At 39.6% G+C, this 144,179-nt stretch overlaps 5 protein-coding genes and 1 long non-coding RNA gene across 9 annotated transcripts; 1 reads left to right on the top strand and 5 right to left on the bottom strand.

Annotated features, from left to right (window-relative positions):
* Nucleotides 1-18,875: 18,875 nt before the first annotated feature.
* Nucleotides 18,876-19,814, bottom strand: LOC147512176 (uncharacterized). Its single transcript, XM_086598671.1, has 2 exons — nt 19,564-19,814; nt 18,876-19,332 (listed from the first exon to the last, which is right to left on the bottom strand). The coding sequence occupies exons 1-2, from the start codon at nt 19,812-19,814 to the stop codon at nt 18,876-18,878; spliced, it is 708 nt and encodes a 235-aa protein (XP_086454797.1).
* Nucleotides 19,815-30,844: 11,030 nt separating this feature from the next.
* On the top strand, nt 30,845-31,838 carry LOC147512175 (uncharacterized). Its single transcript, XR_015217144.1, has 3 exons — nt 30,845-31,205; nt 31,287-31,385; nt 31,474-31,838. It is a non-coding gene; the product is annotated as an uncharacterized LOC147512175 (long non-coding RNA).
* Nucleotides 31,839-37,013: 5,175 nt separating this feature from the next.
* Nucleotides 37,014-39,035, bottom strand: LOC147512174 (NDR1/HIN1-like protein 13). Its single transcript, XM_086595155.1, has one exon. It carries the CDS (start codon nt 38,022-38,024, stop codon nt 37,206-37,208), a length of 819 nt encoding a protein of 272 aa, XP_086451281.1. The 5' UTR covers nt 38,025-39,035; the 3' UTR covers nt 37,014-37,205.
* A 16,915-nt stretch (nt 39,036-55,950) lies between these two features.
* Nucleotides 55,951-60,550, bottom strand: LOC147512173 (Alkaline phytoceramidase (aPHC)). 3 transcript variants are annotated; one of them, XM_086595151.1, is made up of 7 exons: nt 60,210-60,550; nt 60,008-60,107; nt 59,815-59,935; nt 59,599-59,720; nt 59,364-59,485; nt 57,778-57,937; nt 55,951-56,325 (listed from the first exon to the last, which is right to left on the bottom strand). In XM_086595151.1, exons 1-7 carry the CDS (start codon nt 60,358-60,360, stop codon nt 56,298-56,300), a joined length of 804 nt encoding a protein of 267 aa, XP_086451277.1. In that variant the 5' UTR covers nt 60,361-60,550; the 3' UTR covers nt 55,951-56,297. The 3 variants fall into 3 exon arrangements, with proteins under 3 accessions (XP_086451277.1, XP_086451275.1, XP_086451276.1); XM_086595150.1 differs by lacking the exon at nt 55,951-56,325 and adding an exon at nt 58,520-58,604 and having other exon boundaries at nt 57,784-57,937; nt 60,210-60,398; XM_086595149.1 differs by lacking the exon at nt 55,951-56,325 and having other exon boundaries at nt 57,774-57,937; nt 60,210-60,398.
* A 1,360-nt stretch (nt 60,551-61,910) lies between these two features.
* LOC147512172 (uncharacterized) lies at nt 61,911-102,277 on the bottom strand. Of its 2 annotated transcripts, XM_086595152.1 has the most exons (3): nt 102,022-102,277; nt 62,149-62,263; nt 61,911-62,041 (listed from the first exon to the last, which is right to left on the bottom strand). In XM_086595152.1, exons 1-3 carry the CDS (start codon nt 102,140-102,142, stop codon nt 61,942-61,944), a joined length of 336 nt encoding a protein of 111 aa, XP_086451278.1. In that variant the 5' UTR covers nt 102,143-102,277; the 3' UTR covers nt 61,911-61,941. The 2 variants fall into 2 exon arrangements, 1 of the variants encoding a protein (XP_086451278.1); XR_015214772.1 differs by lacking the exons at nt 61,911-62,041; nt 62,149-62,263 and adding an exon at nt 100,415-100,553 and having other exon boundaries at nt 102,022-102,161.
* A 2,188-nt stretch (nt 102,278-104,465) lies between these two features.
* Nucleotides 104,466-105,721, bottom strand: LOC147512171 (bromodomain protein (DUF761)). The gene has a single exon (XM_086595148.1). It carries the CDS (start codon nt 105,377-105,379, stop codon nt 104,633-104,635), a length of 747 nt encoding a protein of 248 aa, XP_086451274.1. The 5' UTR covers nt 105,380-105,721; the 3' UTR covers nt 104,466-104,632.
* Between the last annotated feature and the right edge of the window lie 38,458 nt (nt 105,722-144,179).

Below are 144,179 nucleotides of genomic sequence, written 5' to 3'. Positions count from 1 at the left end.
GCAAAATACATATACCATTGTCAAGTTTCTAGACATATTTCATGATTTAAAAAACTATACCAATAAACATGGCCACTAGAAATGTAGATCAATTGAATCTAATAACATCATTGACAATTAGCTATATTTTTTTTATTGAAAAAAAAAATCCTACTAAAGTATCTAAATAAAAACATGTATTGTGTTGATAATAAGAGCTCATATTAATATAATTAAAAATTACTCAATTAAGTCAAAAACTGCAACTACATATTAAAGTTGACATGTCTTAGGAATATATGTTTTTTTTTTTTTTGTGAACATTAAACAAATGATATTGAGTAATTATATATATTAACTTTTTTTTTTCTAAAAAACATAAAGACAACCGTGTCGAAGGCACGGGTTATGCCTAGTTTCTAATGTCACAGATAGAAAATTTTTTGGCAATTTCGTTCACCAACACGCTGCCAAACACTTATTTCCATCTCAACAATTGTTAAATTCTCGACCAAAATACTCAGAAATTTAGCAGCCATTCGCACGGGACAACTTTACCCGTCCAGATGTTGGACGAGTCAAGTTTTGCCGTCCAAAATGTTTATTAAAAAATTAAAAACGGCTCGATTTTGTACCGTTGGACCCATGATATTGGACGGGCCAAGTTTTGCCGACCATAACTTTTTCAATTTTTTTAATAAAAAATTAAAATGTGGAGGGGCGGGTCGCGCTCATATTTGCCTTGACCAAAGCGCACCCCCGCTCCCTTACCTGAAAAAGATATATATATATATATATATATATATATATATTTTCTACTTTTCACGAAAAAAGTCTACTGGAAGTTGAGCGCACCTCACGCTCGAGTTGGCATTGCCATAAGCGCCCGCGCTCTTGCCTGTATATACCGAGTTTCGATTTTTTGTCAGAAAATCGAGATCGTGTTTTTACACTAAAATTTCACCTCAATATAAATAGAAGAGTTCGGGTTTTGAGAAACCAAGTCTTGACGGATGATCGTTAGTTAATGATGGATGATCAACAATACTCATTTTCGGTGGAAATTGGAAATAATTTTCCGGTATAAGTTCACCCTCGTTTTCTCGAAGATTTAAACTCTCTGACCCACGCAAAAGACTCCTCTTACGTCCAGCTCAACGATGATGATCCATTGGAAAAAACTGAATGAAATTTGGTAGAAAAATGATCTTTGATTAGGTGATTGAAGTGAGGGGGCTTGAGTTTATCTCACCTGTTCGTATGGGAAATGGTTACTGGAAGCTTGAATGCGCACGTTTTTAAAAAAAAATTGTTTCGACTGGGACGAGACAACTTTTGCCGTTTAAAGAAAATTTAAATTGGAACGGGACAAGTATTCCCGTCCGAAATAGAAATCTCAAATTTTGTTAAAATGCGTTGGTACTTGACACAATTATCGCAATTTTGATCGACGAAAAAAACCAATGTGTCACAATTTATTTTAGCAGCGCGTTGATGATGCTCTAAACATTCATAGACAACAATTTCCAAATTCATGATACTTGGACAAAATGAAAATCTGAAATCCTCACTAGGATCTATTAAAATTTCAAGCTGATGTAATCGCCACAAACTATTGTCGTAAACCTGAAATTTTTTACGGCATCATATTTAAAACTTACTTAAGGACTTGAGTTGAACAATATTGTATTTATAAGAGACATCCTACCAAGCACGTGATGTGCACGTAGTCCACACACAACGACTCTACCAACTCGACTCCAAGAACACGAGTACTCGCTCACTTGTCAAAGATTAGAACAACATCAATGACTCATCACTCGACTTCATCTCGTGACATCATCACCTACTACTCTCATCATTGCTAGCTAACATTAGCATTAGGCCTCCACCCACCATAATACCCAAATCATTACAGCTATTTACCATCATTACGCCCTATGCCAACTCAAACAACCTAACACCTATAGCTACTACACACATGCTCATCTTAACCGTACATATGTTCATACCACTACACGTATCCTGCCAGAAGTATACCCTCAATGCCTATAAAAATCACCCTCAGAACTATGTTGGTTTGATTCTGGCATATATACTTGATTTTTGTCTCACTTATACAGTGTTGGATACGTAGACATCTTTTTATTCATGAAGAACAATCATTTTCACCAATTAAAACTGTAACTACAAGAATTACACCTTATGAAATTACTAGTCTCCTTCCTTTTTACTCTCCTCTCGTCTTTTTTCTCCTTCTTCTGTTTCTCTTTTTCTCTCCTTTTGTTCTTATATTTTTCCTCTTTCTAACCGCTCTCTCTCGTTCGTCCGTCCACCCTGATCCTACGTGCATCAGCTTGCCACCTGTCCCACAACATACACCACAGTTCTAGGTAGTTAGGGTTCCACAGCTCCTATCCGATGCACCCTATAGTATCTTCATTACTCTGACAACTGCCTACTCACCACCCCTACCATGCCCCGCAGTTCTCGGCGGATATGGTGTCGCGGCTCAGATCCGCTGCACCCAGTCTTCTCATCACTATTCTGTATACGGACCCTTCGCCACCAACGATGTTATATGTCACGAATTTGACCCCTACAGATGCCCTCTCTCGATCCTATTGGTAGTCCGCGGACAACCGATGGGGCTGAGACCTAACGATCTCACAGCCTGGTTTATCTCCATTATTTTAAGATGTTCCATCTGTTGCATGACACGTGTTCCATCATTACTATCGCGTGAGAACGGCGCATGCGCCACACAAAATCTGACCTCTTGATTCTCGAGACCCACGTGTCCCATTTCCCCTGGTTCGTCTTTTTGTAATTACGCTTTTGCCCCTGTCTTTTCAAATCCCGCCCAAACCCTTCATTTTCCTCAACACCCATAAACCCCAAATTCTTCTTCTCATTTTTCATTCTTCCTCTTCCCCAACTCTTCAACTTCTACCCGCCGTTCCTCTTTCTCAAGGCTCCCTCCTGCTCCGTTTGCGTCCGTTTTGGTCCTTCCACCACCTTGGCTGCTGTTGCATCTCAGGTTTGTCTTCCACCTTCTCACTCCCCTTCGTTTATTGCTATACTCCAATTTCAATATTGTTTTCGCATTCTTTTCTCTCTCATAACTTGTGTTCTTCCCCCATTCTTCACCTGTCCCCTCTTAGTGTCCATTGCGACATGTCGGGATCTGATTCGGAGGATTCCTCCGCCGCCAGATCCGATGGATCCGGTGCTTCTTCATCTAGATCTAGCCACTCTACCGCAGATAGGTCGGACTCTCCGACGTCTCGCTCTTCCAGCCCAGCCGCTATACCCTCTACCTCTGGGAGGAAGGCTTCTCTTCCTCCCCCTCCATCATACTTCCGCCGCCCTAATTTAGAAGCGGTTAAAACTGCTTATGGCATCCCCGATGGCGTGTTGCTGAGCACGTGGTGGTGTTACACATTTTCCACACTTGGTAGCACCGCTGGGATGTCTTGTCGCATTTGCGGGCCGATAGCTGCCGCCTTAGCTTCCCCTTAACTTTTCTCGATATCGAGGTATGCAACCATTTTAATATTCCGCCTTGTCAAGGCATAGGCAACTTTTGGCGCGTGATGTACGCCGCTAACCATTACAATGAAACCTACACCCCTAAAATCCAACTCCGCGACATAATCGCCCATTTTTATTTGAAAAAGAGCACTAAATTCGGAAGCGTAGGGTACCACTCCTTTTGTACACGTCCGCGGAAGAAGTCTTTTGTTCTCCGCCTTACAACTTCAGACAAGGTGTGGCACCACTATCCCTTGTATGTGTCTAGAAGTTTTATTTCCACGAACCTCCCTTCAGAAGTTTCTCTAAGGCATCTCAATTTCCTTACAAGTGGTAAGTAAAACACTTTGGTCCCCTGATCTCTTGCATATTCTTCTTTCTAATGTGTCTTCTTTTGTGGCCCAGGTTGGAAACCAAACTCTCGTTCTCAATTCTACGCCGGCATCTCCTCTGCAATTTTTCAAGAACTCCAGAATCTAGGGAATAGCCAGTGTGAGGTTCTCGGCATAGACCCCGACAAAGGCAACCCTCTTTTGCTTGACCCCTCTCATAAAGATATAGGGAAATACAAAGGTCCCCTCTACCGCTTGCCGCCACCCAAAGAGCGCAAACCCAAATCCTCTCCTTCGCCAAAGAAGGCGTGACTCACCGATCCTTCGCTATACAACCAAGATCTCCCACTCGCCGCCGCCCAAAGAGCCGCCGCTCAATCCCGCCCTACCCCATCAGATACCGCCCCCTCTTCCTACTCTGCGTTAGCGGATTGGGAAGACAATTTTACCCATCCCTCTGCCTCTACTCTTGCCGCGGACATGGCCTCTAGCAAACTCAAACTCTGGGATAGCGACTCCGAAGGTGATGAGCCTACTGAAGTCGTGGCCAAGAGCCCCCCAGCCAAAAAAGCCCGGACTGCTCCTCTACCTCCATCAGAGCCATCAACCCAAATACCGCGGCCCCCAGTTACATCCCGCCGCCCTGGCAAAGAACATTCTTCAGCAATCCCTCCCTCATCCGGTGCTGTAGAGATATGGCACCCGCATTTAAGGCTCGAGACTGCAATGTAAATATACGCGACTCCGCCTTTGACAACCCCGCGGTCGTTGCTTCTCTGTTTTTTAGCTCTCATCTCCCCCGAGACCAAGTATACGGCGACTCAGGCTCCTTTTCCTCTCACCGAACATCCATTTATACTGGCTGGGAAAAGGTTTTTTTTTTTTCTAACGAATACCTCCACAGCTGAGTCTGGACATTGGCTATGTGGTGCGCGGGCTGACCAACACTTTGGACTCTCTGGAAGTCACAAAACAAGAGATCAATGGCCCCAACGGGTGGAAAGCCAAGCATGCCCAGTTGGAGAAGGACCGCGATGATCTTCGGATCGTTGCCGTGAAGGCCCAAAGAGCTCTCCAACAAGCAGAGGAAAAGCACCACGACTACGTCGCTGGGGTCACCTTCAAAATGGAGAGCCAAAGGGAGATGGAGAAGCTTGCTACTCAGGCCGTGGTGGACAAAGCTGTGAAGGATGCGACTGATTGATTATGAGTCCTAGCTGAGAGGAAAATTCCTCGTGAATTGAAGAGCCAACTCGAAGAGCTTGCTGCAGCTGGATGTTTGCTTCCCGTTCCGACTCCAGACCCAGTCGCTGATGCTCAAAATGCCTCACCCTCTATTCGATCGATCCCGATCTTTCTGCATCGGCTGCTTTTCTGGCGGTACTTCCAAATAGCGGTCACCTCCCCCATTGATGTGGATGTTAACTCGAACACCGCGGTGGAAAGGGCCGAGGTTTCTTCCCCGCAGGGGGTGGTTGCAGGGCCGCAGTAGCTTGTTTGAAATATATTTTTGTACCCTTGTTATTCTGATGTTCACTCTCTAACAATATATTTTGCAATATGTAACTTGCCTGTTTTTCTGGGTATGCCTAGCAGGTATTCAATCAAATGTAGTGTGTCTTTTGTTATCACCTTTACTCATTTTGTGCAATCATATTCCTTGATTCATATGCACCCATCTGACTTTATTTTACTCTCTTGACAAAAGTGGGATCTCTTCATTGGTGCTAATATTATGTCCTTGCAAATAATTTTTAATTTGCTGTGAAGCGTGTGGGGCCAGCTCAATTTGACCCTATGTTGATTCAGACATATAGTCCGCGAAGGGCCCTTCCACCCTTTTGTCTTTGGTTGGCTGTGAAGCCTGTTAGGGCAACTCAATTTGCCCCCAAGTTGATTTGGACTTAAAGTTCGCAAAGGGATCTTCCCCATTGTCTTTAATCGGATGTGAAGCCTGTTGGGGCAGCTCAATTTGGCCCCAAGTTGATTTGGACTTAAAGTCCGCGAAGGGCTCTCCCCCCCCCCCCTGCTGTCTTTGATCGGCCGCGTGAAGGCTGCCGAGGGCAGCTTCAATTTGCCCCAAGTTGATTTGGACTTAAAGTCCGCGAAGGGCGGCTTCTTCCCCCATCGTCTTGATCGGCTGTGAAGCCTGTTGGGGTTGCTCACTTTGCCCCCAAGTTGATTTGGACTTAAAGTCCATGAAGGCGGTTCTTCCCCTGTCTTCGATCGGTGTGAAACCCGTTAAGGGCTTGCTCGATTTGCCACTAAGTTGTAAGTTGATTTGGATTTAAAGTCCGCGAAGGGCTCTTTCCCCGCTGTCTTTGATGATGGGTGTGAAGCTGTTGGGGTAGCTGATAAGAGCCCAAATCTGTAGTTTTAAACCCCATAATGATCATACTTTTAGACCAATTATGTGAGTAATAATTAAGAGTTAATACTGATTACGTGTTTTTATGCATTTCAGGCTTCAAAGTCCATTATGTGCAGAAATGTGCCAGTTTAGTGAGATAAAGGAGCAAAGGTCGGTTGCTAAGGAGTTTTGTGATTAAAGGCCAAGATTCAAGAAGACAAAGCCTTTCTAAAGCCCGGTCAAAAGCTGAAAAGTCGATGTGGGCAGAAACAGCACACAAAGTCAGTAGAACTTCCGAAGGCCGTATCTTTGGACTCAGACCTCATAATTAGGCCTACCTTATGTCAAAACGACCGGCTCGGAAAGAGCTTTCCAATGGTCTAAGCCTTGACCCAATCAGAGGAGCATAAGTGGACGAAAAGTCTGTTGAAGCCAACTGTAGCTGAAGAGGCCTTTTTGGACTAAAAGAATTGGGTTTTGGGCCTGATTCTCTAGCCCAAAACATGGCTCCAAGCCCATGCACGATTTTTGGATCTGAAAGTATAAAAACAAGAGCTTGACTCTTTGTTAATGGTAGCTAATTAGACCTAAAAATATAGATAATTCTAGATCTAGATTTAATTATTTTTAATTTAGTTTAGCTTCAATTCAATTCTTGTGTTAGATTAAACTCTTAGAATCATTGTTCTTAATTAGTTTGATAAATAAAATAGCTATTTGTCAATTTCGATTCTTTTCATTTACAATTGTTTAGATCTAAATTCCCCTATTACGTAGATAGTTAGACCTAGATTAGTTAGATTATTAATTTAGTATTTGAATCATTGTTTTATTATTCATTAGATTAATAAAATAGTGTTCTCCATAATCTAGTTTCATTTCCATTTATTTATTAACGTAAATTCTTAGATTCAATTATTTGTCATTATTAGTTTAATTCAATTATTGCATGATTAGTTTCCAATTGAGTTTAAAAAAGAAAGTTCAAATCTTTATACCATGTCTTGTTTGAATTCCATTGGGAATGATTGCGTAATGATTCTCGGCTAAACCTCCATTTGAGGGGGTTGAGAAGCCTTGATGAAAGCTTGATTCCGATTATCGTAGAGTCGTCTTAATTTTCTTTCCACTCTAGAAATGATTAGTTCATCATGAGAATGGGTGTAATCGTTCACATGCTAGTTATGAATTGGTAGAAATGCCATGTGTAATTAGGAATTTGGAGTAACCCAGTTGTTCTCGCAAGCGATTCAATTCGGATTCTGACGATTAAATCGTTAGTAGGATTAAGTCGAGTTAAGGTGGAATCAATCCCCTCTAACTCCTTATCATAGAATCGGCGTAGCATTCCCATAGTTGCTCTAATAGTCGACTAGTTGCATCTTATGGGTAGTTGCATCGTGTAGTTTAGTTGCCATTTAAGTAAATCTCTCATTAGACTTAGAGTAGAGTAATTAGACTAGAAAACACGAATCTTGGAGGACTAGGAGTGGAACGAATCATCTACTCCACTATATCTCATAGGATTGAGAGTAGAATCTTTGATAAATCTTAGGCACATAAAATAGTTTTAGTTTACTTACGTTTTGAGTTTCATCGCTCATTTAAGTAGGTAAATTATCTTTTTATGTTTTATCAAATGGCCACCCATTGCCTTAGTTTCACTTTCGCATTGTTTTCATAGTATAACTCCTTTTCTTAAAGTCCCATTTCACCCACCCACCCTTGTTCGATTCTAACTCGCGGGTTGTCTTTTTCAAAGATAAAACTTCCTCGAAAAAAAAAAAAAATAAAATAAATAAATTGCCGCGGGCGACTTCATTTCGGAAGCGCAAAAGGAGCTCAAGTTCTTAAAGAAGTTGAGCGACCGGTAAAAAAAGTGAGCCCACCAGCTACGAGTTGAATTTTGTCGGATTTCCACAAGTTTGATTCGAACTTCGATTTTTCAAGTTTTTCAGTGTTCTAACTAGTTATATACACTCGAACACGCGTAAACAAGACGCTATTCATAAGCAAAGCAAGGACCTTGTCGGTATTCCTTTCTTCCACACCTCGCAACTCCCCGTTAGAGGTTTATCTTTGGTATATCGATTGTTTGGAGTGTTGACGTGTTTAGCTAAGTTTGGTCTTATCCTTGTATGAGATTAAGGTCTGGTCGAACAAAAACACCGAACGTAATTACACAACAACGTCAACAAACAATTCTATCTAGTATACCACCCACTACACCTCTAGCTACTATTTCACACACACCACCTGATAATATGCCTAAAGAAGGAGAGACTCCTCTCTCTGACTTCTACAAAGCCTTGAGCGATAGCCCCAAATCTTGCATCGTTCTAGCGGACCCAGTAGGGGATTTCCGAATCCCCCCAAATATTTTTAATTTGTTACCCGTTTTTCATGGTTTAGACCTTGAAAAACCTTATCAGCACATGCGTAGGATTGAACAAGTCATAACAACATTCCACCATCCTACGGTTGGTGCGGAACAAATTAAACTGAGGGTATTCCCTTTCACCTTAGCCGATAAGGCGGCATCTTGGTTAACTACCTAAGCGCCTAATTCTGTGGACTCGTGGGCTAAACTGGTTCAGCTGTTTATGGAACATTTTTACCCACCCCTAAAGACGGATGAGATGCTTTCCAAGATTCATTTCTTTCGACAAAATCCTCACGAATCATTTTCAGAGGCTTGGAATCGTTTCACCAATCTCCTTATAGAGTGTCCACATCATAACCTAGCGAAAGACACGTTAGTTCATGCCTTTTTCAAAGGACTTCTACACCACCATAAAGAAGTCCTTAACATAATTAATGGGGGTAGTTTCTTAAGTAAAGGAGCCTCGGAGGCTTATAAATTTTTAGAGGATCAAACTAAGCGAAATAACAACTGGGGGGTAGTGACGATATCCACCGCTCCGCTAGTTCTTCTAATACAGTTAAGGCCGCCGGTATGTTCGAAATTAAACATGATCCCGAGCTTAAAACTCTAATATAATCGAATCACTCACTAAAAAGGTAGAGGCCATTTCTGTTCAACAAAACCCTATCCCCGTCATGAATGTAAATTCAAATCCATGTAGTTTCTGTTGGAGCCCTGAGCATCCCGACTTCCACTGTCCTATAGCCTATGAACAGGCTTGTTCCATTAATAGTGAACCTAACCCCTTGGAGACAAAATCCCAACTTTGGTTGGAGAAATAACCAACACGCCACACCTCCGTGGTACACAATAATCAATATGTTAGGCCAACGCACGTTTTATCCAAGCTCCACCACGACAAGGGCGAGTCGGGGGTAATTTTAATAATTACAACAACCAAGTGCAACCATGACAAGGTCAAGTACAAGGTCAAGGTAGTTATAATAATTATAACGCTAATAGAGGTATCGTCGGGTAAATAATAACTATCAAAATCCGCCCATAAATAATTCACGCGGGATAGTTCGGTCCACACCACCCGTGACTACTACACCCACACAACCGGATCGTCTTGACACCTTCATACAAGTGAGCCAAAAACTTTTCCAAACCATGGCTCAATCTAACCAACAACTTCTACAATTCGTTAATAATTTAAGCCAACAGTTGGCCCAAGATAAAGCCCAACCCAAAGGTGTGTTTCCAGGTCACGCAATACCTAATCCGAAAACAACAAACACAGCCTTTGAGGTAACCGATAATACTAATAATTAATATGAAAATGTAGATGAGCTAAATGCCATCACCACTCTCCGTTCTGGCAGAGTGGTTGATAACAAAGTAACTATGCCTATAGTTACCCCACCAGTAGCCCCTACACCTGCTATTTTACTAGATACCGAAATAGAAACTGAAGAGCCTACCACTGTAGAGGTATCATTTACAACACAACCTAAGAAACAGAAAGTCAAGGTTAAACATCCAGGTGATACCATTGCTAAATATAGAGAGAAACCACCGTTTCCACAAAAATTAGCCATGTTAACTAGGGATACAAATTATGAGGAGATTAGGGACGTTTCAAGAATCTAACTATAAACCTTTCCTTCCTCGAAGCTATTAAAAAGCTACCACACCATGCTAGGTTTCTTAAGGAGTTGTGTACTACTAGGCGTAAGACCAATATACCAAAAGGCGCCTTTTTAATGAACAATTCCCAACTCTATCTGAATATAATGGAATTGTTAAGTACAAGGACCCCGGTCGCCCCTCTTTGTCAATGCACCTTAGGAGATTCCTATACTGACGACGTTATTATTAGACACGGGGGCTAGTGTTAACTTACTCCCATTTTATTTGTATAGACAAATAGGTCTAGACGAGATGCAACCCACTAAAATGACGTTGCAATTAGCTGATCGGTCTATTAAGTATCCTAAGGGTGTGGTCGAAAATGTGCTAGTAAAAGTTCAAGATTTCTACTATCCGGCTGATTTTGTCATCCTCGATACAGAAGTCGCTAACGACTCTGTCCCGATCATCTTAGGGCGTCCTTTCCTGGCAACTGCCAATGCGCTCATTAATTGCAGTGATGGTTCGATGTCCTTGTCTTTTAGCCATCTTGCTATTGAAGTAAATGTTTTTAAAACAAAGAAACATTTACCCGATTCGTCTATGGATGGAGATGTTAGCATGATCGAGAGCTTTGCTCGAGATTATTTCAACAACACGTTCCCTGATAATCATATGCCCAAATTTCTTTCCTTTGGAAGTTCAGACTCCAACATTTTCATCCCTACACTAGTCGATACACATATTATGGATGAGGACGAGATAGATGACTTTCTCAAAGATATAGAGGACTACCATAGTAATGTGGATATGACCAATCTAGATGAGGAATTCGATAAGTTTCTTAGAGCAGGTGATGATTCACCCTATCAAGAACTACTTTGGACAACATCCACCTCGACTCCCCTCCTTCCACCCTTTCAACGGAATCTCAAGTTTGCACTCGATCCTTTTGTTTCTTCTGTGCTTCATAATTTTTTTAAATCCACCTAGTAAACAAATACTTCAGAAGAACAAAGCATTTGACACCTTCATTTTCAGACTTGAGACAGTCCCTACCTACACCATGAATGAGTTTTGTGCTAAACCCACATCCTCATTGTTTACATGTTTTCCTTCTACAACTTATCCATATCCACCATATCTTCCACAACCATTCACTTTTCCACACTTATTCACTAGGACACCCTCTAGTTCAAAAATGAAAAAGAAGGTGCATGCTAGGTTACGCTATAGGGTTATCCGACTTCGCTTTCAATTTACTAGGTTGCGTCATAGGAAATCTTGGTGCTTGATTGTGTTTGGATATGTTTTCTGTGATATTTATTTATGGAATGATCCACAACTATTTCGGTTGTTGATATATGATAAACTGCATGTTCATACATATGTTTAGATAAAGTCTCGAGTATCTGACTATAAACGACTCAACTTTTGTGTTTGGTGCATTCCCTTTCATTTCCATATATTGGTGAGTGCACCATTAAGGTAACCGAGCCCTCCCTATGGAGTGTGTGGCTGTAAGTACCGGATCCTAAGTCCACGGTTAACATAATTTACATTTTCCACTCTTGCATGTTTTCTCGGATTTTTTAGTCATGTTTCTCTATGGGGTGAATTATGTCTTTCTTGCTTATTATTTTTCCTTAAAAAATATATATATATATATATATATATAAGAATAAACATAGTAATCTAGGAAGTCTTGGGAATCTGACTTTAAAAGACCCACTTAAAAAAAAACAAATTTTCTAAACTCTGCTGTAAAAAATTTGTTTGGGGGTGGGGTGTTCGTGTTTCTGTCCTAGAATGTTTAGGTCCCATTAGAGTTGCTTAGGCCGTTTAATTGTATTCCGATTCGGGTTGACATATTCTATGAATATAGAGTTCATTCGTTCGCATAACGTACATCATGCACGTATTTCGAGGCATTTTCTACTATCTTATATGTCATCCACAATCGGAATAGAGTGTTTTATGGATCATTGGATTGTAAATTCTCTCCTGATCATTTCCATATCTCATTCGCAAAAATCGGACCGGTAACGAAGCGGCAATAGTAGTTTGAAGTGGCGCGAAAAATCGAAAAAATTAGAAAATTTCGAATTGGGCTTGGGCCCAACTCAGCTACAAGACTGGCTGCACAAGCCCACCACTTTGCTCCACACCAACAAATCCCTTCATCTTCTCAAATCGCCATTATCAAACAATAACCAAAAATTCAAAACCTAAAACCAAAAATTAAAAAAGAAACCTAATTAAACCCACGCCCACATTCAAATCAAGTTCAAATCTTCTCTAAAACCAAACCACCACCAAATCCACCAACTTACATCACCAAAAACCACAGAAAATTACAAAAATTCAAGCTGTCGCGCCACCACCATGCCACCACCACTGTTTGTTTCATTCGGTTGACTTAAATTCCAACCCCACATCCCATTTAAACCCCCACTACATTCCAAATACTCCAATGGCTCAACAACGTCGAATTTTGCCGGAGCAAGCATTTACTGGCGACCACTTCGCGCCGTTTTACGGTGACGAAATGATTAGTAGAGACTGGAATAGCTTGTGGTACTCGATCGAAGCCTTTTACCACGAAGACTTAGTCCGACGGTTCTACAACACGAGGGAGTTGGAGGGGAGTAGAATTTTTGTTATGGTGGCGAAGAGGAGGAGAGAAGTAACTGCTGGGTTGTTGGTTGAGATTCTAGGCATTCTGCCTAAAATCCATCTAGATGCCACGTTACAGGAGTCCCAATATAATGGGGTAGAGCCGTTGATGAACGTGGATATTACGAAGGAACTACAATGCGAGCTTCGCGATGTGTTCGCCAGCATCCTCGAACCAAACCAAATTGGCCCATTTCGGTGGATTGGTCGGAACGTCCTAGGAAAGGAGAAGGTCAGCGACATCGGTCTGAACTGCCTCCACATTTTATGGATACTCCAGGAGCAGAAGTACGAGTTCTGTATCTTGGAGTTTATGCTTAACATGATTAGGGGAGTAGGGAAGTCTATTGCACCTCTCCCTGTGTTGATAACCAAGATCATGCTGAAGTTGAGAGCAGCTCCGACGTCTGATAGGATTTACCTCACCTTGCACCGAAATCCTCGTATCTATAAGGATTGTGTCCAACGAGTTTGGAGGTTGCCTGAAGATAGGAAAGAGGATGAGGAGGATGGTGGAAATGAGAATGCCTCGGAGGATGAGGAGGACTTGACTTGTTTTGATGCTGATGCCTTGGAGAGGTGTTGGTCAGATGCAGAACGCATGGCTGTGATTCATCGTGGCATGTGTTCACTCAACACTATCTGTGAAGACCTCCGGACTCGACAGGCTACTATCCACCATAACTTCGAGATCCGTACCCAGCGGGAGGATGAGCGGTGGGAACAGATGAGGACTGAGCTAGAAGCTCAGCGCCAGTTCCGGGCCGATATGCTTGCACGATTCCCACCTCACGGGGATTCTCTTTCTGAGGACACACCATCGAGGCACGAGCGTCGTCGCCGAAAAGATTTAATGGTGCTGGCCCCATCGGGAGCTTCGGGGAGCCATCTCCTGAAAGTGCCCTCCGCTACCAAAGACCGACGTGGTTAGGGATAGTATAGCTTGATGTTTTTGTAGTTTTATTATTGTTAGTTGTTTTAATGTAAGTTTTAATTCCGTAATTTAGATTCTGTAGTAAAGGGCATTTAATGCCAATATTAATATAATGTCGTTATTTTCATTATGCGTGGTTGTTTAATGTTGATCTCACCTTTCCAAATTGTTTGGGGGTGGTGTTATCTATTCCAGCATTATTTTTATATGACCCTTGTTTTAGAAGTTATTCATGAGTCGGGGGTGAGAATATGGCCGATTAGGCATATCTATGAATAAGTATCATGGTAGGATGAAATCTCGATAAAATAGGTAGATTCTATCCTAAATTCAACCTAAAAGATACTAGGTTTGTTTTAGAATCAAGAAAATGAGTTGTTTCCGCTGGGTTTGGAAATTTTAGTATTTCTAAAACCGCCGTAAAAAACTTTTTGGCAACTTCCCCGATCCGTTTTAGCAACTTAAAACCTATATAAACTTCATTCATTCTACACTCACAACCCACACTACACCTAACTTCCATCACTCACCTTTCACCCACGTTTCCCGCGTTTACGCCTCATTTTTCCATTTTCAGCACCTTGGAGCTTACGCACTTGCCTGAGGAGAGCGCACTTCGCGCCAAGGTGAGCGACTTTGCGCCAAACACTGGAATTCCAAAATCATTAGAGCGCACTCGCGCCCTGACTTCCGTGGACAAGAAAAATTCCAGTTTTCTGCGGGTTGTTGCCGGGTCATTCGCCGCTATTCCAAAGCGTAATTTTGAGATGACATCTCCTACATTGATACTGGAACAGTCTTTCGAAGATTTGTTCCAAAGAACTACTTATGGTGCTTGGTTTCGCGAGGCGATCACAAACGTAGGCTGGGAACCGCTTATGGTAAGACCTGATGCACTTTATTCTCCAACACTAGCATCTTATTTTTACGATAACTGCATTTTCTTTGAGAGACCAGATGGAGAACAAGTGTTCTCCATCAACATTGATGATGAACCAATGGAAATTACCAGGTTCTTGTTAGCATTTGTTCTTGGACTTGCTATGCCCGCTGAAATACAAGACCCATGGTGCTATTGGGTAGATAATATGTATGTCTACACTTATGAATTTTTGCATGAGTCGTATGGGGCAGGCATTTTCTGTATCGAGGACCAAGGGGACTATAACGTCGCCTTTGGTAGCCTGTCCATGAACATAGGAACTGTTATGTTTTGGATCATGCTAAACATTTTAGGGAATGGCGTTTTTCTTCTGTGAATGATGCCACTTGCAGCGTCTTCCTTGCTTTAGCCACGGGACGTATGTGCCATGACCTTCCCAGAACCTTGATGTCTAGTTTAGCACGAGCCCATAGCATGAGGCATAAGTACCTTCTTATGCCTGTTCTAATTTCCCGTATTATGCTATGTTTCTTTCCTGTTTTTTGTACACGTTTCACAGATTGGATTACAGTCGACACTGTGCGACCCACCAATAGTATTATTCGATTTTTCCGTGCAATGACTTGGCAAGGGTGGAGGATACAACCTCATCAGGTTGCACCCTACACCCCGTCAGACCAAGTGGCGCTTAATAGGTTAGCAATAATAGATGATAAATGGTGGGAAGCCTGGCAAATTATCATGGCATGGCAGGACGCGAAGGAACCTCACTTCTTTATAGAAGAAGAGGATGAGGAGGATGATGAATAAAGCGGGAGATAAGGTAAGTTTTAATTCTAGTTAGTGTCTGCTTATGTCCCAAGCAATTTCATTCTTGTTAACCCCATAATGGGTGGAACTCTTATAGAGTTGCGTCAGTTTTTTATTTCCTATATTAGTTCGTTCTAACCTTGTTTTGCGGATGTTCCCCTAATTTCCGCGCGCTTCATGGTATTTTTCCTACCCTCTTTATTTAAATGCTTTGGGGACAAAGCATGATTCTTGTTTGGGGGGCATAGAAACACGGTAATTAAGGCATCTGATAGGATATAGATAGGTATAATATGCATTTGTTTTCTAGTTAAAATTTCAAAAATTCAAAAATATAAATAAATAAGTTCATGCTATACACTAAGGAATATTGGTATTGTTTTCCTTCTCTATGCTCTTAATAATCTAGAAGTCTCACTTTGCTTTTGCATTAGAATAATTTTTAGAAACTTAGGTTAATATGTAGGTAATAATCTTTGCATCTATCTATAAATATATTACATGAGTATCTATGATTGTTAGCAAAGTAAGTTTACAAATCTAGGCTAGAGTACTTATTTTACAAATCCTGTGAGAATATAGCCTAAAGCCTTATATGAGCGAAACATTTGAGAAATGACACAAGGGAGAAGTAAAATCCGGATAGAGAAATTACACGTCCACTTACTTTATCACTATGTCATATCCTAAGCGAGAATTTAGGCCTCTTTGGATCGATATAGCCAGAAATTCAAACCTATGAATTATTTTCCGCTAGTCTCCCATCTGAGCCTTTCTTTAGCCTTCCATAAACCACAAATACTTTACCCTGTTACAAAACAAAACAAAATAAAAAAATTCAACCTACCCAATTTAGATAAGTCTGAGAATAGAATGAGGAAAAAATAAGAAGAGAAAAACCTGTGTAAACAAAAGTTAGTTAATTGCTTCAGAAAATAAAGAAAAGAAGTTTACATCCAAAGAAAAGAAAAATAGAAATAGAAATAAAATAAAAACTCCAAAAAAATAGCATAAAAGGAGTCAAAAGCCAAAGAAAAAGAAAAAAAAAATATATGGCTAAGGATGGAAACAAAGTGTAGAAGCAAAAGCAAATAACAAGGTTTTATCTAGTTACATAATATGAAGACTCTATTATCTCAGACTTGTCCTTTTTGAATATCCATTTCCTTCCTTCTTAAACCATCTCATAATCCCCACAATACCTAATAAAGACCTCTAGCTCAATTAGGAATAGGTTAGTGTGATAGTAAGTGGCAGATGTGTTTGATCGACTCCGGCTTCCTTGTTGTCATTGAGATTGTAAGGTAAAGTGTGCTCACTGCACACTGGAGTAGCAAAACTTGAGTGGAAAAATCAGAGTGCTGTATCTTGACTATTATTGTGAGAACCTACTTAAGGACGCTATCTCGAGTTTCAGAAACGAACCTGCTAGGCATTTCATAGTATTACTCATTGTATATATGTTTATTGTAGATGATTGATTATTATGCATATATTAGCTTAGGTTTCGACTTGATTACTCTATATGCATTGCTAATGAGAGGTATAGTTAATTTAGAGCATGAATAAGGAAACAATAGTTTTATTTCTTAGTCGTTGTAGTATAGATGAAGTTTGTGAGTACCTTCACTCGAAAAAACTCTCACGGGCTATAACTCGTCCACTAGGGAATTCCTAATGGTTTAAGGCCTTATTGCATATGGTCAATGCAATCGCACTCAGCGAAACGAGAGTAGATAAAACTCCATTTTTGGTCACTTATTCTAATTTCTCATCTTTGCTTGAGGACAAGCAAAATGCTGTTTGGGGTGGTTTGATAAGAGCCCAAAACTGTAGTTTTAACCCCGTAGAATAGTCATACTTTTAGACCAATTATGTGAGTAATAATTAAGAGTTAATACTGATTATGTGTTTTTATGCATTTCAGGCTTCAAAGTCCATTATGTGCAGAAATGTGCCAGTTTAGTGAGATAAAGGAGCAAAGGTCGGTTGCTAAGGAGTTTTGTGATTAAAGGCCAAGATTCAAGAAGACAAAGCCTTTCTAAAGCCCGGTCAAAAGCTGAAAAGTCGACGTGGGCAGAAACAGCACACAAAGTCAGCAGAACTTCCGAAGGCCGTATCTTTGGTCTCAGACCTCGGAATTGGGCCTACTTTATGTCAAAACGACCGGATCGGAAAGAGCTTTCCAATGGTCTAAGCCTTGACCTAATCAGAGGAGCAAAAGTGGACGAAATATCTATTGAAGCCAACTGCAGCTGAAGAGGCCTTTTTGGACTGAAAGAATTGGGTTTTGGGCCTGATTCTCTGGCCCAAAACATGGCTCCAAGCCCATGCACGATTTTTGGATCTGAAAGTATAAAAATAAGAGCTTGACTCTTTGTTAATGGTAACTAATTAGACCTAAAAATATAGATAATTATAGATCTAGATTTAATTGTTTTTAATTTAGTTTAGCTTCAATTCAATTCTTGTTTTAGATTAAACTCTTAGAATCATTGTTCTTAATTAGTTTGATAAATAAAATAGCTATTTGTCATTTTCGATTCTTGTCATTTACAATTGTTTAGTTCTAAATTCCCCTATTACGTAGATAGTTAGACCTAGATTAGTTAGATTATTAATTTAGTATTTGAATCATTGTTTTATTATTCATTAGATTAATAAAATAGTGTTCTCCATAATCTAGTTTCATTTTCATTTATTTATTAGCGTAAATTCTTAGATTCAATTATTTGTCATTATTAGTTTAATTCAATTATTGCATGATTAGTTTCCAATTGAGTTTAAATAAGAAAGTTCAAATCTTTATACCATGTCTTGTTTGAATTCCATTGGGAATGATTGCGTAATGATTCTCGGCTAAACCTCCATTTGAGGGGGTTGAAAAGCCTTGATGAAAGCTTGATTCCAATTATCGTAGAGTCGTCGTAATTCCCTTTCCACTCTAGAAATGATTAGTTCACCATGAGAATGGGTGTAATCGTTCACATGCTAGTTATGAATTGGTAGAAATGTCATGTGTAATTAGGGATTAGGAGTAACCAGATTGTTCTGCGAAGCAGTTCAATTCGGATTGCGACGATTCATCGTTAGTAGGATTAAGTCGAGTTAAGGTGGAATAAAACTTTATTCTGACTCTGCTACAAATAGAAATAAAACTTACTAGCGACTACCTCTGCTGTGGAATTTTTTCAACATTCTGATATTCCATGGTTTCTCTATCATTTCTCCTACCGAAGTCTTTAACCTGTAAGTTCCCGAAGTACCCTTCTCTGTCACGACATAGGGTCCCTCCCAGTTGGGACCCAATTTACCATCATTCTCTTTCTTAGTGGCCAGTGTAACACGCGGAAAGTCCGCGGCTTCACTCGCTTATCATACTATCTCTGCAACTTTTGGTGATATTCCTCCAGTTGTATGTGCGTTATTTCTCTTTTCTCCTCTATGAGGTTCAATTCAGTGGCCAAGATCCTCTCATTTATTCCCAATTCCACGGCTTTGGTTCTTGTCGTTTTCTCTATCATCTCCACCGGGATGACTGCTTCTACTCCATATGCCATTGCGAATGGTGATTCCTCAGCAGACGTCCGCGGTGTGGTGCGATAAGCCCATAACACGTGATTCAACTCGTCCGCCCACGCACCTTTACGATCCTCCAATTTTCTCTTTAAGTTATCCATTATGATTTTGTTCGATGCCTCGGCTTGACCATTTCCCTCAGGATTATAGGGGGCTGAGAACCCCTGCTTCACCCTAAATGCCTGAAGAAACTCTCGCACTTTTCCTCCAATAAACTGAGTTCCATTATCCGCGATGATTGTATGGGGCAGCTCGAACCTGCAGATGATATTCTCCCATAAGAATTTCTTAACATTCTATTCCTTCACCTGTTGCAGAGCCACACCCTCCACCCATTTGGTAAAATAATCCGTTGCAGCCAACATAAACCTCCTTTTTCCGCTTACCATTGGCAGAGGCCCAACAATATCCAACCCCCACATGGAGAATGGCCAAGGGTTTAACACATTGTGCAAGGGCTCAGCTGGAGAATGTATGAACGGTGCAAACCTTTGGCATTTCTCACATTTCTTAGCGTACTCTGTGGCGTCTCTCTTCATATGAGGCCAAAAATACCCCTGAGATATCAACCTGTGAGTAGTTGTTCGCCCTGCGGAAAGACTCCCACAATCGCCTTCATGAACCTCTACCAAAAACTCATGTGCCTGCCGCGGCCCTATGCATCTTAGTAATGGGCCGTTGAAATTTCTCCTGTATAGGTCATCCTCCAGCAATGTGTACCTCTGACTCCGCTGTTCCATTCTTCGCCTCTCCTATTTATTCTCTATCTCCACTCCCCTCAAGAAAGCCTTTATCGGTTCCATCCAACCCTGATCCCACTCGGTGGTGAGCCAAACGCCAGCCTCATCAGATGTACTTGGTTTTCTCAACACTATAACTTCAATAGACCGACCCTCTGATCCAGGAAGAACCGCCGCTACATAAGCCAAAGCGTCGGTATGTCTATTCTCTCCGCAGCCTAGGTGGGCAAACTTTATTTTGTCGAACTTGCTTGCCCTTCGCCAGACTTCCGTATCTCGCCATCTGGGGGCAGCGAGCTGCAAATCCTCCGTTCACCTGACAAACTACCAAATTGGAATCTGAAAACACATATAACTCACTCACCCCCAGATCTCTGGCCAAGTCTAATCCAGTTATCACAACTTCATATTCAGATTCGTTATTTGAAGCCGCAAACCCCAGTTTCATTGATAGCTCAAGGCGATTGTTCTCAGGAGTTACTAAGACGACCCCAATTCCATTCCCGGTATCCGTAGCAGAACCATCCGTGAAAACTCTCCACCCATTGCGCATATCCCAAGGATCCAAAGGATCGCGACTGACCTCCCCCTCCGATTCCATTACCATTTCCTCTCCCCAATTGGGATCCTCTGCTGGGAATTCGGCCAGAAACTCCGCCATGGCTTGCGCCTTTTCAGCCATCCTGATCTAGTATGTAATCTCATAAGAACTTAGTAATACCGCCCACTTCAAGATCCCGACTTCTCGCCCTCAACCTGTTTGAGAGGCAAATTCGTCACTACCACCACAGAATGAGCTTCGAAGTAAGGCTTCAGCTTAAGGGTTGAAAATATCAAAGCCAAAGCATACTTCTCAATCCTACTGTGCCGGGTCTCTACATCCAGTAGGGTTTTACTTTGAAAGTAAACTGGCTTTTCTATCTTGTCAATCACTCTCACTAGCACTGAACTTATTGCGTACTCGCTAACTCCTAAATATAAATGTAACTTCTCACCCTGTTCCGGTCGTGATAACAATGACGCCTTCCCTAAGTAATCTTTCAACTCCTGGAAGGCTCCTTCACACTCTGCGGTCCAATGGAAGTCAGGAGTTTTCCTCAACAAACGATATAGAGGGCGGCATTTATCCGAAGACTTGGAAATGAATCTGTTAAGTGTCGCGACCCTACCAGCCAATCTTTGTACTTCCTTCACATTCTGCGGAGATGGCATCTCAATCAATGACCGAATTTGCTCTGGATTCGCCTCTATTCCGCAGTGGGTGACTATGTAGCCCAAAAACTTTCTTGAAGTTACCCCAAATGTGCATTTCTCGGGATTGAGTTTCAACTTATGCTTGCGCAGTATGCCAAAAGTCTCATGGAGACCTTCAAAGTGTTCCTTTTCCGACATACTTTTTTCCACCACGTCGTCAATGTATATCTCGATCCCCTTTCAAATCTTGCCTTCGAACATCTTTTCTCCCAACCGCTGAAAGGTAGCACCCACATTTTTCAAGCCGAAGGGCATCCTGGTGTAACAGTAGGTTCCACCTTCTACCACGAAGGTGGTTTTTTCTTGGTCAGGCCCATACATCGTGACCTGATTGTACCCCATCGATGCATCCATGAAGGAAAACACCTTATATCCTGCCGTTCTATCCACTAACTCATCCACCCGGGGCATAGGGTAACAATCTTTTGGGCATTCCTTGTTTACATCTGTGAAGTCCACACATATTCTAACCTTGCTGTTCTTTTTTGGTACCGCGACCACATTTGACAACCACTCCATAAACTCTACCTCCCTTATTATTCCCGCCCCCTTCAGCCGTACCACCTCTTCGTGAATACCTTCTGCGTATTTGGCTCTTATGCTCCTCATCTTTTGTCTTACTGGCTTAGCATCTTCATTCATATGCAAATGATGACAGGCGTACTCTGGGTCTAAACCAGTGATATCCTCGATTACCCATGCAAATACATCAGCATTGTCCATCAAAAACTGCACCAGCTTGCATTTCCATTCCTCCGCAAGTCACTCCAACCGATGTAAACTTTTCTTCATCTCCCACCCCAAGGTTCACCACTTCCAACTCATCCAAAGTTTTTCGGTCCCAAATGAGGCTCGTGACACTTCGCTTTCACTGCCTCCTGTAATTGCTACGTTGACCCTGGTTCGTGTGACGGCCCCTCCCCTTTGGTACCACGAACCATATTTTTTACTGTAACTTGATGGATGTTCTATGCTGCCACTTGATCCCCCCTTATTTTGTACGTTCCCCCATTAGCTGGGAAGCGGACCACCTGGTAAAATGTCGATGGGATGGTCTTCATTTCGTGGATCTATTTTCTCCCTAAGATGGCATTACACTGAGAGTTAGAATCCACCACCATAAATCTTGTGAATACCGTTGTCGGGCCGGCTGTAACTGGTAACATCAATTCCCCAGCCCATGGGCTCTGTCATGCTGCCATTGAACCTATACATATTGGTTTGAGGAGCTTTCAATTGATTTCTACCTATATTCATCTCCTCCATGGCCCCCTTAAACAACAGTTCTACTGAACTTCCGCAGTCTATCAACACTCTCTTTACTAGATAATTACCCATCGCTATAGTAATCACCAATGCATCCTCATGCGGGGAAAATTACTGACTTCAAGTCCTTCAGGGTGAACACTATGCCTTCCTCACCCTTCGCGGTTCCCTTAACTAACCGCAGTATGCTAACGACCTCGTTCACCAGTTGTAAACTCGCTGTCTTTCTCACCTTTTCTCTGTGTGCATTTCTTCCCAGGGTTTCTCCACTAAAAATGACATTGATGGTACCTAGAATTCTAGCCGGAGCAGGCACTCTCTCGGCTTGGCGAACCTCTGCGACAAACTCCCTGAGCATCCCCTTATTTTCAATCATTCTCTCCACTAACCACTTCAAACCATAACATTCATTTGTGGCATGATTCCTGATTTGGTGATAGGCACAAAATGGCTTCCCTTCTATTGCCACCGGGCGTGCTCATGGACCACTCAAAGTATTGTTGCCCCTTTAATTAGAGTCAAGATTTCCTCTAAGGGTCTAAGAAGAGGTGTCCGCTTTCGATTTCTCAAGATGGCTTCCTCTCTCGGATATCCCTTCGCCGCGTCTCCGCCCTATCCGGACCTCGGCTCTCCCCTCAGACGCCTCCTTTCTCTTTTCTTCCATTCTCTTTTTTTCCCTTCCGATCATCTCGGCCGACGACAACTGCAGACCGCCTTTCCCCGGCTCTCTTTCGTTCCTTCGGCGTTCCTCTGCATTATATCCTCGTGAAGCGTATGTATTTTTCTACCTTAGGATACAAAGCATGCAACGGCGATTTCGATTTTGAAACCGACTCATGAACCCTGGTTCCCCGCCAAGCCGGCTTTGAAGGCTATTACCGTGGTATGCTCATCCAAATTTTCCACTCTCAAGGTCTCCTCCTTGAACCTGCACAGGAACCCTCTCAATGATTCAGCAGACCTTTGTTTTATGTTGAACAGAGCCACGATATCAACCACCCTTCTTTTCTAGTGTATGAAGTGGTCAACAAACGTGCTCTCCAATTCTTCAAATTTTTATGCTCCGCGAAGCCAACCGATAATACCAATCCGAAGCTCCCCCCCTTTAAACTTGCGGGGAACATCATGCAGCGAAGCCCATCATACTTCTTGTCACACCCCGAATTTCGACAGAATTCGGAAAAACATTATTTGTTCCCGACTCTTCGATCTCCGAGGTGTGACGCACTCTCCACTTCCAAAAACCCATAAACAATTTAAATATGCGGATAATTTAAAAACTAATAAAAATTTTAACTTAAACAAAAGTCATCTTCATTACAAAAATTTACAAATGAAAATATAAATAACTTTGTCTCGACTGAAACTCTATATCACCTCGAGGGAAAACAAAACATATCCCGAGATGCAACGCTTAACGCAAAACCACAAGCAAAGAACCAATCTTCTTCAACACTAAACCTGCAAGACTTATCAACTGTGTTCATTTAATGAACACACCCGATAAGCAAACATGCAAATCGGGTCAGCATTATAAAAATGCTGGTGTGAGTAGCTCTAAAATACAACATATTCTTATACAAATATATACACAAACCATACGGCAGTTAGTTCCTCCACCGAGGCGCCGTAACTTTCAACAACTAATACAACATCCTTAAGTACAATAATCTAGGCAGGTAGTTCCTCCACTGAGGCGCCTTAACTTCCCACTAACCATACAACAAACTATACGCATCATAAATAAGGCATGTAGTTCCTCCATCGAGGCGCCTTAGGTTCTAACTAAACAAATAACCAACCAAACATATTACCATAATTAGATTATTTCAGGCTTTCTTTGCGTGTCCCTACAATCACATCGTATCTATGTCTTACCTAGTTTCCCTGGCTACCACAATCGCTACCCAACGCCGAACATGTACATCCACATGCCTCCCCTTACATAATGAACCACTCCGTGCATAACCACCCTGAGCGGGATGCCGCACACTAGGTAAATCCTCACACGGAAGCAATTATGTAAGTAATGCCACTATTCGGCATAAAATATCGCGCGTCATCGTTCTATTTTGCGAACGGAATAATCAAGCCACTATTCGGCTACGTTAGGAGGGTCAATCACATTACTTACGCCCGAAGGCCATTCAGATTAACTGAAATGCCAGAAGGGCCGCCCGAAGGCCATTCAGATTAACTGAAACGCCAGAAGCACTACTACAAAAAAGGGCATTAGCCACGGTAGGTGAAATAGTATATACCACTGTATTTATAATAACAGTGGGTAATAGTCATTTACCATGGTATATTTCGCATTTCTAATCTAGGTACAAGCAAAAGCCACTGTTTACGTGATATAGTGGTAAATAATATCCCATATGCCACGGTACTACCAAATATCGCCAATTTGTTTTTAGATATTCGAATTCCCCACTGTTTCTTGGAAAAAGGTGGTTTATGTTTTTCTAAAAATTACACCTACCGTGGATAAAGGGGGTCTCCAAAAGTCCAAAACCACTCGATCGAAAAACCAAAAATTAAACTGAAAATAGGGCAAAAAAACATAGCGCTAAAACCCCCTCTTTTCAATCGTCACTGGGTTTCTGCTCTATCTCTCTCCTAGAATTTTCCCAGTCGCGTTCATCATATAGGAAAATCTATCTCTCGCCTGGATACGCTTGTAAAGTCGGGTCCTTCCAAAAATCGTCGTGCTTTCGGTTAGGTTTTGATTCGCTTCCTTTTCAATTCATCCGGTAAGAGTTTATCGTTTTTAGTTCGATTTTGACGTGTTTCTTTTTACTGATCCTTTGAGAAATCCTCACGTGTCTTCTTGGCAATTAAATTTGAAAGAGTTGTTCTATTTCTGTTCTTTCCTTGTTGGTTTGGAAAAAATTATTGTAGTTCTACCAATCTGAAACTTAGATTACATCCTCTATAAGTTGTCTTCTTCTTAATTTCTTAATTTGCGTAACTGGAAATATTGTGTTGTTTGGGTGGTGCTATCTTCCTGTTTTGGGTTTTCAGTCAATCTATAAAGTGTTTGACTAAAGGTTACAGTAATGGTGTATAGTTTATTGGTTTTCATAGCCATTGTTTTTCTATCCCTCTTTGTCGTAGCAGTAGAAATATAGAAGCAAGATGGTTTATACTATGTAATATAATTAAGTTAACTTTGAACTAACTAAGCCTGCATAGGAAACTGGTTTGGGGTTTTTATTGCAACTGTTTAGGTTATTTGAATTAGCGTCTACTTTGATTTGTTGGTCAGCATAATTTAGTTAGTTAGTTTTTTTTTTTTTTGAGAACGCATGGTTTGCTGGTTTGATTAATATATGCATCGATCTTTATAGCACCTTTTGTTCATGGATTTTTGTCTGTAGCTGAGTAGCTCTATTTGAGTGTAATTAAGAATAGTTAAAAGAGTATAAGTTATTGGAGAAGTAGAGAATTATTCAGGAAGTGGTTACCCCTTTAGTTTCTAGTTTGTCTTTAGCCTTTACTAACTTACATGCACTGACATGTATTACTAATATTTCTGGATTGATATAACGCTTATGCTTAAGGGTGTGTCTTTGGTGTTTTCCTTCCTGTGCAGAAAAATAGTAACACCGTCTGGCGCTAAAACTTACTCTTTTCAACTTCCAAGACTCTCAAAACTTCTAACTTCCGAGACTCTCTCTAAAATTCTGTCGGTGTTAGGTTTCTCAACTAACGCTTTGGCACCACCTTGGGAATACCATTGACCATGTCCTGCAACTATCTTCACGAAAACTGGTCTCCTTGGTGGTTGCCTTGGATTGTCATGGCTCCTCTTCTGACAACATAAACCGGGCGATGAAGCAAAAAATAGTTCAAACCTTGGTGTAATAATTGAATGCCGGTTGTCATGGTCTAGGTCGATTTACTATGTGTTTGGGTATATACTTTCCCCGTTCTCATTTTGGCTAGTGGTGCACCGGGGAGTTATGCTCAAGATGGAAGAGGAATACATCGAGAACATTTGTGCTCGATTCTGAAGTTCAAGCCTGACTTGGTAATCATAGAGAAAGGACTTAGTGATCCGGCTTGCCATTTCCTAAGCAAGGCCCGAGTAAGTGCTATCGAGGGCTAAGGAAGACCGATAGCAACAGATAGCTAAGGCCCGTGGGCGCAGTTGTTGTGAAACGGACTCTGAGGAGCTTCGTGAATCTGATATTGGGAGTAGAGCGGGACTCTTTGAGGTAAGGAAGATCGGAGATGAGTTCTTTGCCTTCATCGTGGAGTGCAAAGACCCAAAAGCTTGCTTTGTTCTTTTAAGAGGGGCTAGCAAGGACCTCTTGAACGAAGTCGAGAAAACCTTCGTGTACCTTTGTAACTTATGTCGAATGCTTCTTTGTCCCGTATGTGAACACTCACGTAAGATGTACCTATTAAAACAGGATGCCATGTCGAGCAAGAAACATTATTAAACATCCAAAGCTTGTCCCCTCGTGGCGGTGCATCGAGTTGATCAGATTCAACGTTGAAGCGAAAAAAAGTTCAGCTATTGAAGGCATTGAAAAGGTGAAGAGTGATGTTTGAAGTTGGTTAATTTATTTTAATTTCTTGTAATTTTCTCGAGTGCAAGTTTGGAGAGGTTGCGACTTGTGACCCGATGAGTCGAGCAATTGATTAATAAAAAGGTTCTTCCGTAAGTATCAAAACAATGTAACCCATGCAAAACTTGCTTCCGCCACCGGTTTTTGACATCTTGTTAGTCATTGGGGAGTATTATTACACAGTTGTCGCATAGTGTCACCTCACTTATAAAGATGCATCATTCTGCACTGCTGCTTCTCTTGTCTTACTGACCATCAATCAATAAACTTAGAATACGTGGTATCATTCCAGTTGATCTAAAACTCCGTTCTTCGTTTTTCTTTTCTTTCTTTGTTTCATTCCCTACTTTACTTCTTTTTGTTATTTTTGGCGTCAAAAGTTCGTGATTTCTCTGCATGTATTTCGGGCCAACACTTCTTTTTGTTATTTTTTTTGGCGTCAAAAGTTCGTGATTTCTCTGCTGCATGTATTATCGGCCAAAGTGGTTGGTTTGAGTTGTAGCCGAAGTTTACAATTTGGGAATGTCATCTAAAGCTCAATTAGCACCTGAAGTTTCGATTGCAATCTTTTTTTTTTTTTTGTATGTAATGAAGTGGGAACTTGTCTTATATAGATTTTTGGAGAGCTTACTAAACACCTACCTCAAGATGCATCCTTTATACCTTCCCCGAAGCCAGCCTTTGTGGAGGAGTCAATCTTTTAACTTGAGCAAGCCAAATTTGTCGGGCACATTGAGAAGAAGAATGAGAAAAGCATTATATCACAAAGCACTTCATCGACAAAAAAGTTGAAACTTAAGAGTTCAAACACATCGGACGATGGGAACCTCAAGCGACCTACAATATTGGAAGTTCGAGAGAAGAGCTGGAGTGGAGCGAGGAAGTGCCAAATGAGGGATTTTCGGATCAATCATGCAAGCGGACCAATCTCGGCATTCAGATTGTCATCTTCGATTCTAATGGTCCACCCTCCGCTTGAAATCTCTGCAGTTACCAAGATTTTAGATGGGCGAGATTCAAATTTAGAGAATTATCGGTTATTTGTTTGTCCATTCTAACCTTTTCAAGGGTATGTATATTTGCTCACAACAGTTTACTATTGAGAATAGTTAGTATATATTTGTATTTTGATTTTAAACCATGTTCTAAGTCTTCTCTTCTTAGTAAATGTTTTCCACCATGGTTGCCTAAATTTATTTTTTAGATTTACGTAAACTTTTTGGAGTACTTTGAATGATTTGAGCCCACAATTACCGATCGGTTGAATATATCCTTTTATATTGCGGACTCAAGGTAATCTTGTTGTTCGGATCCTCGCCGTAGGTAATCCCGTAGCTTTAGGTGGATGTGGATTTTGTGTTTGCAAATATGTAGTAACCAAATTTCTTTGCCTTAACATCTAATTTCTGTACTAGTTACCCCTCGCATCTTTACCTTCTGCGTGAGCTTTGCCACAAACTGACTTTGTTTGACCCGTCGGACCAAACAAAATTCAGTTGGATGCTTAAGGGTTCCATTCAAGAACAACAAAGTGATATCCGTGAATTCGTGAACAAAATCGAAGTTATTTCCAAGCTTGAAGAAACATTTCGATCGCAAGCAGTTTGTGTTCTCGATGAAGGTAAGTTTAAAACCAATATATATGCTAACAATTTGGGGAAAACCACGGATCAATGCTTCAATTCGCATTTCATAATTTTATGGTGTTGTAGGTGATGAAATTTGTCAAGAGCATTGGAAATTCCAATCTGCCTCTGCTTGAAACCCGATATGCCCGGCTGGTGGTTTTAAATCTTCATGAGTCGGGTTCGGTCTTTAAAGAAGTTCTTAGGTGCTTAAGCAAGGTGCGTAGCTTCCAGTTTTGTGCTTCTTTCCCAAGGAAATTGCCAAAAGATTCGATTTAGAAAATCACCGAGGAAATAAGTTCAATGCATATGTTAAATCTTCCCGATATCAAGATGAATACTCCAAGATACTATTAGATCGCTTAACACCTTCCAAAACCCGTGAATCCCGGATAGTCTTTTTTTTTTTCGCATCCAACCAATCCCTTCACCGGAAACATAGATTACATGTATTGTGGCATTTTTTCATTTCGGAAGGTGTCTTGGACTCGGGTTGTAAAAGTCAGATCTGTTTCATATGGTGTTTTGTGAAGTTAATGGATAAGCGTCGGGACCTCTCTTTTTTGGTTTTGACTAAAACCGCTCTTTTGCGACTGTTAGATTCGTTTTTTTTGGCATCCGAGGTACTAGTTACTCTAGAGTCTATTGTAAGTTCTCGCTCAATCGTTCCTTGACAAGTTGCTTGAAGGGAGTGGGAAAAGTACAGCACCTAGGAGTTGTCCGAAAGTCATTCCTTTAATGCAAAAGAGACTTGGAACTTATGCGCACCAATTGTTAACACATAACCGGGACTCGGAAAATTTTGAGAATGGTTCAAGAGTAAAGTGAGTGTTTATTCAGACCATATTTTCTTTTCCTTATATTTTTAAAATGTGATTGCAATTAGATCTAGGAGCAGAATGTTGACACGATTTTCCGACACCTTATTGTATTACACTTACTCTTGAGGGAGAGATCATACGAGGGATATTGCACATCTACTTTGAAAACAGTGAATCTACTGATTTGCTTGAGGAATTTGCTTGTTCTATCTTGTCTCGGGTGACTTACTTTCAATAAGAACTTTTATAATTTTGTTTTTTCAAAAAAAACAATTTCCACTCCTCAAATCATTTACATCTTTCTCGATGCAATAGTTATTCGTAAGCTTATTTAACACATTCCAAAAATCTCTCTACCTGATATGTTAAGAATTAATTTTCCTGTTTGAGGCTCCCTCATGCAATACTAGATCGCCGAGGAAGCTCCTCATGGTTTCCCAACATTATGCTACCGCAACATTTGTAATTTGGTATCGGGTATCGGTAAGTGGTCCCATCAATATTAAATTGTCATGTATACCTAATTTATATATCATAAAGTGTTTACACATGGAGCTATCCCTGCGATCTGAGAGAATCAATGTAATTCGAACAAGTTGGTAGGCACCTGAATCTTATTATACTTTTAGCACCAATTCTACAACCACAGATTTTTTGGAGGTTTTATTGTTTTTCCGCATCCGTGTAGGTTAAAGAAGTAACTTTGCTAGAAAAATCCAGGGCAAACATTCAAGTCGAATCTGTGAAAGGAGTACTAAGTAAACTACACCAATCTGTGAATGTGGTTGTATCTTTGGTTAATATGTGCAAGGCTCATGATAAGGTTGGTACTTTAGGAAAGAAATCGAGAGATATCTATTTGTAAGGTCGAATTTCAAATTTAAGAAGTAGGACAATTATCTTATCTTTGAGCAGTGATCTCTTGATTGGATTTCGATAAGAGTTTCCACAAGAGTTTTGGGAGAGATTGATTGTTTATCTGTGATGGTGATACTCAAATCTGTTTGCATGAAACATTTTTACTTCATCGATTTGCGACTTCCGGTCTTCCAATCGGACTCAATTCTTTTCGATTAATGTGATAAACGTATTGAGAAAAACATATTGATTTATTTTAGCTTCTATACGGGTAGTTTGTGCATGCATTGGCGATGAAATATGGTGGGAAGTTTGTCGATTCTTTTCTCGAAGGTAGATACATTTATTATTATGTTAAATTGCTTTACACAATCTTGCTAACTACAAAACTTTCATTTGCATGATGAAATTCAACCGCTTTTCAGTTTTTGACTTCCTACAAGCTCATTTCCAAGTGCACGTGAAATAATTATACAACCGTAAGGCGTGAAGTACAATTTACCTAGGTGGAGGTACATTCTGCTCAAAATGTTGGTCCAAACTCCAAACCTTACATAAACTCTCTCATTTGACATAGCTCAAAGAGCTTCAAAGAAGCGACAAGAACAATACTGGACTCTCTCGTTTCGAAGCCAAGGTTAAGTATTGCATACTCGAACCTGTTGTGATTTTTAAGTTCTGTACTTGGGGTTGATCCCATACCTTTTAATGGTTGACAAATTATTTTGCAACCATCAGTTATTTCGTACTAGTAAGTGGAATCAAGAAGAAGCAACCTCCTGGTGCTGGCCAAAGTTGAGGAAGAGGGTGATGCAGATGGTGAGCAAATACTTCCAGAATAAGACCTTCAAGTGCGGTGTTATTATCCGTTGTTGCTTCAGAGTTTGCCAATTGGTGGAAAGTTTTGTGGGTTGTGGAAAGTTTGTTTGCGAGCAAGTTTTGAACTATTGCTTGCATAGTTTGGATTTTGTGTTGTCTTTCTAAATTATGGTAATAAACAAATTCTTATGCATACATACTGTGTGTTTGGAAAAATATATGTTTATGAATATTTTCTATGTTTGTACTTAGGGCCCGTACCAACCTTGTAGTAAAGAGTGTGGGTATTACGTAATGAAGTTTATGAGAGAAATAATGGAAGCTTGTTCAGATAATTCTTTTGAAAATAAGGTATAATTCGTCATACACTAGCATTCTCTATTTTGTGTTACTCTTCATTATTTAGTTATTATATACTTTTTTATCTTTGATCGTGCAGATGACAAATCTATCCCTCAAAGATACATACACACAAGAGGAACTTGATGTTGTTCGACTTGAAATTCTTAGATTCATTCAGCACAATTGAGCGTTCGAGCCAAGCGTCGAGTCTTAGCTAGGTTTTGACCCTTTCCAGTTAAGGTGTGGTGCTTGGTCTCACCATTTTTTTTTTGATATTTTAGATAGAACAAATAGATTGTTTTTTTTATTGATGCAACAAGTTAAGTCATTATTATTTTGATATAACAAGTAAATTTGGATGTTTCTTTCATTATTGACGACTCAAAAAAGTTCAAAATTCTTTTAGCAATTCAATGTCTTTGTGTTGGATGTGTAAATTTATTTCTTTTGTTTGTGTTACGCTATGAATTGTTTATTTGAGCAATGTGTTCTTAAATCCAGTGTGGATATATATGGTGAAAATGGACAGGTTGCAGGTTGAATGAATATGATTAGAATCAAATAATTAGGGGTTTTTATTAAAAAAAAAAAGACTATAAACCACGGTTTGATAAGAACCGAGGTATAAGCAGTTTATATAACCCACGGTTTGTAATGACTATACACCACGGTTTGATAAGAACCGAGGTATAATCAGTTTATATAACCCACGGTTTGTATCCAACCGTCGTATATATCATCACTATTTCCCACGGTTTGTAAATATAAGAGTGAACTTTTCGGACTATTAACCACGGTTTGTAAATCCTAATACCACGGTTTGTATCAAAACCGTGGTATATAAGAGGTACTTTTCCCCACGGTTTTGTTAGAAGTATTTGTCACGGTGGTTGTTACCACGGTATGAAAACAGTGGCTAAAGGCTTTTTACCACTGTAAATAACAGTGGTATATGAGCTTTTCTGTAGTAGTGAAGGGCCAATCACATGAGTTGTGGTAGCTAGGTTCTAGGATTTTCGTTACGTAATTTATTCAAGTGTCATACATTAATGACTCATAATAAATCCACTATATCACGTGCAGGTCAATTGCCTTATTGCACTAAGCCACAATATATAGAAATATCTCAATATATCTCATAACCATTTTCATACTTTCACGTGCCAATATATTATTGCACTACACCATACTCCCGTGGGCAAATATTCCTCAATACTATACTACATCATCACATATATAATAATGGAGCGGTGATACATTTATTTCTCCAAAACTATTGCATTTAATATATACATCCCAATATATCATAGGATATCACAATTGCTTCAAACGTATCGCATATATTTTTATAGCGTTTTAGGAATAATATATCTCCTACAGTTTCTATCTCAGCACGTGTCAAAAATACACAACATCAATGTCAAATCTTTCTTAGATAAGGACTAACCAATTTATACAAGCTTCCACAGCCTTTTAGCATTGGATTTGTCCATACAATATACAACATAAAACGTAGCACAATTAGACAGTCCACAGTCCACAATCAAAGCCCAATATATATATGTTTTACACACTACTCACGTCAAATCTAAATTAGATAATGACCAACCAAGTTATACAATTTCTGACAATATTTTATTACTATATTTGTCCATATAATCAAATATGATAAAAAATTGGAAAAGTCAATCAAAGTCAAAGGTCAAAGTCAACCATCAATGGTCAACGGTTAAAGTCAACCGTCAATGGTCAACACATCATGGTCAAAGTTAAAGTCAACATGTCATGGTCAAAGCCAACATGTCTTTGTCAAAGTCAAACTGTCGTTTCCGTGTTCGACAGGTTCAGGGTCATAGCCATGGTTCATGGCTAAGGTCAATGTGCATGGCTCAAGGTCAACGGTCAATGGTCAATGGTCAAAGTCGACACGTCATGGTCGAAGTCAAACTGTCATTGTCAAAGTCAAAGTCAAACTGGCGTTTCTATGTTCAACAGGTTCATGGTCATAGCCATGGTTCATGGCTAAGGTCAAAGGTGCATGGCTTATGGGCTCACGTGACCAGGTAATGGTCGGACCAACCGCCAAGCCCAAACCTTATAACCCGAAAGTCCAAACATTTAAAGACCCAATTAGATCTATTTTAAGTCCTACGGACTGGCCCCAAACAATATTAGAAACGGGCCCAAAAACTTATATATACTGAACTGGCCCAAAACACAACTGAGTTCGGCCCGAAAATTTAAACTAAAACCGGCCCAATCAAAACCAAAAAGAACTGGCCCAAAACTTAACATAAAAACCGGCCCAAACTAAAATAGATTTTTGGGCCCAACCAAACAACTAAGGCCCAAGCCCAAAATCGGTCAACAGTTCACCTTCTTCCCCAAACTTCTCTCCTCCACCACCACCAAAACCGACCACCACAAATTCTAATCGCCTACCCATTCCAACCTAGCGGTTTGACTCCAAATGAAAAACCCCACCTCTTTAATGAAAACGAAAATCCCCAATGTTAGTAAATCCAAACTCTTCTCAACCTAGATCTAAAATTTTCGGCTGCCATTAATGGCTCTTCCACCTCCACTCGAGAGCCCCAACCATCCCCACTACCACCAAACATCAAACTCCCAACCCACCATACCAAAACAATCAAAAACATTTAAAAAAACGAATTACTGGAGGACGTCTGGGCGTGCCGCCATTGATGGCGTCAACCACCTCCGACAGCCCTCACACAACTCCAACATCCACAACCAACAATCAAGTTCCAACCAAAACCCAAACAACAAGTTTAATTTAAACTGGCGATTTCGCGGCCAATAATGATGCGGTTTCAAAACAAAGATCGGCGCTTCCTCACCATGACGCCATTAATACTGTTCGAGAGCGTGAAACAGAGCTACAACAGTTCAAAACAACAACTACAATAGTATTTAAGTTCAAAGCCCACGCCGCCATTAACGCTCTGTCGAGCTTTCGACAGTTTAAGTTCAGAGTATCACAATTCAACAGTTTAATTACAAATCCAAAAATTAACAAAATTTAATAAAACAAATGGCACGAAGTCTAATACAACAGGATAATGAACAGTATAAAAAACCGAATAGTATACGCCGATATATGTAAACTACAAATCCGGTGAAATAGCAAAATAGCTACTCACCTTTTATTAACAGCTCGACGAATCCTCCTAGCCCGATTCGTCGCGCTCCAACCTCCAGCAAACGAGCTTCAAGCTCTTCCTCCATTTTCATTATGTTATTATTCTCTGAACCCTATTTTCCAGAACAATGTGTTTATATACTTGGGTCCGAAACCCAAGCCCAACACCGACTCGGGCCCAGAAACCAGGCCCACGTGTCTCAAATCCGGTCCAGCGAATTTTGAAAATAAATAATTAAATAGATAAAAATGTATTTTTAAAATACAGGCTTACACTTCTCCTACCACAACGGCATCTGCTGTCGAAAATGGTGCAAATGATCTGTCGGGTCTCCCTTCCCATCATACCTCTCGAACCTGGGTTAGGAGAACCTCTTGGGCACTTCCGAATTCCATATCGAATCTGCCAGAGGGTTTTTGTTGAGGCTTTCAACTTCCTTTTGCGTAGCACTCTGGTTTGCTTTTTTTGCTGCGCGGGTTATCTCCATATCCTTCTCAATCATAGCCTGTACTACCTCCAATGTGATACCCACCGTTTGCTCTGCGTCCGGTGTTGGGTGCTCCTCATTTTCCCCCTCCACTTCGCTGCTCCGATTATCATTCCGCTCCGTCTCACCATGTGTAATCTCTCTCTCCTTTCTCAACTCGTCATTCTCATTTCGTAGCCTAACTATCTCCTCTTGGAGAAGTCTGGTAGCGTCCGCTGCCACGTTAGATGCTTCTTTTTCTCCTACTCTTTCTTCCTCTCCTACTCTTTCCACCTCGGTGCTCTCCGTTTCCTCCACCACTTCTCTAACCGTTGCTTTCTTAGGTCTTCCTACTCCTCTTTTCACTACAGTAACCTTTTTTTTTTTCGGGTCCCCACAGATAGCGCCAAATGTAACTACAAAAATTACACTCTATGAAATTACTAGTCTCCTTCCTTCTTACTCTCCTCTCGTCTTTTTTCTCCTTCTTCTTTTTCTCTTTTTCTCTCCTTTTGTTCTTATATTTTTCCTCCTTCTAACCCACTGTCCCACAACATACTTCTCTTAGTTCGTCCATCCATCCGATGTACTCGATCCATTACTCTAATCCATCACTTGCCACCCCCCCATGCCCCACAACATACACCGCCGCAGACTCGGTTAGGGTTTTTTGGCTCCTATCCGATTTACTCTATAAAACTTCTTCATTTTTTTTTTTTATTGGAAAGCCTATTTTAAATGAGATCCTCACCACTCACCATCCCCCTAATTTAATGCCCCGTAGGCTAAGTTCGGGAAAGACAATATTAAGATATGGTTCATGCATCGGCATTGCACTATATAACGATCCACGCATCCCGGTCTTCTCATCACTATTCTCAGATATGGACCTTTTCGCCACCAAACGATGTTATATGTCATATTTTACCCTAATCGATACAAAAACTTTTTTTTTTTTTCATTTTTTTTTTTATTGGGAAGCCTATTTTAAATGAGATCAATAACTCTATGGGAGTTAGACTCCGGTACATCTGTTTTTCATTTTTCTAATTTAATTAAGAGATTGTAGCCTTGTAGCCGAGAACAAACAACGGATGATCTCGAAGACATGGCCCAAAATATAATATCTCGCCGATATATTGGGGAAAGACAATATTAAGAACTAATTTGGATTCATGCATCAGCATGTGCACTATATAACGCTCTACTCTCGAGTCTCGAGAACAAACAACGGATGATCTCAGCAGCAACACTTGAAACAAATGTTATCTGGTACAACTGTATATAGCATACAGGAACCTACGCACAGTCGGTGGACAGCGACATCAAAATCATACTACTGCTGACTTCACTGACACCCATTTCTATTGCATTTAATAATCCCTGCAGCAAAAGCAAACAAGAGCTGCAAATCTGCAACCATGCTCCTTGACAATTACATCCCCCAAAAATGTTTGACGTTACACATATTGTACTTAAAAAAATAATACCATAAATTGAGTGCTCCAAGTCTCCAACCCTCCAAACGCCTCGTCCAAAATCCAAACATCCCAACAACAAATTGCTACTATCATTCTTCTGCCAATCTTCATCTCCTTCAAATGCAAAGTTCACATTTTGCCAGCTGTGCTCTAAAACTAAATCATTGCGCTCTTGCAGCATTTAACATAGCTTCCTCGGCATTTTATTAGGCCAATAATTGTTTGTTCTTACGCTTTTGGCGTAAATAGCACTGGTGCAAACTCTTTTAAGTGATGTTGCAGCATTTATTATACAAGCTATCTCTTTCACTCCATGTCCATGCACGGTTGTGACCTTCCTGTCATTCTCTTGGAGTCACACTAACTATAGGGTCCTACAACATGTTCGCCACACTTCTTTTTCTCATAAATACTCCTACAAGTCAAATTTACTCTAGAAACACGTCTCTCTTCCCATAGTCCCATAAAGGCCACAACAACCTCAATCACTAAAAATAATATTAACAAAAGACCTTAACAAATAAAATGCACAGAAATATATAACTTTCCTCATTTTCTACCCATTATTACATTTCCATGATAATAAATTGACAAAAAATAGAGTATATGACAAAATATTTTCTAGATCAAACAATGCATCAAACCAACAAGCCCACCATTTACAACAAACCAAACCAAAAAAAAAAAAAAAAAAAAGACAATTAAAATAAAGTAAAAATCAAAAAGTCCATCTCCAGATCTTGAACTGAAGCTTGACCTTACATTTAGAATCACCACCAGCAGTAGATTTCATAACAGAAGGAGAAGATTTCCCTTTGGGAACACTAACTTCAATACCCTGACAAACAACTTTAATCCTCACTTTCTCAGTCTTAAAACTTCCAAACTTCACTTTCACTTTAGTTTCCAACTTAATTACCAAAGGCAACGCATTCTTCTTCTTCAGATCTGTATTCAAACTCTTCACTGCATCAGAATCAAGATCTTTACCTGTACTACTTACCAAGGCTTTCAAACTTGTCGTGTTCTTTGTTCCATGAACAAACCCAACAAAAGAACCATCCCCAACATCCACACCATTAGAAAACATGGACACAGTAATAGGATTGTATATAAAAAGCAACTTCTTATTCGGGTTTCGAGTTGTAACACTTAGATCAAGCTTAGAATTAAGAGTTGGGGATGTGGAGCCTTTGGGTGTAGTGATATTGAACTGTGTAATTCTGAGTGTTTGGATAGAAAATGAAGGTCGTTGTGGATGGTAAAGAACCCAAAAAACTGCACCAGCAATGGCAAGAAGAAGAACAAGAGCTATAATAAGAAGAATTAACCATAAGAAAACACAACAGCAACAGCCTCGACGACTTCGGCGTGGTTTTGGCTGTGGGCGGTATTGTGGACGCGACGCGCCGTATAGTTGAGCTTTAGTAGCTGGGAAAGATGGGTTTGTTGTTGCCGTGTTGTTAGTTGTGCCATTTAAGGTTTGGGGTGGTGGGTTGATGTTGGGTTTTGCTGAGGGGTAGACTCTTTCTGTCATGTTTTTGGTTAGCTTTTTTTTGAAGTTGGGCAAGAAATCAAGAGTTGAAGGTGGTGAAGTGAAGAGGGGAGATATAATAAAGGCGACAGAGAGATGGGAACACTACAACTAGAAGTTTTGAGAGGAACTAATGAAGTAGTCACTTCACCTAAATGAGAGGGAATCTTTGGGCTATTTTCTCTCTTTATTACTTGTTAATTAAAGAGGTTTTTTTTAGTGACGTTGAAAGTTGAAAGTTGAAGCAACTTGGGAAGGTGTTTTATTTAAGTTAAGAGGAATTATGATTAGGAGTTTGATTAGATTAGAGAGAAGGTTTTGTATTACAATTTACACGTGGCGCATGTGAGGTTTGCAAATGTAATGGGGTCTCCATGTTATTATTATTTGAGATCACAGGAAATTGATGTTCTGAAGGCGTTGGTGAGTTGGTGACCCGGTGTAATGGCGTTGTGTTTGTTGTGTGATACTGCCTGGTGGTACCTTTTTTCTGATGGCATAATTGCGTAAAGTTTAATAAAACCCTTTTTTACATTTCGCAAGTGGAAAATGCTACAATATGTGATTTGGTGGACGTTGGCCACTTGGGTTTGGTGGTGAATCTTTTGAGGGATGATTTGGATGCCATGTCCCCATTTCCCAAGAGTTGTACCAGTGCAACCATTGGCTAAACCATGATAAGTTTTCAAACCCACCTAAAAAAACATGGTTTGTGCGTAAATTAATCACACTTCATGACTTATTGTAACGGGCAAATTGCCATCTGTACAATTTCATTACAACTTTGCTTGTTATTTTTCCTCTTTTGATGCGTGATGTATATGTATGTAAAAGTGGATATAATGCGTCTCCTTCAATTGTCCCATAACCATGAGAATGATCCTAGCCGTTACTTTCTTTTCTCAAAAGAAATTTGTTTGGATTTTATTTTTCTAATAAAAGCATAAGAAACATAGCAGTTTTAGAGTACGCCCGCTGCACCTGAATCTGGGCTCTTGTACAGTACTTTTTTATTATTACCCACGTATTTTTTCCTGTAATAAATGGCCTCGATTGACTACATCACTCTCTCTCCTGTGCACAGTAGATTTTCTCTAAAAAAATATTTAAAACGAATTTGTTTAATAAACAATCACCCATATCTGCTCAATTCTTCTTGTAGGATACATCTCGCGCACCGAAGTAGTGCTCTTTGTTTAATAAACAATCACCCATATCTGCTCCTTGTTGCTTACTTTCTTTTTCCTGTAAGTTCCTCTAGTGTTTTAGGATATAGTAGCACATATAAAATGTTCTCCCACAAAGCGGTGGCTAACCACTACTCATTCCAAACCATCAATTATATTGTTGTTAACCTCATTTCTAAGCAAACTAGGTTGGTGAAACGGACCAAATAAGTAAGGATGGCGGTATTTACACCCCAACTAATGAGATTGGCACCATTTTTAGTGAATTTTCTATTATTGGCACCCCTATATTAATCATACAAGTGTTTTTACACCCCTCCATTAATTATATCAGATGTTGTACACCTCTTTTTCTTTCTGTTTTGTCGCACCCTTGTCTGTACTCTTTTTTCTTATTTGATTATATTAATCTTAATCTTGACATTCATCAAGATTATGTTGGTGTTCAATGTACTTGCAGGTACAATATGGAAATAGAAAAGGGAAGCTTACTTCTAATAGTTGTGTCTTCACACGCTGGATAGTGCTCGAGAAACCATGGCCTAAACTCACTTTCACAAAAGCTCCGACCGCCTAAGATCCTATCCTGATTGTAGGGGAGTGATATTCTCTATCCAGCACGCGCCTAACATGGTGGAAATGACACATCGACTTATGGATCCAGGTCGCATCCATGAGCTAGTAGAACGCTACAAACAGATCGCAGTATCACACGAACTACGCTAGGAAGTGACACAGATACCCTTTCCAGAAGTAATCATGACTAAAGGTGTACTTGCACATATCTTTGCCGTCAGCCACTGGTCACGGCCGAAAGCTACTTATACAGACTGACACTCCACATCATTACAGCAGACCTATGAGGACAGTTCTCACATGTTACCCTGATCTCCACCCCTCGTTTGGGACACCCTTTACATGTGGTGGGCAAGGATACACTCTCGATATCTATAAATACCTCCCCTATGAACTACGTCAGACCTGATTCTACTCTTTCCCACAAAACCAAGAGTAAGATACGTAGGCAGTTCGCTCTCAAGTCGAACTCGGTCTATCCAACAACATATTCCAATCCCCCCATTGACTGTTTGTAAGGGAAAACCAAACAACACCTTTATATTGGCACCGTCTGTGGTCTCGATTACTTGAGAAACCAAACCATTTCCAAACAAATCCGTAGCCAAAACTCTCAAGCCCACGAAGCATGGCAAGCCTCGAAGCTCAACTCCACATTTTAGCAGGACAACTAGGGACAGTGAACGAGCAAATAGCTGAGCTCAGGCAAGAAAACGTCACACTACGTGCACAAGTGGATACACAGAACCCACTAGGTGTCACCACAGAGGACGACGTCATCAACGTCAGTCAACAGATCAACGAGCTGAGCCAAAGGCTCGACAAAAACGTGGTAAAGAAAGACTCCACCCAGATAGTGCAAAAGATGCTGAAAACCTACCGCGCATCTCCATTTGCTGCTGAGTTACTCTACAAAGTCTCTCCTCCAGACTTTGTCCAACCACGGTTCCCAATGTACGACGGTCGCACATCCCCAGGCTAGCATATAGCCCGGTATGTTCAAAGTCTATCACTCTACAGTGCACCAGAGTTCGACCACCTTCATTGCAGACTGTTTCCGGCTAGTCTAAAAGATAGCCCACTCGACTAGTTCTTCTCCCTCGAGGCAGACTCGATAAAAAGCTTCGAACAGCTCACCAACCTGTTCGCAGGCCAATACGTCCATAATAGATGTAAAAAGGGCGATCTCAATTCACTCTTTCAGCTTGCTCTCGGTAAGGAGGAAACTTTCCGCTCCTTCCTAAGTCGGTTCAAAACAGAACTTTTAGACATGGAAAGTGGCCTCAAAGAGTCATTTGCTGCAGTGGCTTTCACAAACGCTTTCGCGCACCAATAACACTTTGCACTCACCGGATCGCTCCGAAAGAACGACCCGAAATGTTGGCGGTATGCGCTTCGAGTTGATAGGTACATCAAGTTACAAGAAGGTTTGAAAACTCAAAACCAAGAAGAAGAAGAAACAGAAGAAGGAGAGGTTTACGAGGTAGCATCTTCCTCTAAAAATGACCCCGACAACAAGGGCAGCCCTCCAAACCCAAACCAAGTAATGACCGAGAATTCGCTGTACTCACCAGATCTCCTAGTTACATACTAGAGAAGATCAAACGAGTTGCCTACTACCGACCTGAGATAAAGGCGACCCGGCCGATCGCCCGACCGACCCTCTACCGAGCTTTCCACCGAGCTAAGTGCCATGAGACCGATGTGTGCTGGGGGCTCAAGCATTATTTGCAGGATCTCGTAGAAGCCGGACACATCAAGCAATACACCAACATACCCGACGGCGACCTGCGCCACAAGCTCATGGCCCGCAGAATACGAAGCAGATCTCCACCCCGACGTAGCGATCAGAGGGCCCAAGGTCGTTCTCACAGCAGAGGACGTTCCAGAGACCGCTCCCGTCAAGATCGCCGCCAGCCATCAACAGGTCGCAAGTATGACAGAACCATCCACATGATCACACTTCAGGATAATTCCGTTTCAACTTCGCGAGAAAAGAGAAGGCGCGTTGGCGCCCTTCATGAAGTTTACAACTTTTCTTCACAGGCCGCACCCGTGCCACGCAGTTCAGGACGCAGGTCAGGAGACATCACCTTCTCAGAGGCCGACTCAACAAGGTTTGCTTCCCGCACAACGACGCACTCGTGGTCCACGTCAAAATCAGCGACTGGACCGTCAAGCGAGTTTTGATAGATCCTGGCAGCTCCTGCGATATTTTGTTCTACCATACGATCCAAGAGATGAACCTGCCAAAGTCGTTCTTCATAGACCCAATCGCACCCCTCTTCGGATTCAATGGCTCCAGGGCCGACCCAATAGGAGACATCATACTCCCAGTCTCAGTGGGCTCCCGAGAAGACAAGGTCAGCTTCAACACGCATTTCAGCGTCCTCGATAGCAAGTCGTCTTACAACGCCATTTTAGGACGACGATGGATCCATCATATGCAGGCAGTGCCGTCCACTTTGCATCAAGTGATCCGTTTTCCTGGCCCGAGGGGAATAATGGAGCTTCGGAGCAACCAGCTCGAGGCCTATCATTGTAACCAGATCATCGCAGCGAACAAGATCACCGAATCTCCCATCACCGTCAGAAACGAGCCAACCAGCTATACAATGGCCAAAGACTTAGTGGCGAGGTCGAGCCAACAAGACCAAAAAAATAAGCGCTGGGGGCTCCAACAAGAACTTCCTCTCACCGGCCGGATCCCGACCTCCACCAAGGCGTGATTATCCCAAATAAGTTGCAAATCCTTGAGGTCTCCCGGTAGATAGCGTCACGCGGCAAGCGAGCCTAGAGATCGCCCCCACCAGCTCTCATACAACCAGGTAGCGGTGCGCAAGAAACCATCCGGTTTACATTTGTCACGGCGGCAGCGAAGTCACCTCCTCGACCACTTTATCGAACCACGAAAGACGCTCCAGCTCCTACGGCTACTGACCGGTCCATCGGACCAAAGACGACATCTGCAAAGTGCAATCCTCCGAGAGAGCACTCAAACCGCCTGAACCCGACACCGGTGAAGAAAGGCGACAAAGTGAATCACGGGAAACGAAAGACGACCCTAAACTTCGTCTATGTCGGGCTAACCTCGACCCCACACTTAAAGCTCATCTTGTAAATTTTCTATCCATGAATAAAGATGTGTTAAACGCGGCGGTATATCGACGTGCACGGTATAGATCCTAGTGTTGCATGTCATTGGTTAAACGTCAACCACGGTGCCAAACCGGTTCGACAACGACCTAGAAGATTGTCATTACATTTTCAAAAAGCGATCCACGATGAGGTCGATAAACTTAAACAGGTCGGTTTCATCCGGAAGGTCGATTACCCAGATTGGGTAGCAAACATAGTGGCCGTTCCAAAAAAGAATGGTACAGTCCGCCTGTGCGTCGACTTCACCAACGTCAACCAAGAAACACCTAAGGACAGCTTCCCACTACCTAGAATTGACCGACTTGTCGACCAGACTTGTGGACAGGAGCTGTTATCATTCATGGATGCATATAGTGGGTACAACTAAATACCACTCGCTGAAGAAGATCAGGAGAAGACCTCATTCATCACTGAGCAAGGAATTTATTGTTACAACGTTCTCCCGTTCGGACTGAAGAATGAAGGGGCGACATATCAACGACTGGTAACTGACATGTTCTAGGACATGTTAGGAGATACCATGGAGGTCTACATCGACGACATGGTTGTCAAAAGCAAAAAAGCAGGCGACCACCTTACTTACCTTGAGCAAGCGTTCTCCAGATTACGACGAACCGGAATGAAGCTGAACCCAGAGAAGTGCCTTTTTGGAGCATCCTCCGAAAAATTTCTAGGATATCAAGTCTCGCAGCGAGGTATCGAAGCGAATCCAGACCAAATTCGGGCGTTCTTAGACATGCCCGACCCACAAACAAAGAAACAGATATAAAAGTTGTCAGGCATGGTCGCTGCACTCAACCGATTCATATCGAGAGCGTCAGATAAGTGCCGACCGTTCCTCTGAGATCTTGAAAAAAAGCGGCGGTTCGTGGAACAATCAATGCCACCAAGCATTCTCCACTCTCAAGGAATACCTCCGCAACACCTCCCGCCTTAGCTAAACCAATGATCGGAGAAACTCGGGGGGCTCTATCCGGCGTGATCGGACTTAAGCCATCAGTTTGGTTCTCTTCAAAGAGGAACACAATTCAGAAAAGTCGATCTACTTCACAAGTAAGGCGCTTCACTCCAAATGAGAAGAATTATTCCCACGTGGAGAGAGCAGTGCTTGCTTTATTATACTCGGCAAGAAAATTCAGACCTTACTTCCAAGCCCATCCAATCAAAGTACTTAGCGATCTCCCATTGAAGCTGATCCTTCACAAGGAAAATAAGACTACTAGGATGGCAATATGGGCCGAAGAATTGGGCGAGCACCACATGGACTTCGTCCCCCGCACGTCGCAGAAGGGTCAGGTCGTCGCAGACTTCCTAGCAGATTTTCCAGTCGACGACCCTAATTGGGAGGCAGAAGCAGAGATCACACCCACAAAAGCAAACATAAAAATATTCTGGTCCCTCTACGTAGATGGTTCCAGCAACCCAGGAGGCAGTGGTATCGGAATCGTTTTAGTATCTCCCGAGGGAGCTATGATAGAGAAAGCAGTTCGCATAGACTTCGCAACTTCCAATAACTAAGCGGAGTACGAGGCACTAATAATGGGGCTGCGTGCGGCAATCCAGCTCGGTGTAAAGGAGCTCCAAATCTTTAGTGACTCGCAACTTGTTATTCACCAGATCGCAAAAGAGTACACTACCAACGAAGGTAACCTTTCCAAGTAGCTTCAAGTTGTTAATGATTTACTTCCTTCTTTCAGCAGAGCTACGGTACACCATTTTTTGCGTGACGAGAACCGTCACGCAGATAGCTTAGCGTACCTAGCCACTCAGACACCGAACTGTGCCCCTAGACAACTGACCATTGAAGTGGTCAACCGACCGGCTTACCAAGCGGACCATGTCTTAGAAATCAGCGACCTGTGCCCACTCTCTGGAGATTAGATGAGCCAGATGTGGATGCAGCCTATTAAACAAGATACATTGATGGTACGCCCCGATGATGAGCGTACCAAAGCCAGGAAGATGCCGCACCAGGCACGTAGCTATTGTTTGGTAAATGACAGATTATTTCGCAAATCCGCTGGGGGACCTCATCATCCGAGATGCATCGATCGAACAAGGCCGCCGATTAATTTTATTTGAAATTCATGAAGGAGAGTGTGGAAATCATGCTGGAGGTCGCTTGTTGGCCCATAAAGTGATCTCCTAAGGATACTTCTGGCCCCGTATGCAGATTGATGCCAAAACGTATGTCCTCAAGTGTGTCAAATGTCAAACATTTGGTCACAATATCATACAGTCAGCCCGCGAGCTGATCAACATCACAAGCCCTTGGCCGTTCCACATGTGAGGTATGGACATTATGGGACCATTCATCCCTCAGAAAAGTACCGGCTTCCGCTTTGTCTTAGCTACCACAGATTACTTCATTAAGTGGGTCGAAGCAGTTCCGTTGGCACACGTCAAAGACTCACATGTCAGGAATTTCATTTGGACTCATATCATCACCAGATTCGGCTTACCACACACACTAGTGATGGACAACGGTTCCCAGTTCAAGGGCAAAATAGTCAGAGAGTTCCTGGCCAAGTGGAAAATCGTTCATGCATTCTCCACTCCCTAGTACGCTCAAAGCAATGGACAGGCAGAGGCCAGCAACAAAGCCATTCTAGAAAATTTGAAGAAAAAGATTGAAAAGAACAAAGACAATGGCCAAATCAGCTCGAGAGCATACTATGGGCTCACCGCACCACAGCTCGCTCCAGCACCGATGAATCACCATTTTCTTTATGTTATGGCATAGAAGCCGTCATCCCCACCGAGCTGACAATCACGATAACCCGATCTGAGCTTGTCGAGTCAGGTCATAATGACTCGGTATTAGCTCGAGAGGTCGATCTCCTCGAAGAACGGCGCGGTCTAGCAGCTATCAGAGTAGCATCCTACCAACAAATCCTAAAGCGGTCCTACAACAAACGAGTACATCCTCGATCTTTTCAACCTGGGGATATAGTCTTAAAAAAAAACTCAAGATGACTCTAAGCTAGTGCCAACGTGGGAAGGCCCTTACATAGTGGAACGCGTAGTTGGCAATGGAGCGTATTGGATTAAAACCCAAGAGGGGAAGTTATTGCCACGACCTTGGAACACGTACTTGTTAAAAAAGTTTTACCAGTAGTTGCATTATGTTTTGTAATTCATGTTTCCATTTGCTACAAGTTCAAGTGTCAGATACTCAAGATTGTTATCATAGATTGCGGTATTTACTCGCATCTCCAAGCCACGCCACTCGCACCGCAAGCACCATATGCACTGCCTACAGGCTCACAGCCTCTCCGAATCTCGCTAGTTGAGGACCTATACTCCTAGGATCAACTTCAACGAGAACGCTCTCGTGAGCAAAGACGCCGGAGAGGCTACACACGCCTCTTCGAGTCTCGCTTACGACCTATACTTATAGCTCACAAACTTCTCGTGATTTCCGAACAGTCCACAGCCTCTCCGAAGTCTCGCTAGTTGAGGACCTATAATCATAGGATCAACTCGGCGAGAACGCCTCGAGGCGACACCCTCGGGGCTACACACGCCTCTCCGAAAGCGTAACGCCTCTCGGGGGAGCTTACAGGCTCACAGCCTCTCCGAGTCTCGCTAGTTGAGGACCTATACTCATAGGATCAACTCAGCGAGAACGCCTCAGAGGCAAAGACGGGGGCTACACACGCTCTCAGGAGCTTACAAGCTCACAACCTCTCCGAGTCTCGCTAGTTGAGGACCTATACAACTAGGATCAACTTCGGCGAGAAACGCCTCGAGAGGCGGCATGCCCTCGGGGCGCACGCTAGTTGAGGACCTATACTCATAGGATCAACTCAGCGAGAACGCTCTCAGGAGCAGCACGCCCTCAGGGGCTACACACGCTCTCAGGAGCTTACAAGCTCACAGCCTCTCCGAGTCTCGCTAGTTGAGGACCTATACAACTAGGATCAACTCAGCGAGAACGCTCTCAGGAGCAGCATGCCCTCAGGGGCTACACGCTAGTTGAGGACCTATACTCATAGGATCAACTCTCGAAACGCTCGGGAGCAAAGACGCCTCGGGGCTACACACGCCTCGGGGGCTTACAAGCTCACACCCTCTCCGAAGTCTCGCTAGTTGAGGACCTATACAACTAGGATCAACTCAGCGAGAACGCTCTCAGGAGCAGCATGCCCTCAGGGGCTACACGCTAGTTGAGGACCTATATTCATAGGATCAACTCAGCGAGAACGCTCTCAGGAGCAGCACGCCCTCAGGGGCTACACACGCTCTCAGGAGCTTACAAGCTCACATCCTCTCCGAGTCTCGCTAGTTGAGGACCTATACAACTAGGATCAACTCAAATGAGAATGCTCGTGAGCGGACGCCTTCGGGCTACACGCTCTCGGCGAACGCTCTCGGGGAGCTTACAGGCTCATAGCCTCTCCGAGCCTCGCTAGTTGAGGACCTCTACTCCTAGGATCAACTACGTCAGAACGCTCTCAGCGAGCAACACGCCCTCAGGAACTCGCAGGGTCACGAGCTCCCTAAGTCTAAACTAATCGGACACTTACATCTCCTAGATCGCTCTCCCGAGCAATACTACACAAGCATAACGCCTTACGAGAGCACATCTCTGAAACAAGCCCAATGAACAGAGTAATAGAGTAATAGCTACAAGCAGTCAAGCAAAAGATAAACATTAAGCATACATTTACCATGAAGCTATACAACCAGTTTCAGGTAATCAGTTCAAACCCACCGATCTGCTGGGTTTACCCAGGAAATCCAGATCGGAGCGGTGAACAAAGAAAGAAAAGTTAACGAACTACCACTTTCGTGGATACCAGTTCTCTGTATCAAACAAAGGCGAATTGCTCAGGCAAACCTGAAAACACAGCTCTAATGTTTAACCCTCATAGGGGCAAAGAACAGACATAGTCACTACAACACGAACCAAGTTTCTTACCAAGAAGAGAAATCACCATCACGGAGCCGCAACCACATGTTTGTCCTGAGGAGCAGTGCTGGTCGAAGGAACGTGCCTCGCAGCCCGCAGAACAACGCGCATACCCATCCCTTGAGCCCCGTCTGCCTTTGTCAGATGACAATACTTCTCGGCCAGCTTGGCGTACTCGCTACAGGCCGTGGTATACGCGCTTTGAGCTTTGCGAGCAACCCGCTGACATCGCTTAGCGTACTCAGTGACTTCCGCTACCTCCATTTGCAGCTCAACCATTGCAGCGACCAGTCTAGCGTTCTCGTCAGCAGCAGCACGGTGTTTCGCCGTCATCGCGTCCAGCTTCCTCTTGTCAGCCCCCCAAGCAACTCGCAAGCATCCCCTTTCGACCGGGAGTTGACATCGATGTCGACCGCGTTACCGCGGCGTTCTTGAGCTTATCATACCCAGCCAGAAACTACAAGGACAAAGTCATAATCATAATCACTTAAGAAACAAAGCGGCAAAGCTGACAGAGAAACACTTACCAAATAACTTGCCATATCCATGGTCCCCAGCAGCGTCTCCATATCTTCATCCTCGACTTCAGCTCTGTCCCCATCTAACACGATCCCCTTCAGCAGACTAGTCGTTATGGGCGCTGAGTGGAAGCTGCAATCAGAGCGTTTTACAGCACGTTTCTTCCCCGTTCTCCCCACGTAGTAGAATTCACTCCCCACACCCCCGACACGAGGGAGCAAACTCTCACTAGCGACGTGACGACCTTGCCCTAGGTCGTCGCTTCCATCAGCAGCCCAATAGGAACCTTCCGCTCGCTGCGGCGACCTGAACACAATGCCGCCCGTCGAGCGACCTGATCCCTTGGATCGCTTGCTCTTCTTGCCCCCAGACGCCACAACTTTCCTTTTACCACGGTCCCCATGCACATAAGGACGGAACTCCATCTCCTCCATGAGCAGAGGGGAACTCTCTCTTGCACTCCCTTCTCCTCTGACGTATGGGAAGCACTGAGCCATAGCGGAAGCTAAGCACAGAAAACAATAGAAAGCTGGTTAGAACAGCCAGTAACCTTTACATTCATGATCTAAACGAAGAAAAGATAAACGTACCTGAGTAAACGGGAAAGCAGAGCAAAACAGAAGAAAGAGGAAAGAGGAGCAGCCGCAGCAGGAAGAACAAGAAGAGCAAATGTCGTTGCTCTCCCAAGACCGGTCGTATTTATACCCACGAAATGTCTCTTCCCAAGGCACACCATTATGGCATCGAGACACCAAACGCCAGCCAACCTGGCAGCCATCATTTCATATCTCCCGACCGCCCACATCTCGACACGTGCCACGCACGCACTATAGTTCAGGACGCTCCAGAGTACGAACTCCTAAGGCCTCTCATAGAGACGGCGACTTCGCACACCGTTTAGATCGCAACAGCATGCACATGCTTACAAATACAAACATTCTTATCATACACAAGACTAAGTGTAGAAAGCAAAAGAAACAAGGTTCACATTCATAAAAAGAGCGACCTAACGACATAAAGGGCGCCTGATTCCATTAACTAACCGTCTTCTTTGAGAGAGCACTCGGAAATCCAAAGCGATTAGTTACCAAGTATCATGATCAATAGCAAAGCAGAAAAATGAGTCGCCTGAGCCAACCTAGGAAACCAAATTTATGTTTTACGGCCGAGACCCAAAGACCACCACACAATAACAAAAAAGTTCTAAACAATTTCGTCGGATCTTCTCCAAAGAGACATTCAAGGCGGAGACGGAGCATGGATCACCGAGGGCGCCCACGGTACGCCTCGGCGGCAACCACGCTGAGCTTCGCGGACCCACGGAAGCTTTCACTCATCACACCCGATGAGGGGGGCGACGATCGCAGAACAGAGCCGGCATCTTCGAGCGGTTAAGCCGAGTTCTCCGGTTCGGCGTTCCCGCTCCTCCTGCAGGTCGTCCATCTTCTTTTCTAGCTCCTCCACCTCAGCACGGATGGTGAGATAGGCCTCTTTCGCTTGCAGGGTGGAAGTCTTACATCGTTCAGCATAGGTGTTTGCCGCGACGAGCTGGCCCCTCAACGCCTCCACCTCATGCTTCAACCCGATCGACTCATTCACTGCAGAGGTCCTCTCCAGAGTCGGGCGGTGGTGGGAGCCTCACCATCCATTCGGCCTTCACGGCTGTTGCACGCGGCCAGATTCGACCGGTTCGTCCCTTAGCGACTCAACCTCTGCCTTCTCCAGGTCAGCGATCTACGCGGCCGTCTTCAGCTTCTGGTACCTAGCGATCAACTGCGACAGCTCGCACAACATATCACATTTTTATCAAACAACAGCATGTAACGCGATAACACAGTCAAGTAGAGTGCAAAGGTTACTTACCAGGCACATCACCTTATCCATCCCCCTCAGGATCGACTCCAGCTCCTTAGCATCCAAGTCCTTCCTATCACCGTCGTGGTCATCCCTCCGGCAAACAGCAAGCGGCTATGGGTGCGGACTTGTAGCTGCAACCGACCTCTTCACATAGCGCTTCTTCCCGATCACCTTCGCCGATGTACATCGGGTTACCCTCCGGCTTCGTCTTTTCGATCTTGGAGTGCCCCTTACCAGTCTCTCTTGCACCAACCTTTCCCTTCATCTTGCCAAAGGGATCTCCAACAACCCTAGGTCGAGCGACCTCCGGGACAACCTCCGGGGCGTCCTCACCTAGACGCCGGTCGTCGGCATCGGCCTGCGCCCTCGAAGTTCGCGAGCAGCCGCTTCCCCGATTCGACTTCACCACCCGTCGCGGTCTCACCGGCCACCCTCACAACCTTCGCAGGTCGAGACTCAACGCCAAAGAGAACGTCATCCACATCGAAAGGAGCGTCCTCTCGGCCCTTCCCCACTCCAGACCCAGAGGCCCCAAAGACTTCCAAAGAATTCGCTTCACCCCGATGACGGCCTCGATGCTGTCTTCCCTCGTCTCACCGTGATCACTCTTACGCTTCTCCATCCGCAGCTTTCTTCGACATCTTCCCGCCACCTTACCCCCCCTGCTCGGCTTTCGCGACTTGTCTTTTCTCCCTAATTGCGGGTCCTCTGCTCTTCAAAAGAAATGAGCAACTTCCGGTAGCTTTGCTTTTGTTTCTCAACTTCAGCGTCGGCCCTAGCGAACTTCTCGATCACCTGTCGGCTCGACTCCCTTTTCAGGTGGATATCTGCATAGGCAACAAGACAACAGTTTCAATATAAGTTCAACAAAACCAAGTTGACATCATCAGACAACGTACTGGTACCCACCAGTAAAGTCGCATATTTTATGGTCCACACTGAACCTGCTAGCACAGTAGCTTCCTACAAGGAGCAACGGTCGTTTGTCCCACGACTCGTTACTCTTACCATCCAGAACGCCCGACAGCGTAGCTCGAGTTTGCAAGCTAAAGTTCAGCGACCTAGATCGCTTTACGAGGTAGTGCTCGATAACATCAGTGACCTCGATTCGGTACTCACTGCTGGCATTCAATAGGTCAAAAACCTTGAATAATCGCCACGTGTTACCCACAAACTGAACAGGCGCCTTGCCACAGCCGTTCGGAACTTCGCGAAACCGGCTTGAGAATCAGATCGTCATGTGCACCCTCAGCTGTCCCTCACAGATGATCACCCCATGATTTGGTGGGGTGTACCTATCACTATAAACCAGAGCGTTCTAGTCAGGCTCATGGATCTCCAGATCGCTTAGGGTTATCCCATATTTCTTTCTCAGATATGGGAACGCCCTCAAAGCATGTCTATCCACGATACTGAAGCGGCGGCCAAGAAGGCGACCCTACCCTCCACAACACGAAGTGCTAGATTCAGCAGCTACAAACGCAGATCGAGCCACATCTTCCTCACTACTAGCCCCCTTAGCCACCTCATCTTTCTCATCATCTTCGTCATCCCAGCCAAGAGAAACTTCACGAACCTCATTAGATCGAGTGTCATTGGAGTCAGACATTTTTTCTTCTAGCCCTAACAAGTCTAGCTACTAGTAACTAACAGGGTATCCTAACAACTCTAGAACAGAGGCTTAGCACGAAACAAGAAGCAGAGGTTCAACAATGGCAGAGAACTAACCTGAAGGATGATGCGGTAATGAAGTTGTGTCTACCAGACGAAGCAGCCAAATGAAGTTTCAAAAGAGCAAGTGAAATTTTTGAGCAACCGCCCCTCCAGTTTCCAAGACATCATGATTACACCCCAGCCCTAGCTGCCCACGACTTCCAACCAACTGTCCTGTCTTTTCACATCCCAAAAAAATGGGGTGGCACGTTTTCTTCTCGAATCGCCGGATCATCACGCGTCTTTGAACACGCGTCAAACGTTTGCACCCACCAGCTCACATGGTTAACACGAGCCACTCCTCACAGATCGTTGGAAATTTCCACCTCTAGCATACTTCACGCTACGCTTCTCGATCTCTCTCTGTCGCTTTTTCACAACCCATCGGAGGGGGTCAGATAGGGAGTGATATTCTCTATCCAAAGACGCGCTAACATGGTGGAAATGACACATCGACCTATGGATCCAGGTCACATCCATGAGCTAGTAGAACGCTACAGACAGATCGCAGTATCACGCGAACTACGCTAGGAAGTGACACAGATACCCTTTCCAGAAGCAATCATGACTAAAGGTGTACTTGCACATATCTTTGCCGTCAGCCACTGGTCACGGCCGCAAGCTACTTATACAGACTGACACTCCACATCATTACAAAGGACTATGAGGGCCGGTTTCTCACATGTTACCCTAATCTCCACCCTCGTTTGGGACACCCTTTACACGTGGTGGGTAAGGATACACTCGATATCTATAAATACCTCCCCTATGAACTTCGCCCGGACGATTCTACTCTCCCCCACAAAACCAAGAGTAAGATACGTAGGCAGTTCGCTCTCAAGTCGAACTCGGTCCATCCAACAACATATTCCAGTCCCCCATTGACTGTTTGTAAGGGAAAACCAAACAACACCTTTACACTGACTTTCACTGTTGAAAGCGAGCAAGCGGCTGAACGAATCATCAACTGAACTAGCTACTCGGTAACTAGGAGCATCTCTTCATAGCTCCAACCTAATATCGACACCACTTACTGAGCACTAGTTCTATTTCGGCCCAGCTACTAACTAACCAAAGCTAGGGACCTAGGTGGGAATAGTGAAAAAATGATAAGAGGAAGAAGTGGGGTAGAGGAATTGGTCGACTCATCACGCGCATGCCAGCCAGTTCCCGCAATTACTCCATTCTCACGGCAGCCTGCTCCCACAATATTCATATGCACACGCACATGCACACGCACACGACAATGTGTTTCCGTGGGATATGCGATATCATAGTACCATATTGCCACAGGTGTTTAGATTATGAAAGTGAGAAAAAAAAAAGATAAAGGGGTTAAGACTTTTGCGGCAAGACCATGCCGTCCTGTTTTTTTGTTTTCGCGGCCCACCTCACTACCATAAATGTTTTTCTCTCACCATATTTTATTACTGTGGAATGTGAAAATTCTTGACACCTCGTCTCCGTGCCTAATGGGGTGTAAACTAGGGGTGGGAATTTGGCCCTAACGACCCTAATCCGGCCCTGACCGACCCGACCCTAAGCCCTATAAAGCCCTTACAACTAAAGCCCTCACAGAGTTTAGGACAGGGCCGACCCGGCCCTATTGCCTTCTAAGGCAGGGTGAGGACTAAGGTTCTGAAACATAGGCCCGACCCTAACCAAGCCCTAGTTATAATTTCACTATAAAATACACAACTAAAACTATTCAACTCTTTGTTACATATTTTCAATTAAAATAACACTGTCCTTTGTAATTTATCACTTACCGTATGGGTACTTCTAATAACTTGTCTTATATCATAAAAACTTGTAAACCTAATTGTTTCTATCTCACAACTCATGTACACCTCACAACTCCCCGTCTAACCTAGTCGCCAAGAACAATAATGAGCAATGGGCACTAGCCTAATGAAAAATAGGTTGACGTCAGTAAAAACTCATTCCATACTCTTATTTGTCTTTGCGTTCTTCAATGTTTAAATGTAATTTTGGTGAGATTTGAGTACAAGAAATAACGGATTTATGTCAGTGAAAGCTCATTCCAAAATGTGTCTTGTGCATTTTAACTGTAATTTTGAAATATAAATATGAGTCTCTATGTACTTCAGTTTATTAGATTGTGGATATGCATTTTAAATTATTGGTAGATTGTGGATATGCATTTTAAATTGTTGGACTTATCAAAAATTATTACTAGATTGGTTGTTATTCAAATTTCAAAGTGGTGGGACTTTGAGTTTGCAAATCTTTGAAATTTTTTTAATATAAAATGAGTTTTAAAACCCATTTAATAAAAAGAAGAATATATATAGGCCAAAAATTCGGCCCCCTAAACTGTTAAAGAGGGCTTAGAATAGGGTCAGGGCTTGAAATTTAGACTTATGACCCGGCCCGACCCGGCCCTAATAACTAAAAGGCTTTAAATGGCTAGCCCGACCCGGCCCATTGCCCACCCCTAGTGTAAACCCATATTATTGAAGAAGAACACAAATAGAATAACTATTTTTGTTATGCCCTTTTATCAAAAGAGTCCCAATCCCATAAAATATGATGTAAATACCGCAAATCATAAGTAAAACCGTGTTTTTTTTATTGGCAACCATTAAACACGGGCGTTGAGTGAATTGCAAAATTCCCAATGTATTGTAAACTTCGAATCTTCATAAAATTTTCATAAAAGGTAAAAATTAATTCGTTTCCAACAAATGAAACTCATTAATTAAGAGAAATCAGAGGTATCTTTTTCTACTGATATACCTTTTTATGTTCTTTACTTCATTTGATCAGTGGTAAACTGCAATCAATATAACTAAGGGGTTTAACTAGTAGTACACCCCACCCCACACACACTAGACGCACACTTTGTTCAATTGTGATAAGCACAATTTGTTTAACTGATCCTATGGGAAGATGAATACAAAATCAGCCAGTACATCAAGTGGCCCAGCCAAAGATACTAGTTAGACTAAGCATGAGTATGAAAGGTTTGAGAATTAAAAAATTGACAAATCACGAATATGAAAGATAGGTCGACGATTATAATCACATTTAGCAATAATAAACAATTTTTATTTGTTAAACAAAGTCTTTCACTGCGCTGATACAATACTGGCCTCGTATTAAGCTGTTGTAGAATTGTCCATAGTTTCTCACAAGTATGCAAACCATGCTGCGCATTGGTTTTTTTTTTTTTTTTTTTTCTAAAGTCTTAAAATCTTAAAACCCGTCTCTCGAATTTGATAGTTAACATGATTTTTTTGGATTCTAATTGTAATTATGTAGAAAAGGCTCATCTATTTTTTTTAATAGGAAATAATTATGTTATTTAAGTGACATTAGAAAGATTTTTCTAAATTATTAATAAAAGAGAGTTTGTTCCGAGGGAAATTGGGAACAATTATATAATTTAAGTGATATTAGGGAGGTTTTTCTAAATTATTAATAAATAGGGGTTTGTTCTAAATTTTTGTAAGGGAGGTGTTTCAAAATTGAGCAACTATAGAGATTACAAATTGCCTACTCGAGAGTGGAGAAGGGTTCCTAAATACCCGGCTATCATATAGTGTAGAGATAAGATTATTGTGTTACAGGCTGACACGACGTACAACACTACAACGAAATTTAAATACTACGACGTCCACAGTATTTAAGAGTATCGTATATGTGGGCTGGTAGTTACACATTCTGACAGGAAATTGCAGCTGCCTAGTTCTAGTCAATGATGGAAACAGGAAGGAACATCCAAAATTTAACCAAAGTTAGGAGGCCTTAATGGTTGTCATCCAGCATAATAACAACTTGGCCAGTTATGTAGCCGAACCTGTCAAACTTTCAACTACTCAAAATAGATGAGTAAACCAACTCCTGTTGGGGTTCCACTTAGCTGGTTGGATTAGCAAGAAGACCAGTCAGATGAAATCATTCACTCGCATACCTACAGGGTGGTCGACAAAAGCACACTGCTTGACTAACATACCAATAGTATTGATGAACTCGATTACTTCCACAAAACATAAGTAGAAGAGAAATATAAAATTCCTTTAACAAAGAAACACATATTTTCCTTCTGGTCTATGTACAAACTTCTCAATCAAACCAATGCAACTATAGTAAAAGAAAGAAGTTACAGGGAGTTAGTATAACATCTAGTATCTCCTAGAGGCAACTAGAAAAAAGAAATATGATAAAAGAAATTTCTGACTGTGCTGTACCAGTAGCAATATGAGGAGAGATCATCCATCTACCAGTAAAATTTAGGAGTTAAGAGATCCCTGTATAATCTTCATAAACTTTGCCTTCTCCTTCCTTTCGTCCGACCTTTCTTCAGCTTTGCATTCTTGAATATTTTCACAAACGTTCTTTAAGTTCCCCCAGCCTGTTAAGATCCAGTACAATGAATAAAATGAGAAAGTCCTTAACAAGGCGCCATGCGGTAATTTGTGAAAGAAATGCGTATAAATGGAATCTCAGCAACACCTATTAGATAAGCATAAATGGACATACTGACGTAACCCACTGTACATTTCTGTGACCATAAAGTAACAGCAACCAGATATAACCAATTTACACTTTAACCTGAATGTCCTTGAAAATTAACACAAACTTCAAATGTGTGAACTCGTGGAGTAGTGAACTTACAAAATTACAGCTACCAACCGTTATTGTTTAGGTAACATCTTACTTCTCTTTCCTTCGGTGCATATGGACAATTTTTAGTGTTTTTGGTAACCTCGGGACAACTTCGTTCTCATTTATAGGTATAAATGTTCCCAAAGCATTATTAAAGAACAATTTTCTCAAGGAAACCAACCAAAACAATCAACTTCCCACTGAAAATCCACCATACGAGTAAAGGCTTACATAACGTGAAGAATCTCCATAATCCCTACATATAATCATATTAATCTTAAACGAGTAATGAGGTTTACTGTGCAACCGGTCTGCTTGGTGTATAATATCCTAAGTTTATACCCACAGTAAAAACATGGTGTGTGCAGTAAAAACATGCGCACCAGGTTCGAAACTTGCTATGAACATCTCATTAAACCTTAATAAAACCTAGCAAAAAAAACATGGTGTGTGCAGTAAAAGCATGACCAGCTACCGTTTAAAGATAGTCTGATGTTTTCAATAGAAGTTTGGCAGAGTAACAAGCTATAAAACTTTTGTGTATAGTATGGATCACTTTCTCATAAACAACCCTGTTAACAATCTTAATGGCACAACTTTAAAATAACCACTAGTGTAAACGAGAAAAAAATCATGGTCTAACAGGATTCACAAGGAAATAGCAGGTCTCAGGTGGTATGCAAGGACGACTAATTACTAAATCACGGGGGTTGCAAATCCCTATACTTTGCACATTCTTTTAGTTAATTACTAATACAGTAATGGAGTTTTTCCAACTCTCCCTGGTTCCATACTTCCATCTATGGGTGTATATTCACAGAAGCTTTGAATGTAGAAACACATGTATGACACTTGAGTTACCCTGCACCCCTTTCACTTTAGCATGGATGGATTTCATGAACCATGATGCATATTTCCCTAAAAGTTTAAAGAGTATCTACCATATGATGTTGTGTTCAGGGAAGAAACAAAAGTATGTGTACCTGTATAAGAGTAGAATTAGGGTTTTGGAATTTCAATGTCAAAGCTCTAACCTATCAAGAAGGGGGGAGGGGGGAGAAGAATGATAGATCTAGCATTTGAGAAGTCCATACAATGCCCAAACTAAAATCCACAACCACAGAAATCACTCAAGTAGTGAATGCATAAACAAGGTATAATATCATCGGCCATTCTGAGAAGAAAAAAGAAAACTTACCTTGGAAATCTAAAGCTTCTAAACATGAGCATCACAGTGAGAAAAACAGGAACCATCACTAAGCATAAGTGCTCTAAAGAGTGCCCACTGATGATGTAATGATTCATTCTGTAAATTTTCCGGTCAGCAATATCTTCAAATCTAGAAAGAAGATAAACCCCTGCACCAAATGGTCTTCTGATATTAAGGAAAAATATATTTTCAATAGCATAAAAGAAGTTCATTACAAATTAATATTTCATGAAGGTTCCAGAAATGTTTTAAAAATAACAAACTACATACGACATACTGGAAAACAAAAACAAATAGGCGGAGACAATGAGGTTATATTGCATTTAACACTTTTCACAATAAACGGACTAAGATACATATGAAAAATATACTAACGAATATAAAGACACAAGGAAACAAAAAGAAAAATAAAAAGACACTGTTTGGTAAAGACAAGTCAAATTCAAACCTACCAATCCCGGAAAAATCAGCTAAACATTAATATTTGTACATGCTGAAAAATAAACTCCTGCTCTATATTTGAACAAAGCGGACATGAGATTCTTCAAAACTCTGCATACCTTTTTAGTAACAGTTTCAATCTTCATTCTTACATATTATATAAGTCTGGTCTTTCAAGCAAAAATGCTACAGAAAATTAATATCTTTCGCCTCATTCAAATAAAATGAGCCAAAGACCAAAGTCTAGAGTTTTTTTTTTAAAAACAAAAAAAAAATTATTGGAACAGACCCAGGCTTCTCAAAATGCACAAGTATGGTATCTTCTCTTTTCCTTTTAAGGGCTACCAGGGAAGGAATTTTTTTTTTCTTGTTCCCTGAAAAAAAGAGCGATTTACGTCAGATCCCAGTATAAACTTTTTGTTCAGCCACAAAAAGTCCTATCAAAGTTCAAAGCCATGCTAAACCTTCCATATCATCCAATTTGTTTCAACCCCAACCCCTAACAAAAAACACAGTATAAATTTCTTTAAAGTGTTTTGCCTCTCTATTGAACATTTCAACCTAATCTTTGAAAAACAATGGATGACAGTAAACCCCTTTCTTAGTATCAGAAGCACACCATATAGGAGAAAAGAGTGTGAAGAACTCCAAAAATAGCAATTAGTAATACAGAGGTGTTATTATTAGCAATTTAGTAACCTCTATAACAAGCATAATGGTAAGGGTATCGTTTATCTGCTCTACATTCAATCGATAATGGGATGAGTATTACTAATGTGCCCATCCACAGCAATGTCACAATTGATGGATAAATTTGTGTGCTCAAAACCTAGCAGTTTGGTGGCTTAATGTTAACGCCTTAGTGCAAAAACCTAATAATTAAATTCTAACTCATTCAGTCTAATAGTGTTCACAATCTGATAATAAAATATGAATTGAAGTATAAATTCCACAATTTCTTAGAGCATTTTTTTGACTAAGCTATAAGCTCATAAGTCTTACTATCCATTTCTTCATAGAAACAACTAAAGCTTCACTCCAAGTAAAAATATATCCATCAGATTATAAATCGCAATAATAAAAATGAATAAATAAGTAAATCAAAAATTAAAAATTAAAAAATTGTTTCATACCTGTTGCCCAAAGCCAATATCTGGAATGTGTATACTTGGGCGGGTAACGAATTGCCAAAGTCGGAATCACAACAGAAGGAATTAGATGGAACATCATGCACAACCGAAGATCATCAAAGTTCCTGCAACAAGCTAACACATTACATTCAACAAAAAACTATATCAGATACTTCAGCCCCTTTGCACATAGAAAAAACATCTAACAATCAAGAAACCAAAAAGGACATATATTAACCTTTCATAGGCAATGCTAACCACCGCAAGCGAAAGAAGTGAAAACAAACAAGTTATACCAATCCTTATACCCACTCTTTCCAGAACAAGATTAGAAAGCAATGCAGCATATGCAACCATCATCTGCCACAAACCAATCATAAATATCATACACAGCCCAATTGCAAAAAAAAAAAAAACAATGACAATTCATTACCAAATAACAACGAATACTAACCGGAAACCGATCCCATATAACTCGATTATCCTCGGGCTTTAGATGATAATAAGCAGACCCAAATGCAGTTCCAACTATACCAGCATAGAAAAACACCCAACCCCAAACTTCTCCTCGTGAACTAAAAAACCAGCCCCACATAAGCAAATCAACCAAACTAACACAAAAATCAAAATAAGAAGAAAAAACGCACCTTATTGCAAAAAAGCTTCCTTGCAAACAAAGAACTAGACAGAAAACACCCACAATTAAAAATGGGAAATTTGTTATCACATTCAAAGTATTAGGAACACCTGCACACAACCCAAGCATTAAAATCAACAAAAAGTTTAAAAAAAAAAAAAAAAAAAAAAAGTGGAAAAGATTATGGAAACAAAAGAGAGAAGAGGGTGTGCCTAAAAAGTTACGCATGTCAGCAAAAGAATGGTGTTTAGGAGAGTGAGGGATTTTGGGTGAAGTTAGTAATAAGAAAAAGCAACAAAGAAGAGCAGCAATACAAAGACGAGTTATTTTTGTTTTTCGAAGAAGAGGAGACATTGTCACCATCTTCTCTCTTTTTTCCCTCCTCTATTTTCTTTGATTCTTTCGAATGTTTGTTGTTTGTTTATTAAGGAAAACAAAAACACATGTTTTTCATTCCAGGTTGTTTTCTGTCTTTGTCACGTTGGTTAGACACTTAGTACAAGATATCGCCGATATATCACGATATCTCTCGAGGATTACTTTTTTGATTTTCTTGTTTTCTTGTATATACACAGTTTATTTATAGATGTTGGAGTCCTGAACCTCAGTTATCATTTCTGTTGAAGTTTTACAGAATTCCAGGAGACAAATCATAAAAATCGTTGCAACTTTAAGTAAAATCACTGACCCAAATACTCTTTGCACCAGTGGTTAATTGTTACCTAGAGTATCATGAACAGAAACAGATCATAATCACTGTACATCTAAAGGAAAGGAACAGAGTATCCCTAACTGTGCTTTTGGCTCACGAAAGGAACGTGTTTGATCTTGTCCCAACTCCCAATCTTCTCCATTTTCTTTTATTCTGTCCATGAATTCTGGCAAGGCCACAATCTGAACTTTTTGAAGATTGGTAATGTTTCCAAGTCCGTCTGGAAGTTTCTTTAGTCCATAACACAATTTAATACGCAAATGCTTAAGCCTGGGCATTGCACCGTCCTCAAATGTCAACTTCTCAATGTTATGCAATCTAATCAGCCTTTAAGAACAGGAGTTGTGGAAATCCATGGCCTGAAAAAAACCATTTCCTTTCTAGTGTATGATCGCCCATTTAACGAGTATCTTCAGTTTGGGTATACTTCCCAAGTCCCAACACACCTAATGGGTCATCTTCATATCTAGCAGCGAGTTGTAGTTCCAACTTAGTGACGCTTGACGGAAAACAAGTTTTCAGACTATAGTTTCCTACTGTTACTGGCCCCCTTCGCTTCAATGACCGAAGCCACCCATGCGTTGAAAGAACATTTGACAACCCCCCACCCTTGTACATCCAAGCGGAACCATGAATCTCTAGCGTAAGATCTTGTCCAAAACCATTTATGGCCTGACATGTGAACTTCAGACGAATGCGATGAGCCAAATATAGGTGTCTTAGGTCTTTCATTTTCAATATTCCCTCGGGTAAGTTCTTGACATAATTGCCTCTTAGATCTAGAGTTTGCAGCTTAACCATGTAACAAACGTCACTTGGAAGCCTTTCTAAACCAGTTTTGCGTAACCCCAAGTAGTGCAAAAGAATGAGTTTCCCAATTTCTTTAGGTAAACTGGAGCAAGGTAGTTTTATATTCTCCAAATCCAACACCCTTATCATTCTGATGCCTTCTATAAATTTCCAATCCCAAATGTAGGCGTGTTCAACAGAATCAATATTGGAAAATATTAATGGAGACCGGAGATTCGGATGAGAAGAATTCAAACGGCAATCGTAAGAGCTGTTTTGGATTGCGGTCGTCGTGATTTTGTAGGAGATGCAGAATCGACCTCTCCTGCGATAATAGATAGAAAACCGTCCCTTGTTTTTTTCAGCCTCCGAGATCGCAAGGTCTCCTAACAGATCATGCAATGGAGTGTACAACTCTTCACTGGACGCCCCACGATACCCTTTTATCTACCAGTTGAACCATACTTCTCTGGATTAACTCCTCCAAGGAGTCCTCTGCGACATCTTCCGTATTTTGCTCTCCTCTTGAATGCACAAAACCTTCTGCAACCCAGAGCAAAATGAGTTTTTCGACATTGATCACATAATCTTCTGGATAGATACCGAGATAGAGAAAACACGACTTCAAATGTGGGGGTAAATCAGTGTACCTTAAAGCTAAAATTTCTCGACATGGAATTGATTCTTGACTCAGCTGCCAATTTACACTAGCAAGTACTTTGGACCAAGCGTGAAATGTTCTCTCCTCACCCATCACGAGTCCACCTAGTACAACAATAGCCAATGGTAAGCCACCACACTTGTCAACAATAAAATTTCCCACTTCCACCAACTCAGGTGGGCAAATATCTGAAACAGTGAACACTTTTTTGGAGAAGAGTTCTCAGCTCTTGTTGGGGTTAATACCAATACCAATCGATCCCCACTACACAAATAATTTGTACTTGAACCAATTACTACTCGACAAATTCTAAATATTCACTACAACATAGCTAGCATGCCCAACTCTCTAAACAACTATCAACAACAAATAATAATGTAAAGAGAAGAACAAGCATACCACAACACAAAGATATACCGTGGTTCGGCCAATGATGCCTACTTCTACAAGAACTAATCATTTTATAAAGTAGGAAGAAAGATTACAATCACTCCTTTCAGTCTTTCACCTTACTAGATCACTCCTCTCTCTTTACATGGTTTTCTCTCTGCAAAAGAAACCCAATTTGAGAGCTATCAAAATTGAGAGCTAAGGATAGAGTTATTTCTATAGAGATGGCTACCGGGGAATTGTTGAATGAGGAGACAAAAAGTGGTTCAAGAAGCAGCTCATCTCACTAAGAGATCTTTGTCTCAGAGAAACGGGGGAGAGGTAAAAGCAGAAAACCATCTCATTCTAAAGGTGATGACAGAAGCAAATCTAGGGGTGAAACTAGAACTCTTAAGTTAGAGAGGCAATGTTACTATTGTGCCACCAAAAGTCACTTCAGGTATGAGTGCAAAACATTGAAAAGGGATGAGAAGAATAATTGTGTACATGAAGACATGGTACAAAGGAACGAAAACACAGGCAGAGATACTACCGCACTAGTCAATGATGGTCTAGTGGAAATTGTGTCAGAATGTGGTGTATGTTGTCTTACTACCTCATGTCAGGATATAGAGTGGGTGATAGATATAGGAGCATCCTATCACGTCACACCGCACAGGGGATTCTTCACTACCTATAGCTGTAGTGAGTTTGGTGAGATAAAAAATGGGTAACAGTGGCGTCTCGAAGATTGCAGGCATTGGGGATGTTTATATAGAAACCAATGTCGGATACACCTTGACACTCAAGGATGTAAGACATGTCTCTGACATTCGTCTAAGCCTAATTTCCACTGGGAAGTTAGATGATGATGGCTTTCTAAACTCGTTTGGTAACGGGGTATGGAAACTGAGTAGAGGTTCCATTGTAGCAACCAAAGGGAAGAAAACTTGCTCTCTTTACAAGACACATGCTAGTTTGTGTAAAGCAGAAGTAAATGCGGTAGAGAAAGAAACTTCCTCCGAACTATGGCACAAGAGACTGTGTTATATGGGCGAAAAAAGCTTGGAAGTTCTTACCAAGCAAAAGGCCTTGCCAGATATCAAAGGTACACATTTAAATAGATATACTCACTGTTTGGTAGGAAAGCAACACAGGGTGTCTTTCCAAAGATTCCCGTCTCACAAAAAGGACAATGTCCATGAGCTAATTCACACTGACTTATGTGGTCCTATGAAAGTAAAGTCCCACGGAGGAGCTTTATACTTTTTAACTTTCATTGATGATGCTTCAAGAAAGGTATGTGCATATAGTTTGAAGACCAAGGATGAGGTTCTCAGTGTGTTCGAGACTTTCTATAGTGTGGTGGAAAGAGAAACCGAGAAGCCTTTGAACTATATTCGTTCAGATAATAGGGGAGACTACATTGGGCCGTTTGAAGAGTATTGCAAAAGTTATAGGATTCGTCATGAGAAGACAGTACCCAAGACATCGAAACACAATGGTATAGCCGAGAAGGTGAATCATACCATTGTAGAGAGGATGAGAAGCATGTTCTCTCATTCTAAGTTACCAAGAAGTTACTAGGTATAAGCAATGTGCACAGCTATACATGTGATCAACCTATCGTCTTCAAAGCCTCTAAATAGTGAAATTTCCAGAGAGAGTATGGACAGGTAGAGATGTTGATTATAGATACTTGAGAGTATTTGGGTGTAGGGCATTTGTTCATATTCCCAAGGACGAGAGATCCAAGCTTGATGACAAAGTCAAGCAGTGCATTTTTCTAGATTATGGGGATTAGAAGTTTGCCTACAAACTCTATGATACGATTAACAAGAAAATATCCGAAGTCGAGATGTTATGTTCTTGGAAGACCAAACCATAGCAGATTTCGAGGAGGGTGAGAAGTTACAAGCTTTCACCAATGATATTGTTAATTCAGAACCAGAAGTTCCTACTGTGGAACGTGCAAAAGGCATTAAGAATGCAGAGCGCCATGGGTTTAAAGCTCATGATGATGATCATATTGCTCATGATGGGATAGAACCTATTGATATAGAAGATGCAGATGAAGTGCATGAACCACCACCTGAGCAAGCAGAAGTGCATCCTCCTGAGCCACAAGAAGATGGGGTAAGGAGGTCTGGCAGAGAGAGACAAGCTTTAACCAGGTATGCACCACATATGTATGTTTTACTATCTGATGGTGGAGAACTTATGTACTATCAAGAGACTCTTGAAGGTACAGACAAAGAGAAGTGGTTGAAAGCCCTGCATGATGAGATGGATTCTTTGCATAAGAATCACACTTATGAGTTAGTTGAGAAACCGAAAGGAATAAAAATTCTCAAGAATAAGTGGATCTACAAAGTGAAGCATGAGGAGAATAATCCACACCCAAGGTACAAATCTCGCCTTGTTATGAAAGGATTTGGCTAAAGGAAAGGGATTGACTTTGATGAAATTTTCTCTCCTATAGTGAAGATGATTTCTATCCGGGTGGTATTGGGTCTGATCGCAAGTATGAACATGGAGGTTGAGCAGCTAGATGTTAAGACAACTTTTCTTCATGGAGACCTTGAAAAAGATGTCTACATGGACCAGCCATAGGGGTTTTAAGTCAAAGGCAAGGAGCACCTAGTATGCAAGATGATAAAAAGCTTGTATGGGTTGAAGAAGGCACCAAGACAGTGGTACATAAAGTTTGATTCCTTTATGGCAAAGCAAGGATACAAGAAGTCTGCTTCCGATCATTGTGTGTTTGTTCAGAAATTTCCAGATTGGGATTTCATAGTGCTCTTGTTGTATATGGATGATATGTTGATAGTTGGCCCGAACATCAACAAGATATCCAAGTTGAAAAAAGACTTGAGTAAGTCTTTTGAGATGAATGATTTGGGTCAAACAAAGCAGATACTTGGGATGAGGATCACTCATGATAGAAAGAGTGGGAAGTTGTGGCTTTCTCAAGAAAGCTATATTGAGAAAGTCTTGAAGAGATTCAACATGGATCAAGCGAAGCCAGTCAATTGTCTGCTTGGTGGCCAGTTCTGCATGATCAAAGAGATGTGTCCAAAGGGTGAGCATGAGCAGAGTCAGATGGAAAAGATTCTTTATGCATCCGTAGTGGGCAACTTGATGTATGCAATGGTGTGTACAAGATCGGATATTGCTTTCGTCGTTAGTATTGTAAGCTGATTTATATCAAATCTGGGTAAGGAGCATTGGGAAGGTGTTAAGTGGATATTGAGATATCTCAAGGGTACTTCCAAATCGTGTTTGTGTTTTGGTGGGAGTAACCCCTTACTTGAATGCTACACTGATGTAGACATGGCAGGTGATGTTGACTCGATGAAGTCCATCTTCGGTTATCTGGTTACTTTTGCAGAGGGAGCAGTTTCTTGGCAATCTAAGTTGCAAAAGTGTGTTTCCCTCTCCACTACAGAAGCCGAGTATATTGCAGCCACTGAGTGTTGCAAAGAGATGATATGGATGAAGAGGTTCTTCGATGAACTAGGGCTAAAGAAGAAACAGTTTATAGTTCTATGTGACAGTCAGAGCACCATTCATTTAAGCAAGAATCCGAGTTTTCATTCTAGATCCAAGCACATCCGAGTTTTCATTCTAGATCCAAGCACATACATGTGCGTTACCATTGGATTAGAGAAGTACTCGAAGACAAGCATTTGTGTATTGAGAAGATCTATACAAATAAGAACGGGTCGGATATGATGACCAAAGTTTTACCGAAAGGTAAGTTTGATATTTGTTGTGCTACCGCCAGAATGGTAGCACACTCTTCCAGTTGATTTGGAAATTGCATGGAGATATCCACCCTCGTTGTTCGGGAAGGGGAGATTGTTGCAGTTATCCCTCACAAGAGGATGAAAGAGAAATCAGTTCTGTGTGAAAAGAATCCGAGAGGCACGCCGAGATTAAACTAAAAACCCAAGGCACCCCTTTTGGTAATCGAAGTCACGAAACAAGGTTGTTGAGGGCGCACGCGCTCGAAATTGGTCTTGCCGAGAGCGTACCCGCGCCCATGCCTATATTTGCATTCTAATTTGCTACAGTAACCACGAATTTGAAAGGGCAGTATATAAACAGAAACAAGGTTTTGGAAAACCTAACACAAGAAGAGAAACCCAATTTTGAGAGCTATCAAAATTGAGAGATAATCTTTGCAAAGAGAAAAGCCTGTAAAGAGAGAGTAATGATCTAGTAAGGTGAGAGACTGAAAGGAGTGATTGTAATCTTCCTTCCCACTTTATAAAAGGATTAGTTCTTGTGGAAGTAGGCACTATTGGCCGAACGACCGTATATCTTTGTGTTGTGGTATGCTTGCTCTTCTCTTTACATTATTATTTGTTGTTGATAGTTGTTTAAAAAGTTAGGCATGCTAGATAGGTTGTAGTGAATATTTAGAATTTGTCTGGAGTAGTAGTTGGTTCAAGTACAAGTTATCTGTGTGGTGGGGATCGGTATTAACCACAACAGCTCTCACCTTTGTTAAGTAAATGTAATGCATGGTGATAGTGAGTTGACCGATCCGCATGTAAGGCAACATCTTTATTGCGAGTAGAAATTATTAGAAGTAGTTCTTCATGTCATAGTGCAGAGCGCGCCCGCGCTACCACTAAGTAGTACATAACACAATTAGAACGCGCCGGCGCCCCGTGATTCACAATTGTTCAGTAGATTTAGCGCGCCCGCACCTCAAGTTAAATACACGCACCGTCTATTTTTGTTCCTATTTTAGAATGTTGTAATCTCTATATAAATAATTTTAATCTCCTTAGAAATCAATCAAGTAAATATTCTCAAATCTCTCTCTCTAATTTATCATGGTATCAGCCTAATTTCGATCCAAACCCTAACCCTAACCACTCAAAGCTTCCGCCTCCTCTCAATTCTCAATGGTCGACGCCTCAAACACCAATAATGACTCTCCTCCAGGTTCTGATGATCCTTTCTTTGTCCACCACTCAGATAGCCCCATGACTATTATATTCTCATATCTCCTCTGTTATCCGGTGACAATTATCCGACTTTGTTACGGTCTATCTCTATAGCCCTTCGAGCAAAAAATAAGTTTGGTTTTGTCGATGGCTCTGTCACACCTCCTAGCACTCCTAAAGAAAAATCCAAGTGGTCACGATGTGATGACCTTGTTGCTTCATGGATTCTGAATTCTGCTTCTCTAGATATCTGTGGAAGCATCCTCTATGCCGACTCTGCATTCGAAATCTGGAAAGATCGAGGTGATCGTTTTACAAAAACTAATGCACCCAAGGTTTTTCAACTGAAGGATTCCGTCACTCTTCTCAAGCAAGACAATCGTACAGTATCTGTTTATTTCACTTTGCTTAAATCGTTCTGGAATGAATTAAGTTTTTTATCTACTATACCTGCTTGTACTTGTGGTCATGCATCTATTTTTGCCAAAGAGGTTGAAGACGGTCGTTCTATGAAATTCATGCAAGGGCTAGATGCTCGTTTTCAATCCATCCGCAGTCAAATTCTCTTAATGGATCATTTTCCTCGTATATCCAAGATTTATTCTTTAATCCGACAGGAGGAGACGCAACAAGAGATTCATGCACTCTCTCTTCCTTCTACTCCGGACGCTGCTGCCCTGAGTATTCACTTTCAAAAGACCAACTGGGCTTCTTCTTTGAAATCAGGCCCGTCTAAACCTCCGCAGCACAACAATGGTTCGCCTCAGCCAAGAGTGCGTGCGCCCTCCGATACAGGGCAACCAGAGCGCGCATGTGCTCGTCCATTCTGCAACCACTGTAACCAAGTTGGACATCATATTGGTACATGTTACAAACTGCAACGATATCCACCCAAGCCTGCTCAAACCAATTCGGTTGCTACAGGCTCCACTTCTCCTGCTTTCTCCACAGAACAATACAACCAACTTCTCAGTTTACTTGATTCAGGTAGTACCACTTCACAAGCAAATCTAATAGGTATATCTCTCTTGTGTTTTTCTAAATCCATATGGATCATTGACTCTGGTGCTACCAATCATGTATGTTCATCATTACATCTGTTTTCTCATTATCATACTTGTTTAACACATTCTACTCTTAAACTTCCGAATGGCACAGACCATTTAATTACTCATGTTGGTAGTGTTATTATCTCTCCTCTATTGCGTCTTGACAATGTTTTGTTTGTTCCCACATTTCATTTTAACTTGCTTTCCATTAGTAAACTAGTCAAATCTCACTCTATCTCTATCACATTCACTAATGATTCTTGCATTTTTCAGGACCAGTTATCGAAGAAGAAGATTGGATTGGGACGGCTTGATAGGGGACTCTACCATCTCCAACTAGCTTCGGTTTGCTCATTCCACAACTCTACCACCAATAATTTATGGCATTATCACATAGGACATCTCTCTTTCATGCCTTTGCAGATTTTAGCTAAGCAGTTTCCTTTCATTTCTAGTTCCAATAATGCTACTTGCAATGTATGTCCGCAAGCTAAGCAAACACGTTTATCTTTTTCTCATAGTTCAATAAAAACTATTAGACCTTTCCAAATGATTCATTGTGACATATGGGGTCCTTTTCATTTACCATCTTATTCCAATGCTCCTTTTTTCTTAACTATTGTCGATAATTTTAGTCGCGCTATATGGATTTATCTTATAACTGTCAAATCTGAAACTGCCATGCATTTACAATCCTTTTTTGTCATGGTTCATACTCAATTTCACTCTACAATGCATTCACTCATATATGGCCATAGCAACATTGATGGCCATTTTCATGAAATCCAAGTCCTTCGATCTGACAATAGATCCGAATTTATATCCTATAACATGCAATAAATTTTTTCAAAACATGGGGTTATCCACCAACGTAGTTGCGTTGCTACTACCAAAAAAAACGCTGTTGTTGAAAGTTACTCAACGTTGCACGAGCGTTACATTTTCAAGCTCATCTCCCATTATCCTTCTGGGGTGAATCCATACTCACCACATGCTATCTCATTAACAAAAATCCTGGCACCTTGTTAAATGACAAATCACCTCATGAGCTTTTATTTACAACACCTCTCACTCTTGTCCACCTTTGTGTTTTTGGTTGTTTATGTTTTGCTCACAACACTTCTATTAAAAGTAAGTTTGATCACCGTGGGAAACCTGGCATCTTCATTGGTTATCCTTATGCTCAGAAGGGCTATCGCATTTATGATTTATCTTTCAAGAAAATTTATACTTCCCGTGACATGATTTTCCATGAGAATGTCTTCCCCTATCAAAATTTATCTTCCCCATGATAAGTGCTCAAAAAGTGCTATTTAACCCTCGATTATGCCTCTTGTTTAGCCATCTTAGTGGACTAATAGTGTTTATAAGTTGTGTTTTAAGATTCTACAGTTGAAAAAGAGAGTTTTGTAGAATATTAGAGAAAATGGGGTAAAACGAAGCAATTCGGAGCATCAATGATCACATGGGAGGTCCGTGGACAATCATGGAGAAGGCCAAGGAATTGGAGCTATTAAATATGCGACTTGGACCTATTTTAAAGTCTATTTGGAAGCCCAAGGCCAAAGGATTCGTTGCTTGGACCAAAGCCCGCAAAAGAGGATAAAAGGATAGAAGCGTAAGAGAAAAATCGGCTTATCGTCACGGGACGATAGATCGAAAGGCCCGTCAGACGCATTGATTGCATCGGGGACGATAGACCGAAAGGCCCGTCGGGCATTGATTAAGTCCGGGGCGATGGATAATGCGCCCGTGGGCGCATGAATCGACACTGTAGCCAATTCCTTCTCAGTTTTGAAGACGAAGTCGGACTCTCGAAAAGAAACCTATTTGTATTAGGAAACAAATGGACGGTTTGGAATGCTTCTAGAACTCATTGTAACCCCTATAAATAGAGGACCTAAGTGCCTCATGTAATTTGCCAATTAAACTTATATTCTTGTCTCGAACTTGAGGCGAGAGAGATTAATAATAAAATATCGGTTTTAACTAGGTCTTAATAAATTAGTCTTTCTAGTCTTATGTTCTTCAACTCTTCTTCTTCTCGTTCTTCGTGTTCTTCCTTCTATATGGAAGGCTAATCTTCTCCTTCAAGGGAGGAGATGAAGCCGATGCTTAAGGTTTAATGATTCTTCCTCCGGTTCATGGTGTTCTTCAATCAGGTTAGTTCTTTATGTTTGTAGTTATTAATTCCATTGCCCACACCGGGGATGGAAGTATAGAATAGGGTTTATGTTTTGCAATATTAATATCATGCTAGTGTTCTTTACTTTTCTTCTAGTAGTGTAATTCTTTAGAGTTAAGGAAGTATTCTTTGTGTTGCCTTAGAAGGGGTAGCTCGGGGGAGGGTACTTTAGGGGGAAGTATTCTTTGTGTTTGCCTTAAGTGGTGATTCATTGAATGGTCACCCTATTAGGAAGTACTCCTTGATGTTGCTCTTGGTAATACATTGAATGGCTGCCCGAGCTTACATAAAAGGAAAGAAGATATTAATAGCATAAACATAAGAACAACCTTAAGTAGAGTTAATTGTTAACGATGTTTCATCCAAAGGGCATCGGCACTCGCTTTCGATTACCTAATTGTAGTCTACTTGTAAGAACAACCATGAAGCGGAAGGTCATAGATTAAAAGTATTGGTGGATTCTAATCTCTTGAATTCTCTCTTTATAAATTCTCAATAGTTTAGTTAGTTTAGCTTAGTTTAGCATTAGAATCTACAATCTCTACAACATTAGTTTTAATCCCTCAAACCCCTTTCCAAATTCCGTCCTTCACATAACATACACTTAAAAGTTGAGCGATACCCTACTCATCCTTTTTACTTAGTGAGGGATAATTAGGTTTTGATATGCTTCTCTTTTGTTCAACGATCATCATCTATCTACATCATCCATACACCATCTAAACACACAAAAAGAGGTAGTGGTCAAATGGCGCCGCTGCCGCTTTAAGTTGTTTATGTTTAACGTTTTCTTTCAAGATTAAAATTTTGGATATTGAGGGTAATTTTAGCGCGTCATCCATCCTTTTAAGAAAGAAAGAAGCTTGAAGGACATCTCAAGACAAGATCTACCATCCAGGTTAGTCGAATCTTCATTCTTTTTATTGCTTTCTTAGTATAGTTGCATCATAGTTTAGTTTTATTGCTTTCTAGTATAATTGCATTTAGGATCTTTTCAACAATTGAAGTTGTAAGCCAACACAAATGAAATATCGGACTCTAGTGTTTCTTGTCCGAATCTTGACAAACGGACTATCGTGCGTAGGGCGGTGGTACTTAAGCAATCCAAGTGATTCACCATAACCCTGAAGAGACAACTTTTAGACAATCGAAGCGAGATACTAGCTGCAAAGCCCAACCCAAATTGAAGGAAAGTAGTTTTACATTCTAGTATAATTTAGAATAGTTGCATATTAGTTTAATTACCTAGTTTAATTTTTTTTTTTTTTTTTTTTTTTAGTTTTTTTTTTTTCTTTTTTTTTTTCGAATTTTCTAGTGTATGCCCGTCGTCCATATCATCGTCCAAGAAGAACACAAAAGTGGACAAGGGTTAACAACCAACTCACAAGAATACTAGGCGAGATTAATACAATGGCCGCAAGCAATGATGGAGGTGTTTTGGACACCAATAATCCCGGCTATCCCACCCATGCAAAACCAACAGAGGAAGAAGGCGAGCGACTTCTATTCGCCAATTATTGGAGACCCACCCAAATAGTATTGTTTTTCCGAGACGAAGCTAATCAATTTGAACTTAGAGCATCGGTAATCTCTATGCTTCCAAAGTTCAATGGTTCGCATAATGTTGACCTTATGTTCACATGAACAAATTTCTATCGATCCTCGAAACTTTCAAGAACGAGAATATCGGGGATGAGGGTATCAAGTTAATTCTTTTCCACTCTCACTCGAAGGTAAAGCATCCGAATGGTTAACTACACAGCGCGACCGATCAATTCAATCAACAACCGAGAAGTTGAGAACAAAGTTTATGAACAAGTTCTACCCACCCCGAAGATAGATGCCATGCGCCAGTTTCCATCGACAATTTCAAAGGGGAAGGTGGTGAAGAATATCATCAAAGCCGGGAGAAATTCAATAATCTGCTAGTCTCATGTCCACATCATGGTTATGATAAGAGCACACCGCTCATTTTTTCTTTTCGAGGACTTTCTACTATGAACAAGCGGATGATACCAATGCATCAAGGTAAGTTTACATCATTGGATGGAGAGGAAGCCTACAACTTTCTCGAGAATTTAGTCAAGACACTTTCAACAATGAGTACTAGCAACGAGGGCGTAGCTAGAGTGGAGGGTGCCAAGAAATTTGGCAACCAAATTCAAGAAGACCCAAAATCAAGCAATCTTATCAATTATGGCAAGCCTATCAACGGGACTTGAAAATTTAAACAAGAAGTTTGATCGGTTCTCCATGAATCCTCCAAAACCAAACAATTTCCAAGCTAAACCTCGACCATCCAAGCCTTGTTATACCATTTGTGAGCTATGTTCCGATGAAGGCCACACCAATCAAGAGTGTTCAGTACTATCTGGATACTAATGCGAGGCATGTAGTATCAATTCTTTAGGAAGAAATAACCGGTTCAATCGAGGACGAAATTATTGGAAGCCACAAAATACAAATCGGGAATTTTCCTCCGTGATTTCAAAATCGATCAAATCGGTTCGAATAACCGATGATCGGTTCCAAAACCGCCCGGAACCATACGTAAAATCAACAATCATACTAGAACCAAAGAATACCAAGCCAACACAAACGAGAGTTAGTACGGATCTTATGAGTGGATATATTGCCCTACCTACTCGGTCGAAGCAAAGCGGTTATCCCACATCCGAAAGAAGCTATCACCACCATTGTCAATGAAATGGTGAAACGGACAAAATCAAAGAACCCGAAGTTGGAGAATAACTTTAGTGTCATTCAAGGCCGGATAGGGCAAAATCGGCTGCCGCGCTTGACAGAGAGATCAAAAGGAGCATTACCAAGCGGTAGAGGCCAAATCCGAAAAGGAAGAGGTATCTTGCGGTGGATAACACGGAGATTACTCGGTCGAATGCCCAAGTCAATTCTGTCACCACTCGAGGTCGGGCAAGAAAGTTGATAACAAGATTGTCTATGAACCAGGAAAAGATTCTATGGAACCTAAGGTAACTTATGTCCCCACCATCCCACCCGATTCTAACATTCCGGATATATCTAGTGTTGTGCCACCACTCTTGAAAAACTGTTGCAAAAAGTTGAAGGAACTACCGTGGAAGTAAGTAAGAAGAAGCCATCACGAGTGACTCCACTGTCACTCCACTAATTGTTACCAAACCAACCGAAGCCGAAAAGAAGAGAACTGATTTTGAAGAATCCGCCCGACCGTTTCCTTCAAAACTAGTGAATACCGAAAAAGATGACCGGTCTGAGGAGATTTGCGATGTATTTCAAATTCTGATTAATATCCCATTTCGACCACCATCAAGCAAGTTCCCTCGTATGCCAAGTTCCCCGAAAGATCTAGTAAAGAAGAAGACCAACATTCCGAAAGAAGCTTTTATCGCCAAAGATGTTCATCGTTACTCTGAGAATCTATCGGTTGTGGAAACCGAAAGATCCCGGAAGTCAACTGCTACATCGCGATGGAGATTCTTTGGAGGAACAAGCTTTACTAGATTTGGGTGCCAGTGTGAATCTTCTACCATATTTCGTCTATGAGAAGTTGGGCTTGAAGGATCTAAAACCGACTGATGTTACTTTATAGTTGGCAGATAGATCAGTGAAGATACCTAGAGGACTAATTGAAGACGTCATAGTCAAGATCGAAGATTTCTATTATCCGGTTGATTTCATAGTACTAGACACAGAACCTACATCTGGTAGGCAGATACCAATCATTCTAGGCAGACCATTCTTGGCCACTGCAAATGCACTCATCAACTGTCGAAATGGTAATATGACGTTATCCTTTGGTAATATGAAAGTTGAGACCAATGTTTTCCATATGTTACAAAGAACCACGGAAGTATGTGTTGTGAACGAGGTCTGCATGATTGAAGCGTTAGCGCAGATTATCGACTCATTCATATCCTGGCCGACGAGTTATTGAAAGCTCGACGGACTTCAGTTGTGAGGAACTTAGTGTTGAGTCAATCAATGCGATTTTGGATTCATCACCCGTCATGGATGACATCAAGTTCAAAGAAAAACTTGAATCGCCTATGCTTGATGGACCACCTAAAGAGCTTAAGAAGGAGCCACCTAAGCTAGAATTGAAGCCTTTACCGCCTACACTCAAGTATGTTTTCTTGGGAGATTTGGGAACCTACCCAAGTAGTCATTGCATCGATTTGATTGCGGAGCAAGAATCCGTGTTAGTAGCACTTTTAAAGGAACACAAGTCGGTATAGGTTGGACAATTGATGATATCAAGGGGATCACCCTATGATAGTTCAACATAGGATTCATCCGGAAGAGGATTCCAAGACTTCTAAGCAACCACGAGAGGAGGCTTAATCCGAAAATGAAGGAAGTAGTTAGAGAAGAGGTCGTCAAACTCCTTGGCGCCAAAGATTATCTACCCTATTTCGATAGTCAATGGGTTAGTCCAGGTTCAAGTTGTGCCAAAGAAGTCCGAACCACGATGATCGAGAACGAGAACAATGAGTTGATTCCAACCAAGATTCGGGGATGGAGAGTTTGCATCGACATGTGAAAGTGAATAAGCGCATCGAGGAAAGACCATTTTCCATTGCCATTTATCGATCGGATGTTAGAAAGATTAATTTGGACAAGCTTACTACTACTTTCTTGATGGTTACTCGGGATATTTTCAAATCCATATTCACCCCGAGGACCAAGAGAAGACCACATTCACATGTCCATTCGAACATTAAGCCTACCGTCATTATGCCTTTTGGTCTATGCAATGCACCGGCCACTTTTTAGCGATGCATGATGAGTATTTTTGACGACATGGTGGAGAAATACATGGAAGTTTTTATGGATGATTTTTCAGTTTTTGGATCATCTTTTGAGGATTGCCTACACCATCTCTCCTTAGTCCTTAAACGTTGTTGCGATACCAACTTAGTTCTGAACTGGGAAAAGTGTCACTTCATGGTAAAGGAAGGGATAGTGCTAGGTCACCAAGTTTCAAAGGAAGGAATTCTAGTAGATCGAGCGAAGATTGATATTATAAAGGATCTACCCAAACCGAGAACTGTCAAAGATATCCGTGCCTTCCTAGGTCACGCGGGATTCTACCGTCGATTTATCAAAGATTTCAGCAGAATTGCAAGACCGCTGTCACATCTGTTAGGGAAAGATATTGTCTTTGATTTTGATACATCATGTGTTGAAGCTTTTATGAAGTTAAAGGAAGCACTAACTTCAGCACCAATCATTCGTGCGCCCGATTGGAGCCAGCCATTTGAAATCATGTGTGATGCATCTGATTATGCTATAGGAGCCGTTCTAGGACAAAGAGACAAGAAAGTGTCATATGCAATCTACTATGCTAGCAAGACTCTAAATGGAGCTCAGATTAATTATTCTACCACTGAGAAAGAACTCTTAGCCGTCGTCTATTCTCTTGACAAATTCCGACAATATCTTATAGGTTCAAAGGTGATTGTCTATACTGACCATGCTACCTTGCGTCATTTACTCGCTAAGCAGGATGCCAAGCCAAGATTGATCCGATGGATACTACTTTTACAAGAATTTGATTTGGAGATACGTGATAAGAAAGGAACGAGAGAATGTCGATTCTTCGATCACCTTTCTAGATTGCTAGTGGAGAATACGGAAGACAATTTACAAATCTGTGAGACTTTTCCCCGATGAACAGGTTGTTCAAGATATATCGAAAGTGCCATGGTACGACCACATTGCAAATTATCTTGTGACCGACAAGGTACCATCACATTGGAGCAAGCAAGAAAAAGATTTATTCTACTCAAAGGCGGATATTATTTTTTGGGATGATCCATACTTATTCAAGAAGTGTTCGATCAAATTATTTGAAGATGCATCCCGAATTGGAACAAGAATCCATTCTATCATTCTCATCATGATCAAACTTTCATGCGGAGGACACTTTGGCCCGCGTCTGCATCGCAGACAAAGGTATTACAAGCTGGATTCTATTGGCCTACTCTTTTTAAAGATGCAAATATTTATTGCAAAGCATGTCCGAGATGCCAATTTACGGGTAAAACCTCGAAAAGGTTCGAGTGGCCTCAACAACCGATCCTTATCTCGAAATCTTTGATGTATGGGGTATAGATTTCATGGGACCATTTCCTCCTTCTTTGGTTACACCTACATTCTACTTGTTGTGGACTATGTTTCAAAATGGATTGAAACAGTTCCTACGAAGACCGCCGATCATAAAGTCGCCGTGGACTTTTCACGAAGAAGAACATTATACCAAGATTTGGAACACCGGTGAGCCATCATCGGTGATAACGGTTCTCACTTCAGAACCGTGTATTTGGGAATCTTATGGCAAAGTATGGAGTAATTCACAAGCTAGCTTTTACCATATCATCCTCGGACTAATGGTCAAGTAGAAGTTTGAATAGGAAATCAAGAGTATTCGAGAAGACAAGAATCCATCTAGGAAAGATCGGTCTCTTAGACTCCAAGATGCACTATGGGCATACAGAATAGCATTCAAAACACCCATAGGGATGTAAGCCTATCGCTTGGTATATGGAAAAGCGTGTCATCTACCCGGTGAGTTAGAACATAAAGCCTATTGGGCGTTGAAAGAGATGAATTTCAACCTAGATCAAGCGGGAGAAAGGAGGAAGCTTCAGATCAGTGAATTAGAGGAATTGAGAAGTGATGCTTATGATAAGTCGAGGATTTACAAGGATAAGACTAAAGCATTACATGATAGAAGAATTCTGAAGAGAGAATTTGAACCTGGACAGAAGGTTCTGGTCTACAACTCTCGTCTAGAAATTTTCCCTGGAAAGTTGAGATCTAGATGGACGGGACCGTTTGTAGTAAGACATGTCACACCTTTTGGAGCTATTGAAGTAGAAGACATAAAGAGAATGACTCGTTTCAAAGTCAATGCTCATCGACTAAAGCCTTTTCTGGAGTTACCTACTGGAGACGTGGAGGCCATTTTTCTCAAGGATCCGGTTTATCAGACCACTGTTGAAGCGGAAAATTGGGGTAAGTTACCTACACACCTTAAAGATTACATTCTATGTCTTGCTGAACCTGTTACTCTGTCTAGTTTAAGTTTTTTGCATGAGGAAGCCAAGCGTCGTAAGCTTAACTCCTTAGGATCTCATTAGTATAAGTGCCACTGATAGCCGGGCCCTCAGATTTTCATAACTTTGTCCTTTACTGAGAGGAGTTGCAAGCACGAGTCAAAGTCTCATAACTCTAGTAGACCGAATTATATAAAATGTCTATAGGAAGTAAGCATGTTGTTGAGAGATCAGTTTTGGAATGGGAATTCTAGTCTTGAGGATCTGACTTTAAAAGACTCACATTATGTCTTGGGGATCTGACGTAAAAAGACCTAAAAATTTGTTTCTTGAACTAATTCTGATATTCGGCATCAATGGTAATATCCTACCTTTTTCTCATCCATTTCATTTACTTCTTTATACATTGAGGTCAATGCATGCATAAGTAGGGGGAGGGTGTACTTGAGAAATGAATTTTGAAAATTAGTTTTCAAAAACAAAAATATTTTTGTTTCCAATATCGATTAGCATGAGAAAAAATGAATTTTAATGATGAGTCCGGGATATAGATTCTATCTTGCTTAGTCTTTGAGTTTGATAGATAGTTGATATTATTGATTTCATTACCGCTTAGACTATTTATTATGCTCGGACATAGTTCTTATTGATAGAATTCTTTATCAAGGCACCACCATAATACTTGGTCAGTTTTGTGTACTTTTGCTAGAAGAGATATTTAAACCCCTAGTAAACTGAAAGTAGAATTTTTAGACTTAGCCCGTGAGACTTGAGCTTTATACTCATTTTTGGAGAGTTCTTACGAAAAAATCCGAGTCTTAGTGACTCATCATCTTTCAGTTCTTTATATCGTTGTAATATAGTCTCATTATTCTTTAATTTGGTTAATCACGAAGTGACACATCAACTGGGGAGATAGCCATTAGGTCTTGTAGTCTATTCAAAAACAGAGTATCATCTCGATAAGTCAAGTAGTGAACCCATTCAGCCTTTATCCCACCTAGTAGGACCATCATGTTAAACCCTTTTGAGCCTTTACAATAAACCATTTTCTTTCATAAAACCCTTTACATTCACCCCAACTCCGCACAAGGAGTATAGCCAAAATCTTTATCAGCCATACCCATATGTTTCGAATACGAGGGGCATAAGGAGGAAGAAAGACCAAAAAGGAAGATTACAAGGAAATACCGAGAGATACAATGAATCCCATCATTCTGTTTTAAAGTGAAAGAAGCTAGTGGAAAACAAGCATATCCAAAGACTAATCAAGGATATACCAATCGAAGTTAAAAAAAAAAAAAAAAAAAAAAAAAGTTGAAATCGTAATGGATGGAAAAGCTAAGATAAAGGAAGAATTTTCTCTCGCAATACGAGAATTTGAAGAAATCTTCCAAAGAAAGAAGCAAAACCTTTAGTGTTTTCGAAAACAACCTTAGAATCCTTTTTACCTTTCCTTCATAAACCAATACCCAAGCCAAGTTACAACCCATGACTTATCATTACAATATGGTAATGAAGTCTAGAATAGGTGAGAGGATGCTAAAGTGAAGGACCCGACACTTCATATGTGATTGACATTCTTTCCATGAGACTAATTTTATTCAAGTCCGTTTTTCAAGGTAGTATGTGGGATGTTCAGATGCATTATTCTTTTCCCCACATACATGAGGTAAAATAGTAGACCATCTTCTGAGAGATTCTTTTCTGAGAGTATGACCGGTGAGGATTGAAAGTCGAGATTATCTACCTATGGTAAACTAGGGATTCCGTTTCTTGGATAGGAGAGTATAGAAGATTGACTAAGTACACACATAAGCCTTGATTGAGAATTCTGTAAATTTTTACTATCTCCCATCATAATCTATGAGTCTTTGCAGAAATGTAGTTAGCAATGGAGACTGTCTATTGGGGTAAGCACTAAGTAGGTAAGGAATTTCTCTCTCTGAAAAATACTATCATTCTTGAACATGCTATTAATTGATTTTGTGGGTATATCACCTGAAAACCCTCACAAGACTATAACTCGTCCTTTTTGGGGAACTTAAAGGTTTAAAGCCTTGTTGCATATGGTAAATGCAATCGCGATGCCTGCGAAAATGAGTTAGGATTTTATTTTTGTTATTAGGATGTGATTTTGATCACTTATCTATTTTTTTATCTTATTTGCTAAGAGACTAGCAAAAGGCTAGTTGGGAGTTGTGATAAGTGCTCAAAAAGTGCTATTTAACCCTCGATTATGCCTCTTGTTTAGCCATCTTAGTGGACTAATAGTGTTTATAAGTTGTGTTTTAAGATTTTCTGAATTGAAAAAGAGAGTTTTGTAGAATATTAGAGAAAATGGGGTAAAACGAAGCAATTCGGAGCATCAATGATCACATGGGAGGTCCGTGGACAATCATGGAGAAGGCCAAGGAATTGGAGCTATTAAATATGCGACTTGGACCTATTTTAAAGTCTATTTGGAAGCCCAAGGCCAAAGGATTCGTTGCTTGGACCAAAGCCCGCAAAAGAGGATAGAAGGATAGAGCAGAAGAGAGAAAATCGGCTTATCGTGCTGGGACGATGGATCGAAAGCGCCCGTGACGCATTGATTGCATCACGGGGCCGATAGACCGAAGCCCGTCGACGCATTGATTAAGTCTGGGACGATGGATAATGCGTCCGAGACGCATGAATCGACATCTTGAGCCAATTCCTTCTCGGTTTTGAAAACGGTCGGACTCTCGAAAGAAACCTATTTGTATTAGGAAACAAATGACGGTTTGGAATGCTTCTAGAACTCATTGTAACCCCTATAAATAGAGGACCTAAGTGCCTCATGTAATTTGCCAATTCGCTTATATTCTTGTCTCCTTAACTTGAGGCAGAGAGATTAATAATAAAAGATCGGTTTTAACTAGCCGAAGTCTTAATAAATTAGTCTTTCTAGTCTTATGTTCTTCAACTCTTCTTCTTCTCGCTCTTCGTGTTCTTCCTTCTATATGGAAGGCTAATCTTCTCCTTCAAGGGAGGAGATGAAGCCGCTTAAGGTTTAATGATTCTTCCGGTTCATGGTGTTCTTCAATCGGTTAGTTCTTTATGTTTGTAGTTATTAATTCCATTGCCCACACCAGGGGATGGAAGTATAGAATAGGGTTTATGTTTTGCAATATTAATATCATGCTAGTGTTCTTTACTTTTCTTCTAGTAGTGTAATTCTTTAGAGTTAGGGAAGTATTCTTTGTGTTGCCTTAGAAGGGGTAGCTCGGAGTGGCTGCCTAGGGGAAGTATTCTTTGTGTTTGCCTTAAGTGGTGATTCATTGAATGGCTGCCCTATTAGGAAGTACTCCTTGATGTTGCTCTTGGTAATACATTGAATGGCTGCCCGAGCTTACATAAAAGGAAAGAAGATATTAATAGCATAAACATAAGAACAACCTTAAGTAGAGTTAATTGTTAACGATGTTTCATCCAAAAGGCATCGGCACTCGCCGATTACCTAATTGTAGTCTACTTGTAAGAACAACCATGAAGCGTAAGGTCATAGATTAAAAGTATTGGTGGATTCTAATCTCTTGAATTCTCTCTATAAATTCTCAATAGTTTAGTTAGTTTAGCTTAGTTTAGCATTAGAATCTACAATCTCTACAACATTAGTTTTAATCCCTCAAACCCCTTTCCAAATTCCGTCTCCTTCACATAACATACACTTAAAAGTGGAACGATACCCTACTCATCCTTTACTTAGTGAGGGATAATTAGGTTTTGATACGCTTCTCTTTTGTTCAACGATCATCATCTATCTACATCATCCATACACCATCTAAACACACAAAAAGAGGTAGTGTCACCCCACCATCCCATCTACCAGTTTATTCCTTACCCATCCCCAACAATGAGACATTTGACCTTCAATCATCGCCTGTCACTCCAGTAAACGGAGCACGCCCGCACCCTCCCTACTGACACTCTTCCAACTCAGACAGCTTCGGCACCTGCAATTTTGGAACTCCCTCAGCCACCACAACCCAACCTTCCTACCTCACCTCGATCTACTAGAGTACGAAACCCCCTACCACTTATCATCAAAAATTATCACTGTCCTACTCTCACCAAGGCACCTACAGTCCCTCGTTTGGCCAACCTCATCCACTCGGACTCTAAGGTAACATGGTCTTCCACTCCATATCCTATGGCTTTCTATATTTCTGACACTAACTTTTCTACTTGTCATAAAGCTTTTTTGTCTAAAGTGTCTTCTTCAGTTGTTCCTACATCTTTTTTGCAAGCTGTCAAAATTCCAAAATGGAGAGCTGCTATGGCTGCTGAAATTGCAGCTTTGGAACAAAATAACACATGGACTCTTGTTCCGTCATCCTCTCATCATAAGCTTATTGGTTTTAAATGGGTTTTCAAGAGTAAATATCATTCAAATGGGTCTATTGAACGTTACAAAGCTCGTCTTGTTGCCAAGGGTTACAATCAGATTGAAAGCCAAGACTATCATGACATTTTTGCACCCGTTGCTAAATTAGTCACTGTTCGATTACTTCTCTCCATTGCTGCTATCAGATATTGGACTCTTCATCGGCTGGATGTCCACAATGCCTTTCTCCAAGGCGATTTGGATGAAACTGTTTATATAACCTTACCTCTTGGATTCGCCAAACAGGGGGAACACAGGATATGTCGCCTCAATAAGTCCTTATATAGACTCAAGTAGGCTTCTCGACAATGGTTTGCCAAACTATCTACCACTCTTATCACTGCCGGCTTCACTCAGTCTAAGTCTGATTATTCTCTATTCACTAATATTTGTGGTTCTAATTCTACATTTGTCCTTGTATATGTGGATGACATTCTGATCACATGCAACAATCCATCTCTCATTCAGAACTTGAAAAACTTTTTAGAAGCAAAGTTCTATATCAAGGACTTGGGACGTTTAAAATATTTCTTGGGTATCGAGGTTGCTCGTTCCAAAGAAGGATTATTTCTTACACAGTGCAAATGTCTTTTGGATATTCTGTTTGATTGTGGTACCACTGGTACGGTGGTCGTATTTATGAGTTCCCTATGGAACAAAACATCAACCTCCATACCGATGATGGCACATTACTTCATGATCCTATTGTCTATCGTCGCTTGATTGGGCGTCTCTTATATCTCACAGTTACACGACCAGATATCACTTATTCTATTAATTATCTCAGCTGTTTCATGCAGTCCCCATGGACTCCACATCTAGATGATGCTCATCGTATACTTCGCTACCTTAAAGGTTCGATCAACAAAGAGATTCTCTTACCCGCTAATAGTTCTTTACACATCTCTGGTTTCTGTGACTCTGATTGGGCTGGCTGCCCTATCACTCGTCGTTCTACTAGTGGTTATTGTACTTTTCTTGGTTCTAGCTTAGTCCTATATCCTGGAAAACAAAGAAACAGAGCACTATATCCCGTTCTTCTGCTGAAGCCGAATATCGTTCCATGGCTACCCTGGCGAGTGAACTTCAATGGTTGAAGTATCTTCTCTCTGAATTAGGCATTTCTCATCCTTCTCCAGATAAACATGTTCTGTGACAATCAGGCCACCCTTCATCTCTCTCAAAATCCATTTTTTCATGAACGAACGAAGCACATCGAATTGGACTGTCATTTCTTACCCGACAAGATACAGGCCAAGTTATTATCTCCTACGTTCGTTACATCCTCCAATAAGGTGGCTGACGCCTTCACTAAATCTCTCAGCAATGACACCTTTCTGAGATTAATTTTTAAGTTGGGAGTTCTTGACATTCACTCTCCAACTTGAGGGGGCGTATTAGAAGTAGTTCTTCACGTCATAGTGCAGAGCGCGCCCACACTCATACATAACACAATTAAAGTGCGCCCGCGCCCTGTGCTTCACAATTGTCCAGTAGATTTAGCGCACCCGCGCCTCAAGTTAAATACATGCACCGTCTATTTTTGTTTCTATTTTAGAATGTTGTAATCTCTATATAAACAATTGTAATCTCCTTAGAAATCAATCAAGTAAATATTTTCAAATCTCTCTCTCTAATTTATCATAAATCAAGACCCTACGTTCTCTGGAAACGCCTTGTCAATTTGGTCCCAAGCTTCTGTCTCCCTTATATCATCAATGGCAAAGGTTAAGAAATATCTTTTGTCATGCAAGTAGTTGCGGGTCAGAGTTCTCCTCTCAGTTCTCCGCAATCCATCTTCATTAAGTTTTCAGTAAGGCCCGGCCATCACTTGGTTTAGAATAGTTAATAAGAGATTCGTCACTCAATATTGTTGAGAGACACAAATCCAAGCACAAGTATGAAATTTTTTTACAACGTCCCATTGGTTATAGATCTTTTTAGCAAGAGTGGTCTTTCATCAACAAGGCAGCTAGTTGTTGTTCTACTTTCATCAGCGAGGTAGCTAGTTGAGTTGCTTCTTCGTGTAGTCCAACTATAACCGATTCCTCAATAGTGGGACTGCTTCTTCGTTGTGATGCCAAGTCTTGAGACCCTTGGTCTAAATCTTTTAAAAGATCAAGATGATCAATCTGTTGCCTGATATATCTTTACTCCTTTTATTAATCTTCTCAATCTTTTTTCCCATTTCGTGAAGCATCTTAAGACGACTCCCAGAGCCACTAGCTCTAAGGCTCTAAGGGGTCGTTTGTTTTTTTAAGCCTCTGAATACTGAATGCTGAATGTTAAATGTGTCGACCCTCTGATTGCTGAATACTGAATGTCTGAACTCTAAAAATTGTTTGTTTTTTTCTAGTGCTGAATGCTGAACGTTAGTGGTTCATACCATTTTACCCATTGAATTTACAAAGTTTTCTTACATTAGAAGTTTAATAAAGGATATATTGGAAATACAAATAATAATAATAGCACATTTATTTAACATGAAAAACATGTGATTTTCAATTTTACAAATGGCTATAACACCACGAATGAGCATCAATTATGGAAGTCATGTTAGGATAGTAAAGTATGACTTTTAAATCAAACCCACTGTCTCAAATTAGACCCATTCTCGATGTCTTTCTTCCTAGATAGAAAACCAGGAGACCACACTCCATTATCGACCATTTCACTGTGAAGATTATTTTGCTTCAATTCACTTTTATATATAAAGATTAAGAATGAGGTAGTTGGATGGATTCTCCCAGAATAGATCAAGCTTAAAGATGAGCAATTTAAAGGATCCATGTTGATGAAGGGGGGAAATAAGAGAACATCAAAGCAAGTATATGAAGGCTTTGGACTTTTGGGGTTCACTAATTAAAGAGATTCAATGGTCGCACTATGAAAATTTGGTGTTTAGAGAAAGGGTATAACAGGTAACAATTACTCTAAATAATTAACTTCAGCGTTCAACGCCGATTGCATCACAGAATGCTGAATTTGAAATTTACCACTGAATGCTGAATCAAAAATGAAAAAACAAACAACTATAACACCTCTAAATGCTAAATTTAAGTTATTCAGCGCCTCTTAGTGCTGAACTTGAAAAAAAACAAACAACCACTAAGACAAAAGTGTTTTCGTGGTTGTTCTTTCACTTGAAAGATGAAGGTATCGATAACACCTTCTGCGTCATAGGCCATGTCTCTAACTTATCTCACCCAAACATCCACCATAGGAATTTTATTGCGTTTCTTCTCAGCATCCCTTAATAATTGCATGATCCATTCAAGTTCGTTTTGGAGCGACCGAACCTACTCCTCCACTACAAGGAGAAGTTTAGCTTCTTCTATGACCAAACTAAGTTTTTGTATCAATGTTGAGGCAATAGACTCGGCCATTTTCTCAAATTCTTAATTTTCTATTCTAATTAATGACAATCTAAGATGAAATGAAGAAGGATGATTATATTGCTCTCCCAACTCACTACCAAATACTCTTTTCCATCCACATACGCGCTTTATGCTTCATTCCTTGCTTAGTCCCCAGCCTTAAAGTGGTTTTCATTCCTTTTCTTTATTCTTTTCACCTTTACTAGGTAGATAGTTTGTTCTAAACTTTACTTCCCTGTATCCTACGATTTACCGTTAATATAAGCACAATTGCACAACACACTTACATAGTTATGTTATGTAAGTTAGATGAAAAATAGTGAAACTTGATAAATGGTCTTAGCACTAACAGAATATCTCAAAAAAGAGTCCAGGGTACCAATTTCAGGGGACGGGGACATTATTTCTTCAAGAAATGGGCCTCAGACCCCTAGTTTAGATCTGGGTTCATGTAAACCTCTTCCTTTCACACCGTACCTTAAACCCTCTCTATTTCTGATGCCTCCTAGCATAAGCTCCCTATTTTTGTGATTATAAAAAAAAACATTTTCATTCCTTAGTTTCTCTCCTTCAATCAATTTTCTTCTCCTTTAATCATTTAAACGAAAAAGAACTCTAATTCAACTTCAATAACACGCAATTCAATATTGAAATTAGAAGAACAAGTTTTGGCAACGAAAAAATTAGGTTTGATGAAAAAAAAACATTTTTCAACAAATTTTTCAACAATGAAGAAATCAAGTTTAACAATGAAGAAACATGGTTTCATGATGAAGAAACACGATTCTACTATGAAGAATCACTCTCTTTCTCATTTCGATTGATTGTTGTGAATCTTTATTTTTGTTTTATTAATTTTTCTTTCTTCTTCCTAATTTAATTAAATAAATTGGGTTCCTGTGACTATGTAAATTTGTTTTCGCATACAAATTTAAGTATGTAAATTTATTTTTACATATTGATTTTTCTCATCAGATCCCGTGACTGACTATGTAAATATGGTTTTACATAATCGTTTTAGTATGCAAATTTATTCGTTTTAGTATGCAAATTTATTTTTACATAATGATTTTTATGTGCGGGTGTGAGTCTATGACTATGTAAATTTGTTTTTACATGGAAATTTCAGTATGCAAATTTATGTTTACATAGTGATTTCTCTACATATCTCATGACTATGTAAATTTGTTTTTACGTGGAAATTTCAGTATATTATGCAAATTTATTTTTACATAGTAATTTTTCTCTACAAATTTATTTTTACATACTGATTTTCAATGAAAACTTAATTTTTACATATTGATTTTATATCATAGATGTTTGTGTTCTAAAGAATTTTGATTTAGCGATATCATTGCTTGACATATGGTGTGATATACGTTCTCCCATCGCGCCACAAACGAGTGTTGGATCTTATTTCTTTTGAGTAACAAGTGGTGGATCTACAAATCTACAATCATATTTACTTTTTCTTTTTAATGTTCCAATCATTTATTCTTATTTTTTTCCATTTCAAATTTTTTTGAAGATAGAAATTTAATCTTTGTGTTTTTTGGGTTGTTTTTTTTTTATTTTTTTTCCTTTTCGACGGAAAGAGGATATAGAAGGAAAGAACGTGGATCTTTTGGAGGCGGAAGGGTATTTTGGTCAGTTTCCAATTGTGGTTTTGCATTTTAAAAAATAGGGGGGTTTTTATGTAGCCAATTGAAGGTAGAGGGAGATTAAACGCAAAACCTAATTGTTTCTTTTAGTAACCCACAAGGACAAATTTTCAACATAAAGTAACCCATGAACCCACAATTTCAATTTTAGTAACCCTCAAAGACAAAATAAATTGACCCGGTCTTTTTACTTTTTTAAAAAATACCAATTTTACCCCTCTGTGTTATTATAGATATAAAACATATAAATTTTTATTTGTTTAAAAAAACCAGTTTCACCCTTCTGTGTTATGTTTATAAATTTGGTGATTGTTCGTACCAAAATAGATAAGCATACCTCATACATTATGTTACTGTATGAACAATGATTGTTCATACCCCAAATATGTATGAACATTGATTGTTCATACTCCAATAGGTGTTTTTACTAATCATACATTATGTTGAGGTATAAACATTGATTGTGTATAGCTCATGTTGAGGTATGAACAATGATTATGCATAGCTCATGTTGAAGTATGAACAATCGTAGCTCATGTTTGAGGTATGAACAGTGTTGATGTATGGACATTAATTGTTCATACCCCAAATAGCTAGGTGTTCTTACTTATCATACATCATGTTGAGGTATGAGTTCATATTAACAGTGATTGTTCATAGCACATGTTGAGGTATGAACAATCATTGTTCATACGAATTAATTTACTAGTACAAAAAAAGCTTTTGTGACTATTTTAAAATGTTATTTGTGACTGTTTTGTTCGAAACGGTCACAAATGGTAGAAAAGGGTTTTTGTGACGTGCGTTTTCGAAACGGTCACAAATGTTTTTTTCTAAAAAAGGTGTATATGTGTGGAGAACCATTTGTGACTATTTCACTAAAATAATTATATGTTCCAGGACTTTATGTGACAGTCATAGAAGACCAAATTCAAATTTTTTAGTCCCGCCCCACAATTACACTAAAAAACTACTTCGAAGTCTCCCAACCCACTTTCTTCAAACACTTGCAGGTTCGTGCCTCTAAGAAATGCTTCACAAAAAAGGAAAAATATAACAAAAAAAAAACAAATAAGCTGAATCGCGCGATCTCTCATGACTCTTTCTTTATTTATGTTTATTCATCGATTCTCTCTTAATTCTGTTTCCATCTCTCTCAAATTAATCTCTCTCAATTCTCTTTATTCTTTTCCATTCTCTCTCTCTGATGTTTGTTGCCGCTGCCATAAGTACCCCTTCCCCTTCCTTTCAATTACCTAGGGTTTGATAATTGTTTAGTAGTATTAACTTCTCTCTCACTTTATACTCCATTATGATGCAGGGGTTTGTTCGGTTTGATTCAGTTTGAGTTTGGTTCAAGTTGCTGCAAAAAGTACGATTTTTACTTTTGCTTTAGGTATGTTCTTCGAGTGAAACTACTATGTTGTAGTTTGTTTGCAAAGGGGCACTGATATTAGGGTTCTAATTATGCACACGTTTTTTTAATTTTGTCATTTTTTTTACTTTTATAATTTTAAATTTTGTAGTTCGTCGATTAACTAACTATTGTTTTGCAACTGAGACTTCTGTGTATGTCTATATATTAACTACTTATTCTGATTCAATTGCCAATAATGATAAGAATCAACGATATAACTCCCTGGTGCTTTTGAGGTCCTTTAAACTTTGTCTGCTACTCATAGTTTTTGAGGTCCTTTAAACTTTGTCTGCTACTCATAGTTTAAAGTTCTTTGTGGATATATTTAGTTGATAGCTTGATTATTTTCTTTGCATTTGCAATCATGTGGTAGTGTCCAAGTTTCACTACAATTACTTTTGTGATAATTTCCTCTGACCTGGTCTTCACTTGGACAAATATAGTCATGAATGATCTATAGTGTTTGCCTTTTTTATTTGGGTGTTTCCTTGTTGTCAAATTTGTTATGGTGGTTGGATTCAAATATTGAATACACATTGGATGTTGACATGTTGTGTTGCTTAACTCGAAGTACCAGTATCTTATTTTTTTTCTTTGATAGTTTTATTGCCTGATTGATAGTATTTTAGGCAGGATAGAGAAAGGCCACCAACCCCATAAAAAGAAACAAATCCTGCTTATAATGATGATCCTAGCTTACAAGATCAATTTCACTACACATGTGATTTGTGTGGTCAATAGTCGAATGTTGAACCACCTACTAAGTAAGTTAGGGACACTGATTCAGTTGGCTTTAATCTCTACAAAAAACCATATATAGGATCGATCAATATGTATTGATTCAAAGTGTCACATACATGGGCAGCAAGATGCCGCTTATAGTTGAAGTTATCTCCAAAGAAACCATCAAACCATCTTCTCCAACACTCCACTTCAGAACCTTCAAACTCTCCCTCATAGACCAGTATGCATTTCCAGTTTATGTGCCTTTGGTTCTATTCTACTCTGCTAAAGACAAGTATGATGTAAAAGATCGAAGATAAAAAAAACTTCACCGTTTAAAGAAATCCTTATCGGAGATCTTAACTCATTTTCATGTATTAGGAGGAAGAATTGATGGTAATCAGTTTATCGATTGTAATGATGAGGGTGCCAACTTCTTTGAGGCACGAGTTAATTAGTGGTAAGCTCTTCGAAATGCTTAACCAACCTATACTTTAAGAGCTTAACCAGTTACTTCCAAAAGAAAATAACTTATATGGCTGGGGCCTAAGGTACTATTATCCATTCAAGTCAATATCTTTGATTGTGGAGGAATGGCAGTTGGTGTGTTGATAGCTCATAAAGTCGCGGATGCCTCGTCTCTGTTGGCTTTATCCCTCACATGAGGAGAGAGAAAAGGAGTTTGTTCTGTGTGGAAATGTTTGAGCGCAACCTGTGCTCAGATTGGCCTTGACCAAGGCGCGACCCGCGCCCATGCCGTAGAAGACTTCCAATACCTTTAGCGCGACCCGCGCCCAAGTCTATTTTCAGAAGAAAATTGGGACTGCGAGTTTGCAATAAGAGTTAGAGTTTTTGGCAAAACCTAACACCCATAAAACACACGAGAGGTAGCATAAAAGTCAGAAAAAACCCAATCTTGAAAGCTATCAAGATTAAAAGATAACATTTACAGAGAGACAACCCTGTAAAGAGATAAGAGTGATCTAGTAATGTGAGAGATTGAAATGAGAGATTATAATCTTCCTTCCCACTTTATAAAGAACTAGCTCTTGTGGAAGTAGGCATCATTGGCCGAACCACGGTATATCTTTGTGTTGTGCTATGTATTTAATTTTGCTTTATATTATTATCTGTTGTTAATAGTTGTTTAGCGAGTTGGGCATGTTAGTATATGTTGTAGTTGATATTTAGAATTTGTCTGGAGTTAAATTGTGTTCAAATACAAGTTATCTGTGTAGTGGGGGAATCGATTGGTATTGGTATAAACCTCAACAAGTGGTATCAAAGCCTAGATTAGATTAGCCTAGGGTGTTATCCAAATCTTGGTCGGAAGGTGTTTGACAAAATTCCTGAGAGAAGATTTGAGTTTAAATAACTTGTAGAAATGGATCATTCCGTGAACACTCGCATGACGAGTCTGAATAGGAAGAACTACACCATTTGGAAAGCCAAGATGAAAAACTTGCTTTATTGCAAGGACTTGGCACAACTCATTGAGAATGGAAGAGAAAGACCGAAAACGGTTGTTGCGGCTGAGTGGAGCAAGATTGCCCGAAAAGCAATTGAGTACATTCGACAGTAGATTGACGATAATGTCTTTCACCATGTATCCCAAGAGACAACAACTTTTGGCTTGTGGAAGAAACTCGAAGACCTTTATGAGAGGAAGTCGGGCGGAAACAAAGTGCTGGTCGTTAAAAAGTTTGCTGACACGAAGTACCAAAAAGGTTCTTCAATGTCTGAGCATCTTAACGAATTACAGAATACCATCAATCAGATGCATTTGATGAAGATTGATTTGGGAGACGAAGTTGAGGCTTTGTTTCTATTAAGCTCTCTACCCGAAAGTTGGGAGACATTAGCAGTCTCTCTACACGGAGCAGCCAAGGATGAAATAGTTACTATGAAAATAGCTACCGCGTCTTTGTTGAATGAGGAGACTAGAAGGAGTTCAAAAAGCAGCTCCTCTCGCTCAGAGATCTTTGTCACAGAGAAATGGGGGAGAGATAGATACAGAAAACCATCTCGTTCTAGAGGTGATGACAGGAGTAATTAAATCTAGGGGTGAAGCTAGAACTCCTAAGGCAGAGAGGCAATGTTACTATTGTGCCACTAAGGGCCACTTCAGATATGAGTGCAGAACACTGAAGAGGGATGAGAAGAATAATTGTGTATATGAAGACATGGTGCGGACGAACGGAAACACAAGCAGAGATATACTACTGCACTAGTCGACGATCTAGTGGGAATTGTATCAGATTGTGGTGTGTGCTGTCTTAGTACCTCATGTCAAGATACAGAGTGGGTGATAGATACAGGAGCATCCTATCACATCACACCGCACAGGGAATTATTCACTACCTACAGTTGTGGTGAATATGGTGAAGTGAAGATGGATAACAGTGGCGTCTCAAAGATTATAGGTATTAGTGATGTTCATGTAGAAACCAATGTCGGCTACACCTTGACACTCAAGGATGTAAGACATGTCCCTGACATTCGGCTAAATCTAATTTCGGCTGGGAAATTAGATGACGATGGCTTTGTAAACTCGTTTGGTAACGGGGTATGGAAACTGAGTAGAGGTTCCATTATAGCAACCAGAGGAAAGAAAACTTACTCTCTTTACAAAACACAGGCTAGTTTGTGTAAAGTAGAAGTGAATGCAGTAGAAGAAGAAGCTTCCTCCGAACTGTGGCACAAGAGACTGTGTCACATGGGCATAAAAGGGATGGAAGTTCTTGCTAAGCAAAAGGCATTGCCAGATATTAAAGGTATACATTTAAATATATGTACTCACTGTTTGGTAGGAAAGCAACACATGGTGTCTTTCCAAAGATTCCCGTCTCACAGAAAGGACAATGTCCTTGAACTAGTGCACACAGACTTATGCGGTCCTATAAAAGTGAAGTCCCATGGGGGAGCTTCATACTTCGTGACCTTCATTGATGATGTGTCAAGAAAGATATCGGCATATAGTTTGAAGACCAAGGATGAAGTATTTGGCATGTTTAAGAAATTCCACAGCATGGTGGAAAGAGAGACTGAGAAGTTGTTGAAGATTATTCGCTCAGATAATGGGGGTGAGTACATTGGGCCATTTGAAGAGTATTGCCAAAGTCATGGGATTCGTCATGACCAGACCGTTCCCAAGGCACCGCAACAGAATGGAATAGCAGAGAGAATGAATCGTACCATTATAGAGAGGATGAGATGCATGTTGTCTCACTCTAAGCTACCTAGAACTTACAGGGTAAAAGCAATGTGTACAGCCGTGCATGTGATCAACCTATCGCCGTCGAAGCCTCTGAATAGTGACTATCCAGAGAGAGTATGGTCAGGCAAAGATGTTGATTATAGATACTTGAGGGTATTTGGGTGCAGGGCATTTGTGCATATTCCAAAGGATGAGAGATCCAAACTTGATGACAAAACCAAGCAGTACATTTTTCTGGGTTATGGAGATGAAAAGTTTGGTTACAAACTCTATGATCCGATTAACAAGAAGGTAATCCGAAGTCGAGATGTTGTGTTCCTGAAAGACCAAACCATAGCAGACTTTGAGGAGGGTGAGAAGTTACAGGCTTTCACCAATGATCTTGTTGATTCATAACCAGAAGTTCCTACTGTGGAACGTGCAGAAGGCATTGAGAATGCAGAGAACCATGAGTTTGAACCTGTAATTGCTTAAGGTGGAGACTAAACCATAGTGGAGACTAAACCTTGAACCTGTAATTGCTTAAGGTGGGATGTTACTTTTCTGATTTAGTGCATGAATCTTACAGACCGTCCTACTGCTATGAAGTTCTTTTGGCATGTTTTCTTTTATACTTGTTTGAAAATGATTGAATTTAAGAAAAGATGAATCTATGTACTCATTGTATGTTAGTATCACACACTTATACAATCTTATTAACTTCTCGCAGAGGCTGAGGTAAAGCACTGAGGATGTTATGACTGCTCCAAAAACCACCATATAACCTGTTTTGTCCCTGTTTGGAACTGAAATTAAGTGATTTAGGTTTAATGTTTTACGTATGTCATTTGGTTACAAATAGGCAGATGCAGGAATTGCAATGAGAGTAAGTTTTACTATAACTTAAATATTTATTGTTATGGGTGTCATTATTTCTAGTCATGTTTATATCCACCCGATTGTCATATTAGAGATATCTTTATTTGTTTAGTTTATTTAGTCGATATTAGTTTGGTACTCAAATAATCTGGCATTTGCCAATCCTTCGTTTATGGGTGTATTTGGAATATGTAGGGTTATATGGTTTTGTTGAGGTTGTTTTGGTAACGTGAAGATGTATGTATGTTAGTTGCATTGTATAAGTCGTGTATTAGGGTCTTTTGGATATTGTTTGTATATTTATAGTTTTCTTCTTATTCGAAGATTGATTACTTGACTTAACTGGCATTAGTCGAGATGGTTAAATAGCTGGTTCTACGAACCAATATATCTTTTAGTAGTTGGGTTTACGACTGAGGTATGAGGTTTTATATTTAGTTTGGATGTATTCTTATTAAAATTTCAGGTTAGGACAGATGGGATCAACAATGGTAGCTGCCCAAGCCTTATTTTGATCTTTTAGTTCCTTAGTTTTTATTTTTTATTTCTTATATTTTTAACTTTTGCAGATCATCAAGAAACTTTCTGGCCAGCAAGAAGACTTCCACCTTGGATAGATGTCAAAGCTCTTAGTTTGTTCAGTGTCACTAAGAGTGTCTTCCGAAGTATGATGAAGACTAATCACGAGTGTTTGATGGAATGTGACTTGGTCACAATTCTTTCTTAATCCATTCATTTGTATATTATTAAGTACATATTGATTATCTAAGTTTTATGTCTATTTTTGCTACTGGAATGTTCAATGGAGTAAGCATTTATGAATGTTGTTTGAATTTTAATGGATTATATTTTATGTGTATATTTGTTGCAGGTCCTATTCAATGTGAAATGTCTGTTTTCAAATATATATAAGATTTTTTTTTTTTTTAAATTATAACATTTATCACGGTTTTGCCAGAACTATCACAAAATATACGTTTTTTTGTGACAGTTTTTTAGTAGTTTACCGTTTTTTATGGCTGAGAGAGGCTAGTTTGGAACAAATATTTGTGACGGTTTTGGAAAAAAAAATAAATTACCCCCACTCCGTCACTGTTTTGGAAAAAAAAAACAGTGACAAAATACTTTTTGTCACAATTTTTATTTTGTCACTGTTTTTAACAGTGATATAAAGCTTTTTTTCTTGTTGTGATTGTTCATAGCTCATGTTTGAAGTATGAACAGTGATTGTTCATACCCCAAATAGGTATTCTTATTGATCATATCTTATGTTAAGATATGAACAATGATTGTTCATAACTCATGTTGATGCATGAACAGTGATTGTGCATAGCTCATCATGTGTTGTTGAAGTATAAACACAACAGTGATTGTTCAACTCATGTTGAGGTATGAACAATGTAAGACCCCAAATTATTTTGACATTATTTCGTAACAATATTTAACATTTCGAAATTTAATATTTATTTCTTGGTCAACAGGCTAGTGAATGTGGGCTTGACTTTTTGATAGAAAATAGAAAAGAGGGAAAACAAGTATTTTGAATTTTGAATTTTTGTAGAGATTTTTTAATAATTGGAAAGTTTTCAAATAAAAAGGAAGCAAGATATTAATATAAGAAACATGATAGATATACTACTGTTAATAGAAAATAATATTTCCATTGTTATGAATAGGGATATTTAGTAAAATCGGAAGTTTCTAGATAAGTCAAGCCAAATATATGGCAGGTAAATTCTTTAGAATGGTCTCCGGAGAAAGAAAGAAAAAAAAGGAGAAGGTTTTTCTTAAAAACAAACAAAAACAACACACACAAAGTAAAACGAAGAAGAATGGCGGATTGTGTGAGCTAGCTTAGGATTGGTTCTCGCGTAGTTTTCTTCTATATTTCTTTTTCACGATACAGGTGAGTAGTTATAGTTTTTCTGTTTTCACCGAATCTACGGGTAGGAAGAAAAAGCTATATGTACATAGTTTTTCTTCCGCTCAGTTTTTATCTATTTTTCTCTGTCTTTATTTTTCTCTCATTTTGTGAATTGTTGAACTGGTTAGATGTTAATATTTTTAGTGCTTAATCATTGAAACATTGAAACTCTTAATTGAACTGTTGGAACTCGGAAGAGATCGGTAATGGTGGCGCGAGCCCCAAACATAGTCATGTCCTGTATGTTTATTCTGGAACCGTTATGTTGTTGTGTTGATATATGGTTTTGAACAGTTGTATTGTGTTATGGATGGGGTAAACTGTTGGTGGTATGGGAAGATTGTTGGTTTGATGTTTGGGTAATGTCGAGGCTGTTGAAGCTTGGAAAAGAGCTTGGAAATGGCGTCGAATGCCATTGGAAAGCAGTGAGGGTTTTTGGGTTTTGAGTATACCCTAAAGTTTTGGTTGTTGATGGGGATCAAAACCCAATTGTTTGGTGGTGATTGTAGGCTAGACAGTAGGGTGGATTGAAGCTTTGAATCCGGCGTTAATGGTGGCGCGAATCCAGATCTAGTTTGGATGAAGATGATTGATTTAATGATTTGAGGTTTTTGTTTGTATTAAAGTTGTAGGGGTTTTGAATTTGGTTATTTTCGGTTATGTTTGGAGGGGTGGCGATTGGAACTTGTGGTGGTCGATCCGGTGGTGGAGGGATTCGTTGGAGGGAGAAGAAAGAGAATGCGATCTGGTGCTCCCGGACGCATTCTAGTTTCACTAAACATGTTAGCTTGTTGGGCTTGGGCCAAAGCCAATGGATTTTATTTTGTTTGGGCCGGAACGTAGATTGTTTTGTTTGGGCCAGTTTAGTTTAAGTTTTTGGGCCGGTTTTAATTTAAGTTTTTGGGGCCGGTTTTAGTTTAATTCTTTGGGCCGAACCCATTTGTGTTTTGGGCCAATTTCAGTTTCAGTTTTAGTTTTGTTTAGTTGGCTTGGGCCAAAACTAACTAGTGTTTTCTTTGGGCCAATTTCCAATTTGGTTTTGGGCCGGTCCATATCTCTTAATATAGATCCAAATTAGACTTTTGGGTTTTGGTTTTGGGCTTTGATTGTAGACTTTTGACTGTTTAATTGTGCTACGTTTTATGTTGTAAATTGCATGGACAAATCAAATGCTAAAATGGTGTGGAAGCCTGCATAATTGGTTAGTCATTATCTAAGAAAGATTTGACGTTGATGTTGTGTATTTTTGACACGTGACGAGATTGGAATGTTATGAGACATAATATTCCTAAAACATTATAAAAATGTTATGCGGTACGTTTGGAACTATTGTGACGTTATGTGGTATGTTGAAATTGTTGTTATGTTAAATGATATCATATGTTAGGATATCTATTAAATGCAATATCTTTAAGAAATTGATATAAACGCTTCATTATTATATCGGTGAGATACTACTATGAGGTAGTATAATATTTGTGGATATTTCCCACGGGATGGTGGTTTAGTGCAATAATTAATTGGCATGCACGTGATATAGTGAAATAATTATGAGATATAAATGTATGACACTTGAATAAATTACGTAACGAAAATCCTATAACCTAGCTACCACAACTCATGTGATTTGGCCCTTGTGATGGGCGTATGTGATATGATTCGCCCTTTTGGCGTTTCAGTGAATCTAAATGGCCCTTCTGGCGTAGCCGAATAGTGGCTTGATTATTCCGTTCACAAAATTAAAAAGAGACGCGCGATATTTTATGCTGAATAGTGGCAGTACTCACATAATAGCGTTCGTGTGGGGGTTACTTGGTATGCGATATCCCGCTTAGGATAACTACGCACGGAGTGGTTCATTATGTGAAGGAGGGCATGTGGATATACATGTTCGGCGTTGTGTAGCGATTGTGGCAACCAAAGAAACTAAGTAAGACATAGAGACGACGTGATTCTAGAGACACTTGAAGAAACTATAAACAATAATTGTGATGATATATCAAAGTGTACTTTAAATTGAAAATAAATTATTTATTGTAAGTTATGTTGCAGTCACAATGTTCTACAGAAAGGTGGGTTGAATTGATTAGTTATGCAGGTGTGACCCACTCTGTAATTTGGCCTATACCAGTGTAAGTATAGAGTACGTTTTAGTTTCGTTATGTTATTTTTAGATACAATTGACTTAGTACGGTTTGAAACTAAGACGCCTCAGTAGATAAACTAAATGCCTTACTATTATTGAATTGGAAACTAAGGCGCCTCAGTGGAGAAACTACATGCCTTAATTATTGTACTTAAGGATATTGTATTAGTCGTTGGAAGTTAAGGCGCCATCGACAGAGGAACTAACTGCCTTATGGATTGTGTATATATTTGTATAAGTATATTTTGTATTTTATGGCTACTCACACCAGCATTGTTTATAATGCTGACCCGATTTGCATGTTTGCTTATCAGGTGTGTTCATTAAATGAACATAGTTGATAAGTCTTGACAGGATTAGTGTTGAAGAAGGTTGGTTGCTACTTGTGGTTTGCGTTACCGTCGCCTTCAGGATATGTTTTGTTTTTCCCTTGAGGTACAATAGATTTTTAGTTGAGACAATGTTGTTTTGTATTTTCAGTTGTAATTATAATTAAAGAGTGTTGAAAGAAATTTTGTAATTTAATCATATTTGCAAGTTTTTGATAATGAAGAGGACTTTTGTTTATTTAAAAAATTTATTGGTTTCAAATTATTAGAGTAATTAAATAGATGATGGGTTTTTGGAAGTGGAGAGTGCATCACACCTTGAAAATCGAAGAGTCGGAAACAAATATTGTTTTTCCGATTTTGTCGAAATTCGGGGTGTGACAAACAATCAATGTTCATATGAACATTGATTGTTTATAGCTCATGTTTAATGTGTGAACAGTGATTGTTCATACCCCAAAATAGGTGTGAACAATGATTGTTCAATGTTCATACTTCAATGGGGTGTTCTTACTTATCATATATTATGTTGAAGTATGAACTATGAACAATGATTGTTCATACCACTGCACAAATAGGTATTAACAATCATTGTTCATCAATCTAACATAACAGCTAGAGAAGATTGATCTCAAGAATTTAAATACAAAAGTAGTGGTCAAAATTTAATATGGAGAAAGTTACTAAATGGTTGAGATTAAATTTTGTGTCTCAGGATATGTGTACTTAATAGGAATTTTAGACAATAACAAACTCTAACCTAAAATCAGGAAACAAATTATTAGCAAAATTAAGACACCAAATCTAAAATTAATATATTTATCAGTAGTTGTACCAAATCTAGAAAATACATGGATTTAAGAAAGGAAGCAAATACTTAATGAATTCTATATTTTGAGTCGACCAAATTGGAATATCTACTAATTAGTTCCTACTACCATAGTACAAATTATCGTGATATATCACAATATTTTTCAATATCTATCGAGTTTTTAGATAAAGATATATAAATATCACGATATGTTTAGAGATATATACGACTGCAAATATCGGTAATATTTCGATGATATTTGCGATATTTGGAGATATTTTGGGATATTTTGCAATATTTTTTGTATGTAACAATTTTATTTAATATTTACCATTATATTTCAAATACATATAAATAATGTATTATGATATATCAAGAAATATCCACAATATTTATCGATATTTTGAATATATTTACGATATTTGCATGTGAAACAAAACAAATATCTCCAAATAGAGGATATATCCACGATACATATCAAAAAATTGAATATCGATAAATACCCCATATCTTAATATTTTGTACTATGCCTACTACTGTAAGGAAATAAAATCAAGAACCTTAGAAAACGAAAAACTCAAAATTCAATTACTTCCTTGGTCACATTAGTGATTGAACTCTATGCACAAGTCAAGTCATTCATTAAGAGACATGAAGATTTTGGAAGTGATAAATGGAGTGGTCCATGCTGAGCTAGATGCAATTAGATTATAATGGATGAAAGTAATAGATGAAACTAAGGATTCGAATAAATATTCCTATAAAGATTATATCAATTAAGTTAAGTTAAAACATCAAAATTCATTTTGAACACATACAGCACTATTTTGTTTAGAATATAAATAGCACACCGTGATAATCCAAAGGTATATGCCAAAAAAAAAAATGTAAGCAATTGAAAGAAGCCAAGGCAATTTAAATAAGCATGGTACATCACATGCTTAGAATAATTTATCATCGTGACGTAGTACTATATATACCGGGTCGTTTCGGTTGGGTCGGGCCATTTACTATTTCACATCAGGGATATACTTGATATTTCATCTATCCAAACTATTTTTTATTTCGCGTCAAGAGTATATTTGACTTTTCATCTACTCAATCCTTGTGAGTGATTAAAAAATGGTATTGAGAGTTACTTTTTCAACATTTTTGTCCTTGAGAGGCACTCCCTGATCTATAAAAGTTTTGAAAGTTTTGGTTCTGATCTGCTTATCACATGATGCTCTTATCCAGTTTTAGCTCTTACTTGCAATTGCGCAGAGTTTTTTTTCCATCATGCTTTATACCAACAAAAATTTGTTTAAATCAACTTATAAGCAGCTTTGCTTAAGTCTTAAACTCAACTCACCTAAACGGTTTTCTACTTTGGTTAAAAATTTTATCTTTGCATGGGGTCACTCTTTGAGGCGATTCTTAGGCGCAGGCCCGACCCTGACAAGGTGCATTGTGGGCGACGGCACAAGGGTCCACAATATGTAGGCCCAAAATATATTTAGTTTTATCGCCAAATACCTAATATTTTGAAGCTACCCAAAACAAAGTGAACAATTTTAGTCTAGACAATAGAAATCGGGGACCCATTATGTGACCCACTAGACCACTATGTCAGAAGAACAAATAAATGAGATAAGGCCTCCATAACTTTATAGTTCTTGTTTTTTTTTTTTTTTTGATAAAAATAAGTTCATAGTTTATAATAGTTAGTATCTCAATGACTACATTTTTTTTTCGGCCAAAGTCTCAAAGACTAGAAGCAATAATAGCTTGAACGGCTCTCTTAGCTCAATTAGCAATAAAGACACAAAGAGCTGTGAGTATAATCAATGAGGAAGAGCCAATGTCATGGTACTGCCAGAACCTCTTGTGTGTCATTAGAGCATATAAAATGTCATTTATCTCTGCATCAGTACAACACATACTCAGAGAAGGAAATAGAGCAGCTGATCATATTGCAATAAATCATAATGTGAGAGGAAGGAGTTTGGTATAATAGGACCAATGGATGAAAGACTAAGTGCTATATTACAACAAGATGTTGGTTATGTTTATACTAGAGTTTAATTTTAATGCATTTGGGTATGCCTTACCCACAAAAATTTCAAAAAAAAAAACAATAAAGACACAACGATCACTTCTTCTCTCATCAAGTAGACCCAGGGCCGTCCCTGAGTTTTCAATGGCCCTGTGCAAACGGTGAAATGTGGCATTCTTCCAGTCTTCCATCAACACAAATTGGATCATCGAAATATTTTCTTTCTCGCATTTTTTGTTGCAAAATCATCAATGAAGTTTTTAAAGTTAATTTTATTTAAAAATTCATTTTCAATAGATATTAACGCTAGCCCATTTAGACTTTCTTGTGACATAGTCGATCTAATGTATGATTTCAATAGTTTTAATTTTAAAAACTTTCTGCATACGCGACAATAATGGGAACAATCAACAAAATTCTATAAGCTATGAATGCATTAGGAAAACAATCATGTCGTTTCAAGAAATCAAGTTAGGTGAATAATATTAGACTAGATTACTTTGGAATTAAATTGAGTTATTGAAATAATATTTAAGAAAAGGAAAAATTGATTTTAATCTCTAACTTACTTGAAAAATAATCAAAATTTAGATGAATAAGTAATTGAGATTGATCGAAGTGAAAATTAATACAAATCCACAATTGTAAAGAAAGAAATTATTGAGAATGAGAGGATACTAGATAGTCATAAGGTGAATGAGGGGTTTTTTTTACTAATTCTTTTTTGTATTTAAGTAATTGAGGACAACTCAAAATTAATTGGAGTGATTTTCCAAAATAAAAAACGTTATTAATTAGGAAGAGAGAGAGATCTAATCATTGAAAAGTTCTCCTCATCTATTATATCTAACTATTTTCTTTTTATGAACATAATTAATGAAAAAAAGAGAATATGAGATAATCGACCGCTTATTGTGAAATTTTCGGTTTTGGGTTTTTATCGGTATCCTTTGTGAAATAATTCTTTTCCAAAAAAATTTTCCTTATATATTCTCATCAACCACCATTTTTATTCATTTAAGTATATCAGGTTCTATTATTCCAACTCGATTCTTATATAATTTCATTATAAAAAAATAAATAAATAAATACTTCTTAGAAAATATCAATGTGGAAAAGAAAAAGAGAAAAAAAAAAGAAAAAAACTTTAAAACTAACTAAATAACATAAAATATCCTTTAATAAATTCATTCTTAAAGAATCACAAGTTTTAGAAAGAAATTTAGTATTGATGGAAGAGGGCCACATTTCACAATTTGCACAGGGCTATTGAAATGGACGGCACTGCTTAGGCAATTAGCTGTTAAGTTCTATTATTAATAAAGCGGGCTAACCTTCATCCCAGTACGCCTCTTGGTTTCCATGAACCAGCAACCAGTTATTGCTCCTCCCTCGGGAACCATGTTGTAGTTTGGTGAGAATCCAAGAGCTTCCATTCACTAAATCATCTTCCATGTCTGTCCAGTTGATCAAAGTCGACCTTTGACAAAATTGTTCAACCCCAATCTCTAAACTGAATCGACAAGATGAATACGTGTAAACATATTAGCACCCCCTCACCTTCGGTCACAAACAAACTACATGATTACGGGTAGGGGTAGAGGTATGTTGCATCCGAACACCACAACTCTTGGAGAGTTGAGTTTGTTGACATTTGGGTTTGGCGTTGTCGGTGGTTTTACTGGCCTTACAGCGTTGGTGAACTCGTTAGTCGTGATTAATCAATAATCATCACAGTTTTTGACTTTTACAACGTTGATGCCGACTTTTATACCGACATTGAAAACGCCGTATATCGACAACTATTTTACTAGATATTAGAAACTTATAGCCTGCAGATTATACCGACACGATTGTGCATACGGAATATATCACGCCGACTGCTAAGGTAGTAGCCGATTTTCCGACTCTTTTTTTTCCGCCTTAATTAGAGATTTAGAGCCAAAAAAATATCATGTCCACCGAGATCACGCTCGCCAAAGACCATACTTAGTGGTCGTTGGATCATTTCGCGTTCAAGAATCTTAGACGCTCTCTTTCTCGACTTACACTTTCCATATGCCCCCCACCACAACGTAAATCGATGACGTAAAAAAAGATAAATTAAAGCTATCAAATTGACAGAGATTACTCAATCAGTTACTCTTTGACCGCGGCTCGTCTTTTATTGGATCCAAATCATATATATGCTTCATTTTTTCATTCCACCCGAATCAATTCAGCACATAAACACCCCCCACCACGACGTTTTTTCTCTGTTAACTTGTCAAGAAACTAACATATGAAGGCAGAGATTAATCTCTTCCTATGTTGTGCATCTCGGCACAGTTTTAACGGTTAAATAACACGGATGCAGAATCTCTGTAACAGAACGGGACTCTAAAAGTTGGATTGATATATAATTCATCTAATCTGAAGTCTTTTTTTTTTTTAATAAAGTCTAGTCTGAAGTCTATAAAACACAGTAAAAGCTGTCGCAGTTAGAAAAAGTATTGGTTTAACCCTGACTAATGCACTTCAGCCACCAACATACCATTAATTAGCAAATAAAGTAATCTTCACCCCAAAGTAAGCTACCAAGCTCTCCTGAGTCCTATCATGTGATTGTGCAACAACAACTAGATACCTACCCTGTTTGTACGGCATATCAAAAGTTAAGACAACAGAATGAATTGGAAATTTGGAATGGGGCATAAGAAATTAAGAATCACATTTAAATGCCTACACACTTGGACTGCCTTTTCTTTTCTTCCTTTCTCTTTTGGCCGCGGCCGGTTCAGAAATGAGCACACATCGTCAGTAAAACATCTCAAACTTTTATAGCATTACAAACAGTACATTCGCATTTCTCTATTAGTTCAATGGTTTTATGTTACAAACCATTGAACATTTAAACTGTTAGCTAAACTGAAACGGAACAAATGTTTCCGATGAGAATCAACAGCAATTCCCAATTCCCACCATTAACTAGCTAGAACTCTAGAGTACCTAAAGCAACCCCAGAACTAACGTTTTAATCTCCTTGCCGCATAGGCAACTGATCATTGCTAGAACCAATCAACTCTCCTCAATGAAGAGTCCCTTAAATCTTAAGATTAATCACTAGAATTCATAGGTTTTGTAAAGTATATGAGTAAATGATCGAGTGAATTGTTCCACTGCATGAATAAATAAGAATAAATAGCTCAGAAAATATAACCAGCTTGATTTAATTTATTGAACCATACTCTACACGAAGAGGGAATCTAGGAACGCATTTCAGCAATCAGTTTACTATTCAGAACAAGCTGAACATGTTAACAAGACATGGACCAGAATTCCAGAAACAATTGGTCACCAAAAAAATACACCCAATAGAGTGTATTTTAAAGGTCCATAGTCCATACACAGCACATGACATTGAAAACTCCATTTACACCCAAAGCATTCAACCCCATGTGCAAGTGCAACACTGGCCAAGCTAGAATCTACACCCACTACTCTTTGTCCAAAGTCCAAACAAGATGTTATCAAACAATGTTGCCACAAAAAAAGATGTTATCAAACATTGCTAAAATTTGATATGCCTTAAATGCCCATCAACTTGACCATAATAATATATCTATAAATATATCTGGGCACTTTCGTCATTAACGACCACCTCCCTCACTCTGACATAATCTAACTACACAGCCAGAAGGAAAACCAATCACATTGATGCATACTGACAAGTGACACCACCACAATATCAGTTTCCAGTTTGAGAGCTTCTCTTCTCTCTTCATCTGCAAGATGTTAATGGCTAAACAAACAGTACTTTTTATTAAATATCAAATAGGACATGTACATTGATGTCCATTAACAGTAGTAGATCTACAACATAACCCCCAAAAAATTCCAGAGAAAAAGACCTAATACTAAAAGAGTACATTACATACCCAAGATACCCTTGAAGATAAAGTGAAATTACTTATCAGCACCTCTACCAAGCATCTCCTTGTACCTGATAATAGAATCTAACCTCTGCAACTTCAATTGGTTCTTGAACTTATTAATGAAATCATCTGCCTTTGCATCAACTTCTTCATCATCTCCGAAACTCTGCGAAGTACTACTCTTCCCTTCTCTCACAGTAGCTGGTCTAGTAACTTGAACCACTTCCTGTTCCCCAAAATGCGCAAAAGCTGATTTTGTACTTGCAGATTTCTTCATTTTCTTAGACAACTTCACTGGTATATCTCCAGATGCTGGTTTTGTATCAGATAATGTTCTTGTTACATGATGATCCTCAATATTGTGATAAGTTTCATCCATGGGGAGATGATGGTTCTCATCAAGATTCTCATATGGGAATTGGCCAGTGTGCTGTTTATCATCATGGGGTATGTTAAAAGTGTCTAAAACTTGTTGGGTATGTTCTAGTTCTGAAGGTTGAAGTGTAGTTGTTGTGATTGAAGAAAATGGGTTTAGCTCTTGGGACTTGTAACGATATAGATTGATTGACTTCACGCGCTGTAAAAGAGATGGAGATCTAAGTAACTGGCCGGGTTGTTGGTTGTCGTTGTTGTTTTCTCGGTTCTGTTTCTGAGTTCCAAAACCACCAGAAGCAACAGCAATGGTTCCAATCATAAGGTTTAAGAACACAAAAAGAAGAGTTGGAGTGAACCAACTGTTCATTGAAGCCCAAACTGCAGGGATGGATTCTTCAAGCATGGTTGGTTAATGGGTAGTCTCAAATATCTTTGAAAGAGTGTTGTTATTTCTTTTGTGTTATGTGGAGAAAGAGAGGTCTCGTGGTTGTGTGGTTCTGCTCTCTACTCTCTGCTCTCTCTACTCTGTGTAAGAAAGAGTTTTGAGAAGAGGTTTTTATCTTCTAGCTAGCTTTGGACTGCTGATTAGACCTTCAGTTCTGAGGTGTGGAATGGTTGATAATCTCAAAAAACACGTGTAAAGTAAGAGTGGAATCTGGCAAGAAAGTGACAAAATTTGGAAGGTAAAAGTGAAGCTGTGAAAGTAATAATTGGTTTCACCATTTCTTTTAATTTTGTGTGATTACTCATATCTGATTTAGGGATGTTTAAGTTGGAATCTCCCAATTTTGGCCAAACAGTGGGCCACTCCAAGTTCTGGTCTTCATTTTTATTGGACTTTGTGGTTGTAGTTTTGTACAAGTGTAATACGAACGCTTAAGCACACAAGTCATATTTTTATACCAACTGATTAAAATAACTACAAATTCACAAATTTATCCCCAAATCATTTCAATTTTTTTTTTCTATCACAAAAATAGAGAATCACAAGTTCGTTTGTCACTTTCCTTCTCTCAATATAATCAAATATAAGAATCACAATTTCGTTGTCACTTTTCACTTTTCAAACTCTTTGCTGAATCGAATAGATAATACAGTTAATATTGGGTATTTGTGGCGGTAAAAAAGAGAAAAATGTAGGCAAACTTTTTGCTGAATTGAGTCATTTTATTTTATTTTCTATTTTTTATTTGGCTTTTTCCTAAACAAAAAAAACAGTTTAGAGAAAATCTAGAATTAATGAGTTTGATAAAAAAAAAAAAACATGTGGTGGAGATGTGTGTGAGACTTTTCGCTCCTCAGCACATAGGAATATAGGATAAGTAGCAATTTTTTTTCCCCTGTATCACTCGCTGCTCACTAGCCATGAACAAAATGCCAACACCAATTGACCGTTTCTAACTTTGTATTTAATACGAACTGTGCAAATGAAGATTCTGATGCCATTGGAATTTTGGTAAGTTAGGGATCCACAAATTAGTCAGTAAAAATGTTTCTAAAGTTGGCAACTATCACAATATAATATTTCTTTTTTCTTGAGAGGCAAGCGAGCTCATAAAAGCTTGGTTACAATCAGTGTAGTAAAGGCGTTAAAGCGCACCTAAGGCGCAAGGCGCGAGGCATGGCGCGCGCCTGATTGAAGTGAGGCGCGTAGTAATAAAAAAATAGATATATCAAATAAAAAATAAAATAAATATTAAATATGACATGAATTATCACTGATTTGCTTAGCCAAACTTTAAAATTAATTTTATGTGAAACATAAAACCATTGTAGTCATTTAAAAGAAAAATCTTAAGCAATAAGTAAAGAGCAAAATAAAACTCGTATCTCTCAATACAATCTAGCTCAACTTCAATAAACTAAAATAATGAACCAATCGAATTGAGCCAAATGAGTTCTTTATAAAATAGAACACGTTATTCAATTTTAGAATCTCGTAAAACTTCATTTAAAATTTAATCTATCTTTGTGTCTTTTCTCAATCCATACAACTTAATAAAAACTAGTCAAAATTAAGTTTAAAGTGTACTCCACAATGAAACTTACTAAATTTGTACAATTTCTTATATCATATAACAATTGGATCGAGTGTAAATGTGTCACGTATAGCAAAAATTGTAAAAAAAACGTAAAAGTTGATAAAAGTTGATAAGGCGCACATATTCGCTCGCCGCACAAAACAAAAAACAAAAAAGCAAGACTTTATATGACCTCTCGCGCCTTAGTCAAGGCGAGGGGCGCGAGACACTAAAAGTGCGCCTTGCGCTTTAAGGGCGCCTTGACTACACTGGTTACAATCTCAAGTGCTTTATGCCACACGCTTACATCTTCAAATACAATTTTTGTTAATATCTTCAAAACGAGGAATAACTTCAATAAACCTACATAAGATAGGCTAGAAGCTAATTAATAAATCCGCTAATCTATTAGCCTCTCGATGTATGATGAATTGAGAACACTTCCAAACGTGCTATCAATTTCCTGATCCTCCCCATCAAACGTTTCGCCTTCCCACGAACGCTCTCTTTTATTAACAAAGGAAACCACATTTGTAGAATATATGTGTAGACCTTGACTCTTCTAATGTCATGATGTAATGCCAAGTTCTGACCTTGTTCCATTGTTACTTGTAATTCTACAACTGCAATAAAAGTGAAATCTCTCGCCTTTAAAGAACACGCCCCAGTTACACTAGATTCATACGTCGTTTTTTCTTTTTCCAATTTTACCCCCGCCAAACACTATTATTACAATCCATGCCATATCCAATGCCATCCGAAATTTCAACAATTTTATCGGAAATTTCAGACATATTTTTACACTATTATTACAACATATGCCATAACATATCCCATCCGAAATTTCGACAATTTCATTAGAAATTCCGAACAAATTTTCATAAATTTTTTTTTTTTTTTTTTTTAATCCTGACAAATTTAACATATTTAGTCTAAATTAGTGGATTAGTGGCATAGTTAGCAATTCGTAATATGGCAAAAATTCGATGCATAAAATATTCGAATAAAATTCGAACTTCGATAAGAATTCGTTTTTTCAATTCGGATTAAAAAAAACGGAAACGAGAAAAGTTCGGGTTCGTAAGAAATTCAAGTATAAAACGAAGCTAAAAATAAAAAAATACGATAAAATTTGACAATACACTCAGCAAACTTATGGTGACAATACAAATAATTCGCGAATTAATGATTTATTGCCGAATTGATGAATTATTCTGTATCATTGAAAAATATGACCTTTTTAAACTTTTTCTGAATTAAACAAATAATTCGCCGAATTGCTAACTATGGTTAGTGAGACCTCTTTACATCTAGAACAACAAATCGGTCGAGAATTTAAATTTTTAATGATCGATTCAAATTTGAATTTTTTAGTCGGAGTTTTATTATTATTATTATTATTATTATTATTATTATTATTATTATTAACCTGATTGATTTCGATTTCGGATAAATAGCATAAAATAAGTGTGAAAAACAACAGGCGCATCGCACGTGCCATAATAGGTTTCACGCTCATCAAGCGTGCCCAGAATGCTAGTATATATAATATGACTTTCCTTTTGAAGCTGACTTGCTCAACCTAAATATAACAGTACGTAAAAAAAAATAAACTTAACTTATCGTGCTCAATTGATAAGTGTTGTCGCATAAATTTTTAACTCTTAAGCTCTGTAGATGTTAGTGTTTACTAGACAACGACCTGATGATTTGGATGATAGGAAGTGACTGCACTCTTATCAGAATAAGAGTTGCCTACGTATCAAGTTTCTTGTGGTAAACTTGAATCAAGTCTTACGTAGTTCATCTCTCTTTATTTATAGATGTTTGAGCTGACCTTCCATATTTGCTTTGAACCGTTATGAAGTGTAGATCCACCTTGTGTGCTATCTTGATGATTCATCATTACTCTGCTGTTACAAAGTTAATGTCTCCTTGATTGTGGTATTGATTGAGCTTCACGATTACGCTAGTTGATTTGCTTCCATAAATGGTTGTAATTGATGTTGTGGACGACCTGGGTGTTAGGTCGTGGGGTACGATCTGATGGTATGGGATGAGTTGAAGGAGGACGACCTGGCATATGGACACGTGTATTGTAGTGTGGAACAGAGGGTACTTACACAGCTCCCCCCCCCCCTTTTTTTTTATCCGTTCTTTGGACAGCTGTTGGGTGGAAAAATGACGGTTTAAAAAATAAAGTATGAAAACACATGTCTGACAGTTGTTTGTTTTGAATTTAGATTTCGGAAAATGTGTGGAAACAGTTGGGTTTTGAAACATGGGCCCAAATCACAGCGATTTTGTGGGCTAGTCATGATTGTGCTTGCGTGGGAAACTGAAACGATTTGTATTTTCTCAAGGTTTTGGGTAGGTAAGGGTTTTGGTTTTGTGAAAGGTTTTCATCATTCTTCAAGCAAAGGAAAAAAAATAGAGTGAAAGAAAGAAAGAAAAAAAAAACTTTCTCTTCCTTTGCTATCAGGTGCGTGCTTTTCAACTTAAAATTTTGATCTTTTCTTCTTTCTTTGATTTTGCAATGTCTATGACTAGTGATAGTTTGAGTGGTGAAGTTGAAATTGATGAATGGAGAGAGAGAACAGTAAGTGATGAAGAGGAAGATGTTGAAGTTAGGTCTCGTAGTGGTGATGAGGCTTAAATCGTCTCTCCCCTTTGTTGGAGACGGTGAGAATCTTGAGGAGGCCTAGGTCGGAAGATTGTTATGTTTCTCTGAGGCTGAGTCTAATGGCTCCCTATCCCCTTAAAAGTAGAGCTAAAGTCAACAAATTTTACTCTCTATCATTAATTCCCTCTGTATATATACAAAGGATTTTACTCTCTATCCTTATTTTACTCTCTATCCTTATTTTAGTAAAATAAGGATAGAGAGTAAAATCTTTTGTATATATACAGAGGGAATTAATGATAGAGAGTAAAATTTGTTGACTTTAGCTCTACTTTTAAGGGGATAGGGAGCCATTAGACTCAGCCTGAGGGAGGAGTTTGGTTGGGTGAAGGCCGACCTGGCCATGTACGACCTGAGGGGGGGGGGGGGAGGAATTTGTTTAATAGTGACTACGTTCCTTAGGGTGGAGGAGTAGTTGTTTGTTATGAACAGTTGAAGGCTTGGATAAAGTTGCCTCTATCTCGTCTTACTGTGGAGGTGTTGAATTATTTGGGAAAAGCCCCTTACCAGTTCGTAGGGAACAGTTGGAGGATTTTCCATGTGCTGGATCTGTTGAATGATATGGGTTGTAACATCTGTTTAACAGATGTGTTTGAGCACTTTGTTGTGAGGAGGTCAGGTGCTCTGAATTTCAGTTTTCAGGTTGGTAAGTGGAAATCTCCTATTATCGTGGGGGTGAGTAAGGAGGAGTGGAGTCGTAGGCCTTTATTGGTTGTGGATAGATATTGTCCTCCTCGTTGGGAGTTAGAAAATCGTGTTGTACAGTTTGCTGGTAGGTCGTTGGTTTTAGGTCATAATGTATGCATGATATATTATGATTGGAAGTTCTGACTTGATTGTTTTGTTTTTGCAGAGGTTTCTATTCGTGGTCGTACCAAGACCGGTGTTATAGAAAGGTTTGCTTGTTTGGGCTGGGAGGAGAAGCGAGCTTTGTTGGGGGAGGTTGCTCATTATTTTAAGAAGTGTGGAGGAGAAAAGATTAACCGTAAGAAGTTGGAGCAAAAGAAAAGGGAGAGCCAAAAGAAAGCCATGGAGAGGGAGAGCCAAAAGAAAGCACCTGTTTCTGGAATGAGAAAGGCTGGAGGGGCTGGTGAAAGCCGTTCTGGGGCAGCTAGGACGGGTGGCATGGCTATTGATAGCCGTTCTGCATCCAGACGCTCTGAGGTGGGTGATGTGGATCGTTTGGTATCCCAACGTTCTGAGCTGGGGGATGGAGGATGCTCTGCATCCAACCATTTCTCTATTGGCGATGCTTATGTTCTGGTGAACGATTTTTTGGATTTGGTGGAGGGTGGTGATACTTATGTTCTGGTGGACAATTTTTTGGAGCTAGATCGTAAGTATCAGCTCCTTAAGATGCCAGTTGAACGTGGGGCTGCAACAGTGTCTGCTGAAGATACTGGTGCAGATGCTAGTAGATGATCTAACCATCCATTCGATATAGGTGCTGCTCCAGCTACCTCTCCTGATGATGTTGTCAAAATGTGTCGAATGTTGGTGATGATCCAGCTAGCAGTTCTAGTGCTGTACAGGGCAACGAGTTGGATCCCTTGAATGTCGATCAAGTTTCTCCTGCTATTTTGTCTTGAGCTTCTTCTGGTTTGATTTTTGGTTGGCTGTTTCTTTGAACAATCTTGAAACACTTGTGCTTTTGCTACTGATAAACAATATTTTTGATGATGGGGATACTGGGGTCATTTTCCTGGGATGAGTGATAAGTGTTCAAAAAGTGCAATTTAAACCTTCGATTATGCCTCTTGTTTAGCCATCTTAGTGAACTAATAGTGTTTGTAAGTTATGTTTTATGATTCTACAGGTGAAAGAGAGAGTTTTGTAGAATATATATTAGAGAAAAAAGAGTAAAACGGAGCAATTCAGAGCATTAAAGATCACATGGGAAGCTCGTGAACAATCATGGAGAAGGCCAAAGAATTGAAGCTATTAAAGATGCGATTTGGACCTATTTTAAAGCCTATTTGAAATCCCAAGGCCAAAGGATTCGTTGCTTGGACCAAAGCCCGCAAAAAAGGATAGAAGGATAGAGCAAAATAGGGAAAATAGACTTAGACGATGGATCGCTGGATCGTTCGATCGACCGCCGCGCTTTCGAGAGGCGCAAGGGATCGTGTATCCAGACGCATGAAACGAGACTATAGCCACTTCCTTCTTAGTTTTGGAGACGAAGTTGGACTCTAAAAGAAGTTGATTTGTATTAGGAAACAAATAGCGGTTTGGAATACTTCTAGAACTCATTGTAACCCCTATAAATAGAGGACCTAAGTGCCTCATGTAATTTTCCAATTCACTTATACTCTTGTCTCCAGAACTTGATGCAGAGAAAGATTAATAATAAAATATTCGATTTTAACTAGCCAAGTCTTAATAAGTTAGTCTTTCTAGTCTTATGTTCTTCGATTCTTCTTCTTCTCGTTCTTCGTGTTCTTCCTTCTTTATGGAAGGTTAATTTTCTCCTTCAAGGGAGAAGATGAAGCCGGTGCTTAGGGTTCGTTGATTCTTTTGGTTCATGGTATTCTCTAATCAGGTTAGTTATTTATGTTTGTTTAGTTATTAGTTCCATTGCCCAGACCAGGGGATGGAAGTATAGATTAAGGTTTTTATTTATTGCAATCGAATATCATTCTAGTTTAGGGTTTTATTTATTGCAATTGAATATTTGCTAGTGACATGCTTTTATTTATTACAATTGAATATAATGCTAGAATAGAGTCTTATTATTGTAATTGAATATTATGCTATTATTCTCTACTTTTCTTCTAGTTGTGTAGTGTTTTAGAGTAAGAGAAGTTGTCACACCCCGAATTTCGACAGAATTGAAAAACAATATTTGTTCCCGACTCTTCGATTTTCGAGGTGTGATGCACTCTCAACTTCCAAAAACCCATAAACAGTTTAAATAATATGCGGATAATTAAAAACCAATAAAATTTTAACTTAAACAAAAGTCCTCTTCATTACAAAAATTCACAAATAAGCTCAGGTTACAAATCTCTTTTCAATAACTCTTTATTTAAAATTACAAATGAAAATACAAATAACATTGTCTCAACTGAAAATCTACATCACCTCAAGGGAAAACAAAACTTATCTTGAAATGCGACGCTAACGCAAACCACAAGCAGCAACCCACCTTCTTCAACACTACACCTGTCAAGACTTATCAACTATGTTCATTTAATGAACACACCCGATAAGCAAACATGCAAATCGGGTCAGCATTATAAACAATGTTGGTGTGAGTAGCCCTAAAATATAAATTATACTTACATATATATATACCCAATAAATAAGGCAGTTAGTTCCTCTACCGAGGCGCCTTAACTTTCAACAACTAATACAACATTCTTAACAACAATAAGTAAAGCGGGTAGTTCCTCCACTGAGGCGCCTTAACTTTCCACTAACCATACAACAAACCATACACATAATAAATAAGGCATGTAGTTCCTCTAATGAGGCACCTTAGCTTCCTAACAATAGTAAGGCATTTAGTTCCTCTACTGAGGCGCCTTAGGTTCCAACTAAACTAATAACCAGCCAAGCATATTCTATACTTACCGCAGATCATGCTCCATTACAGAGTGGGTCGTCTCTGCACAAGTAATTAGTTTGACCAACCTTTCTGCAAAACCATATACAATCATCTATCTAAAGATATATCATTAACCAACATATTACCATAATTATATTGATTAAGGCTTTCTTTGCGTGTCCCTAAAATCACGTCGTATCTATATCTTACCTAGTTTCCCTGGCTACCACAATCGCTTCCCAACGCCGAACATGTACATCCACATGCCTCCCCTCACATAATGAACCACTCCGTGCGTAACTACCCTGAGCGGGATGTCACACACCAGGTAACTCTCACACGAAAGTCATTATGTGAGTACTGCCATTATACGGCATAAAAATATCGCGCGTCTCGTTCTAAATTTACGAACGGAATAATCAAGCCACCATTCGGCTACGCCAAAAGGGCCATTCAGATTCACTGAAACGCCAGAAGGGCCAAATCACATGAGTTGTGGTAGCTAGGTTCTAAGATTTTCGTTACGTAATTTATCCAAGTGTCATACCTTTATATCTCAGAATAATTCTTATTCTATCTCATGCTTGTATACTTAATTGTACTGAAACTCAACGTTTTTCGTTATAATACAATCCACATTATCACGTGCCAATACTATTCATTGCACGATATCTAAATATCTCTATATCAAATCTTGAAACTGATTATTTCACGTGCCAATTATATATTGCACTACACCATATGGAATATCTCAAGACTTCATAAATACTACAATTCATTTAAGTAACAACTCATAATAGTAATCAATCCTGTAACGTATTCGTTCCATATATTTATGTGAACTCAAGTCACCCTCAAAGGTACGCATTATTTCCATTTATGCACAATATAAATAGTATATAAATAACCAAAATATATGTCCATTCTACCAATGTCAGAATGAAACGGCTTTAAAAAAGAAGAATAACTCAAGTCCAAATATCACGCATAATTATTCGAGTCCAAATCACAAGTCAAGTCAAACTGATCAACCATCAAAAGTCCAAAACTAAAGTCCATGAATCTAAGTCCGTATGTAGTTTAATTCTCATAAAAACGTATATATCTAAGTCTTATAAGAATTCCCCTCTTGTTACGTGCCAATCTTATATTTTTTACACACTACTCACGTCAAATCTTAGTTAGATAATGACAAACAAAGTTATACAATTTTTGACAATATTTTATTACTATATTTGTCCATATTCTTAAATATGTGAAAACCTAGAAAAACTCAACATTCCACAGTCAACGGTCAACTGTCAATAGTCAATGGTCAAAGTCAAAGTCAAAGTCAAAGTCAACACGTCATTTCCATGTTCAACAAGTTCAGGGTCATAGCCATGGTTCATGGCTAAGGTGAAGGTGCATGACTCATGGGCTCATGACTAAGGTAATGGTTCGGACCCAACTAGCCAAGCCCAAACCCAAACCTTAGAACCCAAAAGTCTAAATGTTGAAAGACCCATTGGACCCATTTTTAAGTCATATAGACCGGTCCAACCAAAAATAGAACTGGCCCAAACAAAGAAATGAACTGCCCACCTGACTAATTAGTTTTAGTTTTCGCCCAAAACAAAATTAGATTTCGCCCAAAACAAAAATTAGATTTCAGCCCACCAACCCAATGAGTCATCTTCCTCACCAAAGGCTTCTTCTCTCCACCACCCGGCCACCACTAATCGGTCACCACACACCACCCTACACAAACCCCCCGAAAATCACCCAAAACCAAACCCTTACAACTTTAACAAAAGTAAAAACCTAAATTCTTGAATTCACAATCTTCACCAAAACTAGATCTGGAAATTTCTCGCCACCATTAACGTCCCCTCCGCAGCTTCAACAACCCACATCTCACTACACAACCCAATCCTAACACAACCAACCCACAAACCAACAAAGTAAAAATCAACACAACCACAAGGGTTCAAAATAAAAACGGACAGGCGACGCCATTGATGCCGGATTCCAAGCTTCGACCGCCCCATCTAACCCAACATTTAATCACCCCACTATCACCCATCATAATCCAACTAACCAACAACATAACCCACCAAAACAAACAACATAATTCAAGGGCAGTACGATTCATGGGGCTGGCGCCTCCATTAACAAAGCTCCAGAGTTTGAACCGTTCCAATAGTTTCAAAATCATATAATCCCAACACCACAACACAATAGTACCACGGTTCATAAAGTATCCGGGACAGGACGAGGATTGAGTCTCGCGCCTCCATTGACAGCCCAATAAGCCTCAACAGTTCAATAACTAAGCAAAACGATATACTAACCTTACCTAGTTTAACAATTCGACAATATAGCAGAAAAATGAATAGAAACCTTAGACAGTAAAATTATGTCTGTATCGTAAAACTCTAGATTCGGGGAAATGGAAAAACTAACTACTCACCTTAATTAACAGCTCGACGAATCCCTCCAAGTCCGAATCGTCGCGCTCCAACGCTTTAGCCAACAAGCTTTTATCTCCGCCTCCATTCTTTTTTATTTTTTTTTATCTCTAAACCCTATTCTCTATAAAAATATGAATATATACTTGGGTTTGAAACCTAAGCCAATAATTGACTTCGGGCCAAATCGGCCCACATATCCCAAATCCAATCCAACTAATTTTAAATAAATAATTAAATTAATTAATAAATAAATAAATCATTATTTTAAAATCACAGTTCTGAATATACACATCTCAAAAGAATCTCATCCCGAGATTCGGAAGTAAATCTATACGAACAAATAACGTTGGTTATTAACTTAGAACCTACACAAAAATGTACAGAAATTAAACTTAAACAAGATAACGTTGATATTAATTATTTTAAATAATTCCAGAATATATGTCCTCATGCCATTACAAAATCTATCATAGTTTAACTATCTATATTAAAACACATTATTATTATCACTTAAACGCAAGATAAATACATCATTTCTTTTTAGCATGTAGTTTCTTGACACGTAGCAAACTCTACGAAAATTAATATTCTACTTAACTAATCAATAATATGAGATAAGTTCATCTCTGCATAAAACATTATGGAGTCTTTCATTATCATGCACCAAAGAAAAATTAGTACTCTGATACACTTAAAAAATAAAAAATCACTACAATAAAACTTTATATTTACTTTAGTCATGCTATCAAAAACCCTTTTATTTTATTATTTTATTGTATCTATAAATATTATTTACTTGCATTATTAAACAAATTATTAAGGAACTCTAACTCAACTTCATGCAACTATGATTCATCAGCACGAGAGGAAGATAAACAATCAAATCTATAATACTCTCATTTCAGCAAAACAAAAATGAATCATATATAGCTATAAAAATCGGAAATATTAAATTTAGAACGACTATCAAATCCTAATTCAGGAATGCAACTGGATAAAATATAACACGTATTCAAAAAAAAAATTAAATATTTTTTTTTCTTAAATATTTTTTTTTCTTCATATTCATCTATCAAAATCATATAGACTGAAACAAAACAATTAGGAATAAATACTTGACGCTCATTGCTATTATTATTATTACTAATTATTTTAAACGGTGAAAAGATTCAAAAATTAATCTCCATATACAATGACAATTAAAATAAGACTTGCTACCGTATAACATAAAATTTAAATTTTTTAAGATAATACAAACCCACTTCTAATATATCACCCACAACAAGTTATATTCTTAATATAATATTTATGAACAATAAATCAAGGCATATGTTTTAAGAATACTCGAATATGCAAAAATCAATGTGAAACGAATGTAACAATAATAATCCATCATGTCATAATTTATAGGCACGAAACACACTTATAAAACAAAAATAAAAATCCATTTGTTGTTGAAATAAGATCCACATTATATTAAGACATCCTTCACAGAACTTCCAATATGGTTTATGACCACCGATTACCGCAACTATTTTAATTAATCATTAATAACGTGACCTTAGAAAAACAATTGTACACATGTCATGTTGGCAGAACAATATTATCATCATATACACACGGTAATAGTTCATCTATATACAATAATATAAGAAAACGTGTATACGCAAGTATACACATCTCAAAAGGAATACACGTATATTTTATTTATTTTTTCTTTCTATTTCTAACTAATCACATTTAACAAATTAATCTCTTATATTTTAAAATATTATTCATCTATTAAAGTGTACGAGTGAGGCGAGATAGTTCCTCCCACACCGAGGCAATTAGTTCATTACTTAATACATCACAAAGTCATCAGTTAATGCAGCTCATTCAATATAGATTAAAATATCTCATTATTTCTTGAATAATAACATAACCCTCAAATACAAAGTTCACAGACATGTGGTCATACTTATCCCATACACCATTGTGAAAATGAACATCAATAATTAAACAACATTATAAATTAAACAACCTTATAGTAGCACACCTCATTTTGATCAAATCCTTTAATAATTAACATACAACAAATGTAACTACTCCTCATATGACAAGGAAAAAGAAAAGCATTTCATATGCATTCCACAAAAGTAACTAATATAATATACACATTACACATACAAACAAATCAAGAAAAATATTGACTCTCTTTATTATTGTATCTCTTTTCTTTTCATTGTAAAAATAAAACAACTAGCGGAAATAGTTTTGAAAATAATACTTCATAAACACTACCCATAAACCATGATCCGAGAATCACTTAGACTCACCTAAGTCTAAGCTAACCAAATGCTCTGATACCAAACTGTCACACCCCAAATTTCGATAAAATTCGAAAAAACAATTTTTGTTCCTGACTCATCGATTTTCGAGGTGTGATGCACTCTCAACTTCCAAAAATCCATAAACAGTTTAAATATGCGGATAATTAAAAACCAATAAAAATTTTAACTTAAACAAAAGTTATCTTCATTACAAAAATTCACAAATAAGCTCAGATTACAAATCTCTTTTCAATAACTCTTTATTTAAAATTACAAATGAAAATACAAATAACATTGTCTCAACTGAAAATCTACATCACCTCAAGGGAAAACAAAACCTATCTTGAAATGCGACGCTAACGTAAACCACAAGCAACAACCCACTTTCTTCAACACTAAATGTAACGCCGTATTTTAAAATACATTTTTATCTATTTAATTAATTAATTTAATTATTTATTTTCAAAATTCGTCAAATTGGGTTCGGGATACGTGGGCCTGGTTTTTGGGCCCGAGTCTGTGTTGGGCTTGGGTTTCAGACCCAAGTATATAAACACATTGTTCTAGAGAATAGGGTTCTAAGAAAAATAAAATAATAAAAATGGAGGCAGAGATAAAAGTTGGATTGCTAGAGGGTGGAGCGCGACGATTTGGACTAAGAGGATTCGTAGGAGCTATTAATGCCGATGAGTGGTTATATTTTTAAATTTTCACCGAACCTACGGTATTGTCAGAGTTTTGGCTTCGGGCTCAGTATAATTCTGGGTTAAGTGTACTGTCGATTTTTCTGTCATATTAGTTAAACTGTCGACACTCTGTTGAGGATAGGAAATCGAATTTGAACTGTCCAAGCTTTATGGCCGGTTAAGGGCAGTTAAAGCCAAGTCTATAGATCGTCATTTTTCTTTGTTTATCTGTTTCTCTGTTTGAACTCATTTGTTTTCTTTACTGTGGCTTGGAATGTGTTGAATTATGTCGGGGGTTATATGTTTGAGGTTGGTTATTGTGGTTTGGATGAGCTGTTCAAGCTCTGAAGAACCATTAATGGCGGCACCAAGAAATCGCCGATACCAGTTTATATAACTGTTGGTGGTGTGGGTTAGGTAGTGGGATTTCGATTGGTGGTGGCTGGAGGTTGTCGTGAGTGCTGTCGAAGCTGTTAGAGGGCGTCAATGGCGGCACGCCCAAAAGTCCTCCAGTAAATTTAATTCTAACCATTTTTGGTTGATGTTGTTGGTTGATGGATAATGGATTGAAGTGGTTAGTGTAGTGTGGGTATTGATGTTCGAATGGGGGCTGTCGGAGGTTGTATAGGCATTAATGGCGGCGGGAATGATTTCTAGATCTAGTTTTGGGTGAGGTTTGGATTTAACAATTTGGGGTTTTCGCTTTCATTAATGTTGTTTGTTTTTGTATGAGGATCAAAACCGACTTAATGAAATGGGAGATGGTGGTGGTCGGAAATTTGGGCTGCTGGTGGAGGAGAACTGTTGGAGAAGATGACGATTTGGGCTTGGGCCTGGGTCGGTTTCTTTGGGCCTAAACCTTTTGTTTGGTTGGGCCAAAATTCTAATTTCATGTGGGCCGGATTCTAATTTAGTTTGGTTGGGCCGGTTTTTAGTTAAGTTGTTATTGGGCCGGACCAGTTCAATTAAGCTTGGACCAATTTGGTTTAGTTCTATGGGCCCGTTTCATTTGTTTTGATTGGGCCGGTTTCAGTTCAATTTTTGGGCGAACTTCGGTTGTGTTTTGGGCGGTTCTAATATTGCTTGGGGCGATCCATAGGACTTAAAATAGATCTAATTGGGTATTTAAATGTGTGGACTTTGGTTATAAGGTTTGGGCTTGGCGGTTGGGTCCGAACCATTATTCAATGATCATGTGTAGCGCACGCTTTGACCTTAGCCATGAACCATGGCTATGACTATGAACCTGTTGAACATAGAAACAACAGTTTGACCGTTGACTTTGATCGTTAACCATTGACCATTGACATTGGACTTTGACTTTGACCATGCCAGTTGACTTTGACTTTGACTGTTGACTTTGACTGTTGACTTTGACCTTTGACCGTTAACTGTGGAATGTTGACTTTTTCCAGTTTTTCTCATATTTGATTTTATGGACTATTATAATAATAAAATGTTGTCGAACATTATATAACGTTGTTTGTCATTATCTAATTATGATTTGACGTGAGTAGTGTGTAAAACATATATATATTGGACTTTGATTGTGGACTGTGGACTGTCTAATTGTGTTACGTTTTATGTTGTATATTGTACGGACAAATCCAATGCTAAAATACCGTGGAAGAAGCTTGTATAAATTGGTTAGTCCTTATCTAAGAAAAGATTTGACATTGATGTTGTGTATTTTGACACGTCTTTGAGATAGAAACCGTAGGAGATATATTATTCCTAAAACGCTATAAAAATATATGCGATCGTTTGAAGCAATTGTGATATCATATGATATATTGGGATGTATATATTAAATGCAATAGTTTTGGAGAAATAAATGTATCACCGCTCCATTATTATATATGTGATGAGGTAGTATAATATTGAGGAATATTTGCCCACGGGGAGTGTGGTGTAGTCTGATAATATATTGCACGTGAAAGAATGAAATTGGTTATGAGATATATTGAGACATTTCTAAATATTGTGGCTTAGTGCAATAATGTATTTGACATGCACGTGATATAGTAAAAGCGTTTATGAGTCATAAATGTATGACACCCGAATAAATTACGAACGAAAATCCTAGAACCCGACTACCACAACTCATGTGATCCGCCTGTATTGGTATTTGATATATAAGATGTTGTATATATATAAGATGTTGATTGACCCATGTGTTGGGCAATCGTAGCGAATAGTGGCTTGATATATAAGATGTTGATATATAAGATGTTGTATATATATGAGATGTTGATTGACCCATGTGTTGGGCAATCGTGATTTAATAGTGACTTGATATATAAGATGTGGATATATAAGATGTTGTATATATATGAGATGTTGATTGACCCATATGTTGGGCAATCGTAAATTAATAGTGGCTTGATATATAAGATGTTGATATATAAGATGTTGTATATATATGAGATGTTGATTGACCCATGTGTTGGGCAATCGTAGCGAATAATAGTGGCTTGATTATTCCGTTAAGCAAAATAGAACGAGATCGCATAATATTTTATGCCGAATAGTGGCATTACTTACATAATTGCTTCCGTGTGAGGATTTACCTGGTGTCGCGGCATCCCGGCCGAGGTGGTTACGCATACGAGTGGTTCATTATGTAAAGGGAGGCATGTGGATGTACATGTTAAGGGTAGCGATTGTGGTAGCCAGGAAACTAGGTAAGACATAGATCTGACGTGATTTTAGGGACACACAAAGAAAGCCTTAAATAATCTAATTATGGTAATATGTTGGTTATTTGTTTAGTTGAACCTAAGGCACCTCGATGGAGGAACTACCTGCCTTATTTATTATGTGTATAATTTTGTTCGTGGTTAGTGGGAAGTTAAAAGCCCTCGATTGGAGGAACTACCTGCCTTAATTATTGTACTTAAGGATGTTATATTAGTCGTTGAAAGTTAAGGCGCCTCGGTGGAGGAACTAACTGCCGTATGGTTTGTGTATATATTGGTATAAGTATATGATGTATTTTAGGGCTACTCACACAGCATTTTTATAATGCTGACCCGATTTGCATGTTTGCTTATCGGGTGTGTTCATTAAATGAACACAGTTGATAAGTCTTGACAGGTTTAGTGTTGAAGAAGATTGGTTGCTGCTTGTGGTTTGCGTTAGCGTTGCATCTCAGGATATGTTTTGTTTTCCCTCGAGGTGATATAAAGTTTCAGTCGAGACAAAGTTATTTGTATTTTCATTTGTAAATTTTTGTAATGAAGAGGACATTTGTTTAATTGAAATTTTTATTGGTTTTTAAATTATCCGCATATTTAAACTGTTTATGGGTTTTTTGGAAGTGGAGAGTGCGTCACACCTCGGAGATCGAAGAGTCGGGAACAAATAATGTTTTTCCGAATTCTGTCGAAATTCGGGGTGTGACACTAAACCTGTCAAGACTTATCAACTATGTTCATTTAATGAACACACCCGATAAGCAAACATGCAAATCGGGTCAACATTATAAACAATGCTGGTGTGAGTAGCCCTAAAATATAAATTATACTTATACATATATATACCCAATAAATAAGGCAGTTAGTTCCTCTACAGAGGTGCCTTAACTTTCAACAACTAATACAACATTCTTAACTACAATAAGTAAAGCAGGTAGTTCCTCCACTGAGGCGCCTTAACTTTCCACTAACCATACAACAAACCATACACATAATAAATAAGGCATGTAGTTCCTCTAATGAGGCACCTTAGCTTCCCAACAATAGTAAAGCATTTAGTTCCTCCACTGAGGCGCCTTAGGTTCCAACTAAACTAATAACCAGTCAAGCATATTCTATACTTACCGCAGTTCATGCTCCATTACAGAGTGGGTCGTCTCTGCACAAGTAATTAGTTTGACTCACCCTTCTGCAAAACCATATACAATAATCTATCTAAAGATATATCATTAACCAACATATTACCATAATTGTATTAATTAAGGCTTTCTTTGCGTGTCCCTAAAATCACGTCGTATCTATGTCTTACCTAGTTTCCCTGGCTACCACAATCGCTTTCCAACGCCGAACATGTACATCCACATGCCTCCCCTCACATAATAAACCACTCCGTGCGTAACTACTCTGAGCGGGATGTCGCACACCAGGTAACCCTCACACATTATGTGAGTACTGCTATTATACGGCATAAAAATATCGCGCGTCTCGTTCTAAATTGACGAACGGAATAATCAAGCCACCATTCGGCTACGCCAGAAAGGCCATTCAGATTCACTGAAACGCCAGAAGGGTCAATCAAATTACTTACGCCCGAAGGGCCATTCAGATTCACTGAAACGCCAGAAGGGCCAAATCATATGAGTTGTGGTAGCTAGGTTCTAGGATTTTCGTTACGTAATTTATTCAAGTGTCATACCTTTATATCTCAGAATAATTCTTATTCTATCTCATGCCAGTATACTTAATTGTACTGAAGCTCAACGTTTCTCGTTATAATACAATCCACATTATCACGTGCCAATTATATATTGCACTACACCATATGGAATATCTCAAGCCTTCATAAATACTACAATTCATTTAAGTATCAACTCATAATAGTAATCAATCCTGTAACGTATTCGTTCCATATATTTATGTGAACTCAAGTCTCCCTCAAAGGCACACATTATTTCCATTTGTACACAATATAAATAGTATATAAATAACCAAAATATATGTCCATTCTTTCAATGTCAAAATGAAACGACTTTAAAAAAGAAGAATAACTCAAGTCCAAATATCACGTATAATTAATCGAGTCCAAATCACAAGTCAAGTCAAACTGATCAACCGTCAAAAGCCTAAAACTAAAGTCCATGAATCTAAGTCCGTATGTAGTTTAATTCTCATAAAAACGTATATATCTAAGTCTTATAAGAATTTCCCTCTTGTTACGTGCCAATCTTATATTCTTTACACACTACTCACGTCAAATCTTAGTTAGATAATGACAAACAAAATTATACAATTTTCGACAATATTTTATTACTACATTTGTCCATATTCTTAAATATGTGAAAACCTGGAAAAAGTCAACATTCCACAGTCAACGATCAACGGTCAACTGTCAATGGTCAACGGTCAAAGTCAAAGTCAACACGTCATTTCCATGTTCAACAAGTTCAAGGTCATAGCCATGGTTCATGGCTAAGGTCAAGGTGCATGACTCATGGGCTCATGATTAAGGTAATGGTTCGGACCCAACTAGCCAAGCCCAAACCCAAACCTTAGAACCCAAAAGTCTAAATGTTGAAAGACCCATTGGACCCATTTTTAAGTCATATGGACCGGTCCAACCAAAAATAGAACTGGCCCAAACAAATAAATGAACTAGCCCAACACAACTAATTAGTTTTCGGCCCAAAACAAAAATTAGATTTCAGCCCAACCCAACAGAGTCATCTTCCTTACCAGCGCCGGCAGCTTCTCCTCCACCACCAGCCACCACTAATCGGCCACCACACACCACCCTACACAAACCCACCGAAAATCACCCAAAACCAAACCCCTACAACTTTAACAAAAGTAAAAACCTAAATTCTTGAATTCACAATCTTCACCAAAACTAGATCTGGAAATTTCTCGCCGCCATTAACGTCCCCTCCACAGCTTCAACAACCCACATCTCACTACACAACCCAATCCTAACACAACCAACCCACAAACAATCAAAGTAAAAATCAACACAACCACAAGGGTTCAAAATAAAAACGGACAGGCGACGCCATTGATGCCGGATTCCAAGCTTCGACCTCCCCATCCAACCCAACATTCAATCACCCCACTATCACCCATCATAATCCAACTAACCAACAACATAACCCACCAAAACAAACAACATAATTCAAGGGCAGTACGATTCATGGGGTTGGCACCTCCATTAACAAAGCTCCAAAGTTTGAACCATTCCAACAGTTTCAAAATCATATAATCCCAACACCACAACACAACAGTACCACGGTTCATAAAGTATCCGGGACAGGATGAGGATTGAGGCTCGCGCCTCCATTGACAGCCCAATAAGCCTCAACAGTTCAATAACTAAGCAAAACGATATACTAACCTTACCTAGTTTAACAATTCGACAATATAGCAGAAAAATGAATAGAAACCTTAGACAGTAAAATTATGTCTGTATCGTAAAACTCTAGATTCGATGAAATGGAAAAAGTAACTACTCACCTTAATTAACAGCTCGACGAATCCCTCCAAGTCCGAATCGTCGCGCTCCAACGCTTTAGCCAACGAGCTTTTATCTCCGCCTCCATTTTTTTTTTATCTCTAAACCCTATTCTCTAGAAAAATATGAATATATTCTCGGATTTGAAACCTAAGCGCAACACAGACTCGGGCCCAGAAATCAGGCCCACATATCCCAAATCCAATCCAGCGAATTTTAAATAAATAATTAAATTAATTTATTAATAAATAAATACGTATTTTAAATACGGGAGTTACAGAAGTATTCATTGTGTTTCCTTTAGATGGTGATTTATTGAATAGCTGCCCAAGCTCACATAAAAAGAAATAAGATATTAATATCATAAACATAGGAACACCTTGAAGTAAAGTTATTCGTTAACGATGTTTTGTTCAAGAGGGCATCGACACTCGCTAGATTGCCTCATTGTAGCCTACTTGTGAGAACAATTATGAAGCAAAATGTCACAGATCAAAGGTATCGGTGGATTCTAATCTCTTGAATTCCCTCTCCTATAAATTCTCAATAGTTTAGTCATTTTGGTTTAGCATTAGAATATAAAATCTCTACAATCATAGTTTTTAATCCCTTAACCCTCCTTTTCAGTCCTGTCCTTCATATAACATACACTTAAAAGTGGAACGATGCCCTACTCATCCTTTACTTATTGAGGGATAATTAGGTTTTGATATACTTCTATTTTGTTCAATGACCATCACTTATCTACATCATCCATATACCATCTTAAACACAAAAAGGAGCAAGGTCAATGACTTGGGGGCTTCCAGTATCTAACCAAATTTGTTATTTAAGTAGAAATATTTAAATTACTTACTTATTGAGATTGTGCTTGAGGTTTGCATGCATGTGATTGCTTTTGTTGTCATTGCTTGTTGTTTGACTACCTGTTTTGTATTGCGGTAGCATTGATGAACTGCTGAACTTGAGTAGGTCGTCTGATTGTAACAGGTCATAGGGATTTTGTGTATGACTTGGGAGATTTGCGTAGTTGACACGTAGGTTTTGCCATATTTAGGTGTGTGTAAGTCGTTCCTTTTAGGGGAATTTGCTATAATTAGCCTTTGAATGGTCATTATAGTTGAGTCTAACTTAAACCATTCCGAGGTCGTAAGCTGACTTGTGGTCCTTTTGGGGGTCCCCTAGATTGTATTTGTCTGATAATTGGCCTTTTAGTGGCAATTACAGTTGAATCATACTTAACTCTGGCGTTAACGTTAAGTTGATTTAGGGTCCTTTTGGGGGACCTTGGTTTAAATTGATTGATAAGTTGTATTTGAGTCATTCTTTGCTTCTTCTTTGATGTACGACCTGACATTGTGATGTCCTAGGTCGGGTTATGTAGTGCAAGATGCATGGTGCTCATGTAATGCAATAAATGACATATGTACTTGAAATGTTGATGAAATCTTATTCATATCGACCTACATATCTGGAGAAAAACTTATTGATAAAATCGCTTTAGGAGAGCTGTATTCCAAGGCCGGGGAAGTATGTCACCGAGCTGAGTTTTGATCCAGTACGCTCTGTTTCCAACGACTTTATCAACTATGTATGGTCCCTCCCAAGTTGGGTCAAGTTTGGCTGGTGTTAAAGTCCTTTTGAGGATTAGGTCGCCAGCTTGGAAGGATCTTGGAATGACCTTCTTGTTGTATGATCATTGGATTGTCTGGTGGTACCGAGCTAGGGATATTGCAGCTGTTTCTCTTCGCTCTTCTAGGAGATTGACTTCTTTGGTTAAGATGTTGTCATTGTCTCCTGATTTGACGATGTCTGAGCGTGTGGTTGTGATTGTGAGCTCTGATGGTATTACTGCTTCTGTTCCGAAGCAAAGTGTGAAAGGAGACTCATTGGTACTGGCTCTAGTTGTTGTTCTGTATGCCCATAGAATGTTCTCGAGTTGCTTTGGTCATTGGCTTTTCTTGCTCTCTAACTTCTTTTGGAGATTTTCTTTGATGGCTTTGTTTGTGGCCTCTGCTTGGCCATTGCTTTGTGCATATCTAGGTGTAGAAAATGCTTGAGTGATGTGCCATTTTTGTAGAAAAGTTTTGACTTGTGTGCCAACAAATTGGGTTCCGTTGTCCATGACAAGGGTGTGGGGTAGACCAAATCTTGTGATGATATTGATCCATATGAAGTTGATGACGTTGACTTCCTTGACTTGGACTAGTGGGATTACTTCGACCCACTTGGTGAAGTAATATGTGGCTGCTAGGACGTATTTGAGCCTTGTTTTCTTTTGTGGGATGAATGGTCTTATGATGTCTAGCCCCCACATGTGGAAAGGCCATGGGCTTGCAATATTGATCAATTCCCTTGCTGGACTTAGGTGGTTGTGGCCAAATGTTTGACACTATTGGAGGCATTTAAGAACGTACATTTTTGCCTCGATATGCATGCCTGGCCAATAATACCCTTGAGCTATTGTTTTATGTGCTAGAGATCTTGCTCCTGCATGGTTGCCGCATTCACCTTTGTGGATTTCGTCAAAAATGAGTTGGCCTTCGCGCGGAGTTATGCACCTTAGGTAGGGTCCTCCTATGGATTTGCAGAATAATTGTCCGTTGATTATTGTATATCTTGGAGCTCGAAATTGTATTGCACGAGCATTCTTTGCCTCTGCCGGGAGCTCACCCTGTAAAATAACCTTCAAGAATGGGTCTATCCAAGATTGAGTGATTTCTTCTCCAGATGAAGGCTGAAAGTTGATGAGGCTATTAACATTTTCTTTCTAGTATGCGGGCCTTTTTAGGATGTCAATGTAGAGTGTGCTGGGGTAGACCTTTTATGTCTTTGAGGCTAAGAAAGCTAGACTGTCTGCATGTCTGTTATCTTTTTTCTGGGAATGTGCTCCAATGAGAACGTTTCGAATGATCTGATGAGGTCATTGACGACCTGAGCGTACTTTGCCATGTTTTCTCCATTCGTGACATATTTCTTGGTGATTGCTTGACGATTAGCTGGGAGTCGATGTTAGCTTTAAGCTTTGGGACTTGTAGCTGTTGTGCCATGCGAAGGCCTGTGATCAATACTTCGTACTCCGCTTCCTTGTTGGACGTTGCGAAATCGATCTTGATTAATTTTTGTAGCTGTGTGCCTTCTGGTGATGTTAACACAACCCCCAGTCCACTGCCGTTGTTGTTGCACGCTCCATCTACGTAGAGGTGCCATGTGTTTGGGGTGGCTGGTTGATGGAGTGAAGTGATGGGCTCGGGTTCCAAGTTGATGTCTTCGACAGGGAAGTCCGTAAGGAAATCAGCAACGACTAGTGGAGTCAAATGGGTCAAACAATGAAGCCCTCATGCTTTGAGGGCCGAGCCAGCCCTACCCTCATTTACCTCGAAGGCCAAGTCGGGTCGAGCCAATGCTTAAATCTCGAAGCCTTTACCCACCCCTTAACCCTCTCGAGAGGGCTTGAAGGGCCGGGCTTGAGGGCCAAACGTGAGGGCCGGATACTATGTTATACATTTGATTTACAAAATAAATTTAAAAACATTAGTTAAAAATAATAAAATCGAATGCATTTCACAATTAAACCTTCAAACTACTAAAAAAACTTGTTAAAGTTGTATTAGTCAATTAAGATTAGTTAAATTCATTTCATAAAATATTATAATTAAATTATAAGGTTGGCAAACTTAATAGATAAACGTTCTTTTTAAGTGATTTTTAGCATATTAATGCTAAATTGAAATATATTGTAAAAAAATTTATTAAAATTTATGTAATAAATGTTGAGGGCCTAATGAGGGCCAGGCTTAAGGGAAGGCTTAAGTTTCAAAATCTAGGCCTTTACCCTCCCCTCAAAGGCTTGAGGGCCAGGTAGGCCCAACCCACGAATATGTGAGGGCCTCATTTTGAGGGCTTTTTCGGCCCATGGGCCTGGGCGGGGCGGGCGGGCAGAGAGTTTGAGGGCCATTTTGACACCCCTAGCAACAACCTGTCCTTTACGAGACGTTCTGAGAACAAACTCTATGTGGTGCTCTCCGAAACTCTTGATTGGTACCTCGGTGATGACCTTAATCTTTGTTAAGAAGGTTTTGTTGTTGGAACTAAATACTTTTTATGAATCGCCAACGATTGGTACCTTTTTGATGACCTTAAAATCTTTGTGAGATTGGAAGTAAAGGTTTCTCACTTCCGAAACAGTGAGTAGTAGTAAAGAAAGCATCATTTTCTCCATCGGAGAATAATGTTTTTATGAATCTGCCAACGTCTTGTTGGTGAAGTAGACCGAACTTTTCGACTTTTTCGTGTTCGCGAAAAATAACCGAGCTTTGATTGCAAAGTCGGTTGTTGCAAAGGTAAAAAGCCGGTGTTTCTCATTCCTCCGTTTTGGACAGGGTGAGTAAGCTTCGGCGTTGATAAGTAAGCTTTCAGGTCGGTGTAAATGGTCCTGATTTGTGGCACTCGTCGTCCATGTGAATGTTGCTTTTTCGCTGGTTTTTTGAGTATTTGTAGGAATGCACCAGTTTTGTTAAACGCGATTTGTCGGATGCTAACGTGAGATGAATCTTTTTACAGGTTGAGTCTTTGAAACCATGCATGATAAAAGCGATAACTTTGGGTCATCATCTTTGCCCATATTGACTTTTTCTCTGGTTCTATTTGAGCTTGTTTCCCTTTGATGGCTTTTTGAAATTTGAGTGCTAGTTTCCTAGGTCGTTATTTGATAGACTTGAATTCTTTGGAGGGTTGGATGCTTAAGGATCTTTATTGCTTTTTGGGTTGTCTTTGTGTTTGGACAAACTTTGGGTCATCATCTTTGGCTTTCTCCTGGTAAGGTCGTTGTCTTCTTTGGTGATTGCATTAAGGATCTTGCTTCTAGTTGGTTGCTTCTGAGCTCTATGATGCCTCAGGATCCGGGGAATCGCAGGACCTGGTGTAGGGTTGATGGAATTGCTTGGATCTTGTGAATCCATCGACGTCCTAGAATGGCAGTGTAGGACGACTTGACATCGATCACACTGAAGCGTGTTGAAGTGTTGACCATGTCTTCCTTTTCTCCGATGGAGACTGGCAGGATGACATCTCCAATGGCATCTGTGCGATCTCCATTGAACCCATAGAGCAGTGCATCTGATTCTATCATCACCGAGTCTGGCAGGTGCATGTCCTTGTAAGTTTGATAGAAAAGCATGTCACATGAGCTGCCTGGATTGATGAGGACTCTTTTAATTGTTCACCCGTTGATTTTGATGTGCAATACTAGGGAGTCATTGTGGGGTAGGCACACCTTGTCTAGATCCTCTTTAGTGAATGAAATTGTTGTTGTTGTTTGAGGGTTGGTAGGATTGATCACCTCAGCTTTGTGTGAGAGGTGATAGATTTCTTGAAGTGCTCCCACTCTTCTGCGCTTCTCCGACCTGAGGTTTCGTTGTTTGAGGTGTCTGTAATCATGTTGATTACTTTCTCCTCATTGTGGTCGGAGGAGTGTTGTCTCCTGTTGTGCCTCGACCGACCTGGAGATCGTCGGGCTGCTCTGCTCCTACTTCTGTTGTTGGCAGGTCGTTCGTTGCTGCAGCTCCTACTTTTGTGGCATTTGGCATCTAACTTATGCCTTAGGTCGCTTTATGGCAGGAACTCTTTCAATTTGCTATCCTCCACTAAGTCTTGGAGGTAGTGCTTGAGGCTCCAACAATCATTGGTGTCATGGTGGTGGAGCTTGTGGAAATGGCAGTATAGACGTTCTAGAATGGCAATCACCTTATTAATGTTGGGCTTGAAGTATGGTGTTGCATATATTTTCTTCAAGATCTGGCTTGGCATCCTGGAGAAGTTAGAGAATTCCCTCTTTGTGTAAGAGGGTTTGTGGGAGCTAGAGCTCTTGTTGTTGTTCACAGAATAGTGGATGCTTTGTTTGGGCTCTTGTTTGTCACTCACCGCGAGGACTTCTTTGCCCTTGTGCTGGGCCGACCATTCTTCGTACTTGATGTAGTTGTCTATTCTGTGGTATAGGTTATCTAAGCATTCTGGTTTGTTTCACATTAGAGACTCTGCTAGGTCAGAGTCATCTAGGATAGCGTTGGTGAATGCAGAAGTTGCAAAGTTGTCCTTTAGACCTGCCTCCATTGAGAGGAGCTTCTTTTTGAAACGTCCTAGGAAGGCGCGTATCGTCTCGCCATGTGCTTGCTTGAGCTAAAACAGGGAGTCCAGGTCGACTTGCTTCTTCCTGTTGTGAACGAACTCTGCTGTGAACGACTCAACTAGCTTGTCAAAGTTGCTGATTGAGTCAGGGGTGAACGTGTAAAACCATTCCAAAGCTCCATCTTTCAGGCTGGTTGGAAAGAGTTTGCACTTCAAGTAGTCGTATTCTGGAGCGCTGTATAGTGTGAGTATCTGGGTGAAACGAGCTACTATACGTGTTGGCCTGGACACGAGCTGCCATCGTACAACGGGAACTTTGGCTTGATGAACTCTGATGGAGGGTGCTTGTCTCTGATTTCAACTGTGAATGATGACGCCTTATACGTCTGGAGGATCTTCTGAGTGATCTGGAGGGCGCTTGCCTTGTCATTCAACTTCTCCAATCTTTGTTCGAAGTCTTCTAACCTTTTGTTTGTGGTTGTAGTGAGGGCTGTGACGATGTTGTTCTCCACTGCGTCTGGAGTGTCGTTGTTGTTGTTAGAGGTGGTGTGCTCGCGCATCGTTTGGTTATCTTGTTGAAACGTTATGAATGACTCATGTAGCGTCTTCATCTGATCTACTAGTGCTTGTAATTATGCTTCCATAGTGGCTTGTTTGTGACCAGCTTCGTGGGCTTGAGAAAATGGTATGTGTATTTTCTCAAAAGAACGAACCGGCAGACGGCGCCAATGTAGATGTTAGTGTTTACTGGACAACGACCTGATGATTTGGATGATAGGGAATGGTTGTACTCTTCTCGGGATAAGAGTTGCCTACGTATCAAGTTTCTTGGGGTAAACTTGAATCAAGCCTTACGTAATTCATCTCTCTCTATTTATAGATGTTTGAGCTGACCTTCTGTATAGGACGTACACATGACCTAGGAGGTTAGTGGTGACAAAGGGACGGATGCGGTATAGCGTTGGAAGACAGGGTGCACATGATCGATCCGCAGCGGTCCCAACCGCCTGGAACCGCTAACTAAACGTGGAGAGTGGGAGAGCGGCACCAGGAACTGCAAGGTAACCGCTGCGGTACGTGGAAAGAGGGAGGATATAAGATAGAGTGAAGAGCGCCAGGAAAGAGGGACAGAAAAAGAGGAGAGAGGAGGAAGATCAGAGGTTGTAATCACATTCTATACATTTTGGCGCCGTTTGTGGGGACTAGCGAGATAAAATGGCCACCATAACAAAAAAGGGGGTAGGAAGACCTAGAAAGGAAGTTGTTCGAGAGGAAGTAGAGGAAGAAGTGAGTGAAGAGAGAGAGGTGAGTAGAGAGGAAGACATATCAGATGTGGCGGCAGACGCCACCAGACTTATGCAAGAAGAAATAGTCAGGTTAAGAAACGAGAACGACGAATTGAGAAAGGAAAGAGACACCGCACAAGAGGACATGGAACATGCGGATCGCCGGGGCAGTGAGATGGAAGGAGAGAATGAGGTATACCAGTCTAGGGGAGTAGATCCGGTAGAGGGCATCACGCTAGAAGTGGTACAAGCCATGATCGAGAAAGATAGAGAAGCTAACCGCGATGAGAAAAAATGAACCAAAGTCTTTGCTTTCAAAAGGAGGTTGCTAACCTCAACAAGAATCCATTGGCGGATTCGATCCGAATTCGTGAGGTACCTAAGAGATTGATCAACCAAGATTCGAAAGATATGATGGGAAAGGCGACTAACCGTTCATTTGCATCATTTTAGACAACAGATGCCATTGTGGCGGAAAATAAGTATGACGGATTAAGGCCGCATGATGTTCCCTCGCAAGCCTTTTAGTGGGTTTGACCGGTATTACCGTCTATCTTCGCGGAGCATCAATAGGTTTGAAGAACTAGAGTGAGCCTTCGCGGACAACATTCCCGAATCCAGTCTTGGAAATGAAATGAGCTGCCCTATCGAGCTTCACAGCCGGTTAAAAGATGGGGGACGAGCCACTTCCCTGTTGTGAGTCCGAATCGAATCCAGCTGGGGGCAAACTGAGCTGCCCCTATCAGGATTCACAGCCGGTTAAAGACAGCGGGGGGGATGAGCCCTTCGCGGACTATACGTCCGAATCTAACTGGGGGCAAACTGAGCTGCCCCTATTAGGCTTCACAGCCGGTTAAAGACAACGGGGATCCGCCCAGCGGACTATACGTCCGAATATAATCGGCAAAGCCGAGGCGCCTATCGGGCTTCACACCGTTTAAAGACAGCCGGGGGATGAGCCGCCGAGGACTATCGTCCAATCTAACTGGGGAAAGAAAGCTGCCCTATCGAGCTTCCGCTGGCTCAAAGACAATGGGGGACGAGCCCTTCAGGATTGTGAGTCCGAATCGAATCCAGTGGGGGGGCAAACCGAAGCCGCCCTATCAGAGCTTCCATGGCCGGTTAAAGACAATGGGGGATGAGCCGCCCAGCGGACTATACGTCCGAATCTAATCAGGGGGCAACCCGAAGCCGCCTTATCGCTTCCACCCAGCCGTTCAAAGACAATGGGGACGAGCCCTTCGCGGATTGTGAGTCCAATCCAAATTGGGGGCAAAGCGAAGCCCTATCGAGCTTCCTGGCCGTTTAAAGACAGCCGGGGGATGAGCCCTTCGCGGACTATCGTCCGAATCTAATCAGGCAAAGCGAAGCTACCCCTATCGGGCTTCCCAGCCCGCTCAAAGACAATGGGGACGAGCCCTTTGCGGTGTGAGTCCGATCGAATCCAAATAAACCTGAAGCTTGCCCTATCGAGGGCTTCACAGCCCGGTTAAAGACAGCCGGGGATGAGCCCTTCGTGGACTATCGTTCAATCTAATCAAGCAAACGAAGGCCCCCTATCGAGCTTCCACAGCCGCTCAAAGACAATGGGGACGAGCCTTCCGGATCGTGTGAGTCCGAATCCGGCTGGGGCAACCGAGCCGCCTATCGAGCTCCACAGCCGTTGGAAGAGAGCGGGGATGAGCCCTTCGCGGACTGTGAGTCCGAATCAAACTGGGGGCAACCACGCCCGGCTTCCACAAACCGTCCAAAGCGAAGCCAGCAGGACGAGCCCCGCGGACCGGTGAGTCCGAATCAAACTGGGTAACCCTTACCAACTTCACACCGTTTGTCAAAGCGAAATTTGATGGGGGCAAACCTAACTTGTGTAAAAATTATGCAAATGGTAAAGGCAGGAGGAAGAGAGCTCTTCACCAACAGTGCATCCAACTAATAAGGGACAAGCATATCTAATGTCCAGCTAACGGAGTTTGGGGATCGCATATGAAAAAGGGTTAAGTCAATGTAATATATTGATCAATAGTTTTATGCATAAAGAAGTTAAAATACGTTGTAATCAAACACAATGAAAAGCGATTTACTTTGCAAAAGGAGCACAAAAGTACTAGCTACAAACAACATGGTTCCTGACAAAGACAAAGATAATTGTTTAAGTATTACAAAACCAAGGCCATCTACAAAGAAAGTAAGCCGAGATAGGTTACTACTGAGGCGCGGTAGTGGGTTCTTCAGGGGAAGTATTTTCATCTTCACTGATTGGAATGCTGACATCTTCATTCGCCGGTATTGGAGAAGGGACCGCGCTGGGGATGGGAGGCGTGACAGCCGTGGTAGGTGTCTCAACAGCTTCAGATGGTTCTCCAAGGGATGAGGTCCCTACAACAAGAGGAGGAGGTGGGAGCAGTCGGCCGGCAGCGCTAAGCTGATCAAGTTGTTGTTGCAGTTCGCGTGCGATCTTTTTCGTAGCAAGCGCTCGAAATCGATCCGCGGCCTCCTGGACAGCCTTATCCACAGTAGCTTGAGTAGCAAGCCTCTCCGTCTCTCGAAGGCTGTCCATTTTTGAATTGACACCCGCTACGTAATCGCGGTGTCTGTCCTCAGCTACCTGGAGCTCCTTATGAAGCTTGACTGCCTTGATCCGGTTCGCGTCCCCCTCCTTCTCCAGCTTGGCGTACCTTGCTTTCCAGCCATCAGGGCCGTGTATCTCGTGCTTCGCCGCGTCCAAATTCTCCACGGTGCTGGTCAGGCCACGCAGCACATAGCCGATGTCTAGACTCAGCTGCAGAGACACAAAAGGTATAAGAGTAGCACAAAGAATGGAGAGATACCATTAACAATTGGTAGACACTACCCACTAGCCCAAAACATACCTTTTCCCATCCAGTGTAAATGGAGGCCCTGTGGGAAGCAACGGTACCAGCATCTCCATAAGCTTGATCCCGCGGCAGGTGAGAGCTGAAAAATAAAGAGGCGGCAACGGCTGGGTTTTCCAAAGCCGAGTCTCGTGTCGTCACATCGCGGTCCCTAGCCTTAAACTTGGGATGCCACACCTCGGCAGGCCCAGAGGTTACCGGACCAGCCGAAGACGAATCCTGTCTAGGGCGGCGTGCATATATCACAGACCTCGGAGGTTCATTACGGCCTGTAGTTGGGGAAGGAACGGCGGCGGAAGTTTTAGCCCTTTTGGCGGGAGGGCTCTTATTTGACAAGTCAACAGGAGCGTCCCCATCAGAGTCGCTGTCCCAAAGCTTGTATTTGTTCACATCCATGGCGGTGGCAGAAGGGGGAGCGGTATTAGCAGCAAAATCGTCCTCCCACTCAGCCACACGAGAGTAGGAAGGAGGAAGGGTTTCCGCGGTAGTAGCCTTGTTTTTAGTAGCAGCGCACGTTGAAGCAACGGCTTCGTGAATGGGAGATTTTCTTGGTATAGTTGAAGGACTTGTAAGATCGAACGTTGTCTTTTTGAGGTGGGGATGGTTTGGGCTTCCTTTCTTTGGGGGCGGACGATAGAGGGGCCTTGGTATTTGCCAATGTTTTTAGAGAAGGGTCAAGTAGCGAGAGGGGTGGCTTTTTCCGATCAATGCCAAGGACTTCATTAATCGCGAACTACCGAAGTTCGCGGAGGGATTGGAAAATTTCGAGTAAACACCGTTGTATATTTGGGATCGCGAATCTGGTCTCCAACCTACATCACCAAGAGCAAAGACAAATTAGTGACAGGGGAGAGATAAATACCGCGACTCCTAATGGCTTACTTACCACTTGTTAGGAAATGGAGATGCCTCAGAGAAACTTCCAGAGGGAGGTCCGCGGATAAAAATTTACCGCATTAACACATACAACGGTGCGATGCCACACTTTGTCAGAAGTGGTAATGTGAAGAAGGAAAGACTTCTTTTGAGGACGGGTGCAAAAGGACTGGTATCCCACACCCCCCAGTTTAGTGCTTTTCTTTATGTAGAAGTGGGCAAGGATATCACGGAGTTGTATTGTGGGGGAGTGAGTCTCATTGTAGTGGTTGGCGGCATACATAACACGCCAGAAGTTAGTTACCTATGCCCGACCGCGGAGGAATGTTGAAATGGTTCTGCACCTCGACGTCAAGGGGAGTCAAAGGGAAACGTAAGTTTACCGCTATCTGTCCTACAAGTAGCTACTAAATAACCAGGTCTCGGCGATACTAAGTGAGGAAAGTGGGTGACGCCAGACACATGTTCGAGATTAACGTCACCTGGAATGCCGTGATCGGCCTTAACGGCATCTAGATTGGGTCTGCGGTAATAGGACGGCTGGGATGGCAGAGAAGGTGTCCTACCGGAAGTAGAGGGGACAGCGGTGGGATCGGTAGAGTTTGAAGCCGGGGATTCAGATCTGTCCGCGGATTGATGGCTAGACCTAGGGGTAGAGGATCCATATTGGCCTGATGTGGTGGCGGAGGATTGGGTGGAGGAGATGACCTCACATCCCGATGAAGGCATAATGGAAACAGTGCAAGGAGGGAAATTCAGAAAAAGATGGATGCGCAATCTAGGAAAAGAAGATAATGAGGAAGCAACCTCCAAAATAAACAGCGAATGCACAAATAACGAGAGGAAAGGAAAGGAAACTATAAGACAAACCTGTAACAAGAGGGCCAAAGCAATGGGAGCGTAACCAAGGCGTCTTGGGAGGTTGCGCTTGTGAAAGTGAAGTGAATCGGAAAGGGGAAAGAGGTTGAAGAAGATGAAGTGGAAGTTGAAGAGAAAAATGGCGAGGGTTTACTGTTGAGGGTTTTTGAGGGTTGGGAGAGGAGAGAGAGATTTAAGCGGGATTTGAGGGGGCAGGGGCAAAAGAGTAACTGACCGACAGAGAACCAAAGGAATAGGGACGCGTGTCATCTCGATTTTCGAAGGGGCAGCCTACGAGGCGCGTGCGCCGTATTTCCAGTTGGCAATACAAAGGAAGCAAGTGGAACACGTGCTGGGAAAAAGAGAATATGTCAGAAGTGGGAGGATCAAACAAGAAGAATTCAGCAGAGGGTGTACGGAAAGAGAAAGAGGAGTTCTCGGCACCATTTCCCGTCGCGGACCAACAATGGGGCCGAGAGAGGGCATCTGTATAGGACGTACACATAACCTAGGAGGTTAGTGGTGACAAAGGGACGGATGCGGTATAGCGTTGGAAGACAGGGTGCACGAGGATCGATCCGGTATCCCAACCGCCTCTGAACTAACTTGCGAACGCGGGAGAGTGGGAGAGCGGCACCAGGAACTACAAGGTAACCGCTGCGGTACGTGGAAAGAGGGAGGATATAAGATAGAGTGAAGAGCGCCAGGAAAGAGGGACAGAAAAAGAGGAGAGAGGAGGAAGATCAGAGGTTGTAATCACAGTCTATACACCTTCCATATTTGCTCTGGACCGTTATGAAGTGTAGATCCACCTTGTGTGCTATCTTGATGATTCATCATTACTCTGCTATTACAAAGTTAATGTCTCCTTGATTGTGGCGTTGATTGAACTTCACGATTGCGCTAGTTGATTTGCTTCCATAAATGGCTGTAACTGATGCTGTGGACGACCTAGGTGTTGGGTCGTGGGGTACGATATGATGGTGTGGGACGAGCTGAAGGAGGACGACCTGGCATGTGGACACGTGTATTGTAGTGTGGAACGGAAGGTACTTACAAGCTCTAAGGAGAGGGTTTTCCATTTGCACTTAATTAATTAATGTTCTTTTGGACATATAAATGATATAATTACCAGGATAATATACTAGCTGAGTAGCTGGACGATACGAACTTAGAACTAGATAGGATAACAAGTTCTACGTCTAGAGGCTAGGATAAGGAGACTTAGAGCATCTCTAAATGGTGGTAGTATACTCTTCAAATTTGAAAAAAAAATTGGAGAATCTGGTCGCAAATTTCGACCAACTCTAGGTGGTCGCAAATTCCATTAGCAAAAACACAACCCACGCGACGCGCGACAGTTGGAGTGTTGCATGTATAATTCCAAAACAACCCACGCGATATTAGGAGTGGCGCGCAATCATTCCAAAAGTTTTTAAAAAAAAACTTACGCGACATTAGTAGTGGCGCGCGACAATACCACTGGCGTGTGGTGCTGGTCAAAGTCAAAAAAAAAAATTTGGACGATATTTGCAATAGCGCGCGACATTACCAATGTCGCTCCGCATCCGCATCTAAATTGCTAAATTTGCGAACAATAATGCGAACAAGCAGGTGATGCGACCGTATTTGAGGCCACCTAGAGATGGAATTCCGAAAAATTTCGAAGTTTTTCTTCAAATTTGAAGAATTTGACAGGTTATACTACCACCTAGAGATGCTCTTAGAACTTTTTTTTTTCCGAAAGAGAAACTTGAACTTGAGACTCCCTAAGGACCGATATATCGGACCCCCAAAAACCAATATATATCGGTATATATCGATATATCGGGATATGTTGAAGATATCAATCTTTTTAGTAAAACAGTCAAAATATTAATATATATATAAAAAAATACTACTTATATGTAAGAAATATCAGTCAATAGTAAAAAAAATAAATCAGTCAAATAATTAAAAAGTCAACCCAAGTCAATCGATATATATCACACATATCAGATATATCGCTAACATATATTGATGTATCATAAAATCTAATATATATCGGCTTAAAAAAGGTTGAATATTCGGTTTCGAAATATCAAACATATCTATATTGGATACCTAAAAAACCGATAATTTCAACCTTGGTTCAAGCTGGGCTAGGTTTGATTAATTTTGATCATGTTATACTTAATTGCTATAATTTTACTCTATGAGATGCCTTCACAAATGCACAATTACGCATGACAAATTCACCCCAATCTTGAAGTTCTTTAACATACGTACTTTTGTACAAAAATGTACATGTAAAAGATCTTCCACTAGTGATGGGATATTTTACGAGCATAACATATTTGGGGGTCTCATTAGTTTGTGCCCGACGAATCGTTGTGAGACTGAGATCAAAGTGAGATTCCATAGATGTCTAGGGGTGATAATTTGGCCTTTAGGCTAAGTCCAATGGTTCCCTATCCCCTTAAAAGTAGAGCTAAAGTCAACAAATTTTTCTCTTTATCATTAATTCCCTTTGTATATATACAAAGGATTTTATTTTCTATCCTTATTTTACTCTCTATATATACAAAGTAAAATAAAGATAGAGAGTAAAATTATTTGTATATATACAGAGGGAATTAATGATATAAAGTAAAATCTGTTGACTTTAGCTCTACTTTTAAAGAGATAGGGAGCCATTGGACTCAACCTTAGGCGCTCGACTCCGCCCTCAAAAATGTCTGTCAAAACCCTCAAAAGTTGACCCTCACAGATTTGAGGGGTGGGCTGGCCCGACCCTCATGCTTATTAGGGGCAGACTAGAGTCTAGATTCTGGAGCATGGGCCCGACCCTCATTTGACCCTTCCAAGCCTTCACTTGGCCCTCAGTACTTATAAGATATATTTTATTTTTTTTTATATATATATTTTATTTTTATATATATATATATATATATATATATATATATATATATATATATATATATATATATATATACCACAATTATCCCTATTTGAATTAAATATTTTCACTACAAATGATGTTTAATAATGGTAGTTTACCACATATCATATGAGGTATTTTGTAATTTGAGTAAAAGAGGTCAAATATAAAAAGAAAAATGAACTATGATTATTTTGTGTAAACCCAAAATAGGGGTGATAATTTATGTATTATACTATATATTTGTGTAAACCCAAAAAGAAAACCATGTTTTTTTGTTATTTTACATTATATTTATGTATTATACTATAATTATCTAAATTGTATAAAAAAAAATTATTAAATTAGTTTTCAATAGGGGATAAATTAGAACATAATATAGCATATGCGCTTTTGTAATTAATTTAATGATATATATATAAGTCATACATAAAAGCAAATCCAACCTAACAACATAGTTAAGTATGAAAAATGTAAATGTTTAAAGAATATTATCTCTTTTACCATCTCTATCTATTTTTTTTCTAAAGACATAAGAATTAGTTTTGTATACTTTGTTAAAATTGATATTCATAATCAAAGTATGATAAAAATAAATAAAAAGTCGCAAAAAAAAAGTAAACTAGTAAAGTATAATTAGACCCGGCCCGACTCGGCCCTCAAAAATTAGGATCGAGAGGCGAGTTAAGGGCTTGAGTTTTCATGCTTAACCCTACTCGACTTGGCCCTCAATACAAAATAGGGGCGGGCTGACCCAGCCCTCAATCACGAGAGCTTTTATGGTTTGAGGGGCGGGTTAATCCAGCCCGGCCCTTTTATCACCCCTAGATGATACTAGTATATATTTGGATAACTAGTAGGTTCATTGGATAAATTGTGTTGTTATTTATTTATTCTAACTTGGGGACGGTTATATGAACTCCACTTAAAATGACTAAAGTTATTCCACTACTAAATACAAATTAATTAGAAGCTGATTTTTGGTAGAGATGTTCTCCACACAATAGAGATCATCCTCACAAAAAATCAGTTCATTCGAAGAAGTACAAACTTGTCAAAAATCAATTAAAATGTGTATGAAATTATCCAGCAACCAAGATTTTTTTTAATTTTATAACAACTTTGGACAAGATAAAACATATTCAATTGAGCTGATTTTTTGTATGAGTGTACTCCATTATGTAATATATTACTCCACAAAAATTTAGCTCTCAATTCATATTGTAATTCCATTCCATTCATCCGGATGATTCGTTAAAAAAAAAATCACAATAGCTTTCTTGTTCACGCTTTGGTCAACATTCTCATCCGGATATTCATGACATCTTCTGTATTTCGTGTTCCATGTACATAAATATATATACGTGGAAATGTGAAATACCATATGGGTGATGTTACAATTTCCACTAACTCTCAACCACCACCCTGATCAGGATAATGAAGTCAACCGCGACCAGAATATGTAAAGAGGTGCCAAAATTGTTTCATAAGCAATATCGGTCGTACGTATAAGCTATTTATTAATTATAGTACGTTTTTCTCATTTTTATGTGAAATATACTATGATATCCGCTCAAAAACATCAACATCGCCATATATTTTCATTGAGATGTTATATGTCCAAGAACATGTTGTTTTCGTGTTCTTGACCTTGACTTACTATGTAGTTTGTACTATCTAAGTGATGAAGTCAATGTATATTTTTTATGGGAGGGATTATAAGGACATATATTACAAAAGCACGTAAACAAATTCAAAATTATTATGATATTTTTATGTTTTAGATTTGGCTAATTTTTTATACATATGATTTTTCAACTACTTTAAATATTATCACAAAAAATTATTCAAATTCAAAATTTGTAACCCCATCAAATGCAATCAACAAGAATTAGATATACCCTCCCCCTCCCCCAATAATAATAATCTAAAACTCCTATAATAAAATGCCGAATATGTCTTCAATGTCTATCAAATACATTAATTAAAACTTTAAACACCCGTTGAGTTAATTAAAACTTCAAATACATTAATCAAATACAATAAAACATCAGTTCATGCTTGTTAAATGGTAGAATAGAAAGACTTGATTTTAAATAGCAAATTGCATACGAAATAGAAATAGTTAATTACTATTGAGGGCATATTCGGCATTTCATTATGGGAATTAGATTATTATTATTATTTTATTAGAAGAAAATAAAAAATATATACTAACGGTCAATGAGAGTCAAACCTAGTTGACCGGCATTAAACGTTAAAGTAGAAGGAAAAGGGAGCATGTCTAAAGAAATTTAGAGTGAAGATTTATGCCTAATTCCCAATGTTTAGAGTAGTTAAGAGATTATATTTACAAAAAGTAAATTTAATCCAAAACTTATAAATAAATACCTTAATGATTTTGAATTTGTTTACATGTTTTTATAGAACCCTCCCATTTCTTATTATGTTACTTCTGGCATTCAAGGGTAAGCTAATTCAGTGGTGCAATTCTTGCATATTTAATATACTGAAAGAGTATGGGTAAAGCTTAGTCAATGAAATTATGACGATTTTAAATACGGTTTGGTAACATATCAACGTGTTCAGACTTCAGACTAACGCATATCTTCATCGCTTCGTGATCTCCAAGTCCATAACCCCACACATGCCTTAGACATGGTGCTGGTTGTGTAAGACCCACCACATTTGATACTTGACTATACTTTAAGAACACAGAACAGACAGAGGCATATAGAGCCAACGTAATAACCTCATATCATATGCACCTCGCCGGTCACCATTCACATATTAATCTGCACATGCAAATGAGAAATGTGTAAGATAAATGCTCAGGATGGTCAGGGAGTTTGTGGACGATCATCCACATATTAATTTGTCCAGGAATGTTGTATGCAATTAAATTTGTTCCAAATTATGTCAATAAAAATTACAAATGATTGGAGAAAATAGAATGTCCAGCAAACCTAAGTTGAATGAAGTGGAAAAGGATTATTCAGCCGGCGTCCTCTATCAATAAAGTATCTAATTTAAGATGATGAATTGACGATCGATGATTACACCTCTTGACTTATATGCACACAATGAGATAGATTATTCAGTTTTGGAAATTGCACGTGAAACCTCTCAGCAACAGCGTGGCACTAACAGAAGACACGACAAAGTAGCTTCTGTAATGTTGTTTACTAAGATAAGACTGGAACGTTCTCAAAATCTTTTCAAAGCATCTACAATTCTACGGGTGATCGATATATTTTGCACATTTATTTTGTTGAAAGTGATTAGTGGCAATCGAACGATGTGGATTATTATGGAAAAAAAATCGAACGATGTGGATTGGCATGGAGGATAGATGGGAAGAGCAGCAAAATGTGGAAGTATGGGGTGATCCCGGGACGGACCCAGGAGGGTATCAGGGTATTCAATTGAATACCTTCAACTTCCAGACAATGCAAAACATATAGTGTGCAATATCCGATACCATATAAACAAAACACATTTACTATAAGTCTATGTATATTTTTCTACTTTTAAAACCTTTTTTTACTACTTCTAACTACAAAATTTACATCTTCTAAGTTAGTCTTTTCGCGTTTTTAATACTAACTAAAATTACTAGCTTATTGATCAATTAAAACAATAAGGGAGCTGAAAGTTTTCCGATTCAAGTCGGCTTTTAGATGTGTGAATTGCATGTTGAATACCATTGACAAAACTTCTGGATCCGTCAACTGGTCGCTCCACTCTTTGCTAATCAATTTTGAGTTGGTCGCTATCAAGTGTGCCGTGTACGACTTGTACATGATGAGGTATTGAATTGGGATGAATTTAAGTTTCTTTAACCAGAGAGTACCTTGACCAAAACTTGGGCTGGGCTTTGTTAATCTTGTCGTCTGAGAGACTCAGAGAAGTATAGCGATCATTACCCACCCATTCAACCTAATACTAGCATTTTGCCCGGCTCATGGCCGGGATTATTACATTGTTTGAGTTTTATTTGTGTTTTGGGCTTAAGTTTACTAAAAAAAAAAAACTGATTTGGTGGTGTAGTTTGCTTTTAAATAGCCATATCAGGTGATATAAAAGCGCTATTGTTACTACCAAAATTAATAAAACAAAATATGATAAAAATCAGTTGCTTAGTGAGATAAATTTAGAAGAAACTTAATAATAATAATAAATCAATAATTAAAACAAATTGACATTCAAACGTCCAAAGATAATTAGTTACCAAAAAATATTGATTTTTTTTTTTTTTTTTTTTTATTGGGAGTATTATTTTTCCTAATGCATGCTAAATTTCTGGTGTCTTGTTTAAATTTAGTGTATATTTTGCACCACGATACATATCTTTGGTTGTT

This window comes from Coptis chinensis, chromosome 3, assembly GCF_015680905.1.
Source record: "Coptis chinensis isolate HL-2020 chromosome 3, ASM1568090v1, whole genome shotgun sequence".
Classification (NCBI taxonomy): domain Eukaryota; kingdom Viridiplantae; phylum Streptophyta; class Magnoliopsida; order Ranunculales; family Ranunculaceae; genus Coptis; species Coptis chinensis.
The sequence above is the reverse complement of the archived record's forward strand: the minus strand, read 5'-3'. Positions and strand labels throughout refer to the sequence as shown.

What these genes read in the sequence shown, in the direction of transcription:
- LOC147512171 (XM_086595148.1), bottom strand. Translation starts at nt 105,379, where the DNA reads ATGCTTGAAGAATCCATCCCTGCAGTTTGGGCTTCAATGAACAGTTGG.
- LOC147512172 (XM_086595152.1), bottom strand. Translation starts at nt 102,142, where the DNA reads ATGGAAGATGATTTAGTGAATGGAAGCTCTTGGATTCTCACCAAACTA. An exon ending in AGAGGCGTACTGGGATGAAG is followed by an intron (nt 62,264 to 102,021) that starts GTTAGCCCGCTT and finishes TTGTTGTACTAG; the next exon opens with GTGGACTCGTGATGGGTGAG. An exon ending in CGAGAAATTTTAGCTTTAAG is followed by an intron (nt 62,042 to 62,148) that starts GTACACTGATTT and finishes TCTGGGTTGCAG; the next exon opens with AAGGTTTTGTGCATTCAAGA.
- LOC147512174 (XM_086595155.1), bottom strand. Translation starts at nt 38,024, where the DNA reads ATGACAGAAAGAGTCTACCCCTCAGCAAAACCCAACATCAACCCACCA.
- LOC147512173 (XM_086595151.1), bottom strand. Translation starts at nt 60,360, where the DNA reads ATGGTGACAATGTCTCCTCTTCTTCGAAAAACAAAAATAACTCGTCTT. An exon ending in TGACATGCGTAACTTTTTAG is followed by an intron (nt 60,108 to 60,209) that starts GCACACCCTCTT and finishes GGTTGTGTGCAG; the next exon opens with GTGTTCCTAATACTTTGAAT. An exon ending in ATATTGGCTTTGGGCAACAG is followed by an intron (nt 57,938 to 59,363) that starts GTATGAAACAAT and finishes CATTTGGTGCAG; the next exon opens with GGGTTTATCTTCTTTCTAGA.
- LOC147512176 (XM_086598671.1), bottom strand. Translation starts at nt 19,814, where the DNA reads ATGGAACAGCGGAGTCAGAGGTACACATTGCTGGAGGATGACCTATAC. An exon ending in AAATGTGAGAAATGCCAAAG is followed by an intron (nt 19,333 to 19,563) that starts GTTTGCACCGTT and finishes TATCATCTGCAG; the next exon opens with GTTCGAGCTGCCCCATACAA.